The sequence below is a fragment of the Dipteris shenzhenensis genome, chromosome 26, assembly GCF_047967505.1.
Source record: "Dipteris shenzhenensis isolate YYH24624 ecotype China chromosome 26, Dip_SZ_1.0, whole genome shotgun sequence".
NCBI classification, from domain to species: Eukaryota; Viridiplantae; Streptophyta; class Polypodiopsida; order Gleicheniales; family Dipteridaceae; genus Dipteris; species Dipteris shenzhenensis.
Genome location: NC_141621.1, coordinates 26,679,254 through 26,823,432, shown reverse-complemented (window position 1 = coordinate 26,823,432; position 144,179 = coordinate 26,679,254). Strand labels below are relative to the sequence as shown.

The window sequence follows — 144,179 nt, the reverse complement described above, 5'->3', positions numbered from 1 at the left end:
GACTATGTTGTTTCACTAGATATTTCGCACTGAAACCTTCGTAGCTGTACCATATGCAATACACGACATGGCATTCCCGGGGTACCGGCTATGAACGGAAAGGACTCCATATACGCCCAAGGCAAGAACATGAAACGGGTTTCCGCTGGAAAATATGTGATTGGATGTACAGTGGTTGCGACTATCAGCTCCATTCTTCTTGGATATGGTGAGTGGTTCCAAGATCCTGGAAAACTACATACTCATAAATGACCCATCACCTTCTCTGATCATACATTTGTATATCGAGCTCTATGACATAAAATTTCTTTGCAGTATCTGGTCGCTGTCTTAAGCTCTATTAGATTCGATCTGTAAATGCTTGGATTTCTTTCACTCACCTTCTCAAGTTCTCCCTGTGCGTTGGCTCTTTCAGATGGTGGTGTAGCCAGCGGAGCTATTCTTTTTATCAAAGACGAATTCCACTTGAAGCTTATCGAATTAGAGATGATAGTGGGATCGTTGAGCATCGTTTCCATTTTTGGAGGAATTGGTGCAGGGCGTCTGTCTGACGCAATAGGCCGAAGGGCGACCATGGCTATTGCTGCCGGCATCTTCTTTGCTGGGGCCGCGTTGATGTCCCTTGCTCCAAACTACGCTGTCCTCCTAATGGGTCGTGTAGTTTCCGGAATCGGTGTTGGCTTCGCCCTGATGGTAGCTCCAGTCTATGCGGCAGAGCTCGCTCCGGCAAGGATTCGGGGCGCTTTGGTTTCACTCATAGAGGTCTTTATCAACGTTGGGGTTCTCCTCGGATATATAGTGAATTTTGCCTTCGAGAGGTTGCCAAGGAATATCAACTGGAGATTAATGCTGGGCCTAGGAGCATTTCCAGCTGTTCTCCTTGGATTGGGTGTGTTGTTGATGCCAGAATCTCCTCGCTGGTTAGTCACACAGGGGAGGATGGCTGAAGCTAAGGACGTACTCGTGAAAACCTCCAACGGAGACGAAGAAGAAGCGATGTTAAGGCTAACAGAGATCATGGAAATACTAGGTTTAGATCCCAATTCAGATCCCACTGGCGAAGACTATAAAGCAGCAGCTCTTAGAGTGAGAAAGCAAGGAGTAGGTGTTTGGAATGAGATTTTATTTCCGACTAGATATGTCAAACGGCTGCTGATCGCTGCACTAGGTGTACACTTCTTCCAACAGGCGTGTGGTATAGATGCAATTGTTTCGTACAGTCCAGTGGTGTTTGGCGAAGCAGGAATCAAGAGCAGGCTTGCAACACTCGGTGCAACAATCGGAGTAGGCCTCAGCAAAGTCACGTTTATCTTCGTTGCGACTACCTTTCTAGATCGATATGGCAGGAAGCCTCTTCTTATCATCAGTGGTGTATCCATGTCCCTCTGCCTTGTTGCAGTTTCTGTCGCCTTCCTAGCTCTCGGTTTGAACTCCACAAAAGGGGTTACTCTATTCTCTTCTAATGTGAATGCTACACAAAACGCTCCAGGAGCCGGAGCTGCCATCACGATATTATTTATCTATATGTATGTCGCGTGTTTCTCCATAGGTTTCGGCCCAATCGTCTGGGTCCTCATATCAGAGATGTTTCCTTTGCGAATAAGAGCACAGGCATGCGGCTTGGCAGTAGCTATGAACAGAATCGTGAGTGGTACTGTTACTCTCACGTTCTTGACAATATCCAAAGCCATAACCCCAGCTGGAGCATTCTTCATTTACGCTGCCATAGCGTTTATATCTGTTGGCTTCGTTATCTTCTTTGTTCCAGAAACCAAAGGCAAGACGCTGGAGGAGTTGCAGAAATACTTTCAAGGTGGGCCGGGCGTGGAGGTGAAGCAGAGAAAATTGGAGACTGAAAAACATGCTGTAGAGCTAAGCAATGCACCGAGCCATGACCTCAAAGAACAAGGAACTCAATCCAGTGATCTTTCCAAAGGTGAATACAAGAATACATTGGATGAAAAGGTGATCTTAGATCTTACTACCCGATCATGAATGAAGAGCCTCTTCCTAGTCTTCCAAACCTTTCCAGCAAAAGATCTATCCATTTCCTCCTTTGTTGAGCTTGCATCAATCCCCTATTGACTCTTAATAGCTACATTACAATAGATAGAGTAGCTATAAACCACCTTGTCTTTTTCATGTTAGTTCACCACATCTCCAGAGCAGCTAATTAAAGGCTCCTTCTACCCTTTTGTAAGAACACCTTACATACTTCCTCCTCATGGTAATTAATGTAAGCTCATTATATTGGAATCTCGTTGACTCTTTTGCATTACGTCCCTATCCCTCCACATCTTAGGCGCCTAAGAAAATGCACCTAAGAAAATCCCTTTTTTTTTAAAAAAAATTTGTGGAAATGTTATGTTCGATGAGAAGTCCTCAATTTGTTAAAGTGATTCTAATTTGGATGTGATCTTGGATCCTACTATTTTATCAACTTTAAAGGAAAAAAAAAGAATCGTGGATAGTAGATTTGACACAAAGTCCATTCAGACCTGATCCTCCCTATAAATGTAACTGATAGTGCTTTTATTATCGAGTTAGTTATGGCCAAATATTGGAAACTAAAGTTGTCTGAGTGTAACCTTTCACTATGGTGACAGTGATGAAGTATGTGAATCTTGACAAATAAGTGGGGTGATTATTTTTGGTAAAGGATTGAAGACGACTCCAAAGTAGGATGAATGGGCTCCACATCCATGTTCTCCCAATGGCTTTTATCCTCAACATTATTGCAGTTGAGGGTTTAGGGTTCTCAAAAAAAGATTCTCTTCAAAATCCTAGGATTATTGGCCAATTTTTAAAAGTAATTTATTTTCTCATATGTCCATCTCCAAAAACTATCGATTCTAAAAAAGGGCACAAATTTAGGCAATGCAACTTTTTAAGATGAACTAGATACATATACTTATGTTTTCATACTTGACTACACATGAATATGACCTTCAAAACACATGCTAGATTATCAATATTTATTTGTAGGTTGCAAGAAATATTTTACATCCACAAAGTCACCCTAAGATTTGTTTATCACTGATGGTATAGAAATTTAATTCAAACCAAATGAACGTCAAAGATATTATTATTTATATTATAACCAAGAAATGTACTAAATAGGAAATCCTTATGACAAATAGAACACCAAAATCGTTAAGCCAACGCTCGGTATGGGTATGGAAGCTCTAGTCCGATCACCCATCGATTTATGGAGTTTTAGCATGGTGAGCCCGAGGCCTGGGGATTGGAGGTAAGTCCCGCATGCCTGGGTTCGGGTTCGTCAGGGCCTTGGTATCTTCTCCACTCTCTAGTGTGTTGTTTTGTAGAGGGTCCACACTTGAGGTGGCACCGAATAAATAAGGTAGGCAGAAAGAGTTCTCCATGAGATGTCTAGTGGGTGTAAGCCCAACACAACAAGACAAAGCACCTACAGACGCGCACACAGATGCATTTACTGAACTAAATAAAAAACTTACGGACGCGTCTATTTATGCATCTTTGCGTCTAGAGACCCGCATCTAACAGCGCATCTATATAGTAGACACACGCGCATATAGATGCGCATTTAGACGCATAAATAGACGCTCTGCTTAAAATTTTAAAAAACAGACAAACGCATCGTTAAACGCCTGTATAGACGCGTTTTTAAATGGTTTTATAAACACGTTTATAGATGCGCAAATAGACGCTTCTCGAACAGACAGACGCGTTTATAGATGCACTGATAGACGTGCTTTATAATATATATTTTTTTATTTACAGAATGCTATGTATGTTGTGTATGCTATATTATAGTTATAAGAATCCCATTTCCACATTGTGTAATTCAATTCTTACAGCCAACCGCATTTTAATTACAATTCCAAATAAAACATTACAACTCCAAAACGCAATAAAATTAAAAGCTCAAAAAGTGCTTGTATGTACATATAGCACGAAGCTAAGCCACGTGATGTGGCTTCAAGTACAAAAAATAAGAGGAGTGTATATACAAGAGGCACGAAGCCAAGCCAGTGGCTTTAAGTACAAAAAAGAGTAGCTAGCACTACTTCTATGACTAATCCTCGCTCCCTTCCACACTCCCTTCTGCGCTCCCTTCTCCACTTCCTTCCTCGTCTTCTTTCTCATCGTCTTGTGCACGAACTTGTAAACAAGGGACAACATATATCAATGTATGAAAAATCAAATCTTTACTTATAATATTGACATTATTTAATTACTTTCAAATAACTCGGGGGCCGCTCCAGTAGCCTGGATATATTGCTCCTCAGTAATCAACCCATCATGATAGAAGTGCCTCCATGTATCTCCTCTGTGATGGTGGCGGTGGTAGGCTGTCTCGATAGGAGTAGGGTATCTGCCCACGATATCAAGCTACAAGACGACACAATTTGCAGAGGGATTAGTACAAAGAAACAACCTCCTAATAATCTACATAAGCAATATAATTTGAGATCGATACTTACAAATTAGGCCTCCCATGAATCAACACCCCCTGCTCCAAAAATGCATGCTTCCATATTGCTCCATCTGGATTCTTCATGCCTCCACGTGCTCCAGACTGGGGTCCTCCCTCGTTGACTTCATTGCTTTCTTCCACTCACGCTTGTGAGCGGTGTGGGGTGGGCCCCTTGGTGGTTGACCTCCCTCGAGCCTAGCAAGCTCCGCTAGTGCCTGCCTCTTAAGCGAAGATCTTTTATTGCCAAGTATTGTAACAATCTTTGACTTGGCCCATTTATCTGTGAACTGGCGATTGGGGGGGTTAGGATACCTAGAGCGAACAGCAGCGAGGGTCTCATCAGCCAACCTCTTTGGCTGGTCTTTGTAGTGGATAAAGCAATCTCTGTAATTGTTAGTAATTACAGAGCGCATGAAGGCCATGATGTCCTTCCCCCGTGCATCCATCAAGATGCCTCCTGTCTGAGTGATGTCATAGAATATCGTACCATCACCCAGAGGCACGTCTAAATCATCTGAATCATCATCGTCCCCACCGCCACCCCTCCCAAAGAACTGTGCCATGCATCCCCCATCGCTCTCCCTACTACTACGCCTACTACCATGTCATGTCGAGCTAGTACGCTGGCCACTCATAGCTGGAGACTGCATGGGACTACGTGGACCACTCGTAGCTGGAGAATCGAGTCTCGACTGCACAGGAGTACGCCGACGGCTCTGCGAGACAGAAGGACCTCCTGACGGCATGGGGGAAGGGGCATAAGATGGCATGGGAGATGGGCCCATGCTGTGTAGCCGGTTGGGCTGTGCTGACTCCATTGGGGTGATCTCAGCTAGTGTGGGGTGTTTTGGAGTCTGTAGTGCCGACTCCTGGGGGGTGTTTAGAGTACCCGTCATATACCCGTATAACTCCACAGGACTAGGAGGATGTCCTAAAAGGTTATATAAGTCCCTAAAAATAGACTCCTGGAGATCAGGTGAGCCCGAAGCGCTTCCTGGCCACATGATGAATTGAAAAAAAGAAAAAAAGACGATTACAGATGAGCTGAGAAGAAAGGGGAAGGGAAGAGAGGATTACTGTCGAAGCGCATCTATAGATGCGTCTGACTAGTGCATCTATTTTTGCGTATAACAGTGCGTCTATAAATGCGGCTGTCTATGTCTGCAAATAGGCTAGACGAGCGTCTAAACACGCCTGTAGATGCGGTTTTAGATGCGCTTTGAGATGCGCCTATAGACACGCTCCGACAAATGGACTTTTCTAAAAAGTAGAAAAGAACATGTGCCCGACACAAAAATGTAACAATGATACCCAAATCATGCATTTTTTGGATACGAGAAAGTACAAATCCAAAGAGAGCAAACTTCCAAAAAAGATCAACTGCAAAAAGACTTACCTTGGATAGAGGTATGGAAGGTTCTTCTCCTTTTTCAAAGTTGCTTCTCTTCCTTGTTCGCCCTCTTCTCCTTTAAGCTTGGAAGTAAGTGTGGGTGCCTTCCTCTTAAGCATCGAAACTATGGATCTGCTAATAGCGAAGCAAGCAAGCTGCATGAAGTATAAGTAATGTGAAGAAAAGCAAAGCGAGCACGGTAAAAGCAGATTTAAAAGCCGCGTCTATAGACACGTCTAATAGCGCATCTATATACGCATCTAAATACACAGATCAGATGTGGTTTTAGACGTGCTTGTAGATGCCATAGAACAGACAGACGTGGTTTTAGATGCGCTTGCAGATGCGCACCACAGAATAGACAGACGGGGTTTTAGGCACGCCACAGAGTTTTAAATTAAACATTTGAAGAAAAGCAAATTTTTTTGGGTTGTTTGTTTGTGGGATGTCTTCATCTTCAACAAGTAGCTCCAGTGAGGATGAATCCCTTCGAATCCACCATTGCAAAATGTGGTTGGAGCAAAAAATCAAATGTATGTGTGATCGATGTCGAGGAAACATGTATCGTGCACGCAAGATTACACTCAATCACATCTCAAAGTATGGAGAATGGGATGCGACCATAAACATTGTAAGGGTTTGTAAGTTAAGGTTGATTGAGATACCTATGGCTGTTCATATGTTTGAGTTATGATCCCGTTTTAATTTGATACAGGATGCAGTGCCACACCCGCATATGTTGCCCTATGCTCGCCGTGAGGAGGCGAAGCGTCGGCGATATGAGGTGGGATCTTCAGGAGGAACCGTTACGGATGCATGGAGTGATGGTGATAGTAGCCCTCCGCCATTACCTCATGAAGCCATGGAGGAGGAGGTGTTTGATGATATGGTGCGAGATTTATATGTCCATCAAGGGAGGGATGATAGCATGGAGCATGATTATCTTTTTACTGCAGCATCGACTCCACTGTTTGAGGGGTGCACATTCTCTGTTCTACATGCTTTCCTTGAGTTACTAAACTTGCAAACCATCTATGGATGGAGCAATGCAAGTTTGAATGCATTGCTCAAGTAAGCTTTAAAGTCTATTTTGCAAACATGGTGAATTATGCTAGTGGGCCAATTACTCGAATGCTTTTCCTCATTTATGGTCTTCACGTGCAGGCTATTGTGTAAAATGCTTCCAAGGGAGAATAAATTACCGACCAAGAGATATGGCAAGGCAACATGTGACCTCTCTTGGAGGATTAGATCACAAGCGCATCCATGCATGTGTCAACGATTGCGTTTTGTTTCGTGGACTACATAAGGATGCAAGAGAGTGTCCTACGAGGTGTCCTACTTGTGGAGAGGCAAGATATAGAGCAGATCTCAAAACTTTGGACGTGCCTCGTAAGGTTCTGCGACATTTTCCCATAATCCCTCGCATCCAACATATGTTCAAGTGCAAATCTATTGTAGAGTTCATGTCATGGCATTCCTCCCATCGATCAACCGATGGCAAGTGGAGAACTCCCGCGGACTCTCCTACGTGGAAGCATATTGAAGACACATGTCCAAGCTTCAAGGAAGAACCTAGGAGCTTGAGACTTGGATTGGGTATGGATGGTGTGAACCCATTTGGTCTCAAAAGCACCTCTTACAGTGTATGGCCAGTGATATTGGTGAATTATAATCTTCCACCCTCTATGGCTATTAAGAAAGGACATGTTATGATGTCCCTTCTAATTCCAGGAAAACATAAAGTCAAAAATCTTGATGTTTATTTGGAGCCTTTGATTGACGAGATAGAGATACTTTGGAGAGGTATCGAGGTGCATGATGTGAGCAGGCCTCCCGCTTCACGAGACTTCAACTGCAAAGCAGTCTTGATGTGGACGATGCATGACTTCCTAGGCTATGGCAAATGTTCAGGTAAGCATTGCACCCTAAACCCACCTTCAACTCTTAATTGCGTCTATTGTTCAGGTCTCACTACATCGGGTTACCATGCATGTCCTATTTGTGGTCCTTCGCTAGTTGCCTCATGGGCAAACGCATTGAATAAGGTCATCTATGAGAATCACCATCGATTTCTCCCACCTAATCATCCTAGATATGTTGCCCCTTGGAATGAAGTCCTCCCACAATCACTCACCACGGGAGATTGGATGAGAATTTGGGATGGTTCCACGACTCCACCACTTGGCATGAGCCGGTAAGGGTTTGTAACTATTGTGTGCTATATTGGCTGGAAATAAAGATTGCCCGCTAACACCAACTTTTGTTTAGATACTCCATCTTTTATCGTTTACCATATTGGTCCTCAATCACCTACTTGATCCCATGCATATCTTCAAGAATGTGGCATCTACCATTTGGGATCATTTGAATGGGACACGAGATTCCGCAGGCATAAGGGAGGATCTATGTACCACAGGGAGGATGCGTGAAGCTTGGCCACAAGAGAGACCAAATGGGTGTGTTTTTTTACCTCGTGCACCGTGGAGGTTATCAAAGCTAGAGATGGCGACGGTGAAGCGCGTTATTACTACAATTCGTACTCCCATTGGATGCATGAGGTGTTTGAAGGGAGCCTTTACAAAGAGCAAGAAAAGAGGTGTAGATCAATTATATGGCTTGAAATCTCATGATTAGCACAAGATGCTCCAAGTAAGTATTTTATGTGCATAACATCTTTTTCCTTTCAAATTTGTGAGTGAATAATTATAAGCAACTAATCAACCACCTCCTCGTGGGTTCAGTTTATACTACCTACTAGCATTTCACATAGTGCATTGAAGGACGTGAAAGATTGTATTTACAAGATGGGCGAGCTCGTGAGGTACTTTACATGATACAAAATATGATGCGTATCAATGCTCCATGCAAGTTTGAATGCATATTGCTAATATGCTGTACTTTTTCATTTCTAGGTATGTGAGCTCAAAGGAAATAGATCCCACCACGCTTGAGAATGCTCAAGTTATGTCAGTGGAGGTGGTTTGTTTAGTGGAGGAGACATTTCCACATTCTATTCTCACAAGCCAACTACATCTTATAGTGCATTTGGTGGATGAGATTGCTATATGTGGTACTATACATGCACGATGGTTGCTCTTCCTCGAGCGCTTCATGAAGACCTTGAAGGGCTTCGTGAGATAAAATGCAAGACCCGAAGGTAGCATGGCCGAGGGTTGGTTGGTACAAGAGTCACTTGTATATATTTTTGAGTTTCTTGTTGATGTGGATAGCTCTCTCCCACGACTATGGATAGATGATGAAGACCTAAGGATGACCTCTATTGTGCCTCAAGGGAAAGGACACAACAAAGTAATAGACACGTTGCATAATAGTATCAACCTCTATTACGTGCTTAATAGTGATGTGATGAAAAGATGGGTGACAAGATACGAGGATGCAAACGCAAGAAGACAAGAAGAAAGGGCCCTCTTTCATACACACCACGGATCTTGTGTGCCATACCCTCAGTATCTAAGAGCACTTCCAAAGGATATTCATGTAGATTGGCTACTTGATGAAATGGAGAAAGCAGAGAAAGACAAGGGGATGCATATCACAATGGAAGAATGGGAGTATGCTAGGGGATGCATGAGCAAGGTCGGTATATAGAATGTTATGCATAAGTTAGGAGCCTTCAATAATTTAGATTGCTTATTTAATTGATTTTTTATTGGTGTAGTGCACTATGTTCAATGCTATATGGTGTGAGGGCAAGCATTTTCGAACACAACGGATTGATGATAAGAGAAACACACAAGATTACGGCGTCATTGCTAGCTTTGAGGGAGCCAATGGAGCCATGGATGATTATTGTGGCATAATCCAAGATATTATTAAGCTTGACTTTCGACGCTTCTTTGTGTATGTTTTGGATGTAAAGTGGTTTAAGGACGTGGTGGAAAGAGGCCCTAATGCAACAATCAAATGCCATGCAAGTGGCTTTGTAACTATTGACTCCACAAAGTTTTGGCAAAGTAGGAAGGACACACTAGTACTACCGCAACAATGTGAACAAGTATTGTGCACACATATAAAAATACTCGCTTTTAAATATTTGATGCAAGAAAAATAACATGATTGTATTTGTGTTTGAATTAGGTTGTCTATCAACCAATGGTGGATAATAATAGATGGTGGCATGTCATACCTATTATGCCACGTTCCAAAGTGATGTATAGTACTTACTAATATGGAGCGTATGGAGGATGATCATGGCCATGGACATGATGATGAACATGATACGAGAGAGGAGGATGATCGTGAGATAGGAGATACAGATATTGAGGCCATTACCCATGAGGACGAGCCTACCATTGGTGATGCTGATTTCGATAAGCACATGAGTAGCACAAGTAGTAGTGGGTTGAATGTATTTGTAGATCTAAACACTTGTTTGGATTTTGAAGTAGATAGTTTGGCAAGGGTTGATCTCATTGAGGATGAGATTGAATCGTAGCCCATCATTGATATTGGCAAAACTAATTTACACATTGTCTCATTCTCCTCACCTCACTTAATTCTTGTATATGTGGGCTTGCAAAAAAGCATTGATGTTTTTGTTAAAATTATGTGCTTTGGTAATCATGGGCAATGTTTGGAAAGCAATGATGTACACCAAAATCTCACTTTCTGTATTCTCTGGTTTGCGTCTAAATACGCATCTAATTCCTAGTATAAATGCGCAAATAAACGCCCTAATACACGTGCAAATAGACGCGTTGATAAACACAATGTTAGATGGGCCCGTATTTTCTCAGTTCAAACGCACAAATAGACATGTTAATACATGCACAAATAGATGCATTGATAAACGCAATGTTAGACGGGTCCGTATTTTCTCAGTTTAAACACACAAATAGACGTGTTAATACACGCACAAATAGACGAGCTGTTAGACGTGCTATTAGATGCGCCTGTAATTCCTCTACTCAAGCAATGCGTATAAACGCGCCCGCTATTTTGCACGTCTACCAAGCGCATCTATAGTTGCTTTGTGTTCTTGTGCAACACAGCAAAGCTGGCTCTCAAAACAAAACAAAATTTAAATATCTTAAAATATGTCCATATGTCAAATTTTATATGAAAAACCAAATGTCTAACTAAACATCAACACAATCTATGCCTGTCTTATCAATAGTGGTAGCAGTCCTCAATAGCTTCATGCTTTAGCTCAGCAAATTCACTAGCCTCATCATAAAGAGGAGGTTGAGGCTTTGATGACGATGCTTGCACCCGATCACTATTAACTATTGCAGCTCCTACCTCCTGATCAACATCAGGCAACAAATTCATGGCATTGATCCGTTGGATAGTAAATGATGCTTGCCCTTGGTCCTTCACAATTACAAGACAGTTCCAGTCCTTTTTTAAAAAACAAACTATAGTTGTACCGGAACCAGAGAGAAGGTCCAAACTCAAAAAAGAATAAGTCTATCATCTCATTGATCAGCCTTTGGGGCTTCTGATATGGATTCACCATATGATGGTATGCATTTGAGAAACACAACTTTCTTGTCACTGCATGATGCTTAAATACATTTTGAAAATTCTTTTTTCTACAATGCATCCCAACCTGTCTCTTCTCAGAGGCAGAGAAATACCCAATTGTCATCATCTCAAAATAGCTCACGAGTCACCATCCTTTCTCCTGGTACATGGGTGAGATTTGATTTATACCTATAGAAACCAGCCATAAAGATAAATCTTTTTCAACAAATTTTAGAAAACTATTGTAGGGATAAGAATGCTTACTAGCACATTCATTCAAGTGCATGTGCTTCTTGCATGAGGACCTTTACGACTGCATATGATTGCTTCATAGAATGGTCGAATATCAAAATCCTCCAAAGTGGGACTGTTGTTACCTGTTTAAACTTTTGGAGCATTTGTGTCAATTGCTCGTATTTAAAGGGGCTTTAACTATGTAGTTGCAACCAGAAGCAGGAGTAAGGTACATGAGTAAGCTACTAGTATTACTATGTAACTTAGCAACCAGAAGCTAGAGTAAGGTACATGAGGAAGGAAGGATTTATAACTATCAACAATGAAAGTATAAGACATTCAATGAAACTCATAGTATTCTTGAAGGAAACGAAGAATTGCTTCAATGAGTCGTGATTGCTTGAGGTTGGGTAATTCTACCTAACCTCCTCCCCTGACGAACAATTTAAGCAAAACATCATATGTTCCTACATTTTCATATAAGTCTTGTTCCTATTTTTGCCAAGATACATGTGTTAACATCATTAATAAATCAATATCTTAGAGAAATAGTTCAACAACAAAGTTTCATGAAAACATTAGAAAATACTCACTTGTCAAACTCCTTCGCCATTTCATCAAGCAAGAGCTCCTTGCCAATAACACGGGATAAAACAGAAGTTATCACCTTCTCATCACCAATCCCTTGCATTGATTTCCAATGAGTAATTTTCATATCATCTAGAACTGACTTTAGAGATACATCAACCTGAAGTCTTCTCTTTCCCTTTGTAGGACACATTTGGGTCATCTCGCTGGACAGCCTTCTTTTGACCTTTCAATTCTTTAATGTCCCACAGGGTAAAGATTTGATCGACTAAATCCCAAATCGGACCGTTTATAAATGCCAACTGGAAGAAATTATCATATTTTCATAAGGCATCAGAACCCTTAATTTCATCAAATACCAATCCAATTTCAAAGCAGCAAATTTTTCTCAATTCAATGAAAGTTTTACCATGTTTTGCAATCCACTGCACATACTCACTGTGAAAGAATCTAATGCATTGAATCAAAGTCATTGTCAATTTGTAGTCATGGTCAATGTTATGGCCCCATGCTAAGAGCTTTGCCTCCACTGAGTTAAGACATGAATATATCTTACATTCACAGTTCTTAAAATATGGGGAGTCAAGAAACTCAAGTACTAGCTCTCCCTTGGCTTGTGCAGAATGACCACCACCAATGCAATAGTAATCATATTGATCCACTTGACGAGCATCAAAGTAATATTTCGTTAGACATTGTGCAAGATGAAGCATTACAAGAAATGGAAGCCTACAGTAGCAAATGGATTGATCTTCATCCTAGTCTTTAGGTTATGGACATGCAAAGGGTGAGGTGCATGGACTTCTAATACTCTCATTATAGTGTCATCATTAATAATAGGTCGGTGAAGCTTATTGATATGTATGTAATAATTCCTAACATCCACAAGATTTTCTCTTTGAATTTTTTTCCTTATTCTATTTTGTTCAGAGTCTATATCTCCAAATCCCAAAGCAACATCGAGGACCTTTGTGACAGACACATCTTGCACATGTTTTTTCTTGTCATCCTTCTTTGTCTCAAGTCTTCCAGATTTAATCGTGGATATTTGCCTTTGAGAAACATGTGAGGACATGGTTGCAATATCCTCATCTAGATGTCTTGATTGTTGGGTTGTGAAGCCAGCACTTGCTTAGGTTGAGAGAAAGAAAAAGTGATATGCTTCAGTAGCTCAGTGATAATGTTTCTGTTGTCTTTGATACATTGACTTATTGCTTTTACAAACTCCATAGGTGTAGAAACATCTTTACTAAAAAGAGATTCCATAACGGTAACATCACATACCTTCCCTTTATTTGTAATACTAAAGTGCAGAGCATCAGTGTCATCCTCATCGTACCAAGAACTAGTAAGAACACCCAAGAGTTTCGGTGTACCAAACTCACCAATGCCTTTACTTTGAGATGATCAAGATTGCCCCCGTACCTGATACCTGTTTTGTTAGTGCCCACTTTTGATTCGAGTAAAAATGCTTTGCTTCATCTGAAATGTCCTCTTCCTCAATCCTGATAGCAAGCTCCCAAATTATACTCTTTCCCATGTCTCTGTGAGGAGAAGATGCTTCTAAGAAATACTTCAATTGCCTTTTTTATCTCTTCTTTTTAGGTACAGGAGATTGTTCCTCTTGCGAATCATATTGTGGGCTAATTTGATGTGCACCACTCTTCTTGAGAGGAGGTGTTAGATCTACCTCAACATAGCCTTGCTGGCTACCTCCTTTGTCCTTGAGCTTTTCCTCTCCAAACAAGAGGTAACTCAATGTCCTCGTCCTTCTTCAGGCCTTTCCCTTCATACCCTTTCCACCAATTGGTGATGCAAACTCATCGTGCAGCTGCCTTCCTTGATCAAATTTTTGAGAATATGTACGCTTTGTTTTGGAACTGGCTGTTTGGTTTTGGTGATTCATTTTTATCCCTAGTAATGGAAGGCTTTTTCAATTTGAACTTGAAAGAAGGTTGTTGGCTACATAAAGAATTAGTAGCACGGGTCAAAGAAAGGCATACCAATACATTAAAAAGGAAGCTATCAAGTTTTTTGTAACAATTCAGGGAAAGCAAGACCCAACGCAATGATGTTATCAAATAATTTTTTATGAATCTTGATAACATCATCGAGTTTTATATAACATATGACAAAACTGGATAACATCATCGAGTTTGATGAACGATTTACTAACACAGTTCGTTAAGCGGTACCTGGCCATGCTCTTGGAAAGAAAGCAAAATATCTTTGCCTTTGTTCTTGTTGTGTAACAGCACCAAAATGAAATTTGTTTGTCTTTGTTCTTACGAGATAGGAAACCTGTGCATGGAAGAAGGTAGCTTCTATGAGCTAGGGGATTTGAGATAGATGAAGAGATGAAAATGGAAGTTTGAAAGAAAGAAGGCAAGTTTTATGTGGCCAAGATAAAAAATCAAGCCTGGAAGATCGTAGGTGACTCTCTAAGAGAGGCAATCAGGGAAAAACCTTGCGAAAAAGAGAGGCAATCAAGAAAAACTTGCGAAAATGTGATTTTGAACGTGGTCTTGCAGGTCACTTTTTGCCACAAAAGTACCATAAACCCTAAAAAGTTTCGCAAATTATGATAAAATTTGATGATATCATCGATACATGTCATAAATTTAACCTTGAATTTGATGACAACATCGAGTTGTAGTGACTATTATGATGAAAAAGTCATGATGTCATCAAATTTTGGCCTGATTGTGATAGATATCGATAACAACATTGAGAATTGTCATAAGTTATGAAAAAAATCGATGATGCCATTGAAATTGTCATAGGTTATGATATAACTCAATAACACCATCGAATTTTGTCATAATAAATATAGAAATAGTAAATGGCCATAACTTTTGAACCAAGACTCTATTTTGGGAGCTTTTTGGCTCAAAATTTAGAGCACAAGCATTTCTACAACAATTAAATCATGCTTTGCATCATTTGGCCCCGACATTTAGATCAAATTCGAAGCATAAGGCACTCAAAAATTGGGGGCAAGGTTAGGGGGTCATTACCTACTACAAAATTCCTTGTAGAAGGAAATTCCATCTAACCAACACATATGCCCTACAAGAACCAAGCAATAATCCTAGCATAAATGTAGCTCTAATTTCCCATTCTAACTCATATTATAGCTCATTGCTATTTTGTTTCAACTTATGACATAATTTGATAACATCATCAACTTCTATCATGAGGCATGAGTACACTTAATGCTATTCTCAAGATATATATCTAGATGCCTTTGTCATGGGATGGAGATCAAATTTAAACTTCCAAAAACATACTTCTTATGTTTTTCTCGCCAACTCGATGATGTTATCGGGTTTTGTCATTTGTTGTTCATAATAGCATTGAGTTAAGAAATGACACATGACACAACTCAATGATGTTACCGACCTTTGTCATAAGTCATGACACAACTCGATGACGTTATCGAGTTTTGTCATAATTTATGACACAACTCAATGATGTTATCAAGTTTCTTCATAAGTTATGACTCAAGTTGATGATGTTATCAACTATTGTCATAACTTCATCAACATTATGTAGATTCCTTTCAATTTTGATAAACAAAAGATGTGAATAGTAATACCTTTAAAATTTTTACTTTTCAAAAAGGAATATTTTGATTCCATATGGAATTTCTAATGTTTGATAGAAAATACATACTCAGATGATTCTCTTCCTGTTGAAGTATCAAGCTCTACACTACGATTCACTCTTCAAATTTGCTGCAAAATATTGTCTCTAGCTTGTTATGAGTAAGAGCACAGATGAACATTGCAAATGGGGAATGTGCTTATGGGGCCTCTATTATATACTCTATGGATTTGAATTTCTTTTTTATTTTTATTTTTAAACTTTTGGATTCCAGGGCTTCTACAATTAGGGTTTAGGGTTAGGACGTCCCAAACAATGCATTTCTTGATTTTTTGGTTTTTGAAATATTGGATTCCACGGCTTCAAAAATTGGGGTTTAGGGTTAGGACGTCCCAAACAATGCTCCTTCACTCTTTTGCACATTTAAGTTATGTGCATTATCCTCCATTCTTTCATTCTCCTCATTTCTCAAGAACAAATGACTAGGAGCATTAGTTCTCTTCCATCCTACCATTCTACTTCTGCATCAACCTCAACTCAAAAGGATGGGTCTTCCTAGACACATACATTGAGTCTCCTTCACCACAAAATGTGGTGATCTAGGTCCAATCCAATTTCTTGGCACCCCATGTGGAATCCCCTGCACATAGGGCAAGTAATAATGATCGTCATTTTCAGCAAGAGTCATCATTGGAATCATATATTGATTTCCCTGCTCTATGGAAGATAAGAACAATGGTTTCTTACTCTTAGAGTCATCATTGCAATCATATGTTGAATCATTGGAGCCACAAGCACTCAAGGATATTGACTTCCCAAATGAGGTAGGCCTCCATTCATCTGGCAATGTGGAGGCCATGTCTAGGAATCCACCACTAGCTAGTGAAACATGTCAATGGAGAACAAGGGCAACTTCGGATAGCGATGATGATCACACAATTGTACATAAGGAAGTGCCTCTATATATCAATAGAAGACATTCCAGCTATCGTATGAGGAGAAAAAGATTCTTGTTATCTGCAACTCAACTCTCTGAGACATCTAAGGTATATTGTTGTCATAATGGTTGTTTGAGACACCTAGGAGTTGGGGAGATCAAGTCCATCAGATATGACTATAACCTCAGTCTTAATAATGAAGAGCAAACAGCTTATCTATGTAGATCGATCATGCGAACTACGAAAGATGTGTTTGAATACTACCTTGACTATATATTGGATTGCAGAGGAGCATTCAAGCATGCACTCACTCTTGGCAACAATAGACTGCAACAGATTCAATCTAGGTCTTTGAAGGATGGTCTATGGAGCAATGGCCATTATGGAAAGTTGATTAGACCTTGTGGAAGGTTTGTTGTTTCATGGGTGGAACGTTATTTTAAGGAACATGTAGAGGTAATGCCAACAACCACAAGCAAACTAAACTTAACTAATAACTACACAAGATTTGAAGTATTCTCAATATACAAAGATGAGATATTAAACAGTAATGAGCAACACACGATCTACTGCCATTTCACAAGGTTATGGAAGAATTACTTCAACAATGTGAGCATTCCTTGAAAGGTTAGAATGGGGATATGTAGCATATGTGCAAAGTTGAAGAGTAGGAGGCAAAATGCAAAATCAAAGAATGAAACAGGTACTCCTCCATGCTCAATATTTCATGTATTGTCCATCTACTTTATATTAAATGTCTTATTCTTCTCAATACCGAAATTGTGCTTTCTGATCAAGTAAATGAAGCGTTGAAGGTGTATAGAGAACAACAAGCATTGGAACATGCAAAGCTTACAAAGCAGAGGAAGAAGGGCCTTAAAAATCCAAAAAAATACTTAGGGAGTGTTATTGATGGCATGGACCAGAAAAAGACCAACCTTCCACATTTTGTTAGGGTACTAAAGGATTTGAAGGAGGATTCTTTTGTGCAGATGTATCTTGTCGGATGTCTCAAATATAACAACTAGCTTTTATCAAAAGTATTCTTGACATATCCAAATGTCCATAATGATTCCAATCTAACAATCACCATCCTTCATCATATAAATTCAACATGGGAAGGGCCTCTTCCTTCGGTCTTGTATTTGTAATTGGACAACATGGTTAGAGAGAACAAGAATCAAACTTTGCTTAGATTTTTGAATATGTTGGTGCCAAAAGGTATCTTCACTAAGGTCAAATTTGGGTTCCTCTTGGTTGGTCACACACGTGATCAAATTGATCAGGTGTTTAGCACATTCTCAAAGAAGCTAGCACAACATGATGCATTCAGTTTGACAATGATTTCACTTATACTTGAAGCATATACACCACATCCTCATGTGCTACACTTGAAAGAAAATTTGACTTTAGAAAGTTTGTGAATGGTTTAAATTCATCCGACACATGTATTAAACAGCTAAACGACCTAAGCTTTCAGCATCAATTTTGCATAAAGATGAGAGATGGAAAAACATATATGGATGGCAATCAATACTCTTCATCTCCAACATGGCTACCACAGAATGGATTGCTATTTCTATGTTTCATTCCTGACTGTATGATTTGTGCTTCTTTGCAAGATCCACTGCTTCATCTCCAACGTGGCTACCATAGAATGGATTGCTATTTCTATGTTTCATTCCTAACTGTATGATTTGTGCTTCTTTGCAAGATCCACTGGAGGTTTTATTAGAAGTGCAACGGGGTCAAAGCCAAAAGAGAGACATTGATTACCATATATGCCTTCAAGAAAAGAAGGATCTCGTAGAGAAGGACCACACATATGCAAGGGATGGGGACACAAGATGGTAGAATGAGTTCTTTTAAGATCAATCCCAAACTCTTTCCAAGTTTGAGCATAATGATGTCACTCTATAGCTAAATGTTCCTTTCTATTGCAACTTCAGTTCAAAATGCAACAACTTCTCTTCATACACAATTGCAAGGTATGATTAATGTATAGCCAAGAGAAATGTATTTGGGTGTGCAGATGTCTCGTAAAAGACAAGAGTGACTTGTAGAAATTTGGAGTGGAAGTGTGCAAGATATAAAGGTGGACTCCATGGTTGCAACACTTGTCGATGATGATCCTCTTGACCATTTATTTTGGATTGCAAAGGTGATTGGTTTGATCAGATCTGAAACTAGGGATATTAGTTCCCTTCAAGTGCATTGGATTAGAACCAAGAGTCGTGATGCATACAATGGAAAGTACACCCCTGAAATGGTCGCAAATGCTCATGGGTAGGGGAAAGTGAAGAGGAGCAAAAAATCAACCACATTTCAATGTGCTTGTTCTTGATGAGATTGACATATTTATTTATGACTTTTGATTGACCAATGTTGACATCTTTGCAAGGAGACAATTGACATCATTAAACAAAAGCTTCCCTCAAATAAATTCATTGATAAAGCTGGACCCTCTTCTAGAGTTACTCGAGGACAATTAGAAGTAGCATTAGGATTGCATAGGATGAGGCTAATGTGATTGTTGATAGTGCTGAGGAGGATGGATCATCAACATCATCTCCTAGTGATGATGATGCTTATAGTGAGGAACTTAGGGGTGTGGATACAGATGAGGATGCAATACATGATGATTTGCAAGATCTTTTGTATGATGGGTACCTTCTTCTTTCATTTTCATATGATGTTTTAAAAATTGCAATCATGTTAACTTTTTTCCTTGTGTATACATTGGTTTAATGAAGAATGTGCTCAATTTTTTGTTTTCATACAAATCCATTCAGTCAAGAATTCCTTTTTTTCACTTTTTCTTTTTGGGACTTATGATAGGAAGCCATGTTTTTGAAAGGGATTGAAAAATGGCAATATTTAATGGTATACAAAAGGAATATTCCATTTAGTTCTCGTTTCTACAAAATAGTTCTCACTTCATCCGCAATAGTGTTCCTCACAACATATGAAATATGGGAATCTTGGACCCCTTTGAGTGTAGGATTACCATGATCAAATTGGATTAAGAAAGCTAAAGAAGAAAGTTAAATTTGTAGCTCACAATAAGTGCTAGGTGAGAGTAAACCAACTTTGTAGGGGAAAAAACACCATTCGAAATGGGCAGATTAAATCCAAGAAGCCCACAAAACCTCTACAAATAAAGCAAATTTGAGGAAAATGAGGTGAGCCCTAACACCTAAGTGTCAAAGCTTGATGTTCTTGAAGTTGTAGGAATTTCGTTATCTTCACTTGTCATTTACATACTAGGGCCATCTTGAGAGGCATCTCTAGATGATTCTAGGATGAAAGAAAGTAAAAGGACTAACAACAAATGAGCAACAAATGAAGTGATTGCTAGGAGAGCTAGACACAATGGCTTGGGTCAATCCTCTCTTGCTACAAAATTTAAAGAAATGCGATTTTATATTATCATGTCAAAAAAGAGGCGGTCGTTTTTAGATCAAAAGTTCTCTAACCCATATCGAGGAGAATTAGTACTGTGATAAGAAGCATGGGAAGTCTTCTATCAGAACAAGTCGTCGTAGTGAGATAGACCAGGTGATAGATAAGTCAACTCATCTCTTCCTTCAAGACCAAGTAAGTAACAACCCTGATAACAATGGTACCCAAAATATGCATGTAAGGACACAAGCATTTGCACTTCTGACCCTTCCCTAAGAGCTCTCTGTGAGGTCACTGCATGGACTAGAGGAACTGTTCTCTTGAATGTTCTCATTGGACATTTTAATAGAGGCACTCATAGGGTCAACACATGAGACAGGTCTCTTGAAGAGGGGTGGGAGTGGTGAGGCTCTATGCGATTCTAGGGGAGCAACAATCTTCTGAGCTTGAGTGGGTGGTACACATAGCACCACGGTGCTCTCATTAGATAAGGGAGAAGGAGGAACATGTATAGTTATAGCAATATAACTGATAGAGACGGGGGTAGCATTCTAAGTGGGGACTAGAGGTTGTGTTCCCTAGGATGCCATATTGCTCTGCCCTTGATGTCGCATCTCCTCTCTTTCTTTTGCCTCTCTCTTTACAACATTATGTAGTTGTGCCAGAGTGTGTTTTCCTCTTTTGCCAAGTTGTCCACTTTCTGGATGTACACTTGCAGCCAGCTGAGATTGGGTTTGGATAATTCTCTGCAAATTATCACTTCGCTCCTAGTTGCATACATAGATTTAGAAAAAAATCAGTAGCATCAACATTGTTATCATTAAAAACTTTTGTGCATCAACTAAAAAAAATTGGCCATAATGCAAAAGCACGGTTAACATTCTAGTAGGAGGGAACTCTGCTAGGCGTGTCACCCCCAGTAGTAAGTAGGCATAGTTAAATGGGAGCCTGGCATGTTGTAGCTGTGTTGAAGACCACAAAGTTCTAGAAAGTCTACAGTTAAGGAAGAGGTATGGAATGTCCTTCTATGCACATAGACATCTCTTGCACACTCCGTCACTATGGCCTATCCTCTGCAATCAACTAGCTGACCAGACTCCTTTGTGCAAGATTAACCAAAGAAAGCTAGATTGTTTCTCTGAGATGTTCTTATCCCACACCTTTTCGAATCTCTTATTTCAAGTTCTATTTGAGTCTCTCTTGTGCCATTGTAGGTTGAGGAGCCTTATTACCTCTTCATGTCCTTCGACCCAGATGGGAATAGGGGGTATGATTTGTGTTTGACCTGCCCATCTGAACTACTTTAGGGATGGCTTGAGATGGCCTCCCATCCATGGAAGATTATCTCTCAACCATAGTAGTTGTATCTCATGTTTTAGTCTCAAATCAAATCTGTTGATTCGATACCTGGCTATCAGCATTTTGTCGTCCAGCCACTTTCCCTGCTCTCGATTCTAGAGATCACCCCAAACTCTTACTCCCTTCTTATTAAATCGAAGAGCTCCTTTCATGTCTTTTTCACCCACCTATGAGTACGGCCAGATTAATGGGAACCAGATTGAGTCTTGGCTACAAAAGGTACCCATCTTTCTTGAGAATCCCTTCTAGGTGATATATGGGCACGTTAGGCTTGCCACATTCCCTTCTAGAGTTCCAATCCTTTAGCAACACATGGTTCTTTGCCCAAAAGCGCAACCCCAAATGGAATCTACTTCTAATGCTTGCATCTTTGGAGCGTGACTTTGTTTATGTTGCGAAGGATTAGTGTAGCCCAAGTTGAATCAGGTTCTCAAAAGGATTTGATTATCCATTGGTTCATGAATCTTGCTGAATACTTCTCAACATCCACAATACCCAACCCTCATGTCTCTTTGGGCATCATGCAAGCTTTCCATTTTACGTTGGCCATTTTGTAGTGGTCCGTGTCCCCCCCCCACAGGAAAGACCAAATATCTTTCCCAGACTCTTTTTGGTTGGTGCCCAACACGAAATAAAGTAAAGAATCAATGGTAAATGTAATGATTTAGGACCAACTTCTCCTTGTGAGAGTTGGTTGTAGGCCTTGCCATTTTTTGATTTCATCCTTGATTTTGTCGATTATACAGTCCCATCAATCATTTATTGAGCATCTGAAACCCATAGGAATTCCTAGTAATCTGAAGACCTTTCTTCTCCCTTTCTTTCTCCTATGACTTTGCATCCTTTTTTTATTAGAACTGGGGAGGCGGATTCCTGGTACCATATATACCTATTTTTTCATGATTGATTCTAAAGACGGAGGCTAGACAAAACACCTTTAAGCAATCCAAAATGTTAGCCACTGATTGCTCATCATTGTGTGGCATAAGATTGGAATCATCTACAAATTGTTGATAGATAATATTTCTTCCCTCTTCGACCCAGATACCTTTCAATATTCTACTATCTGCCTTATCCTGAATAAAGGCAACCAAGGGCATCTGCTGCTATTGCGAAAAGCAAGGGTGCTAGAGGGTATCCTTGTCTAATGGATCTCTTTAACCCAAAGCAGGGTGAAGCCTTACCGTTAATTGCTATCTTTCCTCTAGCCTAGCAAAGGAGGATGTCTACATAGGATATGAAGCTAGGACCCACTATAGATCATATTAAAATATCATGAAAAGGAGAATAAAATATGATAGCGTATATAGGATCTAAGTGAGAACACAATAAATGATAAACTGTACTAATCAAGACCGTTTACAATTTGACCATTTGAGTCGTTGGGCTTCTATCTAAATCTAGAGACATGCTTGCTTTGAATAAACCTCTTCTACGGTCATGGACTCCATATATACCTACCCATCTTAATGTCAAAATATATTAAAATTCAACCATTTGATCAATTGTGTATAAAAAAGAAAAGTTGGTTTGTTAGACAATGCACTAAAAGTGTTTCATCAAATTGTATTAGATCTTAAAGTAACATCATTTTATGAATTATCAATTTGTGGATAGCATGCTATGTACAATAAGTATTCTAGAAATGTGTACTTATCCATGAGGGCAATGTTGTTACTTATGTGGAAGTCAATTCATAAAAAATTCTTTCGACCAATGGACTTCAGGGAACATATCATCTAGAGGTGCTTAAACAATGTGATAAAGAAAAAAAAATGGAATTCATCAATGTGTGGACATGCTTGATTTATAGGATGTAGAAATCCTTGTATATGGATTTGAGTTAAAAATATATGGGCACTTGCACAAAAAACAATTGGTATTTTAAAGCAAAAGCTCTAACGATTCTCTTAATTGAATGAAGGAGTTTCTTCTTCTTTGTAATTTATCATGTTTTTCAAATTAAAGAAGAGCACACTTTTTTCAATTGATAATACTAAACATTTTTGGGTTTTGGAGTAAAATGTAAGTAATATTTTATGCATTCTTTTTTCAAAAAAGTACTAGTTTTTAAAATGTTTGACATGAAGTGTATATTTCATCCCTCTAATTTTGACAAAATGCACATTTTTTGGGCCTTTTTTCCAAAAATGGAGCTGACTTGTCATTTGCATGATTTTGTTGTCGTTTTTTATGAGTCGGTGTTTTTACCTGCCCACCACTCTCTCGTGCATATTCTGGCCTGTCTTGCTTCAATCTCTACCTCAACTTTCAAGTTGTTTCTTGCATTCCTTAGTTGTGTCTGGCCCTAAGGTGAATTGTCATCCTCAAGTCCCTTTATCTAATCTTCTAGTACCTGATGCCTCCTGAGTCTAGCTTTGTCTGATCTTTGCTTGATAGCCTACAAGAAGCATCTTGTGTGCTCTGTAGCTTTCACCCATTTATCTGACATATGGGTAGTTCCACCGAAAGCCTTTTGCCAAATTCTTACAATTTTATTTTGCACATAAGGTAGCTGGAAGAAAAAAGGGTTCGCCTTGAACCAAGATCTAAAGCTCCTCCCTTCACCCTTTTCTAGGGAGATTAGAACAGTTTTATGATCAAAGAAGGGGAAGGAAGATAGAGCGCTAGCCTTATGGCAGAGAGCGTCATCCGAAATTCGAGCAAAATTCTTCTAGAGAAGTACGCTCTGTCTAGCCGAGCCTTTTTGTGGTTCTATCCTATTTGGCTATTTGACCAAGTGAAGGAAATATCTTCTGAGGAATCAATAAAAAAGGCTTGGTCCTTTAGGTTGTTCCAAGCTATTAGCTCACTCCCTTACCTATACTATTCCATCTATCTCTTCTACTTTCGACCCCGTGTTAAAGTCTCCCAATAGGATAGTGTTGTCTTGTAGAATCTTGCCACCCCATAGGAGTGCTCTATCTCAAACAAAGTTAGGCGTGTAGATTGAGAAGATCTAACACACTAGGTTGAGGTGAATGAAGTCAACCCCTATTCCACTTTGACCAAAGGTTGACCAAAGGTGGACAAGACCCAGCCTACTACTTGAGACAAGTACTTGGCAATGCCCAACACTACCCACTCTCTACCCTCTTCCTGTTCAATACAAAGCCACAATCTTTTGTCTCATCAATCTAGTTCAGTTGCCATCTTAACTTCGGCCCCCTAATTTTGACTTCCTGAAGAGCTAAGAAGTTAGGGTTGAGCCCTCTAGCACGGATCCATATTTTGAAGATTATTGGTCTAGATCATTTGGCATTCCTTGTACATTTACACTTAGGAAGAGACTTTTTCTTATTTTTGCATCATTGGATAGTGCTTTTATTTCTTTTCTTCTTAAAGTTTACCTGAGGCAAAAGAGTAAAGCCTCTCGACATCCTTCTCTTTTCTGTCTCTATGGAACTTGGATCTTTGGGTTTCTCACTCGAGGTTCCCGATTGCTAATTTCATTTTTCAGTCTAAATAGTTTTCTTCCCTGTCACCAGGGTTAATGGAGGGTCATCATTCTCCAAGGCTGCTCAGGGGGGGATCACTCATCATATGTAACCCTATCATGTGAGTTCAACAGATGGGGTTATATTAATTCCATTACTTACATATATATATATACATAAGGAAGTAAGTTAAGACCCAAATGTTAATATACAAAAGGGTGTCTATATTAAAAAAGTTTGAGAAGCTCCCAACATATTCTAGTATACAAAAGTGTGTGTGTGTGTGTTAGATTTCTTTCATTTGTACAAGTGGCTTTCTAGGCTTTTTTGGCCTTTTTTGGGCCTCCAGGGGTTCGTTTTTGGCGTTTCAAAAGTCTTTCCAAGGGTTTTGGCCTGCAGATGCATCGGTGATGTAAAAATTACCAAATTTTGCACGGTATGTTAGATATAATAAAGTAGCTCAAGTGTCCTCATTGAAAGCAAACTCGATTGCATTTCTTTTGTTTTCCTTTTTCTAAATTTTCCAACGTTACGTTGGCTCTCCTTTAATTGGTGGATGGCTATTTTCTTTCTTGGCTAAAAGGTCCCAAAATGAGCTCTCTTTTTTCCTAATGAGGGAACCCACTACTCCATCGTTCAAGCATAAAATCATGGATCAATTCAACACTAATCATCTTTACTAAAAGCTATTTTAACCATACATTCCCACCTTAGACTATCATAGCTTTATCTTCTAGGTTGAGCAATACACACCTCTACTTGAATTCCTTGGCGGAATCCATGGCCGTTGTCATGTTCACAACCTTTTCAAAGTTTTATTTTCCCTTGAGAAATTCATTTTTCTCTCTATCCTGCAATATTGTTGATATATAGAATAAAACTATATATAGAACAACATGGTCGCAAGCTCTCTGCAAGTTGTCATGTGATATCTCATGCAATATTAATCTTGTTAAATCTTGCTTCCAAGATTTAATAAAATTTAATGGCCCTTTAATGGTCTGCCGCTTTTGAAGTCCCCTCTTAATCCTCCTCCCTCTTCCTCACCATCTCCTGGAAAGGAGAACCATGACTGTATCTCATGGCCTGGTCTCAAAAATCATGCTAACACATGCAAAGATGGTGATGGCTAGATGTAAGAAAATGGTCAACTAGCTTCTACATTCCCACGATCTCTGGATTGCATCTCATCTTTTGTACGAGCATCTAGTACTTAGAGAGTTCATCATCAAGGTCATAATTGCTCATGGTGAGAAAATTTGACCTTCAAGGAGGAATTGAGGCAGGTGCAATTGGATGATACTTGATTGTTTTGGAAACGCTCTCATGGCACATGCCATTCTTCGAGATCTCGCCCTCTCAATCCACCTCAATTTTGATTCCTGCTGTCATAATATAGCTCTCTTGCAAGATAGTTGTCAGCAACAACCAGAAACCAGAAGAGAGAAGGCTAAACTTCCAACTACTTGCTGCAAGTTTTTGTTCGTTGTTGAGAGGATTCATAAGGCATAGTTTTTGGTTACCTAGGCGTTCTACGTTTCTCATATTGCCGATTGTGGTAGGAAAAAAACACTATGCTATATACAACTCAATGAGATCGGTTAAGCTACCCATTTCCTTAGGGAGATTTCTTACGTTGGGACATTCGATAAGTACAAGGAAGTAAGCTATTCATCCTATTGTGATAGGCAATTCAAGTAGGCCTATTCCTCTGTTGTGCATCTCCTTAATTCTTATTTCTTTTCATACTACCTCTACGCGTTTGCTTGTTTGGCTACAACTTTGCTTGGGCCTTTGAGATTCCGTTCTTGACTGGTTTCACTGCCTGTTTTTGTAATATAATCCTCTTCAACAACCCATTGAGTAGATGGGACACCAGACTACTGTAGGGAAACAAGGAGAACATGATTCTCTCTTAGATTGTCCATCAAACTTTAGTTATCAGATAACAGACATGTATTATAGCTAACTAGACTCTCTCTCTCTCTCTCTCTCTCTCTCTCTCTCTCTCTCTCTCTCTCTCTCTCTCTTCTTGTTTAGAGTCAAAGCCCCCGACTGATGGGGGTCACAATAGCCCTAGTTAGACATAGAGCTATGACCAAAAAACGTGCAAGGACTGCACCTTTGAGTGGCCGATAGCACTCTATTGCTAACTTCATGCCTCCACAACCTCATCCATCCTAATGTCCTACTATTGCTGCTGCTGCTAATGATGATGATGATGATGATGATGATATTGATGATGATGCTAAGATTAATATACAGTCGACCATCGACATGACTATGTTGTACTTAGGACTTCGTACTGCCATTCTACATTTTTTGCATTTTGCATTGGTATGGATGCTTGTTTAGTTACTGCACTACCATAGCTCATTGTATCAGTATTTTCACAGTCTCATAGACCCATTGGTCTTCCAAAGACTTTAATAAACTCTCTCTCTCTCTCTCTCTCTCTCTCTCTCTCTCTCTCTCTCTCTCTCTCTCTCTCTCTCTCTCTCTCTCCGTGTCTGAATGCAAGCAAAGGAAAGAGAAGAAAGAAGATCCACTACCTTGATTTGAGGGTGAAGGTTAGATATTAAGTTGGTTGGTGTTGGTCTTCTCACATTGAATCTTGAATCTTGCAATATATCAAAAGTTAGTAGACACTTGATTATGTAGAAAAGGACTTTGTCCTTCTTAGTCAAAATGAATGTAGATAAGAAATTCAATCCTTTGCTTTGGCCTAGGGAGGACTATTAAACTCGTAAGATAGCTCCCATATTTTATTTAAATTAGAACTTGTATTAAAAGTTGCATGTCTATTGAAGGAAAAATCGAGTGCAGTTTTATAGCTTGCCTTTTATTGACTCGGATTTGGATTAATTGTCCCTGTATTTGTGCAGGCTACCAAGGAGACTCTTTGTTAGCTTTGTGCTTGGTTAGCAGTCCAAAATCAAAATTATAATTAAGGTAAAGACATGATAGCTTTGCTTTCTCTACTCAACAATGCACCCATTGGCACGTTTTCCATCTAAACATTGTTATTAATCAGTTGATAAAATTTTTTGGGGGGTTTTTTCTTCTTTGCTTATGCTTGACATAGTTCGGCTTTTCATATAATAGGTCAATGTCATAACTTTTTTATTCTTGATATTACATGACTATTAGATATCGACGTAGTGTCGTACTTGCCCTTTTGGCATAACACATTGATCATCTGATTTGTCATGTAATATTTGAGTAATTACTTGGACCATGCATTTGCATGGTGCTTATCTTTTTGCACTGGGTCGCATCAATCGATTATATGTGCGGTTAGATAAGTAAGTCTCTATTTTGACATTTGGTTGTAATGTTCAACCTTTAATGTCATTACTAGGACTCCTTCTCATTGTTTTGAATCTAGCTTGACACTTGGTCGTATCATTCGACGGTATGTGTCATCCGTCAACCTTAGAAGAGTAATAGGATTCAAGACTTTGTCATTTATTCAGCTTTTGGTGTTGTTCCTTAGATATATAATTTACAAAATAAGTAGGCTTCGACACTAGGTTGTTTATTCAGCTCTCAGTGTCATTGTAGCTTATTTCATAAAATAAATGTCTAAACTTTGACACGTCGTCATTTATTTGGCTTTCAATGTTGTTGTAGGTTATCATAATATATTATAGTTTCATCTTCGACACTTCTAAAGTCATTTATTCAGCTTTTGGTGCTGCTGTGCTTAACATTATTAAATATAAATGTCCAAGATTTAACACTTAATTGTTTATTTGATGTTCGTGTCACTGTAGCTTGCATATGAAATGGTTGTATGTGTTGTTTAGTTTGAAATACTTGTGATCTAGTATAATTAATAAACTATTGGGGAGCCACACATTGCTGCAGTTGGAAAAATAATAACTCATGAGATCCATTTGTGTTAGATTCCTTCAACTATCACCACCTTGGTCATAAGTAGCATTGAGATTTGGATTTGCATGTTGGTACTCTTCTACCAAGTTCCCATCCTCAAGAAATACCTGATATTAATTGTGAGCAAATTGTAAGGATTCTTATTGTCGCTAGCAAGCAATCATAACTCAAAGGTCTACAATTCGTTCCACATGTGCAAGAACACCTTGCTTTGCACTATTTAGGGCCTATTTTGGCATCCCCTCCACCACCTATAAATTGCCTTCTCGTAAAGTAGTTCTTAAACACACCCATACGTGACATTGTTAACCCCAACTTTATACCCTTATCATGCTGGTGAAACTATGCATTCCTTCCTTCTTTTTAAAGGATTTCATCTCCCTTGATTCATTACCTTCCTTGCTTCCATTGCACTCTTTGCTATTCCTCTTTCACCTGTACCTGCATCATTGCCCTCTTTGGAAATATTTTGTGTAGAATGTAGGGAAATTTTGTATAAATGCTAATGTGTATAGGTTGCAAACTTCCCAACAAATATACAAATGTGTGGAGAGTGATCACTTGATGGAAGAAATTGACGGATGGGAGAAAATTGATGGATTATGTGGCCATGTCTAATGGTTGTGTGGTTCCAAGGAGCACGATTAAAAATAAATGTTTTGATGGGGATATTTTGGGAAAGGCTATGATGAAGTTCTTTCCTGATGGGATAGCATCAATCATCACTATAAGCTATAGGAACAGACGTCCATTATTCTTGCAAGCAAAAAATTAGAAATGTCACACGTTAACAATCTACCTACTACTAACATCGCATTTTTTAACACTATATGCAGACAAAGAACAGGCTTTTCATGATTCCCATTTGACCATTTTAGATGCTTCTCCTTGAACACTCAAGTGAGATGTGGACTCAACATCTTGTTGATAGAATCTTGAAGGTTTCACAGGCATATCTTATCTTCAGCAAGGTGGGTTTATACAAGTCCACGTGGCAATACCCTATCCACTTACCACATCACCAATCTTGGGCCAACTAACTATGGTTAGCTTTGACTAAACGTCATGGTGGCCATGTCACCAAGGACAATGCTAAGAAAGCACCATTGAATAGCACATTTTGAAGTGAGCCAAAATTTGAATGCCAGTTACAAGTTCAACCCCCACGTGTATTCTCTCTCTCTCTCTCTCTCTCTCTCTCTCTCTCTCTCTCTCTCTCTCTCTCTCTCTCTCTCTCTCTCTTCTTGACACATTGGAGCCATAGCTGGGCTGCCACACCCTCTGCCCTTCTCCTTGTCCACCACTTTGTAGACAAAGGGGTAGAAAACCGCTCCAGGGGGCTACACTCCTACAGGATGTGAGCCTTGATAGATTTTTACACAAGTGACCTTTCTTGAAGCCTTGGTAAGCATGCTCACCATAGCTGCAACTGGTGCTCCATTATCTGTTTTTCCTATTGAAAGGGTTGAAATTTTGTGAAGGTTTAGCCACCATCATATTTAAATGCCCATCAAAGAAAATAAAATGCTCAGACCATCTTTCCGTGCTTTTGCAAGGCAAAAGGAAAAAGCCATAGTTGAATTGTCTCATTATTCAGTCTTTCATTGGCATTCACCACACTTTGAGAGACGATAGGCTATAACATATAGCGAATGCATAGTTCTAATCTCACTAAAGGAGATATTTTATACCAAACTTCATAATATAGAGTTTTCACACTATTTTTTAACAAATTGCAAAAAACTTGGAAAAGAACTGAAACACTTAGAGGAGGAGGCAGTATAACATATTCCCACTCATGAGCACTAGATGTATGCAGCAAGTTACAAGAACACTTCACCAAATCTTGATGCTTCCACTTGTTCTTTTCTTTTTGGTCTTTGCATAATGGAGCTGATCCAAAATGAAGAATGGATTCTTGGTTGATATTGTTCATCATCCAAAGCACTAATTAGTTTTATTTTGCACTTAATTGTAGGTTTGGGGTTTACTTTTGAGTAACCAAAGAGGTGAATCGATGCAAGGCAACATGGAAAACTCTATTGAACCAACAACATAGGACAAAATTGTAAGGGAATATGAAGTTGAAAAGACAGTAGTAGGAAAGAGACAAGCACAAGAGGGAGGCTGTTATACATGGACTTGATGACTTGCAAAAGCAAAGCATTGTTAATAAACCTATGGAATTATTTAATGACATAACAATTGGCATGAGTAAGAACTCCAGACTGAACTTTTCAATGCAATACTTCAACATCCTCAAGTGCATGCCTTGCATGACCCTTCATCAAGAGAACTCATATGACGTTCAAGCATGCGCCTATTCCCAAATGCCGAGAAAATTTTCTTGAGTGAAGGAAAAACCAAGCAAAACCTGCTAAATCAGGCATGCATATGCATCATCACCATCATTGAATTCGAGGCCTCTCAGCTATGTGATAAATTATTGAATGTTTAGGACGTGTACTTGAAGATGTGTCCCTAAATAATTTGTCACACGTGCTCTAGTCTTAGCAATTTTTAAAATTACATTTAACATTATGAAAACCACTAAAACAAGAGCACCCATGCTGGGAACAACAAGGAGTAACCAGCAAGAAAAACAAATACCATTTCATAGCATTTTTTGGAATTTTTTTGCAGGGTAGAACATGTTGTACTTGAATGACTTGTTATTGGAAAAACAACACTAGCATGACTTGCTATTGGAAAAACAATTCCATGGTGCAAATCTTGGATATTTTGATATCACCAATGCATCTAGAGTGCCATAAAATGCCCAGAACAACTTTTGAATCACCAAAATCAGACTTCAAATGAGCGAGCAAGGACATTTTGAGGAAATTGTTTTGGCCTAGATCACCAGGCCACGCCGGCATGGCTTGATTTAAGCAAAAAAATGATCCTTAAAATGTCCTTTCTCCCTCATTTGAAGTCCAATTTTGGTGATTCAAAAGTCATTTGGGGAGTTTTGGGGCACTCTAGAAGCATTGGAGATGTCAAAATCTCCAAATTTTACATCAAAATTTTTGGGAGTATTGAATCATACAGATAATAATATGCTAATAGCACAAATGGGCTAATAATAGGTGTGCTCATAGCACACCTACTAACTACACACAACTGCTAATAAGATATATGCTAAGAGCAATTGTGTTAGTAACAGAGATGCTAATGATATGCTAACACAAATGTGCTAATGAGTGTATGCTAATTCAAATGTTCTAACAAAAGACATGTTGACATATGTTGTGGTAATAACAATATGCTTCTATAAGATATATGCTAGCAATAACGCTAATAATAGAGATGCTAATGGTAATGTGGTTTAAAGTAAATTGGTTCTGTCAAGTGATTTAGAAACTGGTTTTGAGATTTTGCGAGTTTGGAAGTACTTTTTTCAATGTATCCATTCATTTGAGAAGATCGTCTGAGAGAATGTTAATAGCTATGGCCTCCTGACAAACCCATCTTGCTTCGTTCATCATCTGTAACAATAGGACTGACAAGACGGTTTAATTGAGAAACTGAGGGAGCTCGAACGGGCGCTGCCTTCCGTCCAACCATGCCTGACAAGAGGAGGCCACCCGAGACCCGCAGATCCCAGTCCCCAGTCGAAGTCTCCGCCAGGAAGCTTCAAAAAGTACTTTTGAGGCTTTGGCGTGTAGCAGTCGAAAGCCACCATAACTGGGAGGTGGTCAGAGGCAAAGGTGTCCGTGGATTTTGGGCTTGATCCACCAAGCACCTTGCGAGAAGTAGATTCTGTCGAGGCGAGCTGCTCGCCAAGAGCTTCCCACTTGCTTGTTGTAGGAAGGAGATCTCCCTTAACACTTCTTCCTGAAAGCTGTGAAGGACAAGCGACAGAGAAGCAATCACAATGATAACGGACAAAGAAGGTAAGATCGTTTTTGCCAATCACTTGGCAAAAGTCTCAGGCTCAAAGCCCAATGAGCCCAACGACTACGAAAATAGGACAAGGGCCTTTCTGGCCGACATGCCTCGCAAGGACAAAGCTCCGGGTCCTGACGGGATTCCCCCAGAGTTCTTTCAGTACTATTGGGACACTTGCCAAACTGAGATGGTCAAGCTCACAAACTGGTGCAGGATCAAGGCCATGATGCCCAGGGAATTGAACATGGGAGTCATCAAGTTGATTCCAAAGTCCCACAACAGGCTCCTCCCGAGACAATGGAGGCCACTCTCTATGCTCAACACTGTTTATAAAGTGATAGGCAAACTTCTGGCTAATCGAATCAAGTTTCTACTTTCAGGTCTTATTCACCCGCTTCAATTTGGATTTGTAACAGGGAGAAATATTCATGAAGCAGTGCTTAATGCTATGCTTGTAGTTGACTACGCCCTGGCAAGCAATGAAAAGATGGTCATGCTGAACCTCGACCTCGAGAAGGCATATGACCGTGTCTGCTGGGACTTCGTCCTGAGATGCTTGGATGCATTGGGTTTTGGTAAAGGTTTCTACAGACTAGTAAACATGCTTTTCTTTAATGCTTGGGCCACAGTGGCAGTAAACGGCTATCGTTATCAAAAATTTGAGTTGAAAAGGTCGATCAGGCAAGGCTGCCCACTAGCCCCCCTTTGCTTTTTGCCTTGGTCACTGAGCCTCTACTTGTGCAGATCGATAGACAGCTCAACAGTGGCAGCATCAAGGGGCTAACTATTCCTGGAGAGATGGTTTTCTGCTCACAATTCTTCGCAGATGACAACACTTCCTTTCTGGCTAGCACAGAAGAGAACATCAACAGGTTCCTCAAAACTGTGGACAAGTTCGCTTCACTTTCTGACTCCAAAGTCAATAAAGACAAGACTACAGCTCTCTGGCTCGGTTGGGACGATGAACCCCAGTGGACAACCAACTTTGAGTTCAACTAGATCCCAAAAGGACAACTATTGAGACACCACTTAATAAATATTTGATAATACTACAGAACTACTTAATAGTGCTTCAAGACCACTTGAAAGTACATTGTTGTAGCACTAACAAGTACTTCACTGTCACTTAATAGTACTTTTGGACTACTAAGAAGCAATTGGGAACCATTTATAAGTACTTTAAGATCCCTAAGAAGTGCTTATAAACCAGTTAATAGTACTTCTAGACCACTTAGAAGTGCATCCGAACCATTTTACACTACCTAAAGACCATTTTACACTACCTAAAGACCTAAAAGAAGTAATTTTTAAAAGGACTTCAGGGCCAAGGTAAATTACTTGAGGAGTAGGTATAAGTACTTTAAATAATTCTAAAGTACTTATACCTACTCCTCAAGTAATTTACCTTGGCCCTGAAGTCCTTTTAAAATATCTTTTAGGTGGCCTTCAAAAATATAAATTGGCACAAAAGTACTTTCAAGTGTTTCTCTTGAGCCTTTAAGTATTTTCGAGTGACACTGAAGCTGTTCCAAGAGGTACAAAACACCACCTGGAAGTGGATCGGAAATTGCTTCAAAGCTATTAAAAGTACCACCTAAAAGTGCTTCTGAGTGTCTGAAAGTGCTCTAGGACTACTATAATTTTCAGGTGACACTAAAGTTATTCCAAGTGGTAAGCATCCCAAACTCGTGTAGTTAAAAAACACAATTAAAACCAAGAAAAACTTGTGGGCAATCTGCCCAAACAAGAGCAAACAATTGCACCAAGAGAGACCCCATTGCCAACCACTTGCCAAAATGTCCATGGCCCCCTAGCTCATTTCACACATACACTATCTACAAAAGTGAGGCATCCTATTCTTCCATAGCAATAGTCTCACCCTAGGTAGTCATAGTCCCTATGCTCTCTCTCTAAGAGTGAGTTGTTCATGATCGTGGTGATTCCTCTCCAACGAAGGCAAGGCTAGCTGCAAAAGTGAAACACCCTACTCCTCCACACCTAGTAGTCTCACTCTAGGTAGTTGTAGCCTTTATCTACACCTTCTCTCTAGACCATTATGTTCTCTCCCTAGAAGTGAGTTGTTTATGATTGTGGTGATTCCTCTCCAACGAAGGCAAAGATCTCCTCCAAATTTGGTTTCCCACTTCTTGTGGATATATCTTGAAGAATTATATTCTTGGATGTAGTTGGAAATGATCGTGGGATCAGTTTGCAAGTGTTTATCTTGGCATTCTAGTCTTTCTCTCTCTACATGTCTCATGGGATTTGTATCTCTCTATTGCAATGCTCCAATCTATTTTTTGGAGGATCCATGTGTGAAAATTCTTTCTTAACAAGTGAAATAAACTTTCTATTGGTGGGCTCCCCCCATTAGAACCCAAGCAAGGTCTACTTTCGCCTTATTTTTTTGTTTTCCTTTGAATTTTTCGCACTGTTTCAATGAATGTGATGTTTCATTATTGCAATCTAGCAATGTCAATTGTTCTTATGAATCATTGTTGTACAATTTCAACTTATGAATGCAATGTTTCATTATTATAATCTAGAAATGTCAATTGTTCTTATGAATCATTGTTGTATAATTTCAAATTATGTTGATAATGAGTCAAAAGCAATCTCTTTATTTACAATCGATATGATTATATCTACGATGCAATGGACAATGATTTTACCTTCTCTAGGGTTGTCTTGAACCTTGATGGTAAAGTTAACATAGTGCTCAATTTTGATCTTTTGCAAATTAGGAAACCAACTAAGAAGGGATGAAGAGTTTCTTCTCTCTCTAAAAGCAAAGTGAAGTGCATGAGTAATTGAAGAATCTCTTGCTCCCATTCCCTTATCACACCTATAATTGGCAAAATTTCTTCAACAAGGTAAGAAAAATATCCACCATGCATGTGAAAGGAGGAGAAACAAAAATCTCTTTTATTTTTATTACTAATTTTTAAATGAATTATCCTTGAGCTAGCCAAATCCCAATTGTTTGGACACACATGACAAGAAACCATCATGTAGGGAGCTCATCCTTTTGCCCTTCAAGATGCTTTTTAAGGAATTTATAAAGAGAGAAGATGAGGGATTTATTACCAAACTCTACACATCGTCACTTCCACGAAAGTGGAATCCCTCTAATAGGTGGTCACACCACTAAGTGGCATGTGGTAGGAAAACCTACCATGCACAAATTTTATTCCCATTGCACATGATAAGGGATATCTATGTGAGAACCAAAATGATATTTTTGTAACAATATGTGCATCTCCCTAAGGTGTTGATATTAGCATTGCTCCTTCAGTAGGCCCAAGTCTTTGACAAACTAGAAAGGAATGTCAAAAGTCTTTGGCAAACTAGAAAGGATTTTTTCTTAAAGTGAAATGGCAATTTTATGTGAGTGAGGATACTTAAAAGGTTGCAAACTTAAAAATAGGAGTGTTTCCATCCAATATTTACAATTACAAAAATTTATTCATCCCATGGCTACACATGATCATTCAAAAGCTTGTGTTCCTCATTTGAATACCATGATTGGCATGCATGGTTTTTCACAAAATTAGTGGATACACTTAGTAGAAATGCATCCTAATATCTTATAAGGTTACTAAGAAAAGTAGATTAAAAAGTCCCAAGCATTGATATATTTCATTTGGTAGATATCAATAGTCCTAAGACATGATGCTAACAGGGAAAATGGGGTTTGAACACCCCCCATAGTAAGGGCTTGTTCTACTATGACGAGTGCCAATTGAATATGCATTATTTAAGTGCCCTTGTCCAAAATCTAAGGGTGGCGACACAATATTCAAGGAAAAAATATGACAATCTAAGGTCATTCTTACCATAAATATATAAAAATTTAGTAATTTTGCATATTTTTCATAATATGCAAGACTCAAGGGGATGGTCTTTTGGCCTAAGGAGAAAGGCACCCTCTCAAAAAAGAACAAGGTGAATGAGGCCTACCCAAGATCAAATGATGAGAATCATTCATAAGGCCTCCCAAAGATCAAAAAAGAAAACGAATTGGATGCATAGCATGGAAAAGAGGATTGAAAATAGAGAGAGAGAGAGAGAGAAGGGAGGGGAGAGCATAAATTGGAGAGAAAGGGGAGAGAGAGAGTGGGGGGGGAAGGAGAGATAGAGAGAAAATAGAAAGTGAATGTGAATGTCATTCAATGGGCATGCCCAAAGAATACACTAGAGATGATGTGTAGGCAAACTAAGGGAGATAAAGGAGAGAGAGAGGGGGGAGTGAGTAGAGAAAAAGGTGGAGGACTTCAAGGGAAAGAAATAGAAAGTGGGAGTTGAAGCAATCATAAATTTAGGACTTTCACAAAAAGAAATTGACCCTCCACTTAAACCTACCCAAAGGACAAGCCAATAATACCCCCATTCCCCTTGTTGGACCTCTCCCTAAAGTTAACCCTTCACGAATGCACTCAAGGAGCCAATGCTTCTGCTCTTATCAAACATCCCCCAACTGCAAAATAGCAAGTGTTCTAGAATACCTTCACTTTGAACTATCCTCCATTCTAAACCTCTCCCAAAAATCGTTCTAAAATATCCCAAGAGCCTCATGCATGCACTCAAGGAGCCCAATGCTTCTACTCTAGTCAAACTCCCCCAACTCCAAAATAACAATTGTTCTAGAATACCTCCATTTCAAGGTATCCTTAGATCCTTTGTAATACCTCCATTTTGAATTTTCCATATATCCTTCATGCCCATTTTAGAGCTTATTGTGAAATATCCTTTATTGGTTTTTCCTTTGGACTAGAGACCTTAGACTATGACAAACAAGGTTAACACATTCATGCAAGAGAGAAGCACACTTCCTTGTCATTAGTCCCTTTCATCATTTCTCTGTTAATAGAAGCCCTTTCTCTCCACCACGAGCTTTCCTCCCCTCCCTCATACTCTCTTCCCTCCTTGAGTCCAGCTATTATTGGATCTGAAAATCTTCTGATGATGTCCATATCGCACCAAATAACTCATACGTGGAAGGAGTTAGCAGAGATAACTGCTTGTACTTCATTATACAAAATGGGTCCAAAAACGAGTCGGCCAGCCCACCATTGTCCTTATATTCATCTGCTTTCCTTAACTACAACGTCCTTTACTTTCACAAGGAATGCCTGTGATAGGATTCAAGCAAGTTATCTGCTACATGTACTCGCATTGGGTAGATCTGCTCTTCAATGTCTGCACACTCTTGCATGAGCGAAATGAATGGAGTCTTAACTCTTGTGAGAAGTCAGATATCTTAGACTCGATCATAGTACATACCATTTAGGACACTAGTTTCATTATGTGAAACAATTACTCATTATGAAATTCACCAGTTAATGAGACTTCAATTCATAGACAAAAGACATTTAAGTAGAGAGGTGAAATTTTACAAAATTCCTCTCCTTGAATAAAAAATCTTCATGAATTCCATAGTCTGACAGCAGCACTAGGCCACGTGAATCACAAGACTTGAGTTGGTGGTTATGGATCTTGATGTCAGTTAAAACAGTCCTGCCCACCTGCCTATAGACAGTTTGATTTAGAAGGTTACTTTGAGACTGAGGGCACAACACACATACATCATATTGTAGGTACAAATCAACAGACCTGTCGATGAAGCCTTCAAGTAACAAGAGTCCCAACTCTGCCTGCCACTTGTATACACACCTATAAAATCATCATCAATAGCCAGGACAGATCTATTATGCATCCAGGGTGCTAATAATAAGTCATTTGTTATGTGAAGTACATTTCTATAAGCTCATAACCTGTGAGTACCAGCCCTGATCGCAGGTCCACCTATAGGTGAGTAAAATCTGAAATCTCAACTCCATTTTCAAAGCAGACAAGCTTACTGGTCCAACTATTGAAGGTTTGATTGCTTAAAGCACAGTACACAGATTGAAAAATGAATCTCAGACAGTGAACATTATTAGATGTCATGTCTTGATCAGAAGAAAGCAGAAGACCCACCCCCCCCACAGAGCCTCCGTTAGATAATTTGAAGCTCCCGTATTCCTAGAAAGGCTGATAACAGACATTATAATCCCACATGAATGCCAAGGCCCATAACACTATAGGAATCCATATCAAGAAGATAACCCCATGGACAGGTGCATAGCTCCTTTGTGCAACCCACATCAGCATCTGTTTTTTGGTGCTGTGTTTACCTCCGTTCAGAATAAAATGTTAGATAGTTGAACAATGAGAAAGGAGACCAACATAAACGATCAGTACAGAGTGAGAACAAAATTCAAATGATGTCCTTGACGTTGAGCTACGTAGACAAAACCCAGGATGATTTCTGAGCCAATTTTACATAGTATGACGCTTGCAACCATATGCTGCGCTTTACAACTGTAGAAAGAAGCTTTATAACCACATTTTATATAGTATGACGCTTACAACCATAGGCTGCCAGAGAAGGAACACCTGGTTGGAGCAAAGACAGTGCATTGGAACTAAGCAGCTTCGAGAGGACTAAAGTGAAATCATTTCCGTGGCTGCCACTAGTCGATCATCCCGAATTTCTAGGTGCTATAGACAACTCCTTTTAGGGGCAGTGCAAATAAAGCTCACATACTAAAGGAGGCAATTACATTCTCGCCAAATTTAAGATTTTCTCAGATACCAGAGTTCGGACTGATACTCCATCAAGACGAATCAACACTCGAAAGGATAACAGCACCAAAACATTAATATCTATGAACACAATGCTAAAAACTCATAGAATTTTTTAAAAGGCGCACTGTATATCGAGTGACTTACAGCGGTATCTCTGATGTGGAACGCTTTCAGGTCAAAGTTGATCCCCATTGATCCTACACAAACCTCAGAACCGCAAACGAAAGTCGAGTGCAAGAACGGAATGACAAACGCATTGCCTGCATAATCTGCCTTACTACCGATCAAGAATCGCGACCTTACAGTTTAGAAATTAATCCAACACATATCAAGTGGAGCAGACAAGACTCAAAAGCAGTGGTGGTGTACAAATACACCGTTCTCGAAACCACCGTTCACTGCAGCCTAAGCTCTTTCGCCTCGGATCCTGCGGGCGAGCTGGATATCCTTGGGCATAATGGTGACCCTCTTGGCATGAATGGCGCAAAGATTTGTATCCTCGAACAGGCCGACGAGGTAGGCCTCAGCAGCCTCCTGGAGGGCAAGAACAGCGGAACTCTGGAAACGAAGGTCGGTCTTGAAATCTTGGGCGATTTCTCTGACGAGGCGCTGGAAGGGAAGCTTACGGATGAGGAGCTCGGTGCTTTTCTGGTATTTACGGATCTCACGGAGGGCGACGGTACCGGGGCGGAAGCGATGAGGTTTCTTGACGCCACCGGTGGCAGGGGCGGATTTACGGGCAGCCTTGGTGGCGAGCTGCTTGCGAGGGGCTTTGCCACCGGTGGATTTGCGGGCAGTTTGCTTGGTACGAGCCATGGCGAAGACACAGAGAGCAGAACAGACAGAGAAGCTTGGCGCAGTTGAGGTATGGCGAGAAGATGGCAAACTCCTGCTTTTGTAGTTGAAGACGAGCAAGATTTTGAAATTTGAAATTTGAAATTTGGAAGAGGGGGAGAGGTCGGGAGGGGAGCAAGATTTGAACTTTTGGAGTGTGTGGCGCCTCCTTGTGCCTGTTTCCACAAGGTGGCGGCCATGGCACGCGCGCGGCCATGGCAGAAAGGCCGCCCGCCTTTCCCCGGGGAAAGGTAGACACCCCCCTCCCGCCCCCTTTTCCCAACTGTCAAAGGCGTTGGGAGCACGACACGTGTCATTGTGTAAGCTATATTGGGCAGTTCTAGATTCCCATTCCTGAAGAAATTTCATCTAACACCTCAGATTATCGTACGTGCAACCCCAACCTTTTACACCTCAGATTATCGTACGTGCAACCCCAACCTTTTACAGGACACTTAGAAGACGTTCCCACGCTTGGCATACCCAGCAAAAATGCTGGGGAATGCTTGGGCTTGAAACATTCCCATGCATGGCCCCTGAAATGTAGGGACTAGCATTGAGCACCTACAATGCCACGGTGGAGATGGAAATAATCCCTCTCCACCCAAGCATTATGGGGTCAAACCTAAATATTGATGTAGAGGCAGGCTCCATGCTACTCCATTGCCTTCGGCGGGAACAAATGCTACCCACTGCCAAGACATTGCCATATTTGCCAGCTCCAACAGCCCGTGGGGAAAGCTCTCTTAGAGCCTTCACGCAAAGGGGGGGGTTGCAAACCAAGGAATTGAATTTGGGTTCCTTTGGAGGGAGAACCTGGTTTTTCTCCTAGCCCCTACTTAAGAGGAGGGGCTCAAGCAACACAACTAGTTGTTGCCGATAGGGACAGGGTGGTTTGCAAACCACTCCTCCCAGGTGAACATGCTTTTAAATACCCACACCATACGGCCTTCGTAGGTCGGTTTGGGGTTAGAGGAGGTCCCCATAGCCTCACGATGCGCATTCTCCTTATCTACAGTACCCTCCATTGAGGAGAGTCTCGGGGGTGGGGGAGGGTACCCCCCACACCTCCATCGAAGGATGCAAGGTGCCAGAGGTGTCATGAAGAAGGAAAACTCAGATTTTGCCCATGATGTGTAGATCCCTCGCCTGCAATCAACTAATTCTCCTTGTACGAAGTACTTGCAGGAATTAATTGTAGATTGCAAGGAGGTGTTTTGGAAGCCATGGGGACAGCATAGACCTTTAGAGGCCACCTGTTGCAAAGAGGCCCTCCATCACCACTAGCTGGTGTATGGTGATAGCCTCTTAGCATTTCAGGCCATGCGGAAAATTTTGCCCATGATGTGTAGATCCCTTGCTTGCAATCAACTAATTCTCCTTGTACGAACTACTTGCAGGAATTAATTGTAGATTGCAAGGAGGTGTTTTGGAAGCCATGGGGACAGCATAGACCTTTAGAGGCCACCTGTTGCAAAGAGGCCCTCCATCACCACTAGCTGGTGTATGGTGACGGCCTCTTAGCATTTCAGGCCATGCGGAAAATTGCTAGTTGTCTGCAACTGTCAGACAAGCTTTGGAAGCAAAGGAGAGTTGAGCATCCCAATCAAATGGAGAGAGCCAAAGAGACGAACGCCTTGAATTCAACTACGATTGGCTCCACATCTTTATCACTCCAAGGTGCACCCTGGGTGGCAAAATGAATCGAACAACTTGTGGATTCGATGCGTTGAAGGATACCACCACCCTACTGCTATTTCTTCAATGTAAACCTACAGGGTGCTCACACCACCATCCAGATGTGCACATCTATGGTGGCATGAAAACAAGCCCTTTGGCCACCCCCCCCCCCTCTCTCTCTCTCTCTCTCTCTCTCTCTCTCCCTCCCCCGGGTCCTAACCTGATAGGTATCCCCCTCAACCTAGAGAATGACGGGCTGCTCTTTCTTACCCGCACATATTCCAACCACCGAACTGAACTCCATCGGATGGCAAGGAAGTGTGCCATTTGCAATTTATACTTTTCACCTCTTGTAAAACCATGAATCACTAGACACCACTTTGCACGTCAAACCAAGGCAGACAATCCTTTTTCATTCATCTTGTAGGTGCCTACGTGTGAAACCACCCTTGGTCTCCTCAACTAGTCACCCTTCCCTTATCCCCACAACAACATAAGTGGCATCGACACCATGCCAACTAACCTACATAAATTAGCCATACCACTCATCTTTTCCACCCAATACAATCAATCAAGCCAAATAGCAACGGAACAATTTTATAAGGGGAGATAGCACCAGCTTGCTCACTATACAAGCATGTTCATGTGTGTGGCCTTACTCGCTTCGTTGACTAAGACCCACATCATATATATCAAATCCTCCAATCCGATGCCAATAGTTTTGATTTGATTTTCCATTAGCCGGATTAGGAGTATGCCTTTCCCTTATATTGTTAAGGTCCCCATGGAGCGAAAAATTGTAGCGACTTGAGTCTAAATGTCCGATAGTCGTGCTTGAGTGGAGCCTTCACTTTTAGGTTCATTTTCTATCCCAATGCCTCAACCCACCCCTTGGATGCATCAACTAAACTGCCTATATTTGAGCGAGAGGAGCACAACTTAATACTCTAGTTGCTAGGGGGTGCCCCTACCCACCCCTGGAAGGAGCGTAAATCTTTGTCCCAGAAAAGGTTGGCAAGTTCTCACCATGGGAACCCGCTTGGAGAGTCAAAATTTTCCACACTTCCACTCCATGGGGACCTGGTATTAAGTCTTTGCAATGAGTGACAATCGACTTGCAAAAAAATGATGATCCATGACGGATCAAGCTTTCAATTTGAAAAGTACATAGGTTGCACAACGTATTCCATCATCCCTTTTGCAATTATGAATCGAGCTGCTACTGTATGTTGTATTGATAAATGAAGTTACAATGAGATATAAGCACTAGGTGTAATAGTTTGATAAGAAGGATGTCTCTTGACATCACCATGAGAGAGTGTGTGGGAATGAACATGCAAACTTCTACATATTATATATCCTCCAACATGTAGTAGACTGCTAGTATGGCCACGATGTTATCCCTTATTTTGAAGTGCATCCGCATACTCCCAACCAATAAATATCATCGAAGTATAAAGCAATTGCAGACTAATGTTGCATTTTCGATCAATTTATTAAGCTTTTTCTTAAAAATGGTGCTTTTTTAAAAATATAGTACCCATGTACATATGATTAGTCAAGTGCAATATGCTAAACACTTTGTCACATGTGGTACACCACTGACCAAGTATGCTTACTAGATCTTAGGGGAATAATGAATTGAGCTCAGTGAATAAATGTAGTCCATGCTTCGTACAGCCAGCCCGTTTATTGGGTTGATGCTTACTACAAATATGGTGGGGGTTCTTGTGCACCTATTATAACGACATTTTAATACTTTGGGGCTCTTCTTAATATGAAATGGATGGAGTCATAGTGATAAGAATCATGAGCTAATGTTGAAGCCTACTTTCCCCATGCAACATGCATAGTACTAACCATGATGTTTTGTGGGATCGTGATAGGTGAGTCAGTACTTTGGATTTGGAAGAACCGTGCAACGTAACGTGCACTAGACTAAGTGATTGCAGTATTAAAACCCCAGAGAACTTTGAATATTAAACTGGAGTAGACATGGCATATTGCAGTTTTGAAGTTTTGACACTTGAAAACTAATGTCTATCTAACTTTTACACTAGATATCAAATGGCTTATACATGGTGAATAGTAGCTGAATATAGGTTGGATACAGTCCATAGAACCAATTTTGATATTGATTTTTTTGGACCTTTTGGTACTTATATTGGAAACATAACTTGCTTTATATATGAAGGCATGATGGATTATGTAGCTTAGTAAAAAATTGGTGCATTGAACTTATGGCAGCCTGGTAGCATTTGAAGAGGGGAATGGGAGTACCTTGTGAAAAACTAGAGCCCTTTTCTAATAGTAGTTGAGAGGGTAATTCATTTTGATGCATTTGTGGGAGCCATCTTGTCGACTTGTCTGCAATATGTGGCAACATCACATATTTTTGAGCAATTTGCCTTATTGTAATGTGATCATGTGGAATATCATGATGTAGGGATATATGTTGAGCAAGAAGACAATGTGAGGATAATATGCTAGCTTTGGAGATCTATATGGAAATGCACCAAGAAGGTGTCACAGTAGATCATCAAACTTTTGTGGGTGCATTGAAGGCTTAAAGTAGAATTGAAGAGGCAAAGTTTCTTGATGGAAAATTTGCAAAATCAAGGTGCCTAGCAAATGATAGAGCCATCCATTCACAAGTAGTTAGGTATGGCTTTGAGTTAGATGTATTTATGGGAGCCTCATTTGGGGACATATATTCAAAATGTTGCAGCACAAAGAATGCAAGGCGTATCTTCGTTAAATTGCCTTAGTTTAATGTGCTGACGTGAAATACACTAATCCAAGGATATGACAAGCAAGAAAACAATGTGTTCACTTTGGAATTGTGTACACAGATGCAAAGGAAGGTGTTATAGCAAATCAAAGGAATCTTTGTTTATGTGTTAAGGCTTGTAGTAGCCTAACAACATAGACGAGGGGTCCTTGAATGTAAATTTGAGGGAATTTTTGCAAGAATAGGCTGCCTAACAATAGGTAGAGCCATTGTAGAGCAATCCAGTCCCAAGTAGTAAAGAATGACTTTGAGTTAAATATATTTATGGGAAGCACTTTGGTGAATAGTTATTTAAAACATGGGAGCATGGAGGATGTTTAGCATGCCTTCAATGCATTATCTCATCCTAATGTGATTATGTGCATATCATGATCATAGTTTATATTGATCAAGAAGACAAGGACAAGCTATACAAAGATGCTGTTTAGCATATCATCAACTTTCATTCGTGTATTCAAGGCATATAGGAATGTGTCAACACTAGAAGAGGGGAAGCATGTGATGAGGCATTTGCAATAACAAGGTGCCTACCGAAAGGTAGAACCATCCACTTCCGAATAGGTCAAAAGGTGGCTTTGAGTTAGATGAATATCATGATCTTGTGAGCATGGAGACACTGCATATGCTATGCATAGAAGCACCATGAAGGTGTATCAGAAGATCATCAAACTTTCATTGGTGTATTGAACAAGTGTAATAACATGTTAGCATTGCAGACAGGTATTTCAAGGTGTCAAGGCATTTGCAATAACAAGTGTCTAGACCAAATGAGCCTCATCTCACTCTTTTAAAGCCACAATGTTTCTTAATTGTCGCAGCACTAAAACTACCCTAAATGTACCAAGGGTACTACATGTCCTAACTGTCCCAAAGTTAGGATACATTGCCCTATGTTACCTAAACCCAAGATTGTCTATGAGCCCCAATTTCATGCTGGTACCATTGTCTAGCATACCATCTACGTTGCAATAGGCCAAGACAACCTATTAGTTGGACTGACTAGCCCACCATGTAGCTTTTACACTTCACCTCCCTACATCTTTAACTCCATCCATCACAAAAATTAATGCAAAGTTTTTCTCCCAACTCTCAATCATGAGGGTTTTCTTGTCAAATTGTAGGACTCTACTCTTTTGCAAAGTCCATGTTGAATCCCACCATTCCATCTATGATGCCTTGACATTGTTAACAAATGATGGCCTTGCAATACGTGCTTCTCCAAAATGTGTCATGATATTGCTGATGTAGGATTCCACCCAAAGTAATGCTTTACATCTGCACTTCAAGATATTATCAAGCTCGTTAGTTTAGGCATCTACTTCTAGCTATCATATTGAGTTCTCTACAAACTTAGCCTTCAAATTTTGCAACCTATCAATGCTTTGTATTGTGCCCTCCATCTCTCTGAGACATGCTATCTATATGCTCTAGTTGCTGCTCTCAAAGCACCTAGTTAACTAGCTTGTGTTGAGCCTTTGTTAACATTGTACTTAGAACCAATCGAAATTTGACTTGATGCCATTTGTTAATGCAAATTGTGGTGTATAGATGATAATTGAATGGGCATCCTCAATGATGCTCAACTACCCTACCCTATGTGCACATGCAAGTGCATCCAATAGACAAGTTACTTCAAGCACACAACGACACACATACATGAATTCATGCATGCATGAGATATGAAACATGCACGAGTGTAAGAAACGATTTAAGTTACGAATGCAAAAGTACATGCATGACAATGTACATGTCCCAAAGAATTAAAAAGTACATGCATGCAATATGATACATAATTTCTATTATAAAAAAAGAAAAAACTATCCCTTTAAGAGATTGCAAGTGCTTGTACCTAAGAAGTAGTCCCATCTAGCCTTTTGACTAGATCTAAGCTCTTTGTACTCTTTGGAGGTACATATATTTGCCCATTTAAAAAAATCTAGGCGATTTTGGATGGAATACTATTTGACCTTACTACCATAAGGTGTATTCCTAGCTTGTACTTTATACCACACATGGAAATCCTATTTGGATAAAGGCCCTCAAGAAAGTCATAAATGTCTAAATGGGTTTTTGCAATTCAAATTTAGCTCACAATGCCAATTTCCCTGAAGGCATCTACTACCTTCTTGGTAAGTTCTTTATGATAATGGATCTTGAAGTCAAACTCGTGCATAAGCTTTGACCAATTGTAAAAATATTTTAGAGGTGAATTATCATGTAGACCACTAAAGTAGACCCATATGAACAATGTCTCTAGTCTTTTAACGCATTAATAATAGCTTGCAACTCCTTCATATGCATTGCCCGTTTATAATATGGCTCAATTAGCTTTATACTTTGAGAAGCTACTCATCTATCATCCTAGAATAGAGCTACTCTAATAGCAAAGTCACTCACATTTATAAAAATGACAAATGGTTTACTAAGATCCACTCTCTAAGGCATAAGAACTTATGTAACCTCATGTTTTGTATAAGGTATGGGTCAATAGTTATTATACTTCCCTTTTTTAGCCTTTTGGGCAAATTTCGATAGGGTTAATGCTATCTTAGCATAATCTCATATGAAGTTTTGAAAATTTTTCATAAAAGGAAGGATTTCACCTTAATTATGATTCTTAAGATGGGACACTCTCATTCCAACCTGACTTTCCCATAGCTATACAAGCACCATTTATTGAAATGACATGTCTAAGATATGTGGATTCCTATTTTACAAATTCAAGTTTTCTCTCCTTAGCAAAGAGTTGCTTGAAGCCAAGGAAAAGAGTGGGTAATTTGACAAATTCAAAATTAGATATCAAATTGAGGAAACAAAGAGGGAGGAGGTAAAGAAGGCCAAGAGAGTCAAGGTCCCACCTCAAGAGAGAGAAGTAGAAAGGTTGAGGGGTAACTGAAGGAATAGGGTGGAGACCTTGTGGAAGAGGGAGTAGTGGTAGAAGAGGGACAATGGATTCTTGAAAGAGGGAAAGAGCTAAGAGCTCAAGAGAGAGGAGAGGCGAAATGGGAGTCACACTTGTTGATGTGTGCTTGATTGAAAATACATGAGGGACCCTTCTTTTATAGGATTTAGAGGAGGGACCCTTCTTTTATAGGATTTAGAGGTCCATCCCATGTGGCGCTCATCAATCCGATTGGGCCAACTCGTGCAGTGGCTGGTCTATTGACATGGAGCTTCCTTTGACTTGGGGAGCCACCTCTAAGGTGATGATGACACAAGAGATAGATTTAGACTAGATACAATGTCACATATCTTTACACACTAGAGTTAGCCCCAGGACATAATGGAGTGGAGGAGGAGGAGCTAGCTAATATGAGGCTAGAGTGGATTAGCTCAAAGAGACACTATGCAGCTTTGGAGCCAGAGATGCAGAGACTATGCACCATGCAGAGGCTAACTAGAGCACATGATGGAGGTTCAACCTCTCGTCCCTACTCAGATCCCTACTCAGAGGGGACCATTAGGGTCAAAGTGTCACTCTCGATATGGCCTGCCATAGATAGTCATGGAGACCATACCCCCCACCGTAGTGACAGACGACGTGATAGAGACAAATACGAGATGTCTTCACATTCCATTAGAGGTCTGCCATAGGACCAAGATCATAGTTGATCAGATCTCTTATTATCTCAGGATTTTGGAGTTTTGGATTTTGAGTACTAGTTTTTGAACACTAAAAAAAAACACTAGCTGCTACTACTGCTCCCCACCTATAGTGTTGCCCTCTCTCACCCTGCCTCCCTTCCCCGCCCCTCTCTCCTCCCTCCCCTCAGTCCCCTCCCTACCTTCCCTCTCCAGCCACTCTCCGCTCCCTCTCTACCTCTCTATTCCCACCCATCTCTGACCCTACCCCTGCCCCTTTCCCCGCCTCTACTCCCACCTATCTCCCCCTACCCCCCAACTCTACCCTTGCCTTTCCGCACTCCTACCCCCACCTCTACCCCTGCCTTTCCCCGCCCCCCTCAACCCCTACCCCCGCCTACCCTTGCCTCTACTCCTGCCTCTCTCAGCCCCATTCTCCTCTCCCCTACCCCCGCCCCTTTCAGCCCCTACTTTCGCCCCCCTACCCCCCCCTTCAAGCCTCTTTCAGCCCCTCTCCTCACCTCCCTCAGCCTCTCTCCTCGTCTATCTCAGCCCCTCTCCCCACCTCCCTTCCCGTGCCCATGCCCCTGCCCCTCTCCTCCTCTTCCCTTATCCTTTCTTTCTTAACCTCTCCCCCCCTCCTCCTCTTTATCTCCATCCTACCTCTAGTCCTTTGACACTGAGCTCCAGGAGGATTTTCTTGACACCTTTCTCATTGAGCTTTGACCTTGTGGAGAAGGATAGCTGGATGTCTTCACTCTTCCTCGGATTCCCCAGCCTCCCGCAGGTGTACCATCGACTCTTATCTTCCATTGGAGCCACTTTCAAGATGGTCACAAGGACCGCCCCCTCCTGGGATGCTTTTTCGGCAGTCGGGGCAGTCAGGTCAGATGGGGTACGTGTTAGAGTCGTTGTCTCTGACCCTAATAGTATAGATGACCACATCATGCTCCAGTCCAATCATTCTTCAGGCAGAGAGTCGAGATCACTAGGAGACAGGACCAGTGTAGGATCTGTAGGACCCATGGGCATTTTGCTAGAGATTGCCCAAGCAAGAGAAAAAAGAAAAGGCCTAAAAGGTCAATGGGTGTAGCGCCTCATAGCACCACCTCAGCTGGACCTACTTCACAATCTACTGCACATCTTGCCACTTCCACGCTGCTGGACCTTCCAATTCTTACTCAAGACCGTCAGCTTCTCATCCTGGACCTTCTTCTACAATGCAAACAAGACCATCAGCATGTCCTATTCTAGTCGTCCCCCGTTGGGTGCCAGTCAGAGTTGCTGAGCCAGTTCCACCTCGGGAGGCTTCTCACAGTGCCACAGACCCTCCCTTACAAGCAATAGATATTCGTGTCCTTGTTTCTTGTGTGGATGAGGTTGCTCCTGTCCCTTCAGAAGGAGCTTCCATCTTTGGAGCAACTCATTGCCAAAACTCGTGCCATAATCCATGCTAGTGACACTTTTTTGGCCGAGGCCCATCAGCAGCCCCCTTTGTTTTCTTGGGTTTAGGAGCGCCAAAGAGTCATTTTGGACTCAAACGGGAGGTAGGGTTAACAAGCAATTTTTCTCTACTCTTGGACCCAGACATAGTAAGGAGAGAGTTTCACGGCTTGTTGACTCAAACAGAGTTTTACAAACACATCCAGATACCATCTTGGAGGTAGCCACAGATTTCTATGCCTCCCTTCTTACATCAGATCCTGACACTTAGGCCAGAGATGATGCTCAAGTTGTTATTTGGCAGTACTTACCTATGTTGGTGACTGGAGATATAATAGTCTCACTTGATGCACCATTCACCAACATAAAGTTCACCCTCTTTCTTTATTTCATTTTGGGATCAGATTGGGGATCACATTACCTCAACCCTGTAGGGCATTTGGGGCTCAAGTGAGATGCTAGACTCACTTACTGAGGGTCTCATTTATCTTATCCCAAAAGGGGGTTGCAGGAATTTAGTGTCTTAGTAGAGACCGCCAGTCACTTTGTTGGGTACTTGGTACAAAATCCTAACAAAAGTAATCAGCCTACATGTGCAGCCCATTCTTCCAGATCTTATACATGATACGTAGACTGGATTTGTGCATGGCAAGAGCATCTTCAATAAAATCTTCTCATTTTGGGAGGCTTCTGACTAGGCCATGCATAATGGCCATAGGCTTGCCATTCTACTCTTGGACTTTGAGAAAGCTTATGATAGGGTAGACTGGGGCTTTCTAGAGGGTACCCTTGCTCGCTTTGGATTCACAGATGCATGGATCATAGGGGTGTCAACTCTCTATAGATAAGCCCATAGCCAGGTTCTCATTGGTGGAGTAAGGGGAGACACGTTTCAAATTACCAAATCAGTCCGTCAAGGATGTCCTTAAGCCCCCTTTCTCTTTTTATTTGTGACCGAAGCTATGAGCTATTACCTTAGAGCTCAAGCTGATATTATAGGGCTGAGAATTCTATTGAGGCAAGAGGATGAGCTATTGGATAGTGAGTTGGCAGATGATACAGCTGTTTTTTTGGATGCCACACCACAGTCACTCACCTCGTTCAGGACAGCCTTGGATTTGTTTTGCACTACCACAGGGGCTCATATTAATTGGAACAAATCCAATGGCTTTTGGATTACTGATGAGAGACAAGATTGTCCCTACTTGTTGTCGATGCCATGCAGCAGTTGAGTCAATTCAGCATTGCCTTTGGGAGTGCAGAAAGGCAAGGACGATCTGGAAGGGTGTTGCCATAATTCTTTGCAATGTGCATATTTCATAGAACACCCTTCTTCATGACCTGGGGATCAGTGGCATGGTTCTCTCTTACTAGCCCTCAAGTGTTTTTCGAGGAACGTGACTCACATCTTGGGAGATTCTAGCTAACATTCCAGCTTGGCTTATTTGGAGGGCCAGATGTATGGAGGCGATGGAGGGTTCACAAGTTCACCCTTCCCATCTATGGCCAGTATATGGACTGATACTATACACACACTGATGGCCATCTAGGTGAGCATGTAAGGATCCTCCAGAGCAGCTACAGCCAAGAGAGAGATATTTTTCAAAGTTTGGAGAGGATCTCCATTCTTCTCTGAGTCTTCTTCAGGGTTGAGGTGGCATTTTCAGCCTCCACCTTGGATTTTTGTTAACTCCTTTTGAGCTGTTTTTTCTCTCATGCATGACATGATGCACTCCCGCATTTGAGCTTGCTCTTGCGGCTTTCACTCATACTTAATGAAGTAATGTGTTTGGAAAAAAAATAGCTTTTTAGTTGAGTTTCTTAGAGAGATTTTTTTCAAAGTTTGGAGAGGATCTCCATTCTTCTTTGAATCTTCTTCAGGGTTGAGGTGGCATTTTCAGCTTCCACCTTAGATTTTTGTTAACTCCTTTTGAGCTATTTTTTCTCTCATGCATGACATGATGTACTCCCGCATGTGAGCTTGCTCTTGCGGCTTTCACTCATACTTAATAATGTAATCTTTTTGGAAAAAAAATAATTTTTTAGTTGAGTTTCTTAGTATAGCACTTAGCGAGGGCCCTAGCAAGCCCTTTACCTCAGCAGCTTCTATGACTTACTTGTTTTAATTGTACCTTGTCTCATAAGCATCCAAAGATATTAATACAACTCTCTCTCTCTCTCTCTCTCTCTCTCTCTCTCTCTCTCTCTCTCTCTCTCTCTCATGTGCTCAATCCTTAGAAAATATTTACAACAACAATGCAAGCATTAGTTATGAGTGTTGTTTTCTTAATTAAGATGTGTAATGAGATAGATTAGTGATGTTAAGCGAAAATAGTATGTAGATCATGGTTTATATCATAAATTAGGTGGAGCCATGTAAAACAAGATGGCACTGGCAGCATACAAACTAGGGATATTGATATCTCATAAGGTGGTCTCTTTGCCATCACCAATGGTGGATGACTTTTACTTAGAGGGCTCCCAATAACCTTAATTCTTACCTTACATCCATTCTCTAAATCACCCACACCTTAAAGAACTTCCCCCAATGAGTCTCAATGTGTGTCCTTCGCAAGGAGCTTATTGAGGTGCCTTCATTCATGCTCTATCCCTCTTCATTACCCCCTAGCTCCCTATCCTTTTGATTACTTCCTTGCACTCACCACCTTTAGTATTTTATTCATCCCTTCTCCTTCATTGTGAGTTGTTGCTATCTTGTGAGTGTGACCAAGGCCATTCTTACTCCAAGACGAGCCTAGAAACTAAAAAATTGAATATATGCATCTCCATTGGTGGAATCCACATGGATATGCTCGAATTAAAGGAGATTGTGGTCCAATTTAAGCTTGCACATCATTTTCAATATTTTTTCTTCATTTTAGCATGGTGTGCCACAGATCGTGATGCTCATGCTCATGGGTGGTAATTCATACAATCAGGCTTTTAGGGTACTCTCTCGAAAGACACTACCTCCATCAAATTTCTAGATAGTAGGAGGTAAACTTTACATGCTCGAGTTTCACGAATACCTACTTATAAGGAGAGTTTGGACCCCAGTTTCATTGGAGAGATCGCAATTTATTAAGGATCGACATGGCGACTGTGGACCGAGACATACAAGAAGTCTACTGCTTGGCTACACAAATGGCAAAAGAGCAAGGCTTCTTTACTAGCTCACGAGAGTACACACTCGATTAGAGTGCTAACCTAGGCTTTCCTTGGAGTTCTAGAGGTTCTACACATAGATACTTGGGGATTCAATTGGGTTTGGGCAGCTTGCCCTCACAAAAGTTTTCATCAATTCCATAAAGCATCATGAAGACTGTCATGGAGTGCAACACATCTTATTCTTGCATGTAGGGCTATCTTATTCTTGCATATAGGGCTATCTTATTCTTGCACATAGGGCTTTGGTTCTCAACGAGGTCTTTCTAGCTACTATGTGGTACATGGTTTCTTTGTCCATCTTTGATCCTCAATGCATTAGGCACATCCATAGACTCCTATAGAACTTTTCTTCAATTACTTGATAGGAGGAGAGATGGTAGAGACATAGTTGATTGGGATATTCATTCTTTCGAGGCAAGGAGGCATCAACGTATCGGACCCAAAACTACGAAGTAAGGCTTTAATAGCTAAGCTTTATTCTTTCCAAGACTTGAACGTTAGGGTGGATTCTACCCACTGGCAAGGATTGGAATCATTGGTTCTTCACCACCTCAAGCTCTAAAATCTTTACAAGGTTTAGGGGTTGGATTCAACCCACTGGTAAGAATTGGAATCATTCGCTGACAAGGTAAGGTGTAGGACATTGATCCATGGGAGAGTGAGCCTCGACCCTAGCTGGAGAGTTTGGTTCTTTATGGGAGAGTAGAATTGGCTTTCAACAAGGTCTACTTGAAAAACACTATAGTTTTTCAATACACAAATAGTTTTGGCTGCATGATATTACCAAGAGTTTGTGGACATTAGCCTAGCAACCTTTGCTTTTGGATTTGAGTAAGTTAGAAGTGCAAAGGATCGTTTATGGGCCCACACTCAGCCTAGGAGTATTTGGAGGGGGATTTTCAACTTATTCTCGGTGTCCTTACTTGCACAACCATTTGATGGTATGTTCTTCCACCTGAGGTCATCGTTATCCCTTCATCCAAGATCTCTTAACTCTTCAGTGATTTCATTCACATAGCAATTCTACTCCCTGACTCGAAAGTATCATCAGTGGATGATGGTACTTCAAGAGATTATGCCCTGCATTTCATTTTGGAGAAACTTGCAGACAGATCATGGGAGGTGATTTACTAGACGACAAAGGTCTTATCTCAGATTTGGGCAGAGAACATCCACACTTAGAAGTATTGGGACAAGTGTTCCAAGGATTCCCAGCCAGCTAGACTCAGAACAGAGATATTCCTCTCTAAGTCCTCACATTGAAGGTACTGCACATATTAGAACTTGTGGATTAACACCCCATCATCCTCAACTAGGGAGAGATGAGTTAAGTGTAGGTGGCGACTTCACAGTCATGGTCCTATTTGACAATACATGTGCAGATCTGCTGCCTAAACAAATCACAGGTTGTGGGACTGTCAACCTGAAAGGATGAATTTTGTGATGTAATTTTAAAAAGAGCAAGATACAGAGGCAGCAAAATTGTATGAGAGACCTGAGCAAGCATTTGAAGGCCAAAGGGGCAAGCAAGATAGGTGACTCATGGATCTCTAATTTTTCACCTTATTTACACAGCTTTTACTATTCTCTTTGCAAATTTTACCATGGGAGGGGGTCACTTGTGTGCCTTAAGAGGTTGCTTGGATCTTTTGTTGGGACTTGCGCAAACAAGGTATGTATTTTCTCGTGTTGGTTTTTCCATAATATAATGAAAGGGTAAGTTTTCAAGGAAGAGAAAATTTCCTTCCAAATATCATTACCTTTCCCCCAGCATACTGTACGTTTAGCTAGGATACGGGATGGCTGCATCAGAAGTGAGCTGTTATTCGTTGAATCTCAATAGGAGAGAACCTTAATTGCTAACTGATAATGTGTTGAAATTGCAAAGACACCTTGCAACCCTTAGACGTGCTGCATAGACATGGTTTTGAGAAAATTCCTTGAAGATTTAGAGCTTGTCAACTTCGTAACTATGTGCCCAAGTTGGTATAATAAGATATCTCAATCCTCAAGAAAATATTTGTTAGACAATTAATGTAGGTGTTCACGAAATATTCCGAGTGCTCAGCATTTTGAAGACACTCTGAAGCTTCAGGTCCCGCAGTTCCTAAAGAAGCAATTCTGTTCTGGATTATCTATCTGTATGTACACTGCATGAACTGAGTTCATGCTCGAGTACTGTAATTCATCTTGAGTGACATCCATCATTAGATGACAGAGAAATGATGTCAGTATTCACGAGTTTTGTATATCTGTAACATTGTACCTCTCTCTCTTACAATGCATTACCGCAGGATTGGTGATCATCATGGAATTTGTGGGCTATCTATTCATGAATTGGTTGCCAGGTGCACGCATTCTTAGAGTATGAGCACCTGCACCATAAAAACACTTCTGTCAGACCCAAAAGTATGATGGAGATACTGCACTCTAATGAAACATCCCCCACATATATAGTCATTAAATAAGCAACCCTTTGCTTGCAGATCTCCAGAGAGCCAGCTTGCAAAATTTTACGGGACCTTTGTCATAGGTTTTCCAACAGAGCTTTTGTGCTCAGGAGAAAAGTACAGAGACGACATTCAGTTGCTCATCCCCCAACATTTTCGAAAATTTGACTTGATCTTTGTACAGATGTTAAAAGAGGCCTGTTTATAAAAAAACATGTTGCTGTCTTTCATTAGGAATTATCCATCAATGAGATCAAAACTGGTGAGGAAATATTGATTATGAAATGGTAGCTACATTACTGTGCATTCTGGTATAAAAAGCCAAGGGGTGTATTAAGTTCAAGAAGACTTATAGTCAGTCCCAATGCCACGTGGAGGAGCGACTGAAAGAGAGAATAAAAGAGAGGGATGGAGAGGGGTAGGGAGCTGCAAAAAATGCAACGAAAGGGCTGCAAAATTTGCTGCAGCCTGCAAACTTCAAAGCAAGGGGGAGAGGGACTTGGGACTCATCACTCCGGAGAGAGGAAGGGGCTGAGAGGAGGGAGATAGCTATGTACAAGCACACAGGTTTTTGGAAAGCTATCTCCACACATTGGGGGGTGGAGATAGCTATGTACAAGCACATAGGTTTTTGGAAAGGGCAAGCATAGGATGCTGTTCTAACAACTCAATGTGACGCCTCAGCTCACTGCACTCTTTTGCTTCTATGTTTTGTTGTTATTACATTTTTTTGGAGCATTTGGTCATCGGAAAATTTACATAAGCCCTTTTTGAAAGGTAAATATGCATGTGAAGGCATTTCGTTTTGGAAAAGTCTGCATGAGAAAGTTGTAGACTTCCCAAGAGGCTACAGTTTTGATACTTTGCAATTTACATGGTTGATTTGTTTCAATGGTGAAATAATGGTCAAAAGATCATGGAAAAGCACTTTGGAGTGGTTTTTCTACTTCGATTTCCATGCCGAATTCGGAAATGCAGATTTGAGACCTAGAACAGCAGATTTTGGCAGATTCAAATGAGGACAAAAGTTATAGCGAATCAAGAGATGGTTAGAAGTCGCCTTATTGGTTATTTCCAGATTCCACACCATTTTGGAGACATGCATCTCCAAAGAGGGCTGATTTTCTGCTAAATCAAGAAAAGGAGGACTAGATTGGGAAAAGCGGATTCACACTTAGTTAAAAAGATTTTTTCGGAGAAGAACAGTTCCCTCTACAAATTTTTTGAAGAAGATTTATGCGTGCAGATTTTGAGGACAATTGAAAGAGATTCAAATTCAAGAACTGGATTGAGATCGAGACCAAGGTTTCAAGTGTAGATTTTAAGATTGAGATCGAGACTGCGATTGTGATTGATATTTGTATTCTACCTACGAACAAGATTGAGATCGAGATTTAGATTGTGATTATGATTGAGATTGAGATACTAGAGGTAAAGCAAGGGAAAGGTGGCAGGTACTTCTCTCTTCCTATAGGAAGTGTTTTCTTTGTAAAGGATTCTTTTTGGAATAAAGAAACGTCATTCTTTTCCAAAGTTTGAATTATTATTTTATGTGAAATCTTGACTTTATGTGTAAAGAGAGAGCGAGAGAGAGAGAGAGAGAGATTTGAATGAAGGAGGGCTATGTGAGGTTTGTGTGTGTGTGTGTGAGAGAGAGAGAGGAGAGCAAGGGAAGATGAGCATATACACTCCTAGCCAAGCGTGGTCTGTTCATGTGAGACTGGTCCTATGTCTATGGCTTTGAGATTGCCTATGCACCAATTGTGAAGACCCCATCTCAGCTTGGACAAAAATCAAGATTTGGGCGTGTGTTGCCTTGTATTTGTGCTCTCATGTAAGGGGCACTTGGAATGTCTAGACATGGAGTCCTCTCAATGAGGACTGAGCCTTCTTGCCGTCTATTTGCATCTTATGAATGCAAGACAAATTTAAAATCCATATAGTCCAAGAATGAAACATGAACCAAACAACTTGGCTTTTCATAATAGTTGACCTTATTCGATCCATATTCTTTTAGATCATACCACACCTTGACACATATTGAAAAAATACATCAACATTCAAGAAGCAAATTTACATGGTTAAGTTTCTATATTTCATATGTGCTTTATATTCTTAACTTATATGAACTCTCCCAATGCAAGAATGGAGGAAAAAACATGGACTTACTATGGTCATCTCTTGCAGTTATTTCTTGCCACTCTTGAATTAAAGCACAAGAGAAGCATAATGCATGGGCCCAAAAATCATCACATGACCCTCCCTGCAGACAAATAGAAAGACATGTTTATGAACACAAGAAAACCAATAGTGTGCCAAAACTATGCATTTTTAATCCAAGAACATTTTTCATGCCATGTTAGCGTTCCTAATATGCTGATATGCATTGCTGCTCATCATAAATCATTGGGAGAGAATTGGGGTCTCAAAAGAGCATCCTAAGGAATGGATTACTGAAATTCATAATAAGTGTAGGGGTCATAATGGAGGATAAGGTGGTTTTGGTAGACTACACATAGTTTTGCAAGCAATTATGATGGACAAGGAGTAGTAGTCCTCGACTATATAAAATGTGGCAAGAAGGTTGCATGGTCTAGTGTTTAGACAATAAGGCTATGAGCCAGGTGGTTAGAGGTTCAAATCCCACTAGGAGCCAAAAAGCATTAACATTTTGGTAGGCATCTACCCCCATAAATGGTGTGCGGCATACACATGGCAGCAGGCCCGTGTTTCTCACAGCCTGCTCTAGTCCACGCACGGTGCTACAGCCATGTGACGCATGCCCATTTGCACAAATACAAATGCGTTAAATACCCCCCCACTTTTTTAAAATGTTGGACACATGGAAGCATACGGTTCTCCCTCCCCAATCGTGGCGGTGGTCTTCTCAAAATCCATTGTATTTTTTTGACATAAACCCCCCTTTTCAAATTGTCACCACCTCTAGACCTAGGCATAGTAAATGCGCATGCCACCTGAATATGGCATGGGACCACAAAATGGAGCACTCTCATTGGTACAAGAAACACTAATTAGGGAGCCTTTTGAGACCCCAAACCTCACCTAATGCGTGTAATGAGTTGCACATATTCCTTCTCTACTAGACAAAAGTTAAAAGTTAAATACTATTCTTGACATGAACAACCCGTCATAATGGAAGGAAAAAATTAGAGGAGATGAAAAATAAAAAAAGAGAGAAGAAAGGAGACGAGAGATATTTCAAGCGCATGTTTACTTAACAAACGTAATATGCTGAGTTCAACCCCTGTTTGCACTAGAACCTAGTTTATGCAGCATGACTAGCAAAACATGCAGCATTCATGGATGGCAAGTAACAAGTCACAATCAATGACTAAGCAATAGGATGAACTATACGGTGCAATAAATAGATAGTGTATCTACTATCACTTGTTTGTAACAGGGATCAAAGTGTCATCCAGCATGGCTTGTAGAAAGGGGGCTACCTATCAAGGATTTGACCAATAGCTCTGAGAAATCAATGCAAGACGATTCGTAATGTACCAACAATGATGGAAACAACTTTGTATCAGTCATTGATGGTGAACAGATAACTTAGATAGCTTTGCATGACAATGGCATCACACTACCCCAACTAACATTAATGCTTGGCGACAAACCCAACAAGTACGTGCCCCAAACTCTTGTGCTGGGAGTGGAGGGACCCCAAACTCAGGCAAGAGGATATGGAGTCGGACTGATGGCTTAGTACCAATCATTTGTGCCAGTAAGAGTACTTGGAGCTTCTCCACCTGATGTTAGAACAATGTAAACTCTTGGCTAGTCTCTCCATACAGCGGAAATACTAAATGGATAGGGAGTGCTACGGCAGGATCTTAGAGAGGAGAAAGGAATGCTATAATTCAAACTTCAACTTTAAGCATCCACAAGATAGGACTCACTAGCACCAAACTCAAGAGATAGATGACAGTGGAATAGTTCAGAATGTCTCAGAATATATTGCATAAATCTGAGCCAAACACTTTACAAAAAGCTTCACCAAAGATCCCAAAACACGCAGCCGTTCGATGGACAAAAAGAGCAGAGCCTAATCCGCCTTCACAGCCACCCTCATCCCACATTTAAATCAAGTGAACAACACTATCAGAAGGTAAAAGGCTTTCATTGAAACTCCTTGTCTCTACACACCTCCGGATACCACTCATACTCTGGCCACATTTCCACTGAAAGCTTAAAAAAACTCAAAAAGAACCCAAAGGACTACACTGCTCAAGACAAGCTCTCCTACTGACTAAGATCAAGCTTAGAAAATACATAGAAGACCCATGAAACATAAAACTCCAAAAAATGACAACTTCAGAACTGCATAACTGCCATGAACACTTCCTGACAACTCAAGGTATAAACAGCCATGCATGCTATGAACCCATATCCCACAGGGGAGCTTCTCTCAACCGTCATCATGATCATGAATCTAAAAGGGACTGTCCCGTCAACATCAAGTAAGTGCAACACACTTCTAGCAACATGATCAAAAAAATCATAGGACGTGCAAGCCCTTCGTACATGTTCTCAAGGTCTACACTCCAACTCTTTGATCTTCAAGTGCTACTGTCACGTCTTTTAGAAACCATCTCTGTGAGTGTACTCCACAAATACAACTATTCATCATCCACAACCACTTAAGGCCTTCACACATCTCATATACAAGTTGTTTGCTATCCATGAGCTCTCATCTAAATTCTTTGAATCTGAAGTGAACCAAGCTCTCGTGTAATAGCTCGCTATCCCTTGAGTTCCTCACATTGAGTACCTCGTCTTCTTTTCTACCTTCACATTTATCCACTAAACTGCCAACAACCCATTGGCAATACCATTTACCACTCACAAGCTCCTTATGGACTCACGGAAGTCCGAGGTGCACTAAGCTCCCATATCACAGCTCGCCACCCCTGGAGATTTCAACATCCGGCCTGGCAAGGCCTCTCTACTCTCAGCCTTAGAGCAATCATTCCCATCCAATGACCAGCCAGCCCGTCTTCTCAACTACGCCACTCCGTTGCCCATTACCCCCAAGTGTGCATCGTAGCCTCACAGCTTCTCTCTTGGATCACGGAACAACCAGCACTCATGATACTCCAGACCGAATAGTAGCAATATCCCCGATCAAAACCAGAAGCTCCCCCGTCAAGCAACATATGACCGTCGTTCATCACGTGATCATAGCCATCATTGTTTATTTCTTGCTCATAGAGCACACCGAACTCCCATCACCCAGGTCTTCTAGTAGCTCCTCTTATGGTGTGAGCTGCCTTGTAACTTCACATGCTCAGGGTGCACACACCTTCTTACTTCCAAATCCCTTACAGCCCTTTCAAAGTCGAGACAGCCCTTCCAAAGTCGAGACAACGGCCCAGCAAGAGCCACCTCCCTCATGATCTGTCTATCCTTCACTAGACGATACCCAGCTCACAGAGCATCCTCTCCTTTGTCTCTGGAACTCCCGACCCGTAGACATTCTCAACACCATGATCCAGGAGCTCCCATATGGTGGAATTCCCCCTGCTAGCAGCTCACAATAGCACATCGACCAAAGTCCTCTAGGCCTTTCATAGTAGAGACGCCCCCAGAAGCTCGTCACCCATCACCTTCATGCGAAGATCACTGCTGCAGCTACTCTCTTGCTCATAGAGCACACAGCTCCGTCCTAAAGCTCTCGACCAGAGCACCACCTGTCTCTAATGCAATATCTACGTCACTCATCTCCTCTTTTCGTGATGATATTCAGCTTCCAGCTGCTCTCCATCCTCGGAACTGACGATCTCTTCTCCCTTTTTTCTCTCCCAGAAGCCTTCGTCCAGTACGTAGGATCCTTCCAGCGTAGCTTGATCAGTTCCCTGCCGCCATCTCCACGTAGCTCCAGCTCACCGTCTAGAAAACTCTCCTTTCCATCACGTAGCCACCTTCAATGCATGGCTTGCCTTCTCTCAAAAATAGCCACGTCATTTTGAGTTGCCACCTCATGCTTTCCTTTTTACCACTCCAAAGTTTTCCCACAATACTTACACCAAGGCACTTAAAGCACATATTCCAACCTTAGGCTCACCTTTTCCCTTGCACATACACTTCCATCAAAGCCTTTAAAGCTTGTTTGCCACATATAACTACACATCCATGATGCCCACACAAAGTACATGAGTGCTCCCATGTCTTCACCACAATACGGAACTCCACTCATGACACTATGAACACTTGGTAAAGGGCTACTATGACGGACATATGTCACCCACGATCAACACCGTCACATTGGATACCATGCTGTACTCGAAAGCTGCTTACACAAGATCTGATTGAACGCCACAAGTTGAACATCACACATGCACATACGTACAAGATGAGTTTGGGGTTTTCAAAAATCTTCACACACCGTCCACTGCCCCGGATGCTCTATGGTGAACACAAATACTGCTCCTACTTCTGTCCTTGCACTCCCATGTTGTGTGCTCCTCAATGAGCTTCAGTGACATCCATAGTGCAAGTTCCTTGGACAGTGCCCTCATGTAGACGTGTAGTCTCCTACTGGCTCTAGGTATACACCAAGATCAACTCCAAGGTGTGAGTGCCACTTCTAGTCTGAACTGTATGTGAGAACCTCTGCTATTGCACTCATCCAATCCTCTGTTCTCCATTAGATCATTGATCTCCACACTGGAGTAAGGTGGAATGCCAAAAGAGTAAACTAATTTCTGGACCCCACCCCCAAGGCGCTCTTTTATAGGACTAGGTAAGCCCCTAGGCCAGCCAGCCCAGTCCTCCAACCAACCGACTCCGTCCTCCAGCCAACTAACTTGGTCCATCCAACCAACCTGCCACAGACCAGCCAACTCGTCTGTGAATTTGCCAACCTAATGTTGGCTCTTTTTGCTAGCCTATAAGAGGTCTTCCACAGACACCTCATGCTGGCTGTCTAGTAGTCCAGCTGCCCTTTCCCGAAGCCTAACCAGGCCTTTCCAGTAGCTCATACTGCTAATGCGCCTCGTTTGTGTGCTGACTCTGCCAGCCTCTTTTGCAGCAATCTTACAACAATGTCTTTCTTTGGCAGCTCCTGCACAGTCCTCCATAACAGCCACGCAACTTGGTCCACGTGCCTTGTCCAAGAAGACTTGCAGATGTCGTTGTACAGCCTGTATCTTACGTCCTGTTCTTGCTGCATGCTGCTCACAAGCTTACCCTCTTCCAGAGCTTTTACCCACCTCTATCACTGGACTATGTGGCGCATGCATGGCAGCCTCAAGTGCTGCCCACGTGGCTGTCATGTGGAGGATTCCCTCCACCTAGATCTACCCATGTACATCCATCCTGATGCTCACATAGTAGACTCTCATGCCCCCCACTCCTATATTGGTATCATGTCCTTGTGCTCTTCTCATGTAGGGGATTACAATTGGGATAATGGACCCTCATTTCCAACACTTGAGCCTAGTCCACCTCTGATAGGTTAGGGCCACAGAGAAAGAAAGAAAGAAAGATGCATTAATGTCCACGGGAGGCCTCGCAGGCCTATGGGACAAAGTGCCCAAAAAAGGAGACTCATAAAAGCCACAGTGGGTTGGAGTAAAGGGCGTGCTAGGACCCTTGCTGAGTACTAATCTATGTTGATCTACTGAGCTTGGGAGCTCAAGCAAAAGCAAAAATCAAATAAAAACTAAAGCAAACTGAAGCAATCTAAGAGCTGGGACTCAAAAACCGAAGCCCGACACAGTGGTCGCTCTCCGGTGAGCTGTGAAGATATCTCGGATCTGGGTCTATCGAGCTATCTCACGCTGTGGCGGGGGGATGCCGTCTCCTCGATCTCTGTACCCACTGAGGTATGTCAAGAGTGGCCCCTCGTCTCTGTCGGTCTCCCCTAAGGACAGCTGCTATAGGTCAGACCTCAATAGAATGTGCTTGCTCTGAACACTCTTTGTCTCATGTGCGGTCTCTACGTCCCTCTCTCAATGGCACCGTGTCGCTCTCTTTGCTAATCCAAGCTGCCATATTTGCTAGCTCCTCCTCCTCTACTCCGCTATGTCTTGGAGCTAACTCAAATAAATAAAAGTATGTGATGTGTTGCTGTGCTCCGTTAGCCTCTATATCCTATGGCCTAGTCACCAGATGCTACTCTCTGATTTGTCATAGTAATGTATCCTTGCATCGGCACATCTCCATCAGATAGAGCCCAATGCAAACCTGGTCATGAAAGTGGATCAGTCATGAGAGTGCACCGAAGCCGCTCCCCTCCAAGTATATATATATATATAGAGAGAGAGAGAGAGAGAGAGAGAGAGAGAGAGAGAGAGAGAGAGAGAGAAACCACAACAACACACTTGATTATTCCCATGAGTTTCATGTTCTACACCCCTCTATGATTGCTGTCCACTTTTCTCCACATTGGAAGCATTGATTGCTTTTCCATATATCACACATAGCAGCTTCAATGAGCTATCTTTGCATTGCATATTTGGTTATGCTGTCCTTTCCTAACATCAGGAACTGAAAATCATCTTGATTATAGCTGCTGTATTTGGGCTCAAATAAGTTCATAGGCCCCAACATTCCATGGATCTTGAGTTCTCACATGCAAGGCAATATAGGGCTTCAAGTCTTCAGTGGTAGCATACATGAACTTGTCCTCATCATCTGTTGGATTGAATCTGAAACAATCTACCAATCTTCTGAGCCATTCTTCCCATTTGTTAGGTTCCTCAGTCTCCTTTTTAAACCTGCAGATGGTCAACTTGTCTTCCAGATGTCTACCAGAGATAATGCCTCTTCTGAAACATGATAGATCTGGCCTCTGAACAGCCAAATAATACATGGAAGACAAATCATATCTGATGGGTCATGTCAGCATGGTGCCACAATCTTTCCTTGTCATTGGATATAAAAAAGTCGATCCCCCTGAAAAAAAACCAATCAAACATATTGTTTAAATCTGTTTTGGTAGAACAAAGAGGGAATATCGGATAAAACAAGCCAACGCCCGATCTTGTTTGACATCCATTTGATTCAATCTGTAAAGGGTAACCCAAAGTGCATGTGACCCATGGTGCTGAACATTTTGACTGCAGCTGAGCACCATTGAGCAACTCATCTCTGCCATAATCCTTGAATATCACTAACCATGATCCAGTCAAGCAGTCTAGCAAGTACCCCTTCTTTCTTGAAGGAGTGAGGCATGAACTTGCATATGTTGACATTCAAGACATGCTGCCACCAATTCCATAATAAAATTACTATTCACTGGCTGCATGCTTATGGCCCTGTCCCTGCACAAATGAATTTTAAAATTGGAATGACAAGGGCTAATCAACTTGCTGCTAGCTGCCCATGCACCAGCCCGCCTGCCTCCGGCTCTCCCTTTCCTGCCCGCGCTTCCTCCTCTTCTGCCCATGCTGCCTCTTCTTCCTGCCTGCTACCTCTTCTCCCTGACCATGCATATTCCATCCATGCTTCTCCTCGCTTGATCCCTGCTGCCCACGCATATTCCAGCTCACACTCCTGCTGCCCGCTCATATTCTAGCATCCGCCATGAGGCAGCAGCCATAAACGTGGTACTATTTGCAGCAGCGTTTGAGTAGCGGCTCATCTCCTGGTGTATCATCCCTCTTCGTTGGTGTCTTGCCAGCAAGGGAGATCTTTATTTTTTTGGTTTTGCTGATCAGTGTTGATGGGAGACGACTCCAATTCCTTGTATAAGCAGCCAACCTGCTCTCTTGAAGCTGGGCGATGTCTCCATCTTCATTTCGAGCTGCCTGCAACCCTACTTCCTGAATCACTGCCTGGCTGCCCCGAAAGAAGAAGTGCTGAAGAGTGAGCTGCCACAAAGAGCACCATGACTTCTCTTTCCACATCCCTCATTGTCAAGAAGTTCAAGGGCGAGGGGTTTCCCACTTGGCAAAACTAAGATGCAGCTGCTCCTCATGAAAGAAAATGTATGGGATGTGATTGAAGATGATCACAACTACGCCACAACAACAGGTCTTCAACAACTCAAGATATGGAAGCAACAAAACTCAAGAGCCATTGCTCTTATTGGACTTTTCCTCGACGATTCTTTGATTCATCATATCAACTTTAGATCGACGGCCAAGGAGATTTGGGTGCGTCTCAAGAATATTTTTGGTAATAAAATCACAAACTCTAAGGTTTTCTTGAAACTGCAATTTTATAAGTTAAAAATGGAGGATAATGACGCATTAAGTTCACACTTGGAAAAAATGCAATCTCTTGCTCAACAACTTTCCAGCCTGAAGTGTTCACCTAATGACGAGGACAAAATGATATCCTCATGAAGAGTATGGAAGGAGTCTCTTGTTTTGAGAACACTCTTGAAGTACTTAGGCTTGCCTCGACAACCTTTGAAGATATGGTGACTCTTCTTCTCAAAAAAGAACGCCGGGACAAAGAATCTCCGCTCTTTACATTAGGCACTGAAGAGGCTCTTGCCTCCACCAGCAAATGGAAAGCCCATAAGAACATCACGTACAGATATTGTAAGCACAAGGGCATATTGAAGCACACTGCTACACAAAGAAAGCAAAAGAACAAGACCATCATCATCAAAGGAGACCCCAGAGGAGATTCAAGTCATCGACCAAGCACTATCTGCCATGTCACCCTGATTGAGGATGACGACCCATATGTATTTTGATTTCTCTTATGTGAGTCAATAAAGGTCCTCTGCCTTAAGTAGTCCCTCTAAAATGATGTATGCTTTTGTGGCTTTGGAGTTACTAAGGGTACTCTGCCCTAGGTAGTCCCCAAAAAATGATTTTATTGGGTGTTTACTCTTATGGCTATGTGAGACTCCTACCTAGTGCAAGGTAAGGAGGGGTGACAAGGGATGGTTCTCATTGCCGGTCGCAAGCTGACTGAGAAGTCACTATCACACTGGAGGTATTAGATAGTTGGACTTCCTCTTTGCAGTATTGCAGTGGAGGGGTGATCGGTTTGCTCCTTGTGTGTTGGGTCTTACACCCTTTGCTTTGAGGGGGGATGTTGGAGAAATCATAGTCAAAGAGTGTGTTCTAGTGTGTTCTAGGAACTAGTTCATGAGTCCTTGTGTGAGAGAGTGCCATGTGGCATTTTGGGAGTTATCCCATATACATATGGTACTTGAGTGTGTATGTCCACTCTTATGAGTGTTGTACTTTCACTTGTCACATCAATCAACTCAAGTGGATCTTTTTGGTCATGTAAGTGATTTCCTTTGGTTCCCCAAAGTCCCTAGGTTCTCTCTTAGAAGCCCCTCACCATAGTAGATTCGACTTGAATGCCCATGCCCAAGCTTCCTCCAACAATCCAATGCAAATGCACTGATGAGCAAAGCTGATGATTAACCGGAGGCCACTTGAGAACATACCAGTTATTATTAATAGCTCTGATATCATTTTGTCTATGCACAATCATCCATGTGTCCGTTGATCAATTGCAAAGAGCGTGATCTTAAGAATATGTGCTAAACCGAGGGCACTCTCAAGAGTGCATGCCATACCGGTCATCTTGCTGTGACCTGGAAACGCGTCAAAGACTCATTCGTTATAGAGAGTTTGTTCAATGTTTCTCCTCAAAGTACCGTTCCTAGTCAAAAGAGTGTAGTGGAGTATTTCTCCATGAAGCACCTATGTAGTGGGTGGGTGGAGCGGTGTGTATTTATTAGCACTACATGTGTTGCTCCCATTGGCCCCAGTTGGGGCCTAGCTTGCCCTGAAGCATGGCCTATGCATTGTGCTTCAGCTTGTGTTTGCCTCCTCCTACTGGCGCTGCCTATGCTCTACTTTGCCTTGAAGAATTGGCTTGCGTGCATTGCCCCCAAAAAAGAAGGAAGGAGAATATGGCATCTATGAATGCATGGAAAACAACTCCTTAGATCATTGGCTATTTGCAAAAGATCCTAATTGTGTTCTCAACTGGACCACATGCTTCCATGTGGCCCTTGGGACATTGCCTACCTACATGAGGATGCCCCGCAGCCCATCCTGCACCTTGATATCAGCCTCAAAATATCTTACTCAGAAGAATTTTGAGCCCAAATTGTCTAACTCTGGCATGTTTAGGTTGATGGATAGGGAAACATCCCTAGTGATGATTTGAATGAGGCGAACACCTAGGTATATCGCTCCAGAATGGGTAGGTCACTCTATGGTCGGCAAGAAATGTGATGTCTACAGTTTTGGTATGGTCTTGTTGGAGATAGTGGGAGGCAAGAGAAACTTCGAGCTTTCATTAGTGAAATTGGATGGATATAGCTTCGCTTCATGGGCTGCTTCAAAGTGCAAGGAGGGAACAATGCTAAATGTAATTGACAAGCACTTCATGTAGAGTTTATTGTATTTTGTTATCTGCTTCAGCCAATAAATTCACATCAAAAGATGAAGTTTCTGGTGCAATGAAGGGAGGAGCAGAACCAAAAAAGAGGTGTTGTGAGGTCCTTCTACAACAGCAAGAAGAAAAAAGAATAAAAAGGGTAGGTAGTTATATACAGATATTCTGAGACTTATATGTGCTTAATTTCAATTGCATCCCTCATATAAATAACTGAAATTTAATTGACACCCTCCCAATGCTCTTTTTTTCCCCCCAAAGAAAAGACTTCTATTACGTATGTATGAAAGAAGCTCCAAGAGCACAGCTCAAGGAAGAAATACATCATGCCTTGAAAGGGTAAAATCTTGCCTATGAAAGAGTTTGGTTGTACAAATGCTGGTACAGTAAGGATACCCAGAGAGAAGAAAGAAGTGGATTAGAGAAAGGAAGCTGCAGATAGGCCAACTCCCACATATATCCATAGACCAGTGGTAGTGGGCACTTTGTGCTTGGATGAGTTGTATAGAAGAGAATATCTCGTCCTGTGTATGACTCCGAGTTGTTCCCAGGCTCATATCACAAGGTCCATTACAATTCCAAACCATGCAGGTCAAGGTCTCAATGTTCTCAATCTCATAGACCCCTCCTCCCTAGGCAGGTGTGTCAATGGGCGTCTATCTAAGACCAGCCAAGAGTTTATCAGACTAAATTCGATTTCCCACCCTCACACAAGAACGTACTCTCATCCAAAATTCCTTGCCTTCAAAGAGGACACATAGTTTTCTTTTCAAAACTTTGCATACTTTTGTTAGTTAGGAAAAGTACTGGAGAAGATCCTGATAGATGAGACAGTGGCATTTAATCCCTCCATGCAAAAATATGACTTTTCACAAAGTGGCATTCTTTTTACAAGAAAATAGGTGCATGGATTCTGGTGAATTAACTCTTCCATGCATTCAAAATGGGTTTTAAAGACCTCACATTTGTTAAAACAGAAACCTTTGTCACCTAAAGGTAATACCATTGGAGAACATCAACAAATGCAATATGTAAGTAAAAACTGCAAGTGTGGGTGAAGCCTGCAATTCAGCAGGGCGAGAATGGAATTCATCACTCATTGAGTGGCTGTCAATGCTTACCAAAGCCCTGGTTAGAGGTATGCAAATTCTTATTTAGCAAATGTTTGCCCACATTTGCCTAAACATGCAAATGAGTTTCTTTGCAATTATGGTCTGAACCACATTTCTTTGGTGCATTTTAAAAACTATAACTGTACCAGTTGATACAATATTCCCGTGATTCTCTAGATCAGAGCTTCACTAAGCAAAGTGCAGGGCAGCAAGGGACACAATTTTGAATAACGTATGGCCCTTAGATAAAGGCAGAAGGCAAATGAATAAGCACGAAACCTTGACTGATAAGGATGCAGATGCTCATGCACATTTCATTTCTAAACCATGAAAGAGATTCATACGTCTCCAATTTAGACATCACATTTGCATGCTGGCCACTCGGCCACTCACCTGATGATTGGCTTAGAACCTGAATTACAGAACATCTACACCAATAAGACCTTGCCATTCTGTTAACTTAAAACATTATACTATCTATATCTTTATTACCAGCATGTTAAACCCTTCTAGAAAAGAAAAGTTTGCATCAGCTTTATCAAAGCAAGCCTCTCATAGAATGTCAGTCTTACCGGAATGCCAAATCGTTTTCGTAACTTGCGCCGTACACAACATGTGTAGCAATAGCATGCTAGACATAGTGTGAAAAATAAATAATTGTCACATGCCTCTTCTTGAGCTGGAAGAAAAAAACAGCCCAAAAATCTGTCAGATAGCTGGATGAGCTCTAGTGAATGAACCTACTTTAAGCACAAATCCATGGAGGGAAACTCCTATCCATATTCTTTCCTCTAATATTGACAAAGAAGTTAGGCCCAAAATGCAATTTCCCTAAAAGGAAGCCCGGACAAGATAACAAGCTTAAGTGCCAGCTTGAAGAAGAAGGATCGCCGCCTTTCAAAATGTGTAACAAGTGTGTCTCCTTTCTTGCCCAAATCATATTCTTTTCCCCCCTTACATTTTAATATGTCAATGCCCATGAACGGTGGGAATTTATTGCATTTCCAACAAGACATTCTTGAATGGCCTAGCACACCCCCCCTCCCCCCCTTGAATCAAGATGAAAACCAGTGGAACATCATACAAAATCATGCAAAAAAGAAAGTAGGCTTTCACAACAAATCTAAAGAGTGGAAGTGCCATGAAGGATCCAATTGGTGTATATGTGAAAAACAAACCATGATCCCAACGCTCCTATCAAAGCTAGGAATTTCTAACTCTACATATCAGGTTCAGGTCAATTTCCAACCCTACAGATCTAGGTCCCACATGTCAATTTGCTAAGGCCTATCTTTGATGCATCTTTTTCCCCCTTCTTGGGATACATATTAATTCACTTGCCCCTAGGCACATTTCACAATTTGATGTACCAGGGCTTTTGGACTTGGATCTATCTAGTCAGTGCCATCACCTCACCAATGACCTTGGCATTATGATTTTTTTGACCATATACATAAAGCGCAACACAAATGCTATATCGAAAGTTGGCTTCTAAAGGATAATGCCGACTGACTCTTACGAGGTCATGCTATCTCGACTGGAGGATAACATTTCTCCCTCTTCGAGCGCCAGCATCCTCGATGATGAAATAGGGAATGCCTTCTGCATCTGGTATACAGATTTCCAGTCACTTTTAATAGAGGTAACCCATGCCATGCAGTCAACATTGTGGGTATCTTTCGATTGCATACTTACATTGTTTCTTGGTCCACGATTCTTGCTGGTTTGCAACGTGCATTACCCTTTATATTGAACAAAACAATACCCTTGATTAGTGAGTCACCTGGGTGCAAAAATTGCTGTAAACAAGAAACATGAAACATTGAATGCAGCTTACAATCTTGTGTTCATCCCAATCTACAAGCTACCTTGCCTATTCTTTTTAGAATTAACCACGGCCCACAATATCAGGGTGATATCTTAGCACACTCTCCTGCAGTCAAAAACTTGGAGTGTGAAGGAACCCTGAGAATAACTTTTCTCCCTTAAACTCTCTAAAAGATTTAGTTTCATATGCATACATCTTAGCCCCATCCATAGCTTGGCGGATATTAGCTCTCGCAAGCGCTAGCATCTCCCGCATCTAAACAACATAATTCGTTGCACTAGGCACTTCTGAGGTACTCCAACCGTAGATGGATTCCTTGGTCTATAACCATAGTTCAACGTAAGTGAACTCATTTATATAGAGGAATGTTTTCTATCATTGTAGGCAAGCTCGGACAATGGCAACCACTTGTTCCATGTACGTTGCCTCAATGATACATATGCTCTTAGCATATTCTCTAAAGTCTAATTAACTTTCTCTGTCTGACACAGGGCAATCCCCACTACTCATTCCTAACTTAGTCCTAAATGCGTCAAACATTGTAGTCCAAAAATGACTCTTAAATTTAGTATTCCTATCTAACACTATGGATCTGGGTAATCCATGCAAAAAAATAAAATGATTAATAAACAAATCTGCTACTTGCAAAGTACTAATAGACTACCTAGTTGGAATGAAGTGAGCCATCTTGGTAAGACAATCAAACATCACAAGGATAGAATCATATCCTCCTTTTGTCGTAGGTAGATAAGCTATAAAGTTCATGGAAATGCTCTTCTGTCTACTTGATGGTATCTCCAAGGGCATCAAAAAGCCAGGTGCCTTCACCTGCTCTACCTTACTCACTTGACATGAGAAACACCGTTTCACATATGCTTTTTACTTTTGGCAAAAAGAAACCTCGTTCCACAAGATCATATGTCTTCTTAACACTTTGATGACCCGCACATGGGCTATCATGGCTTTGCCAAATAATCCTCTCCCTGAGATCATTTTGACTAGGTACAACTACCTTGCCATTACGTTTTAGCATATCATTATCTATGGTATGTCTTGCATAAGTTTGGCCTTTTCTAGATGCCACGTCATCTATTACCCTATCCACTTTCAGTCTCCCTTGTGCCTGTGGGCGTTCTCTGATACCAAGAATCTCATATCATGCATAATACACGACAACGCATCAACAACCTTATTTTTCTTCTCTCTTTGATATCGAATCTTCCTATTAGACTCTTGCATGAGATCAGCCCACCTACCTTGGCGGCCACTAAAGTCAGGCTGTTTACAAAAATACTTCAGAGTATCGTGGTCCACATCTACGTAAAACTCTGAACCATACAGTAATGCCTCCATGCTTACAAAGCATGAATAACATCGTACAACTCTTATTCATGAGTTAGCCAATGACACTAAGGAGAGAAAGCTTCTTTCAAAGGCTATTGACCTTTCCTCTTGGAGATGACCACTTCTACCACAATGCCACTTGCATCAGATTCTAGGAAAATAGTTGAGGGGGATCAAAAACTTTTAACACTGGAACCGAGGCCATTGCACTCTTTATAGTATTAAAACTTTCTTGTTGAATTTTATCCCTAGGCAAAAGGTACTTTATCTAAGGTTAGCTTGGTCAAAGGCGATACTATATTGAAATATCCTTTGATATGTCTCTAGACAATTTCTAAGAATGGTCCCAACTCGGTCACATTCTTAGAAATTGGCCATATGCAGCCATCTTCTTTGGATTCATTGATCCCATCAAGAGCAATAATGAATCGTAGATACTCAAGTTTAACCATGCACATCATGGTTTCTTTCTTTTAACAAACAAACTAGCTTTCCTCAAAGTATTAAACACTTTCTTTAAGTGTTCACGAAACTCAACAATACTTTTGTTGTAAATAAGTATATATTGTCAATGAAGTGTATTACAAACTTCCCGATACATGGACGTGGTAAGTCATTTATACGCATGAATAATGTAGCTGGAGCATTGGTGAGCCCAAAGGGCATTAGCAAAAACTCCTAATATCCAAACCTGCTTTTGAAAGCAGTTTTATGGGCATCCTCAGCTCTAATTTGGATCTGATGATGACTCCTTTAAAGATCTATCTTGCCGAAGACAATGGCTCCATGTGATATGTGAAGAAACATGTAGCAAGCTATCTCTGGGAATGGAAAGGAAAGATTGCAAGCATAATGAAAATGAACTCAAATCAAAGTAGGCAATAGCAATAAACCAAAATACTCACATGTAGATAGCTTGATGTTGACTGATATGAAAAGACTCAAGACAAGTACAACAATATATAGTGTGAGCCTCTAGACTCTAGAAAGTCACAATGCATATGGGATAATCTCCCATACGACACGTGACACTGTGTAGGACTCACTAGACTATAAAATTAGTCCTAGGGACTTAGGACACACAAATACACTCACTTTGACTTCATATTCTAACATCCCTCCATGAAGGAAAGGTGAGGGACTACTGGCATGAAGCCAAGAACAGAACATGACAATGTCCATATGGAGTCTACTGCTCTGTGTACACAAGTAGCTCAGAGGCTCAAATGAAGCATGGCTACCTGACCAACGCATCGGTCTAGGGAATGCACCAACATCCTGGAACTCAGCTAGGCCTAATAGAGAGACCCATCAAAGCCAATAGAAAGACTCCCGCAATACATCCTCCCCTGGCTTCATAACAGGACTTGGTAGGAAGCCACACACCACTCATAAAGGAAATAAAACATCATTTGAAAAGGACTATCCAAGGCTGAAAGCCTTTATTGACTCAAGGATACAAGACTCATTATTACAAGCATTTTTGGGAGACTACCCAGGGCAGAGTATCCAAGCGCACATAGAATAGATGAGAAACAAAAGTCCCAATCACCAGATACATAGACCTCTGAATGGAGAGAGAGATCTCTGATGTCGGCAGTGAGAGCATGAGTCGGTGTCGAAGCATCATCTTCCTCTTCGTCTTCACTTGTTGCAGTCCCAACCAAGTTGGCATGATTCTTGTTTTGTTGCTTGGGAAGCTTCTTCAAGCAGTGATCCTCGGAGTGACCAAGCTTCCACAGTGATTGCATTTGAAAGGCTTGAATTTGCCTTTTCCCTTGGAGTACAATGCACTCGAGTCCGGAGTGTCTCCATACCGTCTTACATGATCAATGAGCATAGCTACCATAGGCTCATAACCCATTTGTATCACACACAATGCTGGTATGATCTCCCGGTACTTAAAAATTTACTCAATGCTCGAGAGGAGCACATCAACTTGATCATCGTCCCCTACAGGGGCCTTCAGACTAGCAAGCTGAGTGACAAGGGATTCCATATGATTCAAGTGAGCAAGAAGAGAGTCTTCATGCTTCATTTGCAGCTTGAAGAATTCATGTCTTGGGAATACCTTTGAATTGATGACTTTGTTGCCGAACAATCCTTCAAACTTAGCCCATAATTTGTGAGCAGTGGAATCAAAATCAAAATGATGAATAACTTCATCACCCAACCCCAAACCAATGAGAGAAAGAGCTTTGTCATTCAGATTCTCCCAGTGTGCAATTTTCTTTTCATCTGATGGTGGCTTTTTCTCCTTGCCACTAACAATATGCCACACTCCATCTTTCATAAGTACAAGATGCATCTTTGTTTGCCATGTAGGGAAGTTCTTACCAGAAAACTTCTCGACCGAAATGGTACATGATTTGGAAGAATCCATGGTTGGAAAAGAGTAGAAATGCAAGTGTAACTATGGAAAGATCACCTTGGTAAGTTCTTCATGAGCTGGAGCAGGTCTAGAACTTCTTCATGGCAGACAGAAGTAGAAGAACAGAAACTGTAAAATCAGCAGCAACTCCAAGAGAATGATGGGTAGAATACGAGCACCAACTTGTGGGCAGCAGCTCCAAGACAATGTCGGGCAGAAGGAGCAAATGGCGGGCATGTCACATCAATACGAGTAGACTGGAACTGTCCGTACTGTACGGAACTGTCCGTACAGCATGTACGAACTGTACGACATGCTGTACGGTCTACTGTACGGCCCTGGTGCAATACGGATCAGTCCGTATGGCTTGTACGGCTTGTTTGCAACGGGCTGGAGCAATTGGAGGTGAGGCTACTAAGGCAGTTGATGGCGATGCAAAAAAAGCGGCCCTTGGCGAGGCATTTCAGACTGAAGAAGAGGTAGTTGCTGGCGAGGTAAATCAGCTCTTGTTTATGAGGCTTGGATAGGAGGAGAAGAGAGCTCAAGGAAGGAGAGAAGAGGGCAGCCTTCTAAGGAGGAGGGAGAGTAGCTTCATTGGCCTCCCTCACCTCAAGCTCTTGGAAGGGAAAGGGAAAGAGAGAGCAGGTCTAGGAACATGTGTTAGAAAATGGAGTCAATTTGAGTGACTTTTAGTGTGTTCTAGAGTAGTACTATACTACTTTATATCCTAGAGTGCCACGTGTCACTATGGGACTTATCCCATATACATTTGACACTTAGAGTGCGTGTGCCTATCCTATAAAGACATTGTACTTTCTCATGTCAAATCAATCAAGCCTCAAGCCTTTCTTGATCATGTAAGTACTTTGCTTGGTTGTACATTTCTTTCTAGCATTATTTCATTTCCATTATGTTTGCCTAGTCTTGCTTTTCTACTTTCCTTTCCATTCCATGTCTTGCATCTTCATTTGGTATCAGAGTTAGGCTGTCTTCTAAGAGGTTGAGGTAAGAGATTGAGGACATGAAGCCTCTCTCCCTCGTTCCCCTTGGAAGAATGCCTTCTCCAATCCCATCTTGAGCTCTACCTCTCTTCCACCTTGGGCCTCACCATTGAAGAGCTTTGGTAGTCACTTCAGCCCGTCACTTCAGCCAAGAGATTGTCACTTCAGCCCGTGCTTCAGTTCGTGGGAATCAGCTCGCCATTCAGTTCGTGGGATTCAGCTCGCCACTCAGCTCTTCAATAGCTCGACACTCAGCTCTTCACTTCACCACTCAGCTCTCCATTCTCCTCGCCATTCAGCTCACTATTCTCCCACGTATCTACACGGAGCCTACAGTTCTGTCCGCTCCTCTCTTCTGCCCGCTATCTGATCTGCCCGCCATTATTCTCTGCCCGCTACTCTTCTACCCGCTTCTGTTCTGCCCGTCACTATTCTTTGCCCGCTACTGTTCTGCTCGCCATCTACAGCTGCTCCTCCTCTGCTCCATTGTGCCCGCTATCTCCTCTTTTATAGCTCCATTGTGCCCGCCATCTACTCTTCCTCTTCTACAGCTTCATTCCATCCATCACTCTCACTATCCCGCTATCTCTTCTAGTTGTCAGCTTCATGGGTTCGATTTCCACCAACTCTCTTCCTGTGGACAAATTCAAGGGGGATGGATTCTTAACATGGTAAACAAAAGTTCAACTTCTTCTCATGAAGGAGAATGTTTGGGATGCCATCAAAGATGATGAAGCGCTTGAGGCATCAACGGAGCCTCAAATACGCAAGCTTTGGAAGCAACACAATTCGAGGGCCATCGCAATCATCAGGCTTTGCCTAGATGATTCATTGATTCATCATATCGACTTCAAGTCCAAGGCTAAGGAGATTTGGACACGCCTCGAGAATATATTTGGTAACAAGATCACCAACTCCAAGGTTTTTCTGAAAATGCAATTTTATAAGTTAAAAATGGAAGAGTCTGATACCCTGTACACATGTAGCAAAAATTCAGTCTTTAGTTCAACAACTCTCCAACTTGAAGTGTTGCCCGGATGAGGAGGACAAAATGGCTGTCCTCATGACAAGTATGGAAGGGATTTCTCGCTTTGAGAATGCCCTTGAAGTACTTCGCATTGCATCAACTACCTTTGAAGATATGGTATCTCTTCTTCTTGAAAAGGATCACCGCAACAAAGAATCTCCATCCTACTCAGTGGATACTACACAAGCTCTTGCCTCCACTAGCAAATGGAGACCAGGCCATCGACTCCACCAACACGAGGAAAGACATTTAAGCTGTTCAAGTGTACATATTGCAACAAGCTCAGTCATACGGAGGACAGGTGCTACCAGAAGCTTGCTCAACAACAATCGAAGGATCATGCCAATTGGGTGGCTTCTGCCACTAGTGATGATGCAGACAAAGATGACCATCCGACACAGGATCTGTTAGAATTATAGATATAATTCAGCAGTGACCAATGTAATTTAATAAGCTAGTTAGGGGCACTTTTCCCTCTTTAAGAGGTTTTTCCTCCTAACCGCAGTTAGTCCACTAACTATGGTTAGTGACTACTAAGGTTTTGTCACTAGGACAAAACCTTATCTCTCACTCTTTCAGTTGTACTCTCACACTCTTCATTGCAACTAAGCTTTCAAGCTTTCAGCTCTCAGCTCACTCTCTTGCTCTCTCTCTCCCCCAAATCTTACATTTGGTATCAGAGCAGGTTCAAGAGCTTCGTGCTCCCTGCTCCCTTCAGCTCTTGCTTTCTGACTCCAGCTCCAGCCCAACATCTCCCTGCTCCATCTGCGCTGTCCGTACTGATCGCGATCGTCGGCCGTACTGCATGTGTGGTCGCCATCCGTACCATTTTTTCGTCAGTTCCGTATAGCTAGTCGAAGCTGCTTCGCACGACCGTACAACTGTAGCGCCAATCTCGTCCGTACATCGTCGACCGTACGATCTGCGATAACCGTACAACCTGCATCAATGATGTACATACATACGCGTACCTGCCGTATCCTGCATCATTTCGTACCTACCGTACGTGCTGTACTTGCTTGCACCTGCAATCAGTTCACCGTACTAGTCGTACCTGCAATCAGTTCGCCGTACAACTGCTCTGTAAGGAACTCACGTACAACGCACAGTTCTTGTAGCCAATCCGCACAGTTGCCGTACAAGGTCATCCGTACAGCTTGATCGTACAATCGTACAATTGTAAACGTTGTCATCCGTACAACCGTACCAGCAGGCCCGTACATAGATTCTCCTGCATCAGTTGTTTTCTTTGCAGGGTCTTTTTCAACAAAGGATTCTTTGCAAGGGTCAATTTGCAAGTGTTGAAGAAATTTGGGGCTGCACTTGGAGCAAACATTGCAGATAGATCTGCAGATTTGGTCTGAAATTTGGGGCTTTTGTTCAGAAATTGCAAATTTGGGGCTTTTAGTAAATTTGCCCCTTTCTGGTTGCAATTTCAAGCTCGAAATTTGGGGCTTTCAGTTTTGCAGTACAATTTCTTGAAGAAATTTGGGGATTTTGTGATTACACTGCAATTTCGCAGTGAAATTTGGGGCTTTTGCAGACAGAGTGCAATTCTTGCAACATTTGGGGCTTTTGATCAATTTGCCCCTTTCTGGTTGCAATTTCGGGCCTATTTTGGGGCTTTTGTTTTGGAAGAGCAATTTTGGAGATTTCAATTCATACTGCCTTTCTTGAAGTGTTTTTCAGCACTTTTGGCAGATTCTGGAGAGTTTTTTGATGCTTGGACAGATTTCTGACAGTGCAAGTGCAGAAATCTGAGTTGCATTTACAGCCAGTGCTCGGCTGTGGTTTTTGGGAGTTATGCATTTCATTCCCAGTAAGGGAATTCAGTCTTGTATCTGCTAAAATCTCGTTCTCAGATATGGCCTAGCAAAATCAGAATGATTTCTAGTTCGGTGGTCTTTCACAGGAAGACAAGTTAGATGGTACCAACTACTCCCTCTGGAGTTTTATGGTATGCAATATTCTGATTTCTCGCAATTTATGGGATTATGTGAATGGGGGTGAGATCCGACCAGCAGGTTTGGCACCTAATACCCCTCCTCAGCAAGGAGGTGGAAGAGGTCGTGCACAGGGTGCAACTGCAGAACAAGTTGTTGGTGCAGCTATAGCCACTACTCCAGAGCAGAAGAGATGGGATTCACGGGATGCCTTAGCTTTGTCATGCATCTCTCTTTCAGTGAAAAGATTTATCATTCCGCATATCCGATCGTGTAAGACCTCGAAGGCAGCGTGGGATATCTTAGAAAGCATGTATGCAGCCCGGAATGATGCAAGGCTATCTTTTTTGAAAAGACAGTTAAGTAATACACATATGGAAGAGGGTGACTCCATGTCAGTCCACCCCACAAAGCTACAAGATCTCAGAGAGCAATTATTGAACATAGATGAGATTATTCTTGATTCAGAGATGATTACCACCACTCTGAATTCTCTTCCTGAGTCTTATCTCAACTTTCATACATCGCTGAACTTAGGGTGCAAATCCTCTCACTTTTCATGAGTTGATAGGACTTCTGGTTCAGGAAGAGCAGACCAGGAAAAACTTGGCTTCACGTGCAGGTGAACAAGCTATGCTCTCAAAGTTCAAGTAAAAAACAAAGGGGCAGGCAAAGACATCAGTAAATCAGCCTTCCAGTGGGTCAGGACAGCCTTCACAAAAGGCTAAAAATGATGCAAGTAAGCCCAAGAAGAAGGGTTTTTGTCATTACTGCAAAAAGCTAGGTGATCACATTGCAGAATGCAGGAAAAGGCTTGCAAAAGAGAAGAAAAACAGCTCCGGTATGGCTGTTTCAGATTCAGCTCCTCATGCATCTGACAGTGGGGATGCTGCAGCCAACTTTGTTGGACAGGATTATGCCTTTTTATCTTGCATTTCAGATTCTAGGCTGGCTGCTCCAGATGCTCGGGATAGTACAGCCACTTGTAATGATGATACATATGCCTTTTTGACTTGCAGTTATGACCCCTCTACGGATGCATCAGCTTTCAGTGTCAATGAAACACTGAATACTTGGTATTTTGACAGCGGTGCCTCCAAAAATATCACTTCTACGAAGTGTCTCTTTACTTCCTTGCATTCACCTCCTATTGGTAAGAAAGTCACTTGTGCCAACAACTCGTCATATTCAGTACGTGGCACAGGAGAAGTTGAGCTTACCGCCATTGATGGCTCACTTTTCAGACTTTCAGATGTCTTGTATGTGCCTGGTATCACCAAAAATCTCCTTTCAGAGTCCACTCTTAACAGGGCTGGATTTCAGGTCATCTTTGAGGATGACAAATGTGCTGTTCGAGATAGGGAAAATGATTATGCCTTGAGATTATCTGGTACTCTGCTGCGTGGGCTTTTTCAGCTTGATCTTTTTGAGAAAAGAGCAGCCCATGCTCTTGCAGTTTCTACTCCTACTGCTGCCATGCAGAATGTAGAATTATGGCATGCCCGATATGGCCACATGCATTACAACAGCTTGATGACACTTCAGAAGCACTCTATGGTTGATGCATTGCCACCTCTTGAGATACCTCCTCCACATGCCTGTGAAGGGTGCATTTTAGGCAAGATGCATAGATTCCCCTTCAAAAAGGATGGTTCAGTTAAAACTGTTCGCAAATTGCAGCTTATACACAATGATGTCTGTGGTCCCATGAGGACTCCATCATTGGGTGGTCATCTCTACTTTGTTACTTTTATTGATGATTACTCCAATTTCACTTGGGTCTTTGGGCTGAAGCACAAATCAGAAGTGTTCATGGTGTTTAAACGCTTTTCAGCCATGGTTGAAAATGAAACTGGACTCAAGATACAAACATTGCGCACAAATAGAGGTGGGGAATACTTGTCTGCAGATTTTGATGCTTTTCTGAAAGGCAAGGGTATTGTGCATCAGCTCACAGTGAGGCTGACCCTTCAGCAAAATGGCAAAGCTGAGAGGAAAAATAGAACTCTTATGAAGATGGACAGATGTATGCTGAAAAGCAAACACATGCCTCACAAATTCTGGCTTGAAGGTCTGATGTGTGCCAACTACATCTTAAATCGGGCTCCCACTAAGGCTTTGAAAACAAAAACTCCCTATGAGGTCTAGAATGGGAGAAAGCCTTCAGTGGATCATTTCCGAGTCTTTAGATGCCTTGCATATGCTCATGTGCCAATTGAATTTCAGCATAAGTTGTCAGATAAGGCAATTAAGTGCATATTTGTTGGGTACAGTGCAGAAAGCAAGGGATACCGTCCCTACAATCTTGCTACACGCAAGATCATTGTCCGTAGAGATGTGATATTTGCAGAAAATTCAGCTCACACTCAGGCTGAATTTCATTTGCCTTCTTCTTCAGAGGATGTTTTTGAGGGGTTGCTACCCATTGCCTTGGGTTCCCCTGCTGATATTTCTGATGCAAATCAGAATTTACAGCCACCTCCCGATGCTCCAATTCAGCCACAAGATGTCTTGCCACCTCCATAGGCAGTGGAACAGGTGGTTCAGCAAGAAATTGCAGACATACATGCAGTAAAAACAGTCCCAAACTGGCTGTTACAGACTCTCAGGGAGAGTAAGATTGATGCTCCATTACCTGGCAGGACTCGCAGTGCAGCAAGGCACATGGAAGGTGCTAATTCAGTGGAATCAGCATATGCAGGTACTCTTCTCGATGAGGAGGAGCCTGCAACATTCGAAGAAGCAAAGGACAATGTGCATTGGATGAATGCCATGCACGATGAGTTGCAGTCCATTAAGAAAAATCAGACTTGGGATGTTGTAGACTTGCCACCAGGTAAACATGCCATTGGCACACAATGGGTTTTCAAGGTGAAACGGAAGCCAGATGGCTCCATTGACAGATACAAGGCAAGGCTGGTTGCTAAAGGCTATGCTCAGAAAAAGGGCATAGATTATGAGGAGACTTTTGCTCCTACATCCTGGATGACCACCATCCAATCTGTTATTGCAATGGCTGCACATTTTGAGTGGAATGTTCATCAGTTGGACATAAAAACAGCCTTCTTAAATGGAGACTTGTTGGAAGAGGTTTATGTCAAACAACCTCCAGGCTTTGAAATTACAGCAAATGCACTTCAGGTATGCAAGCTAAACAAAGCTTTGTATGGGCTGAAATAGGCCCCTCGTGCATGGTATGCCAAGATTCATGCCTTTTTGACCAACAAGGGGATGCACAATAGTCCTACTGAGAGCACCCTCTACATCAAGATGGATGGGGGGGGAATTTTAGTCTTCCTTCTTTATGTCGATGACTTACTGCTCACAGGGTCCAATGAAGATAATATTGCAGATTTCAAAGCTGATTTGCAGACCAACTTTGACATGTTAGATTTGGGACTGCTTCACTTTTATTTGGGGATCCAGTTCTCTCAAGAGAGACGTGGCACTGTTATGTCTCACTCCAAGTATGTGCAGAAACTCTTGGACAGATTTAACATGCATGATTGTAAGCCCATAGCCACTCCCATGGAGCCGGGGCTGAAACTCACAATGCATGATGCAGGAGAATTAGTTGATGCCACACTTTACAGTCAGGTTGTTGGATGCCTCATATATCTCTGCAACACTAGACCTGATATTCATTTTGCAGTATCTTAGGTGAGCAGGTATATGCACAGCCCAAAAACTATGCATTGGCAGGCAGTTAAGCGCATCTTACGTTATTTGCAGGGCACGAAGTCTTATGGCTTGTTATTTCCCAGGGGGGGTGACTTGCAGATGCATGCCTACAGTGATTCAGATTGGCTGGTGATTATGGCACTAGGCAGTCCACTAGTGGCAATTGTTTCTTTTTGGGTAAATCTTGCATTTCTTGGCTGAGCAAGAAACAATCTACAGTGGCTACCTCATCATGTGAAGCTGAGTACAGGGCAGCTTTCACAGCAACAGTTAAATGTGTCTAGCTGCGACATCTGTTTGCTGATCTTCATCTGTCATTGGAGGGTCCTTCTCCAATTCTCACTGATAGTCAAAGTGCCATTGCAGTGGCAAAGAATCCAGTGTTTCATGCTCGCACGAAACACATTACTACGTCAGAGAGAAGTTGCATGCAAGAGAGATCAGTATGATCTCTGTGTCCACACATGACAATGTTGCAGATATTTTCACCAAAGCACCACCACGTGAAAAGTTTGAGGCATTTCGCAGTGCCATGAACTTATATCCGTTTGGTGATTAATCAGCCTTGTACATGACATTGGCACTGCAGGGGGGTGTTAAAATTATAGATATAATTCAGCAGTGACCAATGTAATTTAATAAGCTAGTTAGGGGCACTTTTCCCTCTTTAAGAGGTTTTTCCCCCTAACCGCAGTTAGTCCACTAACTATGGTTAGTGACTACTAAGGTTTTGTCACTAGGACAAAACCTTATCTCTCACTCTTTCAGTTGTATTCTCACACTCTTCATTGCAACTAAGCTTTCAAGCTTTCAGCTCTCAGCTCACTCTCTTACTCTCTCTCTCCTCCAAATCTTATAGGATCATGCTCTTACTGTCTATCTCCAGCATCTAGAGGATGATGGAGATCATGATTTTTCTTTCTAAGCATGATGTACTTGGGTACTCTGCCCTAGGGGTGTTTCCGAAAAATGAATGCAATAAATCATGTGCATGTAGTCAACAAAGGTACTCTGCCTTGAGTAGTCCTTCTAAAATGATGTATTTCTTTTCTATTTTTGGTGTGTGGCTCCATGTTCCTCATTAGCCTTTGGAGCCAGGAGGGGATGTACTGCGGGACTCATGTGTTTTTGGCTTTGATAGGTCTATTTGTTGGTGCATTGGTCTCCTAGATCTCTGAGTTGATCATGCATCCATGCATGATGAGCCTCTGAGCCATGTTAGATGAGATTTCTATGTTATGCTCACTAGCCTCTAAGCCATGCTCACTTGCCTTTGAGATTGTGTCGAAGCTATGTCTAGTTCTAGACCGGCATGCACAGTTTTCATGACCGCCATTATCATGACTTTGGTTCCATTCCTATAGTCCCTTATCTTTCCTCCATGGGGAGGTGTTACGAAATGGAGTCAATTTGAGTGACTTTTAGTGTGTTCTAGAGTAGTACTATACTACTTTATATCCTAGAGTGCCATGTGTCACTATGGGACTTATCCCATATACATTTGACACTTAGAGTGTGTGTGCCTATCCTATAAAGGCATTGTACTTTCTCATGTCAAATCAATCAAGCCTCATGCCTTTCTTGATCATGTAAGTACTTTACTTTGTTGTACATTCTTTCTAGCATTATTTCATTTCCATTATGTTTGCCTAGTCTTGCTTTTCTACTTTCCTTTCCATTCCACGTCTTGCATCTTCAACATGGCTCTCATACCACATGAAGAAACATGTAGCAAGCTATCTCTAGGAATGGAAAGGAAAGATTGCAAGCATAATGGAAATGAAATCAAATGAAAGTAGGCAATAGCAATGAGCCAAAATACTCAAGGGAAGAAAGAGAAGAAGGAGAGATGGATAGCACATGACGGTGTTAGACTCATGAGATGAGGGCACAAGGGGGGCTGAGAATAGCAGTGTGAAACTGCAATGGTACCCTTTGGTCCGACTCTGGGAGGTTCTTGGAAACATACACTGACAAAGACATGATCTTTTACACCAAGACCCATGAAAGCCCGGAAAGAGAGCTGCCAATAGTGATGGGATATATGTGGGAATCAGAGGATGAGAGGAGATAGTGGAATACGAGGGTCAAGCATAGATAGCTTGATGCTAACTAACATGAAAAGACTCGAGACAAGTACAACAATATATAGTGTGAGCCTCTAGACTCTAGAAAGTCACAATGCATATGGGATAATCTCCCATATGACACTTGGCACTGTCTAGGACTCACTAGACTATAAAATAAGTCCTAGGGACCTAGGACACACAAATACACTCACTTTGACTTCATATTCTAACAATATGTCTAGCAAATCATCAAGCCAAGCCATCAGATACCTATGCTTAATGGTAATATTATTCAATTCTTTGTAATTTGTACACAGATAAGAGGTATCATTATTTTTCTTTTCAATATCACCGGGGAAGTGAAAGGTGAGAAATTGGACTGAATCTACCCTGGCTATCTTGCCTCTTTGGTTCAATTTCTTTAGTAAATCTTAACCTATAGCGGGGCCTACTTATAGGTGAGCTGGAAGTAGCCCTCAATAAGAGCTTCCATTTGCCTTTGAAAGCCCTGATGAGCCATTGAATATGGTTAAGTGCTAGAAAGTTTCATTATTATCTCAGTTATCTTTGGTCTTTTGGATGTTTGACCATTGGAAGTGATCCGAGGCACTTTTTAGTCTTATCTTTAGAGCACTGTCCTACAGTTTGACAGTTTTTGTAAATGCTCATAATGCATTTATGATTTGAATATGCTTGAATGCTATTTTTTGAAGGAATAGACACTGTATTTCCTTTATGCTAAGAGTTTGGGGTATCTCACTATCTCTCCAACCAATAATACTTGTGGAGAAGGAGACTTCTTTAGGGCCTAGACACTGCCACATTAGTGGTAACACCTTCCCAATATGCCTTCATCATATTTTTCCTCTAACATTGATTATGTATCTCAAAGGAAAGCATTCCAAAAGAAGCCTAGAATGAGAGTAAAGCCCTGTAATGGTGAATATTTCATCAAGGTGAACACCAAGAAAAAGATATGTGCCTTCTGTGGAGTACCCAATCATACTATGGAGTATTGCCACCTAAAAAGGTTTTCTCTATAGCTGCTCTCCAAGAGACAAGCCCAAGAAGAGGAGAGGAATGACTCCCAAGAGAATGAAGCATTTCATGTGAAGAAGCTACATCAACAACAAATAAAATCTTGCTGAAGGAAAGACTCCATCAACAAATGAAGAATCAAAATTTGTGGTAGAAGACAAGGACTACGCCTTTTGAGCACTTTGTCTTTGAAATTTTATTTATCATCACTTGGTCAAATTTTGAGGTTCTTTGCCTGGAGTAGTACTCCAAAAAGAATGTTATGTGTTTTGTCTTTTGTAAATCACCTCTGGTCACCATATGATGTAGGCCATGTGATATGTGTTTGGTCTATCCCATTTTTGTAAACCTTGACCCTTGGACACCTTTGCTAGCATGAGATCCTAGCCATAGATTTATCCTTGACCACCATGAGATGGCATGAGAAACTATGTGACTAGATGTATCCTTGATATAGCAAGAGGAAAACCCTTGAGGGGGGGTATGTTGGGATATGTGTGATCAAGGGCTTGCTAAGAGCATGTGTGCATCCACTAGCAGTCATATGGTTGTGTGTGTGTGTGTGTAGAAGAGGCACACTTAGTGCCATAGGCCATGACATAGGTGATGATGTAATGCAAAGGTCCCCACATGGGGTGGTGCCTATGATTGTGGAGTTCCTATGATTTAGGAGTTACCTCCTTTGATGTAGGAGAGGTGCCATTGATTTAGGCCATTCTATAAAAGAGGGACTTCCCTCTCACAATGAATAGAATATCCATTTGAATATCTCATGTATTCTCACTCACCTCCATGATGAAGCTCTCCTCTCTCCCCAAGTTCCAATAGGACGTTCTGCACGAAATCAATACTAGGAGTCCTCTTATCTCTCTCTTTTAGATTGATTATATTTTTGTTAGATTATAGCTTTATAATTTTGTGTATTTGGGTGATGCCAATATAGCAATGGTTTTGAGATCTGGTTTATGCAACTATAATTATACTTTTGGATAATGTGTACTCCAAAAAAAAAACCCATAGTAAACTCTTTAGACCCAAAACTTGGGATTTAATGGATAGAGGTCTAATTTTCTCATTTTGCATACCTCTTTTATTGGTTATCCCTACTACTTGCTATTCGGTGCCCAAATTCATAGCTCTTCTACAAGCTTCCACCTATACATCAAGCCACAATACAGCAGGTACAGAAAATTTCTCAAATAGCTCCCTACTCCAATCTAGCTTAGATTGAAAGAGCACTAATCTTTATTTGACCATCTGGGGATCAGACATGTACACAGTCCTACAATCTGTCAGGTGCGCTCCTTGAAAGTGAATACCACAATTCTGGGCATCCTATTATGCACATCCAGGTTATTTAGCCATCTAATTGTGGCTTTGGAATTACTTGTCATTCCTGACCATCGTACAAAGTTTCATGTTATATAGAAGTTGTTCTAGATAAGGGATCACGGTGATTCAGGGGCAAGACAAAATATATGATCTGTTATGCCCATTCTATTCTCCGCGTTTGAGTTGTGCTAATGCAATGGATTCATAAAACAAAAATTCGTATTGCTTAACATTAAATCTGTAATTTTTGGAGAGATTTTATCATAGTAATATTCTACTTAGAACCACTAAAAGAACAAGTGTGATCCTTAGAGTGCAGCACAAAGATTCACTTCAATTCCTACCAAGCAGGAGCCAGCTTCTGAAAAGAAATTCTATATCCATTTCAAACACATTTCTACAATTTCTTTAAGCCAAAAAATGCAAGCTCTTCAAATGATTCAAAAGACAGGGGGCATGTGTCTGGAAGAAATGAAATAGCAAAAAAGAGACATGAAGTACATGAGCAGGGAGGGATGAACATACAGATTTTTCCATCTGTTACAACAGCTGCTATGTTTGCAAATGTGCCGCATGGATACATAAAAGTTGCAATACCTGGAAAACAGATTTGCCCTTAATAATCGAGTAGTCAAATAATTGGGTGCAAGATATTGAACAGTTCATCCCTTTTTTTCCTTTTTTCAGTGAAATAGACTTCTATTAAGTATAAGAGAAACAGCTGGAGAAGAAAACTCAAGGCAGAAATACATCATGCAGATCATGAAAAACCCGTGGTAAATACCACTCACAGAATCTGAACAAATGAAAAACTAGATGAGAACCAGGACTGTGGCTGGAAATGCCATGTCAAGCCTGTGAGGTATCAAAGAAGAAAGTACAGCCTCTCCACTCTCTGAGAAAAATGTCCTCCAGCTCAAAGAAGATCTAGAAGAACTCTGCATCCTAGACTATATAGCCATCAGGGTGTGTAAAGTATCTGCCAAATGCTGGCCAAGGTATATGCTGGGTGAACCTAGGCGCCATCAATAGCCTCTATACATCTAGAATTCCAAGCGTGCTAAGCATTGATGCTTGCTACAATCTTGCAGCAGCAGCGTCTACTGATGCATGTGCAAGTTTGTATTGAGAAGAAGGAACAGCCTGAAGTCCACAAAACTATACACCCTAGACTGATCTAGATAGGCCAAGTGAAGTCTTGACTCTTATTTTAAAAAATGAGGCCTGTGTGAGAGCCAGGTCACAAACCCCCAAGTAATGAAGAAAGGGGAGGAAGAAAATCTGTGCATAAGTTCTGCAATCCATTCCAAATGATTTTAGCCTGTCTGCACTCCCAAGGGCAGTGCCGAACAGAGTCAATAGTTGAAGATCACCGCGAGGAATGCCCAAAAGTACCACATGCTCAAAATGCATTCTGGTGCAAGTGCATAAGAGGCCCGAACTAGTGTGCACAAAGATGACATATTAACTTAACAATACAAAGAGATACAAGAACACACACACGCACTCATTGCATGTAAGTATAGAAGAATAGATCTCCAAGAGTGATACACCAACAGGCAATCTCAAACTCATTCACCATGAGCTTTTGGTACAATAGGCAATCCTCTCTCTCTCTCTCTCTCTCTCTCTCTCTCTCTCTCTCTCTCTCTCAAACATGGGAAAGCAAGATATGCCGAATCCCAGAAATATCAGAATATGTTGTACACACAATGTACCAAAAACAAATCGGAAAGAGAGGCCAAGGAGGAGTAGCATGCATGATCCAAGAACACTTAGCAGGAAAAATCAGCATGTACAGAGCTGATAAATACAAGAGGTTTATGTGGTTGAAACTGGAATTTGGTGAATGCCCCCTCTTCCTTGCGGGATGCTATATACCTCACCATGAATCCCCTTTCTATGCCCGGAATGGCATAGATTCAAGTGAGGCATTTGAATCACTATGCCTAGACATTGCAAAACTGAAAGAACTAGGCAAGGTAATAATCATGGAAGACCTCAATGCTAGAATTAGACAGTTGCAATTTTAACCTATCATGCATGATGAACTGGACAAAGAAGATGCAATTGAGATAGATGACTTATGGCACAGGACTTCAGAAGATGATACCATCAATGCACAAGGAAGAACACTCAAATGTATGATGAACGGACTGCACATGCCAGTTCTGAATGGGATGCAACTCTTTCCACGGACTGACAAGATGACATGTTTCTCCGACCGCTAGCGGGGGACACAGTGTCCTAGACTATGCCCTAGCACATGTCAATGCACTGCATGTCATAGAAACTTATAGGATAGGAGGGAAATATCCGGAGTCAGACCATCTCCCAATATGGATGACTCTTGGTATCCACACTAAAACAAAAGTGCTGAAATTTGCAGCCAATTCAAGAGGCTTCCGAATAGACCAAGACAAGCAGAAAGAATATGCCATCACACTGGATGAAAAGCTGAATGTACTGGCAATCACACCTATATGGGAAGCCCTCAGAGAGGCAGTCCTTGATACTGCAACATAGGTTTTTGGAGCAATCCCTCAAGACAGGAAAAAAATGCATAAAGGGCTGCCATGTAAGAAATGGTATGATGACGAATGCAAGAAACTCCGCAATGAGCTGAAACATATTTCTGATGCAAACCTCCACAAGCAAAAGGAGAAGCAATACAATGCCCTCACAAGGAAGAAAGAAAGAAATTACATTCTGGAAAGGGAAAAATCTAATTTGCTCACCTTCATCAAGAATCCTAGAAAGGGGTGGAAACACGTTAAGAGCCAGAAGAAAAAGATCATGGGAAATATATCAGATGAGGAAATGCTTGAGTATGTTATCAGACTCTATAACCATGCCAATGCAACAGACATGGGAAATGAAGAACTGTCATATGCTTCAGTCAACCCTTTCACTTTTGAGGATATTGAAGCAGGGCTGAAGAAGATGGCAAATGGAAAGGCCCTTGACCACATGCACATGTGTGCTGAACTCTTAAAATGGACAAAAGAGAGGACACGACACTGGGTATCACACATATTGACAAATGCTCTACATCATGGCTTTCCTCTTGATTGGCAAGAGAATTGGGTTCAGCCACTATTCAAAGGGGGAGACAAAAATTCAGTCACCAATTAGAGGACTATAATGGTTAACTCCACACTAGCTAAACCTTTTAGCATGGTGCTTGAAGCAAAAATCAGCACTTGGGCAGAAGAGGGCCATTGGACAAGCAGGCTTCCGTAAAGAGCATAGGACTGCAGATCATCTAGTCACATTAAGAGTACTCATGGATGAAAGCAGACTCAAAGGAAAAACTCTTTTATGCTGTTTTGTAGATTTTAAGAAAGCATTTGATACAGTCCCAAGAGGTGGCCTATGGAAAAGAATACAAGACCTCAGAGTTCCCTTGGCACTAAGAGTAGGCATCTCCCGAATCTACGAGAAGTATCATGCAGACTAAAACAAGAGCATGGATTGTCAGCTGCATTTCAAAGTAATATGGGGGTAAAACAAGGTTGTCCTCTCTAACCTACACTGTTTGGAATCTGCATTGACAAGTTAGAAGAACTCGTAAATGAATTTACAGCAGAAGAAGGGGTAAAAGAACCCACACTTGGGATATGGACAATACTGTTGCTTCTATATGCAGATGATGTGGTTCTTTTTGCTTATGACTTTGATTCCATGCATCAACTACTACAGACACTTCTAGTCTTTTGCAATGAAAGTGGGCTGCAAGTTAATGTCACCAAAATCAAAATGATGGCAGTATGCACCACTTAACCTGAACACCTTCCTGTTATCAGCTCTGCGGGGCAGCCCATTGAATATGTCAACACCTTTAAATATTTAGGCATCGACATACCAGCCGACCACAAATGGTGGCAATGTGCACAAAGAAGGTTGGATACAGGTTGGGGAAAATACTATCAATTTGAAAATGATTGCAAGCAAACTAACACCCGGAACTGGAAGATCCGGAATATGTTGTTTGATGCATATGTGGTCCCAACAGTGCTCCACGGAGTAGGAGTATGGGGAGGCAGCATCTCTCCATCTACATGGAAATCAGATTGAAAAATGCAGAAAGCATTCCTGCGACGACATCTAGGAGTCAAGGCTACTACCCCGTACTCTGTCCTCCTTTTGGAAACACGCAAGAGGCCAATTGAGTTTCATGCATTGATCAAATTGATGCAATATCTAGTGGACATGCAACAAATGCCAACAGACAGATTACCACACAGAGCATGGACAGCAAGTATGAAACTTCAAAAGAACCATAAAGGCAAGATCATATGTACAGGATGGGGGACAAACATAAGGAAATGGTTCAGCAGATGGAAAGTGGAACCATCATACTTAACTATGCCACCTGAAAAGGTCAATCTACACGAATTCTAGTTGTCCTTACTATGCACCCTACAGGCTCAATGGCTGACAGCAGAAAGGAAGACCAAGTCAGAATACTACCAAGATATCAAATAAATCCTCCATGCTGGTCATCATTCATGAAATTATATGCCTCTGTTTAGCCATACATCAGCACTCCCATCCCTCTTCTCTATTGCAGGAATATTGCCAAATTATGCACACACTCACATGCCTTGGCCATAGAGAAAGGAGCTTGGCTGAATTTGCCACGACATGCCAGAGTTGCATATTTTGTGATTCACAGACAGTTGAGATAGAGGCACATGTAGCCCTACAGTGCCCCAAATATGCACATATCAGGGATGATTACCAGCAGATACTGGTAGACACCACACAGCTCTCATCAGTTCTCTCCACTGCCTCTTTGGCAGCATTGGGGTCTTTTGTCACTCGTCTTTTTTCGTACCATCAAGAACTTGAAAACTCTTGACCCCTCCACATTGGAGGAGATTTTTTGTACTGAGGATTAGGTCCCATGGGTCATTTTTGGCCCCTTGAGGACGATAATAAATTCTACTTCTACTTCTACTTCTCTCTCTCTCTCTCTCTCTCTCTCTCTCTCTCTCTCTCTCTCACAGATGATCCCCCCTTACCAATCTCCATATCCTTTTCATCCTCTTCTCCGCTGCTCACATTTCCTCCGCTCCTTCACCTCTTCTCCATTGGTCTTGTACAGCCTCACCCAGCTCCCATTGATGGATGGCCTATCTTATCTCCTAAACCATCATGGTCTAGAATATGGCTTCTTGAAGACCCCCGAATTCCTTGCATGCGCCAAAATATTTGTTGCATGATGATACTCTGATTTGCATGGAGGTGTTAATAGCCGATGTGCAGCTCCAAGATGTCCTGACTTTGTCATCCCACACCACTTGGAAGAACAAGTGGACTGAGTCATGGGTCATGATTCCTACTCTACAGCATGGTGACCGCAAGCTTGGGATCATTGACTGTGATCAGAAAGAAAGAAAGAAAGACTATTAACGTCCACGGAAGACAAAAAGTTCTATGGGACAGCAAAGAACCAACTAGTACATCAGTTTAGGGAAGGCACATGGTAGCTCCCATAGAATGCAAAAGAATCTCTGCTTATTCAGAATAGCTACGTCAAATAAAACATAAAAAACATATAATCGGCCATACACCAGTTTAAGACTGAGAGTCTTCTGGTTTGGATTTGAATTCAGGATGCAGGACAAGAATACCCTGTTGATTCAGAGGTTAAGCAATTGAAAGACATTGTGACCGTCACAAAAGGTGTCAACAGTGGAGAGTACAATTGAGGTAGGATATGTCACCACCATGTAAATATCCTAAGTCAAAGTATAGTTGACCATTTATTTGATCATAATTAAAGAGTTTTATATTTGTTAATTATGGTCAAAGAGTTATTTTAATGGTCAAAGGATTGACTACGGTCAAAGATACTTGACTCTAGTCAAGTAAACCTAACTACGGTCAGAGAGTGTTGACTTCGGTCAACAAGACTTGGCATGCGCCAAGAGGGTTAACCCCGGTTAACCAAGATGTGCCAACTTCGGTTGGAGAGACTTGGGTATAATTAAGGCGCCTCGACCCTTGGTCAAAGCTCCTTAATTATAATCAAGAGTGTTGACTCCGGTCAACCAGAGAATAAATATTTTTTTTTAAATATTTGTTAGATGTGCACATGTGTTCAGTGGGGACGCCCACCGTGACTAGGATTAGTCCACAGTGTGTTATTTGCATGCAAAGCGCTAACAATTAATGGGTACCATGGTGGTGCGCTTTAATTAATTGTTGCAGGTACTAGGAAGGATTATTTTTCCTAAGCGAAATGGGAGCCTGACAAGCATCTAGGAGGCGGTTCGTGTGACCGAGAGCTTTGAAGACTCCAGAATGGCCCTTAGAGGCTTGTAATAGGATTTAGTCTAGATTTTAGACAAGTGGCATGTTGCCAATTTGAATGGAGCTTGAAGCTCTTGTAAAAGAAGGGGATTTTCACGTTTTGTGATGGAGATTTACGAGATAGCTCTACGCTGAACTTCTGTAACAGATTTTCTTGAATGAATAAAGACCTTCGGGGGGGTCCAGCCCGACGATTTGTCCTGGGCCCTAGTGTATCTTCAGAGAGAGGGAGTGAGGGAGAGCTTTTGAGAGTAAAATTCCGTCGTTGGAGTGAAGCCATAGCTGTTTTTCACCGGTCAGTCTGGTTTTATTGGTATCAGAGCGTAGGTTCATAGCCTCTCAAGGCTGTGACGATTCTAGCAAAGGAGGCAAGACGTCGAACAACCTTACTCCCCAACTATGGCGAATTTCTAAATAGTGGGGTGCAAGGTGCTGATGATGTGCTCCTATGTTGGCAATGACGATGGCTTAAGAGGAGCTAGCTGGTAGGCCTGGGGTCTGCAACGCGACAATGTAAGGATGCGCCTGACGGAGAGTATACATGGCGGGAAGGTCGTCATCGACGCTCAGTTAGGCAAAAGGCAAAGCGATGTCGTGTTCTTTCGGGAATATGAAAGGCTTCATGGGCATTTTGCATTAGCCTTCCAAAGATGCTCATAGAGATCGCCGTACAAAAACTTGTACGCTTACGGACGACCGACGAAATGCCTTTATTAAAAGCACTAATGAAAAAGGCAGGGGAGTGACCGGGTGAAGGTTTTGCATCGCCAATCGATGCTCAATGCTATGCTTTAGAGGCGCCTGCGCTGAATTGGTGTTTCGTAATCTGTTGGTGTAAGTGATGGAACCTGAGTGCAAAGGCGTGAACTGACGGAGAAGATGACCTCATGGTTGGCCGGGCTGACGATGTTGAGTGCTAACGGAAGGATTTTCCGTTTGAATTTTTTTTTTTTTTTGTGAAGGCGCATGAAGGTTTGGGGAGGCGCCCTGCTCAGGCGCTGACGTGTGTCGTGGCACAGCCAGCTCAGCAGATGACGTGGCAGTGCATGCTTGTGTGACAGGTGGCAGTCCATGTATGCAGGACACGTGGCAGGTGCTGATGTGACAGGGCTGACAAGAAGCTGACATGGCGCTGACACATGGCAGGAAGGTCAGCTGTTGATGTGGCAGTCAGTTGGACTGCTGAGATGGCAAACCAGTGGTTAGACTAACCCTGGTTAGCTGTACTCTGGTTAGAGGTTCCGTTAGTGGGCCAACCAAACCAAACTGGTTGGTGTAAGCTTGGTCTACCCAACTGTTTTCAGTTACTCTCAGTTACAGACTAACTGGCCTGCGCAACTAACCAGACCAGAGAAAGTCAGTTTGGTTAGCGTAACCAGCCGTTTACTCTATCTGGTTACTGTTCTCTTCAACAAAAAAAAAAAAAAAAAAGAACAGTTGCAGAGACTGTTTCTGCTAACAATTTTCACCTGCTTGTCAGACTTTCACTGTCAGAAAAAAAAAAAACAGCAGAAAAACAGAGGAATCAGAGATTTGCAGAAAAAGAGTATGCATGCCTTTGAGCAGTAAAAAGAGGGAAAAACAGATGCCTTTTGAAGCCATCTGCAGCAGCCAGAAAAGGGCAATATAATTGTTGATGCTTTGGCAACTGTGTGGGTATATGCCTTGAACTGACAGCCAGTACTGGCATAGATTGTGAATGCAAAACACCTCTTATTGAGGTACTTTTTCTGTTGGAAAAGCAAAAGTAGTGTGCATCAGTTACCCGCACGGTGTGAGAAATCTGCAGATCTCAGAATATGGATCAATCACCTATCCAGTGGGATTCACAAGATAGGGATGTACATCCAGGACAGAGAAATGTGCCGCAAACTCAACAAGAATTTGAACAAATGGTACGCACTCGTATACAAGAGCTGGAAAATCTCAAAAGGGATCCCAGGGCTCAGCATTTGTTTCAAGTAGAAGCTATGCCTAATCCAGTATATGACGTGCCAATGCCGGAGGCACACTCTCGTGTACAGCCTGAGAGAGAGAGATCTCATAGATCTCATAGGAGACGGTCCCATAGTAAAAAGAGATCGAGGCATCATCACCGATCTCCTAGTCCATCATCGTCTACCTCGAGTTCGACCTCTGTGTCTTCTTCTTCCTTATCAGATAAATCATCCAGGAAAAGAAGGAAACACGAGAAGTCTAGGAAGAGAAAGTCTTCCAAAGCGACCAAGGAATTTAAAGAGGGAGGAAAATCTGTCAAGTTTATGACCTACAATGGACAGTATGGTCATACAGACAAAGCATTGCAGTTTATCAGACAGTTTGATGCTGCATTCGGTACAGAAAAATTTTCAGAATCCTCCAAATTAAGAATGGTCAGTTTACACTTGACAGCAACGGCTAGTGCATGGTGGAGTGCACTGACCACAGATGGGTCAGCCCCAAGGAAGTGGAAGGGCTTCAAGAAAGCCTTCTACTAGCAGTTCATGCCTAAACAGTTTAGAGACCATGTTCTTCAAGACTGGGACAGCTTGCACATGGATGCAGGAGATACAGTGGATGGGTACAACCAAAAGTTCTGGGATGCTTATTTGCAGGTTGCACCGTTCAAAAAGATCTCCAAAGGCACCCAAATGAGGAAGTACAGAGCAGGTCTCACTCCAAGAATTCAGGCAGTAGTGAATGCTTTGGGGGCAAAGAATATTCAAGATCTTATGCATTCAGCTTCAGTAGCGAGTCTTGTGCCGCTACAAGATCCATCTACAGTGCCATCCTTGCATGCAGGACGTGCTGATAAAAAGAAAACTGATTTTATAAAATCAGAAAAGAAAGAGTACCCCAAGGCTGAAAAGAAAGGGTTTCAGCCTCAGAAGCCGAGGGGTACTCAGTTTTCAAAGACTTATAAGGGCAAATCTCTATTTACCCCTGAACAGATAGCGGAATTCCATAGAGATGGGAAATGCTTCAGGTGCGGAAAAGAGGGGCATGTGGCTGCCCAGTGCCCAGACAAGCCTTCAACATCGAAGGGAAAAGAGGCAGAGAAGCCACGAGGACCGCAAAAGCCAATGGCAGGGGGAATTCCTGATATACTAGGTCATGCTTTGAACCTAGAAGAACGAGAATTGCTGCTATCATGGGGCAAAGTTAGAGACCAGCAAGCGCTAATTTTATTTGATCCAGGGGCTACTGATAATTTTATATCAGAGGATCTAGCCCTGAGGCTGGGAATAAAGACGGAAGAGTTAGGCAGGGCTTTGGATGCCGATCAAATGTTTTGTGGAAATCCTGTGCCAGTTACTCCCTTGATAGGGAAGCTCCGTCTTCATGTTCAGAGTTATGTGGATCAGGAAGACTTCTTCATTTCTCCACTGAAACATTATGATGTAGTTTTGGGGATGCCTTGGTTTCACCGCAAGGCAGTGAAGTTGACTCTTCCTGAAAGAGTGCTGGAGTTTGTGCATAGGGGGAAAAATCAGCGTTTAATTGCCAGGAATAAAGGGGACACTATCCCCATTGTATCTGATGTTTCATGCGGTAAAGCAATAAAGTCTGCAATTTCTGCGTACATGGTTTTTGTAAAAGAAAAAGAGAATGATATGCATGCTGAAATGAATGATGCAGACAAAGATAAGTTTCAGTTTCTGGTAAACTTTAAGGATTGTTTTTCTGATGTTTTGCCAGGGGAGTTACCCCCAGAGAGACCAGAAGATCATCAGATAGAGTTAATGCCTGGTAGTGAGCCACCAAATAGACCCCCTTATAGAGTCAGTGCGACTCAGAGAGAGGAGATTATGGCTCAGGTACAGGACTTGCTGTCCAAAGGGTTGATTCAGCCCAACTCGTCTCCTTTTTGTTCCCCTGTATTGTTAGTACAGATTGTTAGTACAGAAGAAAGATGGTTCATTCCGTATGTGCGTCGATTATCGCGCACTGAATAAAATAACCATCAAGAATAGATTCCCTATTCCGTGTATTGATGATGTCCTGGATCAGTTAAATGGAGCTTCAGTTTTCAGCAGGATAGACTTAAAGAGTGGCTACCACCAAGTGAGGATACAGCCTCAGGATGTACACAAGACAGCATTCCGCACTACATTCGGGTTGTATGAATACTTAGTGATGCCTTTTGGGTTGACAAATGCTCCAGCCACATTCAATAGAATGATGGATCGCATCTTCCGGAAGTATAGGCATTTTACAGGTGCTTTCTTTGATGATATCTTAGTTTTTTCTAAGACAGAGGAAGACCACAGAGAACATCTTACTATAGTGTTTCAAGAGCTGAAAAATCATCAGCTCTATGCAAACAGCAAGAAAAGTGAGTTCTTCTTGGAAGAAATCCACTATCTGGGGCATATAATATCCAAGAATGGGATACAAATGGATCCAGCGAAGATCCGTGCCATTCAGGAATGGCCAGAGCTGAAAACTGTGCATGAAGTTCGAAGCTTTTTAGGCTTGTGTTCTTACTACAGAAGGTTTATCATACATTTTGCTGATATCGCAGCTCCATTACATGACCTCACTAAGAAAAATGCAGCCTTCACATGGGGATTATCACAAAAGAAAGCATTCAATATACTCAAGGAAAAGTTGACTACAGAACCTATTCTGGTAGTTCCGGATCTTTATCAGTCTTTTGATGTGGATTGCGATGCTTGTGGAGAATGTGTTGGGGCTGCATTGCATCAGAATGGTCATGTAGTAGCCTATGAAAGCAACAGGCGACTTCGGGATGCGGAAAGATATTTAGGAATCTATGAGAAAGAGTTATTGGCTGTAATTCATGCCATCCATACATGGAAACACTATCTTTTGGGTGCAGATTTTACTGTCAAAACAGATCACCAAAGTCTGAGATACTTTTTGACCCAGACCAAGCTTTCCGAGAAGCATATGAAATGGGCAAACATGCTGTCAATGTATCCTTTTCAGATTGTCCATACCCCAGGAATTCGGAACAGAGTGGCAGATGCCTTGTCCCGAAGACCCCAGGTCAATAATGTAACTATTGCTTATCATCAGGACCTGGAAGGCATGAGGGAACAATATGCTCATGATTCTGATTTTGGTGAAATTTTACAGCAAATGCAAGAGGGGCAATCTACCAATCACTATTCCCTGAAAGATGGGTATTTAATGAAAGATGATTGCCTATGCATCACCCAGGAGATGAGGAAAAAGATTTTGGGGGAATGCCATGCACCTCCCTATGCTGGACATAGAGGAATTACAGCAACAACTCTAGCACTAGAGAGGTATTTCTTTTGGCCAAGAATGCGGAAAGATATACATCAGTTTGTTACTGAATGCCTTACGTGTCAGAAAATCAAGTATGATAGACGGAAGGCACCTGGCCTACTTATGCCTCTTCCCGTGCCTCAGGCACCATGGGAAAGTATTACAATGGACTTTATTTTTGATTTGCCGAGATCAAAGTCAGGGAATGATGGGATTTGGACTATCATAGATAGATTCAGCAAGCAAGCTCATTTCATTCCGGTTCGCAAAACCATAAAGGCAGATCATATGGCTAAGCTGTTCATGGCACAAATTTTTAAACATCATGGTATGCCTAAGTCCATTGTTAGTGATCGAGATCCCATAATGACCAGTCTATTCTGGAGAGCTTTATTTGATAACATGGGGACGAATTTGAATTTTTCTTCTTCTTTCCATCCCCAGATAGATGGTCAAAGTGAAGTAGCAAATTCTACCATTTTGGATATGCTGAAATGCTACGTGGGTGACCAAAGTTCAGACTGGGAAAAGTACCTACCGTTAGTAGAGTTTGCTTACAATAATACAGTACATAGCTCTACAGGGAAAGCCCCTTTTGAAGTCATATATGGGAAGGTGATTTTGCCACCTATATTAAGGACTAAAGATGAAATATTTGCAGCTGATTAGTTTGTCAGAGACCTCCAGACAGCTTACAGCCAAGTCCGGACAGCAATTGAAAGGTCTCAAGAGAAACATAAAAGAGCTGCAGATAAGCATAGGAGACAGTCAGATCTCAAGGAAGGAGACTGGGTACTTTTGAGGTTTGAAAAAGCTAGGCTCCGCAAGTTTAAAGGCAAACAGAAAGTGTATGCAAAATTATCTCCCAGATTCTATGGCCCTTTCAAGGTTACAGAAAGAATAAATGAGGTTGCATACAGATTAGCATTGCCAGAGCATTGGAGGATTCACAATGCATTCCATGTGAGTCTTCTAAAGAAATTTCAAGGACCAGAGCCTACAGAACCAGTATCAGAAGATCCACCACAAGTGGATGAGCTGGAGGAAGTCCTTCAGCCAGAGCAAATTGTGTACCATACTGTACATAAAGGCCCTCAGGGTAAGCAATTTTACAGGTATCTTGTAAAATTCAAGAATTATATGGCATTAGATGCCAAGTGGATGGACGAAGACATGTTATCCGATCATTCACAACTTTTGGATGTTTACAAGGAAGCTTTTCAGTTGAGGTCAACTGAATAGAAGCCGAGGGGATGTCACCACCATGTAAATATCCTAAGTCAAAGTATAGTTGACCATTTATTTGATCATAATTAAAGAGTTTTATATTTGTTAATTATGGTCAAAGAGTTATTTTAATGGTCAAAGGATTGACTACGGTCAAAGATACTTGACTCTAGTCAAGTAAACCTGACTACGGTCAGAGAGTGTTGACTTCGGTCAACAAGACTTGGCATGCGCCAAGAGGGTTAACCCCGGTTAACCAAGATGTGCCAACTTCGGTTGGAGAGACTTGGGTATAATTAAGACGCCTCGACCCTTGGTCAAAGCTCCTTAATTATAATCAAGAGTGTTGACTCCGGTCAACCAGAGAATAAATTTATATTTGTTAGATGTGCACATGTGTTCAGTGGGGACGCCCACCGTGACTAGGATTAGTCCACAGTGTGTTATTTGCATGCAAAGCACTAACAATTAATGGGTACCATGGTGGTGCGCTTTAATTAATTGTTGCAGGATTATTTTTCCTAAGCGAAATGGGAGCCTGACAAGCATCTAGGAGGCGGTTCGTGTGACCGAGAGCTTTGAAGACTCCAGAATGGCCCTTAGAGGCTTGTAATAGGATTTAGTCTAGATTTTAGACAAGTGGCATGTTGCCAATTTGAATGGAGCTTGAAGCTCTTGTAAAAGAAGGGATTTTTCACGTTTTGTGATGGAGATTTACGAGATAGCTCTACGCTGAACTTCTGTAACAGATTTTCTTGAATGAATAAAGACCTTCGGGGGGGTCCAGCCCGACGATTTGTCCTGGGCCCTAGTGTATCTTCAGAGAGAGGGAGTGAGGGAGAGCTTTTGAGAGTAAAATTCCGTCGTTGGAGTGAAGCCATAGCTGTTTTTCACCGGTCAGTCTGGTTTTAGGATATGCCAAAGTCCACAGCATGGGATAGGAAATAGAGAAGAAAATATCAGGTCAGAAAATGCAGGTACAGAAAAATCAGCAGCAGGTCCAACAAATGGCTAAAAGAAAAGACATCTTCCATGCTATTGATGATATAGTTTTTGTAAAATGAGAGCAAAAAGAGCTACAGAAAAAGCCCTTAACATCAGAATTGTGGGGTGGAGGAGAGTGAAAATGAAGAGATTGAAAAGGTAATCATGCATGTCTTCCAAAAGACCATGCATATATCTGCTTGTATGAGTTTTCCTTTTGTTGTACTTTGTCCCATAGGCCCACGAGGCCTCCCGCGGATGTTAATACATCTCTCTCTCTCTCTCCGCCCCCCCCACCCCCACTCCTAGCCCGCCATCTTGTCGCAACCCTCCCCCCAGGCCTTCCCTTTGCTGCTCGCAGGCCTCCTACATCATGGAGCTGCTCTAGCCGCCCCCCCCCCGGCACTCTTGAGTGTGGGAGCTCCATCCACCTCCACAAAACAGCACATGGCTATTTCTAGCCCTCCGCCTCCTCCTTGTGGGGCTTTCTAGCCCCCTCACACATCGCGGGCCGCCCTCAAGCCCCCGCCACATCACCTACCTATGAGGGGGCTGTGTGGGGCTGTTCCAGGCCCCCCTCCTACCCCCCAACCACCCCCCGCCCTGTCCAACAGGCGTAACCGTGCTCGAGCCCAATTTGAGCTTGCCTTGACAAAACCAACTGCTCCACCACCCTAAACGTGCACAACAGCTAGAAGCATATCAAGAAGATCAACAAAAGGCCGAAGAGGCACCTACAGAGGCTGAGACTCAGCAAACAGCTAGCTGCAAGCAGACACAAAGATGTAAGGAGACATAACAAGTGGGAAAAAACAGTAAAACGCAGTGGAAAAACAGTGTATATAGTGTGCCTGGCATGTGAGTAAGGAAAAAGAAACTCACCACACTCAAAATAGCAGGAAATTGCAGAACTATCTGGACCAATGCCTACAATCCTGAGAGCCCAAGAGGTATCATGATCCCACGTATAGTGCAATTCAAGGAGAAAGATGCCAAGGTCATCAAGGGAGCAACACAAGAACCGACCCCTAAACGCAAGGTAGTTACACAAGAACCTTTCTCCAAGCCCATGCGAACCCCCTCCGAAGTCACCGTACCCAGGGTAACACCTGCAATGTCACCCAGACCTACGTTTTCTATCATATCAAAGGCCATGGAACCACAAGAACCTGCCCTGGCTTGGGATACAGCCACACAAGAGTCCACATGCCTTGTTACAAAGGACATCCATCAACGTGAACGCCGCAGCAACTTGACAACCAGAATGATGAACAAAATCAGCATATGCTCTACCTGGCTAATGACAAGGTATGTTGTTGATCAAAATTCAATCCACTGCATTCCACATAATCGACCCTACATTAGGTGCATGATCATCAAGTCTAGGTCTAGGTGAGTCGGTATGGTAGGCATATCACCCACATGCTTTTTTTTTTTTGTGAGAAGACATCTTTTATTTCTATGGAATAATTACATTCATAGCTGCTTCAAAAACGAAGTAGCTACTACTCAACAAAAGATCTTGGTATGAGCTGCTGTATACACATCCTAATCTATCAAACGAGTCTGAAAACAATCGTAGAATGATTGTTGCAGAGATCGTTTGAAAAAAAGAAAGGATGAAAATAGTGGATCACCAAAGACTCTATGATTTCTATCCATCCATAAAGTCCATAGGGTCCAATATCGCACCCATACAAAAAATAAAAAAAAAACACCCTGTCTCTGGGGATAAAATCCAAACAACCAGAAAAATCTGCCAAAAGTAACAGTAGGAAATCGTTGTCGAAGCCTCTGTCTGATGAGAGCAATGAGATCAGAAGTGTTTGGACAGGATCAAAAGATATGGAGCACTGATTCAGTAGAGTGCGAGCATCTGTGACAAACAGCTGAAGTAATATGTCTGTGTGCGAGTAACTGTCCAGATGGAAAAATGCCAAGGAGAACTCGCCATAGGAAAAGCTGTTGTCGAAGAGGGACTTTGTAATGCCAAAGGAGACGCAGCCTTTTTCTCCACCACTTCATTGAACGATCCATATGCCAAACAGTATTTGCTCTGTTGGAAATCCAAGATGGAGGTAATAACACTTTATATAGTGATGACACTGTAATATGTGAAAGCTTCAAAGGACGGACATATGAGGAAGGAGAGCGTAAAATCCAATCCTCAAGCCGATGCTGAATTTCTAAATGAGGTACCAGTAAGTACGGTTGGAGCATTGCTGAAATTTTATGCCATAAAGAACGATAATGAGCTCCCAAGCCATATTTGCGAGCAGCCAAAGAAAAAGATAGAATTGTGCCATCATCCTGAAGTACATCCGCCACAGATGAAATGCCTTTGAAGGAGAGAAAATAAGAGTGTCGGGGTTCTTGTATGGCCAAAGGTGGATGGAATACTTTAGACCAAAAGAGATTCTCTACCCTCAAAGAGTTGCCCGAGAGAGAGTCCCTTCCTTTCCATTCCAAGTGGGATAGAATATGTTTCCAATCAAGAAGCAGAGAAGAGACAAAAGGGCATCCTCTGATCTTGCCTTGGATAGAGCCAAATAAAAATTCCCACTGAGTAGGCTGCCAATTCCCAAAAGCAGATGTATGAAGATGTAATAAGAGAGAGCGGATCATAAAAGCCCAAGGCTGATCTCCTTGTAGAAACTGCATCATCATTTTTCCCCTGTGAGCAAGCAAATGCATTTGAATATTGAGAATGTTCAGACCCCCGTGCATCTTTGGAGAACAGAGACGATGCATGGAGAGTAATCTGAGACTTTTCTTGCCATGTTTTGAATGCCAGAAAATTTCCATGATAGCTGACATAAATGAAACCAAATCTGCCTTAGTGAACATAGTGAGAGGCAGATAAAATTGTATGTATGCTATCAAAATGGATTGTGTAATTCGCAGACGAACATGTAATGGCCAAGTTGTAAGCTTCCAATATTCAAGTTTTGCCCTTAACTTTACTAGCACCCAATCAGTTTGTTGTGAACGGGTGAGTCCCCAGCCTAGAGGATAACCAAGATGTCGAATGAATTGAGAAGCAGGGACAATTTCCCAAGGCCACAAAAGATTGTGCCAGTCCTGTGCATGTAAAGGCAACAATTTTGATTTTTGAAAATTTACCTGAAGGCCAGCAGCCAATCCATATGTAGAAAGAGCATGCATAATCATGGACAGATCAGCCCGAGTATTTTTTGGAGTAAAGAAAGAATCATCAGCATATGCTTGAGCAATCATGCTGCGACTGCCAAGAATCTCCAAACCGTGCAGCTGGTCAGTGTCTAAGAGGTGATCCAGATATTGAAGCAGTGGATGAGTGGCTATGGCAAAAAGTAAAGCACTCAGTGGACATCCTTGTCTGACAGAGCAAGCAAGAGTCCAGGATGGAGAAATATCTCCTGAAAGTATGCAGGCAGCTTCACTATCTTGATATAGCCAATTGATGAGTTGCTGCATTTTTGTGCCAAAACCCAAAGCTTGCATAGTCGATGAAATGAAATCCCACTGAACTGTATCAAAAGCTTTGGCAATATCAACTTGCAATAACAAAACATCCTGTTGTGTGTATTTGGCATATTCAATTCCAATGTAGGCATTGGCAATGTTATCGGTGATATGCCTACGCGGGACAAAGCCATATTGTGCAGGATGCAACCCATCATGTAAAAACCCCTTTAGCCGAGCAACAATCATTTTGGTAGTGACTTTGTAAATTACGAGCATAAGAGTGATAGGTCTCCAGTCTGCCAAAGACTCACAATTTTGTTTTTTAGGAAGGAGTTTAACAAGACCTCTCTTCCATGTGTCTGGCATTTTCTGATGTTGCCATGCAGCATTCACCATATATAGTAATCGATGCTTCAAAATAGGCCAGTATGCTAGAAAAAACTCGACTGTTAAACCATCCCATCCGGGGGATTTCCATCTGCCACATGATTTGATTGCATCTGACAGTTCCCTCTCAGTAAAGGGTTCCTCCAATTCCAAAGCTTGAGTAGGGGAAATTATTGGAGAAACATTTTGCAACAGTAAATTCCGTGCAAGCAAAACCTGTTGCGAGGGCGGAGCTGCAGAGCCAAATTGCTGGGAGAAGTGATGCACACAAACAGAGGCAAGCTGTGACCGTGAAGGAGTCCATGATCCATCGGGCATAAGCACTCTGCAAATTTCTGTTTTGATTCTCCTCTGATGCAAACTCTTGAAAAATTCTTTGGAAGAGCAACCTTTATCTGTGAAGGCTCTTTGTCTTGCTCTAGTCTCCCATTTTGCCAGTTTCCTGTGATCATTTAGTTTAAGACAATGTCTAGCCTGACATAGTGTGGTTTGCTCATGCATGGACAACGAACGATGATGACTGAGTTCAGTGAGGTCTTGACAAGTAGACTTGGCCTGAGTAATGGTTTCCCTCAGAGTCTTCATGTAAGACTTGCCATAAGCTCTAATCACCATTTGCATTTTAGAAATAAAAGAAGCCCGGGCATCATCAGCATGAAGATAGCTGCTAGAGGAAAGACAATGAGCTGCTTCAGTAACCATTGCCTTGAATTCAGCATGTTGCAAATAACTATTGTTGATGATTAGATGTCGCCTTTGTGGCAATCTATCTTCTGGCATCTTATGAAAAGATAAACGCAGCCATAGTGGTGCATGGTCTGAATGCACAAAGGCATAGTCAATCCACATTTTGCATGCGAAATCCCCATTTTGTTGGGGAGCGACACTATACCAACGATCCAGTCTTGCCTGATAAGCGGAAAGAGCATTATGTCGAAAAGTGTAGCCCGGTGACAAAGGCTGCAATTCCTTCCAAAGGTCAACCAGATTTAAATGCAAAAGTAGTTGAGACCATGCATGCCTTTCAGGAGATAACATATGATCGTGGCTGGAAGTGTTGTCTCCCTGTTGTGGAGCATTATTGAAATCCCCACATATGTAGGCATGATATCTCCACGGGTATTGTTGCATAGCATCCCAAATTACAGTTCTGTCTCGAGATGATTGAGGTGCATAAACTGAAGCAAATTCAAACACCTCTCCTCTAATAATGCATTGGAGAACAAGCCATCTGCCTTTGTTGTCATTTAATGCAATGACTGGTTGAAGCTCATGTTTGATCAGAAGGACAACCCCTGAGAAAGAGTGCTCCCCAGCATAGAAAATGTCATACCCACAGAAGTGTCATGTCTTGCCTGCATAAATATGTTGGTTGCATAGTTACCGCGGAACGGCGTTCCGCTTTCCTGGAACGCCGGAACGGAGCTGCACGCGTGCCCGGAACGTGCGAAACGGGACCGGAACGCGCGAAACAGCCGGAACGTTCCGGAACGTGCCGGAACGTAGGGCGGAACGCCCGTTCCGGGCGTTCCGGCCTATGTGCTCCTGCGCGACGGCGGCGGCGGCGGTTAGATAAGCCGCTGCATCTTTTTTGGCTCATTTGCTGCCTTCCTCCTTTGCTGTCCCGTTGGCTGCTCCCTACCTTGGCTGCCCCTTTGGCTGCTCCCTACCTTGGCTGGCCGCTGCCCCCTTGGCTGCTCCCTACCTTGAGGCTTGGCAGCTGGCTGCCCCCTTGGCTGCTGCCCCTTGGCTCAGTGGCTGCCCCCTTGGCTGCCCCTTGGCTTCCCCTTTGGCTGCCCCTTGGCTGCCCCAGGGCCCAGGGCCCACACTCTCCCTACCTTGGCTGCCCCCTTCCCTTGCTTGGTTGGCACTTGACTCTTGAGCAGGTAAAATTTAAAATTTGACGCAATGAACATTGGAATTTGGATATTCTAGTTTGCTGCATTTTTTTCCAGTTAGTGGACACTTTACTTATGTCTCATGCAAGGGCATTTTGATTGTTTTTTTTATTTTCAGCCATTTATCAATTTCAATGGCACCTCCTCGTGGCATAGATGCAGAAAACAGATCTCCTTGGTGGAATGAGGTGGATCTTGTGTCCAGATATGATAGTGCAAGAGGAGGAGGGTCACGCAAGTGGAAATGCCACTTTTGTGGTTCCATTAAGAGTGGAGGCACGGATCGTGTGCGAGCCCATTTGTTGGGGGTTAGAGGCAAAGGCATTTCTGTTTGCCCTACAGTGTCAGGAGCAGATATCATACGATTGCAGGCACTTGCAGATAGACTTGATGCAGCAGGGAGTCGGCCCTCTATTCTTGATCCTCGAGGTACATCATCATCAGCTGCACCTACAGGCGCGGCATCTTCAGCGAGTGCATCTACTCCATTATTTGGGGCTGCTCCACAGCCATCCGTGCATGGAACAAATGCGCCCCAGACGCAGGCTTCACGAGGTCGAGTGCAGGCTAGTCTTGTGGCATCATGGCACCCTGGGAGGAGGGCACAAGTAGATGCAGCAGTGGCACGGTTTTTTTATGCTGCAGATGTTCCTTTGGTAAAGGCCCGCAACCCATACTTTGCAGATATGGTGAAGGAGATTGCTTCTTTCGGACCTGGCTATGCTCCACCCTCATCCGAGGCATTGCGCACTACACTTCTAGCCATAGAGAGGACGGCCATAGAGGATGCCTTGGGACCCATTCAGGATGTATGGCGTAGATGTGGCGTCACTATCATGGGTGATGGTTGGAGTGACAGTAGGAGCCGCTCCATTCAGGGTATCCTTGCATACTCCAGAGGATGTAGCTTTTTTATTAAAGCTATTGACAATTCAGAGGCGGGCAAAACTGCAGAGAGATTGGCAAATATTTGGAGTGAAGCCATTGATTATGTGGGTCCCAATAATGTCATCCAGTTTGTTTCTGATGGAGAGAACTCAAACAGGGCAGCAGGGAGGATCATTGAGGATAGGTACCCACATATTTGCTTTACTCCTTGCATGTCACATGGGCTCAACAATCTCCTCAAAGATATTGGTAAGATGCAGTGGGTGGAGCCTTTTATTGAAATGGGCAATCACATTGTTTCATTTATCACTCGCCACCACTACATTTTGGCTGTATTTCGACAGAGATCCCCAAAGGATCTCTTAAAGTATTCAGAAACACGCTTTGCATATAATTTCATTATGCTAAAGCGTCTTTTTGAAGTGAAGAATCATTTGAGGCAGCTTGTAGTTTGTGAGGAGTGGGATGCATGGTGAGAGCGCACCTCAGTGGCAGGTATTCGATGCAGGTCCATAGTTCTTGATGACACTTTTTGGGACACTATTGAGGCATTGTTGCAGGTTGTGCGGCCAATCATTCTTATGTTGAGGCTTCTTGATGGAGATGAGCCTTGCATTGGCAAGGTGTACGAGGGGATGGACAGGATGATTGAGAGAATCCTATCTCTAGAGTCTCTACAGACTTTGGATGGGGGTAGGAGACAGGAGCTATCTCGTCTTGCGACAGGCAGGTGGACAGAGTATCACTCTGCATTAGAGGCTGCTGCATTTGTGGTGGATCCAGAATTTCAAGGTAAAGGACAAGAGACAGATGCAGAGGTTGTGCAGGGTTGGGAGGATATCTTGAGGAGGCTTGTACCCGATGGAGATGATAGGAGGAGGGTTCGTGAAGACCTTTCCTTTTATCGACAAAAGAGAGGCCTCTTTGGTTTGCAAGATGCACAAAATGATAGGTTCAAGATATCCAGTGCATGGTGGTGGGAGGATTATGGGGCAGATACACCATTGCTGCAAAGATTGGCCATTCGAGTGCTCAGCCAGGGTGCTAGCTCCTCGCCCTGTGAGCGCTTATGGAGCAGTTTTGGGAACATTGCAAGCAAGAAGAGGAACACGCTTGGTGTCCAGAAGGCAAATGACCTTGTATTTGTTAATGCAAACTTGCGTTTGCTTAACAAGTTCAGGGCTGAGTGTACTCCAGAGCCATTTATTGGATTTTCCCTTGATCTTGATGACAATGATGGTGAGGATCAGCCAGAGGGAGAGGATGATGTGGAGCAGCATCAGGATGACCAAATTGAGGGACAGCCTGGACAGGAGGATGAGATCCCACTTGCTGATGACTAGTCTTTGACTCACCAGTTACCTTGGCCCTTGAGGCTAGTTTTGTACTTGTCATACTTGATACTTTTGTCGTATGTACATTGTACTCAGCAGCCAGCTTTTTGTATTTTCAGCTATTATATATCCTCATGCAATGTACTTTCTTTTCAGTTTCAATTTGGAGTCTGGACTCTGGACTCTAGAATCTTTAAATTTTTAATGTTTAAGACTTTAAAGTTTAATCTTGGATATTTTAAATGTTTTGTCATTTTATGTCATATGCTGACATGTCATATGACGTGGCGTTCCCCGACGTTCCCGATCCGCTCCCGCTCCGTTCCCGCTCCCGTTCTAGCATCCGACGTTCCCGGAACGTTCCCGTTCCACGGTAACTATGGTTGGTTGTGCTCTTGTAATGCCACTATGTCAGGCTGAAATTTGTTGATGTACAGCCACACAGATTTCCATTTCCTACTGTCACACATGCCCTGGACATTGAGTGTAAAACAGGTGATGTGAGCAGTCATATATACAGATATTTATAGTAATGTAACAACTATGTACAGCAGCAAAAAGTATGAGGTCAGCCTTGCATTTCTATCTCACGGTCGAGGCCTCGCCCCTGAGAAGAAGTAGTCGCCTGAGAAGTAGACAGCAAAGCAGCAACCTCTTCTTCAGGGAAGAGTGTTCTGCTGGCTGTTACTGCAGCCCATGTAATCCCAATTCCTGTATTGATCTCTGGGGTGTTTCCGCTAGAAGATGCACCATTCCAAGTGCGGGGGGGTGGAATTCTTCGAGCAGAAATAACTTTTCTTGGGCTCTGCCAGCCATCAGTTGAAGGTTGCTTTCCTTTGGGCATGGATTGAGTAGCAGGAGGTGAATGTGAAGTGAGATTCGCATTGGTAACTACTGAATCTTTGCCTTTATCCTGACTTCCAGGATGCTGTCTACTGCTTTTATTTTTGTTGGCAACTAGAGTAGGAGCATCTTTGGTGGGCATGTGGACTGGCAAGGTGACATGAGGCATTTTATGTGGGTTCAGTGGACACTGTGAAGCCATGTGTCCAAACTTTTTGCATTCAAAACAGGCCCCTGCAAATAAACCCCATTTGAGTTTATAAAATGCACTCCCCATGTTCACATTATTCACCGTGACTGAATAAGAGTCCGGTGTGGGATTATCAGTATCCCAGAGAATGCAAAATCTGTTTGAATTGCCATTTGGCCGTGGTGGGCAGACCACTTTACCTAAAGAGGCTGCAATTTTAGGCAAAAGTGAGGCCATGCATTGGGGGAAATCAACGACTTCAACCCAGACTGGGCATCTGTGTCTGATTAAAGCCTGAAAGTCCCATGTGGGAGACCATGGCAAGACATGCACCATTTGCTGCCTAAAAAAGAGAGGTGAATGTTCCAAAAGCATTTGTCTGTGGATCTCATCCACCATGATAACCTCGAAAAAGCCCCTGGCTGCATAGTGTACTTTACGAACAAAAGAGCCAGCCAATGTGCGTGCCAGCCAGTTGCCTATCTCTGCAGCAGGTGGATTCCGGCCTGGAAAGAATAATATAACTGCATTCTTGGCATAGTCTCTGACTGGATCCACAATTTCATCGACCTCAACCATGAGGCCAACTGAGGGAACCGAGTCTTTCCAGTCTTTTCTCGTATCTGCAAATCCTTCATGCATTACATCATATACTAGTTGAGCCTCAAGTGTGTCATGCATCGGGTCATGTTGACCCTCAACCTGCTTTTGCTTCTTGCAGGGAGCCGAGCGCTCCTTTTGAAATGTTTTTTCATATGAATACTCTGCCATGACTTGGTAAGAAAAGGAGCTTGAGGATGAAGTACCTGTAAGAGGGTGGCGAAAGCCAAAAAAACAGTCCCAAAGGAAAATTAGAGGAAGCCCACAAGAGAGAAGAGGAATTGTATAACTAGTAAGGAGAGAGCAAAGGGATAGGTAGGAGTTGGCGGAAGACCAGCTAGGGAAAAAAAGCGAAAGGAAACCCCAAAAAGATTCAGACTATACGGGAGGGCTAGGTTTGTACGGAAAAGTACGAAAAACGTACGGTGGCCGTACAGACGTACGGACGAGGATGGTGCAGAGATTACTAGCGAGAGACGATGATGTTGACGAAAGGCGAACTGATTGAGATGTACGGATGCACAAAGTAAAGTTATGGAAAAAGGAAACGATAGCGACGCACACACACGCAGGGTTGGAGCGAGATCACGCAAAGATGTGCAGAAGGAGCAGTATGGTCGTACGGGCTGTCCGTACTGACGTACGGTACCTGTACGATAGCCGTACAGGTGTACGGGCAGACGGGGGAGCTGTACGGGGCTCTCACGACCGGATTGCCTCTCTCTCCAAGCGCTCACGCTCACTCGATCCAGACACACACCGAACACACACGCATATCACCCACATGCACCAGTAGCTCACAAGTCCTTGGTAACCACACCGCACACACCCAAATTCATGGTCAGCATTAGGTGAACATTGAATACAGCCAATACATTTTTTGCATTTTTGCATCCTTGCATACCGACCTCACAAGTCTATGCATCGCCAAGTTTTTCCGTCCCATTTTCTCTCATGGGCAACACCCTCAACATGCGACAACCCCCTCAATAACTCTGACAACTACAAATTTTCCATTTTCAAGCTTAGCCGGTACCCCGTCGCCTTATTGCCATCCCGCCAGATTGTTGGGGACAAGTATGTATCGCGGATACATGACTTTATTGTGTCTCCTCTCCCACTCGGTGCTGACCACTCATACCTAGCCTTAAGCATCTTGGCTACTATGACAGCCACATGGAGATCCCCACCCACACCCACTCGTGTCCTAATCCATTTTGCTTGTGCTCTGGATCTAGTCTATGTGAGCCACTTGGCCCGTGAGCTTCCTACTTTACTTGGAGATGATGAGACATCGCTCGTGCCTCGGACACCCTTGTTTCAATAGGAATCGGTCCGTTTCACATGTCCAATTGAAAGATCCCTCAAAATTCTTAGTTCGATGACAGGTGCAAAGAGTTGAAATCCTACCTCACACATGAGCGAGCCTAGGGCCACATGACGCCACGCCAAGCACAGCAGATACCATGGCGATTGACACACTGTAAGAGGGGGGCTTTCCTCACACATAGGGTGGGAGGTGATTTGATCATTTCAGGGGGAAGCTCCTACCCTTGGGTGGGGGCTTCTATTTGAGGGGAAGCTGCCTATTCCCATCACAGGTCCAGATGCCTGGCACACAAGCTAACTTTATGATGTCTCGATGTAGACACCACTTTATATATCCTCTATGCCTAGGCCTGCTACATGTCATTTGTTCACTGCACAGAATGTACAGACTGCACTTCCGTCGGCTCCATAACCGGAGACTTAGTATCATGAGGGAATAGCTATGGGATTTTGGACCGTTTCCTCTCCTACCCGGACCAGCGGTGTTTGGCAGGTTTCATTCATGAGGCACTTAGACACCGCGAGAGGATACTCTGAGCACGGAGATAGGAGCAAACTTCTTCCTCGGCTGATCCCTCTCAGAGCTCTATCACGGAGTTCTTTCAGCTAGATCACATGAATCCCCACGAGACGAGGCCTCGACATGACCGTGACCCGGAGCCTGTGACCCGATATCTCAGATAGAGGGTCGACACACAGATCACACTTGGGGACATCCCCTCCTTATTTCGACGAGTCAGAGCCCAACCGACGGGGGTCACAATAGCCCTGGTCAGACGCAGAGCTACGACCAGAAGACCTGCCAAGACCGCACCTCTGAGTGGCCGACAGCACTCTATTGCCGACTTCATGCCACCGCTCCTCATCCATCCTGATATCTTGCTGCCGCTAATGATGATGATGTTGAGATTGATATATAGTCAACCATGGACATGACTATGTTGTACTTAGGACTTAGTACTACCATTCTGCATTTTTGCATTTCGCATTGGTATGGATGCTCTTTTAGTAGCCCTACTACCACAGCTTGTTGTATCAGGATTTTCACAATCTCATAGACCCATCCGTCTTTCAAAGACTTAAATAAACTTTCTTTCTTTCTTTTTCTTTCTTTCCTCCCTAAAGCAGATGTACTAGAGGGTTTCTTGCTGTCCCATAGACCTTTTAGTCTCCAGTGGACGTTAATAGACTCTCTCTCTCTCTCTCTCTCTCTCTCTCTCTCCCTCTCCTTGTTTAGGGTCACGGAGGCCGACCGACGGGGGTCACAATGGCCTTGGTTAGACGTAGAGCTACAACCAGGAGACGTACCAAGACTGCACCCTTGAAGGGGTGACAACGTTCTATTGCTGACCTCATGCCTCCACTTCCACAGCCTCATCCATCTTGATGTCCCGTTGCTGACGATGATGATGATGATGGTTATGATGATGCTGACGATGATGCTGAGATTGATATATATAGGCAGGATATGACTATGTTGTACTTAGGACTTAGTACTGCCATTTTGCATTTTTTTGCATTTTGCATTGGTATGGATGCTCGTTTAGTAGCTCCACTACCACAGCTCATTGTATCGAGTTTTTCACAGTCTCATAGACCCATCGGTCTTCCGAAGACTTTAATAAACTGTCTTTCTTTTCTTTCTTTCTCCCCCCCCCCCCCCGCCCCAAGTGGACACTCACATGAGGTTTGGAAACATATCCTCTCTCTTTGAAATAGGGAGAGAGACCAATAGAGTGAGCATAGCACTTGTTAGACAACGGGCCACATCACGGAGACTACACAAGAGGAGGGATGGACCCAAACAGGCCGAGCGACAACCACATTCTATTGCTAATTTTCTTTCTCGACACCAGCCCTCACCAGACCCAAAACCACTATTAGACGAGCTCCTCTTGTCTCTCCTCAGTCGTTCAGTCATGTTCCACAGACAACATACATAACATCAGCCTTGGGTAGGAGTGCCCATTTTAGTGGCCCCACCCTTAGGTTTCACTGTATCTGGTTTCTTTTTGGTCCCACAGACCTTTCATTATTTCGTTGATGTTAATAATCTCTCTCTCTCTCTCTCTCTCTCTCTCTCACACACACACACACACACACACACACACACACACACACACACACAAAGACACATAAAAGACACACAAAAGGCCAGGGATTTGGTAGACAGCATGCTACATCCACAAGGCATGGGGAAAAACAGCCAAGATCATAAAGGAGGATCCACATAAACATTGTATGCGGTTGGAGATAGTGACAAAAGAGGGAAACACCTGATTGGCAGCATGTTACTTTGCACCTCACGATTGCCCATCTACAAACACAACAGCCATATATCACGAGAAGATCCTCTCATGCATTTGGGGAAGGACATAGCCAGGTTTTCTAAAGACCATGCAATTATTCTGGCACGGGATTTCAACACACAAACGGGGGCTCAGTTCAAGGCATTATCACAATGGAGGGAAGAGACCCCATATGGATGGAAGAAATGGAAGATGATAATGTGAAAAGAAGGGGCTGGAAAGGACATCAAAAGACATGGGAGAAATCACCCACATGGGGAGACAACTTCTCATCCTACGTGGACATTTTGGGCTGCAAATATGCAATGAAACCACATTTTTCAAAGACACGGGAAATTATACATGCAAAAACCTTCAAGGGTCAAGTCTAATTGACTACGTCTCATAAGCCCGGTTGCAATGGAATACCTCAAAATTGAGAAGGAGACGCTGGATTCTGACCACAAAGCACTGTCACTAGGCTTTATAGGAATAAGGATCGCTGCAGAAAAACAGAAAAATATTGTGCACCCCAGGCTGAAAATGGACTACAAGAAGGCTCACATCTATGAGGAGGAGCTAGAAACAGCAACATGATGATGTCAGATGCCTTCTACTTGTCGAGAATGAATAAATTCATAACAGCAGTACTGCAGAAAACAGCCCAAAAATGTTTTACAAGAAGCAAGGGGAGGAGCATAGGAATGCCCTGCAACCATGGGTATGACCATGCACGTAGAACAGCAAATAAGGCTACATCAGATACAGCTGAGAAACAGTGCAAAGCTACAGCTTACAGACAAGTGGTAAGAACAAAAAAACAGTCTTCCCAAGAGAAAGCAACTTGAGATTTTTGAGGAGCTTAAACAAAAGCCCAGAAAATATTTCCAAATCTTACAAGGCAGTAAACCTCAGGAAAGGAAAGCATTATGGGAAGGCATAATACAATTTGTCCAGGATCTCTATGGAAGATGATCTCAACCGTGTTTGTTCTATTAAAGCAGCAAATGACATCATAACAAAAGAGACATGGGGAAGGATCCAGACACACAAGGGAACTAGTGACTGGTCTGAAGAGAGTAGCAAATGGGAAGGCTCCAGACACACAAGGACTAGCGTCTGGGATGTTGACATGGAGGGGAGAGAAGACAAAGAAAATGCTTACCAAACTCATTAAGATTCTTGCTAGGAGTCATTCTTGTGTTGTGCTGATCTTTGGTATTGTCCATATCCTTTTCCTTATCCTTGTCCTTCTTGTCCTTGGGTATCATTTTCTTCTCTTTTCCCTTCTCTTTCTCCGTTTCTCGAGCCATGTGGGGGGTTTGGTCATTACTCCAAATCGGAAGGATAAAGATTTCCCACATATCTAATGGCCAAGCCGACCTGGCCAACCATGTGGTCGGGCCAACCATGCTGATCGGGTCAACCGGCGAACCAGACCAGCCTTCAAGGGCTGGTGCTGGCCCTCCCACCTGGGTCCCAAATAGGGCTGCTGGGGGTCTAGCCAGGTGTCACTGGTACGAGGGCTTTGACCCTTGTGCATGTGGCATTCCCCTCTTCTAAACTTGTTGCTAGGTGGATACCTCACGACGCTTTGCCTTGGCAACCTGAACTGCTCCACCATGGCTTGTGACTTTGGGAACAACGAATGGGCCTTGTCACTCGTGCTTGACTCGTCCCGGGAATAGGGCTCACAACGGGGTCACGGCATATGACAAATGGGTCAGACTATGTGTCACAATGCTCCCTAGTGTAGATGTGGATGTGACATTCCCTCCTGTTTAAGTTCTGGATGATGATAGGTGCTGAGGGACTGAGCGAATTTGCCAAGATTTGCCAAGTGAATGTGATCATGATGACCACCAACTGCTACTTGAAACTTGACTATCCTCCCAAAGAGTGGGGAAATAACAGTCTCGCACTGGGACTGATATGGTACTGCTCCAAGAGGCTGAGGAATGAATGCTTGCTATGATAACACAGCGGCTCAATAAAAACTCCTAAGAATCAGTACTACCATGAAGACAAGAAGCCGAACTGCTAAGGCCAATCATCCCACCATGCTACTACTGTGAACTTATGATCCTTGGGTGGTATGGCACTCTGATAGGCTCCTGGAAATATGAACTGCATGCTGTCCTTGTGAACTACTGAGGACTGACTAGGCTGCTTATGCGGAGGCACTGCACTCTGGAAGGCTAATGGCATGAAACTGGCTACCAACTGCTGACATCCACCCTCCCCACGCAGAAGATCCACCGATATAGAAATGCTGGTGCTACTCCAAGAATTGTTGGGGTCATGCCAAAGCCACTGAGGCCAAGCAACCAAAACTGAAAACTTGGAAACTCCAGAATACTCACATGCACTCCTGGGCACTGTGGTACTATTGTCTGCATGATTACAGTGAGGGAAAGCTGGAATGCACCTGCCTCCTCTGCTGGTGTGATAACTGCTAAGGGTAAAAACTCAGCAACCTTCCTGGAATCTAAAACTATGCGGTATAGAAATGTCTCCCGAAGAGAACCTGAGTGATGTCGAGAGCTGTGGAAGCTAGAGTTGTCTCTCTAAGAAACTCCGAGAGATATGGAACTGTAGATGTCTCTCCAAGGAGCTAAGTGGCGACTTGCATTGCAGACACCCCTCCAAGGAGGAGACTGCACAGCATGCTCTCCGAAGGAATGGAGGTGCTGCTAGGCACCCCTCTAATGAATCAACTAAATGGGATGATGCATGAACGAACTGTGAGATGTCAAGAACTGCTGAGGACACCTCATGACTGGTTTGTCTCGTGAAAGGAGTGAGAGATGGCTGGCATAGCTTCTCCTTGACAGAATACTGGAACTGAACATGTCCTCATAAGGTACTGAGGAAGTACTAAGGCTAATGAGCACACCTCTGATGAATCAACGGAACTGATGGAACTGATGTCATCACCAAGGGAGCTTCCGATGTAGACACTGGTCACTGGTACTGCTGGTGGCTCACGATCTAATGGAGACACTGTATGACTAACCTCTCGGAGTGAAGGACACAATAATGGGAAGGCCTCGTCAACCTCTCTGTTGACTGGTACTGCAACTGCTGCACCCCTAAAGAACTAAGGAAGGGGAGCTGAGGAAGGAACTGCATGACTATCCTCACCAAATGCCGAGGAATCATCAACCTCCATAGTGCTAATAGCAACACCTCCAACTCTAGTTATCAGGATACTCCCTCCTGCTAGGGCTGACACTGGTCTGGCGAACTCCTGAGACACCCTCCTACTGTGCGTCACGGCCAATGGGATTGGAACTGAACCCCCTAGTCCTGAACAGTCCTGAGAAGGTGAAATATGAGTCATCCTGACTAAATAACAGTCCTGGAACAGGTTAGGCCAATAAATTATTGCTCTCAAGATCTTTTAGGCGATGGCTTTAGGGGCTACATGTCCCAAACCAGCACGGTAAAAGGAATGGACTGGGTTTCATGGGGAAGCACACATACTTTGAAGAACATGAACCTTCTGCAACTTGTACTGTTGTCCCACAATCAGTTTGAGATAGTGCAAATGAAGCACTCATCTGAGTAAAAACAAGCTTACCCTACACATGAGATATCCTGGAAGATGAAGAGATGGAATATGGATGAACGAGGCAAAGGACTAGTTAAAGGGCTCTTTGCCTTTATAAAAGCACAAGTCTATGTCAATGCTATGTCCTAGAACGCAAACCCTACACAAGCTTTAAGAGATATTCCATTGGGACTCTAGTAAACTCTCCCAGAGACCCAACAAATGATATGATCCTTGAAATGTATTTTCTTGCATTTGATCAGTTGCACGCAGCACAGATGTGAAATCAGAAGCATGGATAGGAAAATCATGAAGCTGAGACGGCTCTGTTTGTTATGAGGTTGACCATGGAGGAGTCACCAGACAAGGATGTATGTCTAGGTCTTCCTAGCTTTAGAGCACTACATCTCACTATTTATGCCTCTTCAGACCCTACTTTAGAGCTGATACTATCCCAAAACATAGAAATATTGGCAATGAGTTCTCATCAAGCATTCTTATGATGATCAAAAAGCAATATTACATAAATTTAAATTTTAGGAGGTGATCGGAGTACTCGTGTAATTTATGCTGCACTGTAGAGCAAGCTCAATCAGTTTTAACTAATCACAAATCGGTGTCATAAAAAGATTATACTTACAAAGATAAGGTTCCTTGTAACAATGATAGATGCGATTGTGCCATTTCTCGGTCATGTGATAATTATCTTTGGCCTTTGTCTCATCATCCTCTCGGAAAGATTGACTGCATGTAAAGAAGCCCAAAATGTAGCAAATGTTTAACATCCAGTTCCCTTGTTATGAATATTAGCACCATAATGCTATGAACATACTTCGCCCCAAACAGGCCACACTCACTCAGACAGACATTCAGCAATAACATGTAACTAATACATATTCATTTCAGCATGAGCAAAAGAATCATGGAGTGTGCAAAACTTGTACCCACATGATCCTAAATTTACCAGTTTCTATGTCTTCTTCAACATCGCTGAGGGCTGCTTCTTGGCTGTTGCACATGCAGCTGAGGGAGGTTTGCATCAAGGCTGACCCTCAAGGCAGCATCTGATGCATCAACGCTTCACCCACAACTTGAACCTGTAAGTCGCCATATCTTGCTGTTTATTCTTCATTCTTCTGGTTCCTCAAATCTCTTACTGCACGTCTACATTGGGTAATTTCCAGCTCGTGGAGAACTTGAGTCTCAGGCAACCATTTGTAACTTGTGGTTGATTCCAGCTAGGTTCACTGGATCATAGCAGATTGGAGTGTCCAACCTCATTGAACACATTGATATACTCAATTCAAGACTTGGAGGGAAAGAAACTTAAGTCCTCAAAGCCTGCAAACCAACTCTATGGTAAGCCTTGTAGCCATAGAGAGTACAGCATCTATGCCTCCAAGGATGCATACCTTCTTGTAAATAATTTTTTCCAAGAAAGGATCCATTACTTGCATGATATACTCGAGCAAGCTCATTTACAGCCCATGTTTCAGAGATAATAGTGTCTGATACCAGGCCAAAGTTAGAAGGGAATGCTTGCTGTAGCCAAACCCCGGCAGCAGAATCTTACCTCAGGTCACATGCCACTTAGATTTCCCTCATAAAAGATATGCACACAAGTAGATCAAGGCACATATGCCAGTCCGGATTAATGCTCAGCAGTAGAGGTAGCAAAGCACAAAATAGGCAGCCAGCGGGCTGACCTACTACAGCAAAAAGTGCTGCTAGCTATGCACCAAAACTGAGCATTGAGAGCTCCTATCTGCTGTGATGCCTTCCCTTGCTATGTGAGCTCTAGGGATGCAGTGGCTGAAGTGGTCGATGGAGACAATGAGGCACAAGGCCCCTTTTATAGAGGAGGGCCGTTGCCCTCCCCCCTTCCAAATGAGGCCACCTAGACCTCTTAACAGGGCCAATCAGCCCACGAATTAGGGTGAACTGTCGGACCTGGCCGGCCCAGGCCCACCTTGACCCTGACCTGATCTCCCCCAGGCCGACTTGAGTCTTGTTTTTAGGCCAGGTTGCCAAACTGGCTTTGTTTGCAGCCCGACCTCCATGCAGCTCTGTGCCCCTGATCGGGTCCATTTACAGGGCTTTCCATACCCCTTAAAGCCTCTCAGGCCTGCTCTACTGCATGGCCTTCCAGCCCACATGGCTTGGTATGCTTTGCTGTCAATGTGATGGCCAGATCAGGTCTGATCTGCTGCCCACATGGCTGCCTCTTGTGTTGCAGACAATGCAGCCCTTTTCCTGCCCTTCTGGCTTCCAGATCTGCCACCATGGCAGTCATATCCTCTGCCGCTGTGCCATTCGTTCAAGCCCATTGATGAGCAACCCTAACCCTATTTGTTTGCAACTGTCAATCCAGGTTTTTCTCATAAAAGGGCTCACATCTGAAGAATTCATCCTCATCCTGTGGCACTAGGCCTGCTTGGGTTGCTTTCAATTATGCTGCAAAATGTCGTTGTTGCACTTACCAGATCATGTTGAGATATTCCACGCTCAAGTAAAATGGACCCAACTTTGGATAAATGGGGTTCTGAAGGATATTCAAAACCTCTATCGTATTGGTTTATAGGTGACTCTTCATTGTAGCCTACCTAGGGCTAACTCACATGGACAAAATTTGACAGAAAAGGACACTACCTTTGTTCACTCTTTAGAGCATAGCAACTTGGAAAGAGAAATTTTTATTTGTTCGTGGCTAAGATGCCTGCATTATTGGGACCTCAGTGGCAGACAAAACAACCTTCAATTTTCATGGTGGTATAGGTCAATTGGGATCCTATCTGGTCTAGATCACTTCATGTCAAAAGGTTGGACACTTGAGACTGAATGTGAGGTGTAGATACATGGCAATGAAGGTATTACATTATTGCTTATCATAAGAAGTGTTCAGAAGATCAACAAAAGAGCATGAGACTCAAAATAGACTTAAGAGGCTTAAAAATGAGACTCAAAATATGATTCATTAGATCATCATAACGAATGTATGTAGAAAGAAATTGTAATCTATGACAATGGGCTAATCCGCAGGACTTAGAACAAGATTCATCTCTTCAATATCTGACATACAGTCCACCTTATCCATAAATTGGGTGTTCAAACCCCTTATGCAAACCAATCACACTCTTGGGACAGCTTAGAGGACCTTAGTATAGGCCATCGGTGTCCAAACATGGTCCCCAGCTTTATTTATTTTCATGAGACTCACTAGGCTTCGTCCAAGATTGTACAATCATAAACAACATCCTCAATTTACAGAAGTCTAGGGCTTGTGCTTACAGAATATCAGAATAAATCCCTAGTTTTTGTTAAAACGTTTGTAAACATCAACCACATAACTTACAAGCCAATGAGCCAGACTATGATTGAGTCTTATGACCCTAACACTTTCCAATCTCCTAGGACTCTCACACTACTTTACAGATGATCTTCAGACCCTTTTTCAGCCCAAGATAAATTGTGCAAACTGTTAGCAATGAAAAATGGAGTCTACGGTGTCTAACTAGAAGGCTGAGTATATGGACGCGTTACTTGGGTGCAATCCTCACCTCAGGGCATGTTCTTGCACATCTCAGCAAATCCAGCTCTGGGATTTTTTCTACCTAAGAAAATGATTCCCAGCACGTGCGACATCTTTTCAATAAAAGCGACCAATTATTCTGAAAGTTTAGCAGGCATTAAGCTTCAGTATCGTTTTTAAGGATAAACTCAACACGAAAAGTTCACACTCGTGCTTCAAAAGGACAAAAAGAATCTCATGATTACGCCAGCTCCTCTGCATTCCACATGGTATCCTAAGATATAAAGACCATGCTACATCGACTAATTAAAACATTATTTCCAGTGAAAAATAGAAAATGTTAAATAAAATCACTTCAGTTGAATGAACATCAATCATGACACATACTACTGCTTGAGTGAAAACATGGCTCTCAATTAACAATGTAAACCATCAAAGACAAAAGAAAATCTTGATTATCTCCATGCAGCAAGGTGAATTCTTACTTGTGACTCATAGAATCTTCCATGTAGCTATCATTTTCCACAGAGGAAGCATTACGTTTGTGGCCAGAATTTGAATTTTCCAAAGGAGTATCTCCCCCGTCACTGTCCTGCCGCTTGATATCTTGTGCAGAATCCTTCAGTCTTAACCTTCTTTTAGAGTAGGCGTTTGCAGAATCCGTGATATATATCAAATGTTGGATAACATCACATTGATCAAGATCCATTGCCTCCTGCATGCGTTGTAGCTCGATTCGAAGCTTCTCTTTTTCTTTTTGAAGAGCTTCTTGAAAAGGAAGATCGGGGTAGCTACGTGCAAGTGATTTTTGCAAGAGTATAGCATCTACATCAGTGGGCTCTGATTTCAGAATGGTATCTTGAACCATTTTCTCCTCCTCATCCATTGTATAATCATGTTGGTCTTTCTCTATTGCATGGAGGTGCTCCTGCAGAAACAGACTAATGAGAAAAGTGACATGAAAAAATATCCATGTGGTAGAAAAACAATGAATTCCAATGCCGAAGTAGCACCAAACAAGAAAGCAGAAGGGCGAATAAAACTTCTCAAAAGTTGAAACAGCCTCACATATACTTGGCTAAGAGCTGAGTGAAGGTCTCCACAATTAGAGGGCATTTGAAGCAAATTAGTGGAGAGAAAGTGGAAAGATGTTTGGCACAGCATATTATGATGGTTTAAATTATTTTAATTTGCATTCACGTGTGCAACAAAATGTCCCTACCACTCCATTAACCAAGACTAAAGGCTCGATATATTTATATCTAATATGACTAATTATTCATTGTGGGGTTCCAAAACAAAAGAAACATTGGTTCTTTAATCCTTTGATTACTCCTCAACACTTGTGGGCTTTTGAGTATCAAGAGAGAAGTCTGCACAATTGCTTTCCCCAACATCCATGAGTGGCACTAATTTAAGATGACAGATCTTGGGGAGCTTCATTACTTCCCTGGCATGGAGATTCAAAGGACAGCTGGTGCGACAAGTATTGTCTGGAGCTTTTGGAGAGATTCAGAATGGCAGATTGCAGGTCCAGCAGTTACTCCAGGGAGTCCCAAGCTTTCCCAATACGACCTTTCTTCCATAGTGGATGGTGATATCATCAATCAGTGAGATGTCTTCTCTATTTCACCAACACACATACCTAGACATATCTTTTGCAATCAGGGTGTTGAGCAATTCTCACAATCACCATACCAAACACATTGGTGTGCGGGTTTGAGAGTTCTTCGATATTTGAAGGGAGCTCATGACCATGGTATCTTCTACTCCCAATGGTCTGAGCTTGAAGGATACACCAACTTAGATTGGGGAGGAGATGTTGATACTCGAAAGTCTACTACAGTCAATTGCTTCTTGCTTGTGAGATTGGCATCGTGCAAAGCTGTCTGCCTCAGATAGTTGTTATCATATGTGGGACACACACAGATGATCCGGCACTAATCCAGTGTCACAACAAGAGTTTCATTGCTATTGCACACAATCCCATGTTCCATGGTCGCACAAAGAACACTAAGGTGGACTGTCATTTTATCCGTAAGCTGATTGAAGATCAAGTGGTGTTTGAGAAAGAGAGTGTAGTCAATCTCCTGATGAAGGCATTGTCTCGGGACTCGGGAGTAGCTTGAACATCTTCTTCGGCATGTGGGTACAGCCCCATAGCCTGGCACTGAGAGGGGGTGTTGAAATATGTGGCAATGCCTGCCTATGAGCCCCTTTCTAGGGACATTGGGGCCGTCCAGGGATTTTCTTGTTATGGTGTTATTATGATCAGGTTTAGAGCAGGCACTGGGGCTATGGGGCCCTATGTGTTGGTGTGTGTGCCTGTGAGCAAACTCCTTAGTTGAGTTGTTTTCAAGGCCATGGAGCCCTATGTTTTGGTGCAGCCAAGACTGCTGGAGGCTGCAGTACATATTCTGAAAAATATGCAGAAGCAGCCAAACCAGAATGCTAGGAAGGCTACTTGAAAGAGATTTTGGAACACCACAACAAAGTACTAGGACTAGCACACAAGCTAGCAGCACAAGTACTAACTACATAACAAGTTTGTAATATTTTCTCTCACTGGATGTAAGGGACCACTATTAGTTGATAGTGATCCCCACTCCCATAGATCCTGAAGGGTCTCATGTGGACTTTAATACAATCATATCATCTCTCTCTCTCTCTGTCTCTCATCCAGGAGGTAATCCAAGAGGTTCTACAGCAATGCAATACTGCAACTCCTACACCACAGCTTGTAACCAAGGTCCAAGAAATGGTCACCACTCAGCTCAAATCCATGGGACAGGACATTACAGCAACAATACATAACAAGATCGACAAATGTGATGTTTATACAGAGGTAAGAGAGCAGAAAGCCATAGAAATAACAATAAGATTTTCCGTATTGGGGGATTGCCTCCCTAGCATTTTGGCTGGCTTCTCCAGCAGATTTTTTAGATCTCTTCTTCCCCCATAGCCTTCTCTGATGTGCGTGTATACTCTACATCTCAGGAGTCAATGCTTCTAATTTTCTACCTCTCATGTGGGCAGATTTTGCAGATTCTTTCCTCTCTGGGGACCTTGGGTCGTGCCCATCTACCCCTCTCTACCTCAAGATCGTGTGAACTAGTTCTGATTTTGCAGATTAGATGTCTTTTAAACGTTGATATATCTTCCCTGAGGTATTTCTGCCTTCTATAGCTGTCCATTGTCTCTAGGCATCATAGGGACAAAGAATGCTGGAAAAAAACACAGCTGTGAATGGACTAAAAAGAGGCTCACGTATACCACAGGGAAATAGAGATAGCACTGCACAAAATCAGATGCCCTCTACTTGTCATGCAATGAGCAAATGAATAACAAAATTGCTGCAGGTAAAAACCAAGGGAAGGAGTATTGGAATGCCATGCAAACATTGGTATGACCAGGAATGTAAAATTGCAAATACGACCTAGAAAAAAGCAGATACTGCCGAGAAAGAGGGCAAAGTCCAAGCGTACAAACAGGTGGTAAGGAACCAAAAGAGAATCTCTCTCAAGAACAAGCAGCTTGAAAGTTTGAAGGAGCTAAAAGAAAATCCCAGGAAGTTTTTTCAGAAGTTATAGTAAACCTTAGGAGAGGAAAGCATAATGGGAAGACATGATACAGTTCGTCAAGAACCTCTACGAAAGAGAAGGGGAAGAGAAAGTAAATCATGCCTTTTCCATCAAAGCAACAAATGATATCATAATGGAAGAAGACATGGGAAAAGGCTGAAAAGCTAGAAAATGGGAAGGCTCCAGATACAGAAGGGCTAGACAGAGATGCTAACATGGGGATGCTCACCAGGCTTATGAATATGGCTCTAGAGGAAGGTTTCCCTCAAATGGCAACTTTGTAAGATAGTACCCATCCACGAGAGGAGATAGTAGGATGGCAAAAAATTACCATACAATCATGGTGAGCAACCTAATGGCCAAGCTGTATGACACTATCATTGAGCAAAAAATCAGCAAATGGGCAGAGACACAAGGAGTCAAGGCACCATCCCTAAACACTCGGCAATATACCATCTGGTCTCCATGAGGGCAGCATTGGAGAATGCCAAACATAATAAAGAGGCCGTCTTTTGCTGTTTTGTGGACTTCAAGAAAGCCTTCGACACAGTCCAACATTAGAAAATATGGGAGAGATTGGAAAAGCTCCAGGTCCCCCACGAACTCAAAGAGGCCACATACTGGCTATCCGAGAGAGGATCTACTAGAAAACCTAAAGGTTTTCTCATAAGGGAGCTCAGGGTTAAGGCACAGACACCCTACCCCATCCAACTGGCTGAGACAGGTATGATACCTCTCTAAGGGGAAGCATTATGCCAATTCATGGCTTGGCAATGGAGGCTACACGAATGATTGGGGGCAAAAATGCAACTTTACAAACAGGAAATTAATCTGATGGACAGCTACGGAATGCAGAATACTTCGGGAAGGTCATATCAATGTTTAAAAGGCATTTAATCTGCAAAATTAGAACCAGTCTAGAGGTGAAGGGGCAGATATTATGGCTGCTCCTCCTGGCTCCTGTGTTTATGCTTTCTTTCCCTCTCTTTCAATAATGCTCTGTAATGAAGAGTTTCAATACTATCTCAGGATGCCCGGCGAAATCTCTGTTCTTCCTTTTTTCCTTTCTCCACTTTGCAAGGTCTCTTTTGTCTCCTCTGCTTCCCCCTGCCGTCTTCTCATAGCCCCTCACCCTCATGTCCCTTCCCCTTCCCCTGCCCCTAGCAACCCCATGCCCACACCTCATGACCCGCAACCCCATTTCCTCCCCGCATGACGCCCACACCCCTCACAACACATCATCCTCCCGTTTCTCCTTCACCACCCATAACCATTGTGAACCGATGACCCCCTTCCCCCCTTCTGACTTGCCCCCCTCTGTCTGTCACTCCATCTCTCCTGAATCCCTCTCACTTAATCTTCCCCTCCATGTGGCCTTTTCTCGATATCCCCACCCCTACACCTTAGCTCCCCCCCGCCCCTCCCCTTTTCTGTTTTTCCACCACTTCTTCATATGTGCTGCTCCCCTTTCCTCGCTTCCACACCCCAGAATACATGCACCTTGATTCTCTAACATTCAACAATATTCCAAATACGTAAGAAGAAACGAGTATTTGCCTACTATATGTACATGATATAGCCATTGGTTTTGAACAAACCCCCCCTTGTGGCCGTTTCATTTCGTGGGACTGTCTACTATTTTGCTCTTCAGCGTTGCACCAATCTAAGTCAAATCTCTACAGTCTATACCTTTCGTGATGATATCCCCCACAGTGCCTGCCTCCTTTCCTATGTGACACCTCTAACCCGGTGCTCCCCCCACTCTCTCCCGTGGTAACCAGACCACCCACCCCTTGCAATCCCATTCCTTTCCCTGCAACCTCTTTGAGACCCAGGATCCTCCCCCTTACTCAGCCTTGTGACCCTGTGACACTTGCATCCCACAAACCCCCTCAATTCTGATGGCATGTCCCTCTCAACTTCCTCATCCCCCACCTGGGTCTGGCAGGCCTACCCCCCTCTTGGTCACTCCTTTCTTCTTTACCTCCCTCCACGGCCTTCCTCCCCACCTCTTTAGTGTCTCCACACCCTTATTTCTCCTCCCCTTATCCATGTGTGCTACTAAACTGAGCACCTACTGACAGCCTTCTCATCTGCTCTGCCAAGGGATCTTCCACGTAGTTGGAGAGGATTTCAAGGTCTCCAATTCATAACAACAAGCCAACAGGTTATTCTCATTGTCACATATCTAGGAGAGAGCTTATTGCCCGGGAGGTTCTTGCTTATCCATACTGAGACCAGATTTTCCCGAAGAATTCCTTTCAAAGCTATGCTACCCCATTGGAGATGAGAGATAGACTTGGAGCCTGGCCTTTCTAGAAGCCTGATGCACAATGGCTAAGTCCTTCCGATTGGGAAGACAGATACAAGATTCTTTGTTCACATCCCCAAAGGCATCTTGAAGAGATGCTTAGGCTATTCAAAGGCAGCAGCAGCAAAGACCTCTTTGAGAAACTGAAGCACGTTCTTTGGAGTTTGATGAGCATAGCATGATTTGGCATTACTCTTGATCATCAATAGTTGGGAATTCATTCAGCTCATCATACATATTTGTCCAATTTACTTACAACTTATGCACCATCTTTCAGGACTTTATTCTGATTTACGTTTTTCAAGGATAGGCCCCTCTTCTCTTACTTCTCCTAATATGTTGGCAGCAAAAAACGAGTTGTAACAAGGACTTGGAAAGGCATACTTCGTGCAATATTGCTAACGATTTAAAGTCACAGATACCACAGGAAGTGCGTATCAAGCTTAAATTTGAGCCAGTTTGCCCGCATTTTCCTTGCCACGGTACATCGAAGATTTTTCATTGTTCCAGACATATTAATTTATCGACATGACTGTTGACTTAGCACATCCCCCTGTTTCAATGTCTTGGAATCAACGATCTCATTTAAGAATCGTCGGAAAGAGCAGGGATTATTCAAGGAGTATAAACGTCACAAAAAGGAATATGCACTTACCCGATTATTGTCCACAAGGGTTATCAGGGGTATCAACCGAAGCAAACTGTCAATCTCGTTCTGGGATGCTCTGAATTGATTGACAGTGTGCCAGCCGAGAGCAAGCAAATATAAATAGCTTTTGTTCTGGCAGCTATTTACAAGAATGTAGGCCTTTCTAAGGGCTTTTTCCAATTCCTCCAAGGGCTCCCTGGTCTCAGGTCGGGATTTTAATTCTGTAAGCCTTAGTTGCTCTAGCAAATTACCGATCAGTTTCAAGTGCTGTGCAAAGCGCCTACAGTTTTTTTTGTGCATGCGAGCATTATTAGCAGTCTTGACAATGAGGGAGATCAGCTTCACGGCATCGACCCCGGCAAGTTGAGTGATGGTAGCTACTTCTCCAGCCAGATTGAGCGCCATCGCGCCTTACTGATAGTCAAATCAGGGCCTGCGATGCATCACCTGCGACGTTGGCGCAATGTACACGAAACTCATTGAAGTCAACTTTCAATGCCCATCGACGCGCATCGCTTTGCAAACTGAACGTGACCACCCGTAAGTCACAATTCTTGACTGCAGAGCTGCTGCTTGAAACTTGATGTCGCCAGACATTGAAGAAGACGCTTCGAGCAACTGAATTGGTTGGAGCAGGGCAGAGAGACACAAAACTGGCTGCAAGCATGAAGAAAAATTCCAGATCAGAAGTTCGGGACGCCTGGCGAGGTGGGTCACAGAAATGCGTGTGGGAGACGGCGACAACACACATTTGCGCGCTACGTGACTTGGAAGTTGGGCTGTCCGTCTCTGTTGATTGCTCGTACCTGACCGCAGACACATTTGCGTTTCTTAATCTTATTCGATCGAAAGCTAAGAGCGATGATGCAATCATAAACATCGCCCGTGGGCCGTAATTGTGAAATGATTTCCGTAAGAAATTGCTGACATATTTTCCAGGGAGCAGGACGAAGGGGAGTCCACTCGCAGATCTCATCAGTTTATGTGGGTTTGAGCATGGTTGATTGACCATGCTTGAAGCTCGTCGATGCTTTTTGCAAGCCTGTCTTGTCTGCACATGAGGCCGGCATTGACGCAGTGTCTTGCAAGTTTCAGGACCTCGTTCCTGTCTCCCACGTCGTGCTCCAGTCCAATGTCTACGGTCTGCCCCGCTTTTTCGCAAAAAAGTGGAGGGTAAGACGGTAAGTTCGAAGTTCGAACTTTCAGAAAGTGAAACCGATCAAATTTGTATTGGAATTTGGAATACTGCGACCCAAAGGTTCACCTTTATCAAGCTTTATCTTTATCAAGATTCAAGTATATTCATGCATCCTTTTATCAAGCATATCTCTTGAAAGTTTGAAACACGATATATCTTTTAGTCGATGTGATTTTGTCGTCTCGTGTCAAAGTCACGAGGGCCCCGTGATGAAGCTTCCGAGCTAAATTGCAGCCTCGTGATGATATTACAATCTCTTCGACTAACTACAGTCGATCCCCCATATCAGCATGGCCTTAAAAAAAGAAAGACAAAAGATCAACGAGATGACGTGATGGCACTTCTGTTTGCAGTAATCAGGTTGCAATTTAGCTCGGAAGCTTCATCTGTTACGCTCTAGCCGAGGTAGCATGACCTCGGAAGAATCAGTTGACATTTCCCTTAAAGGATCTCTGTTTGTAATATATCTATTTGCGCTTCATGTAAATGATCAAGGTCCTAGGTGAGGGCTGATAGCACCAGACTAGGTGGATCTAAGGCTAAGGGCCTAATGGAAGAAATGTGCTTAGGGGCAATTGGAATTAAAGTATCCCAAGAGAGGGGTGAAAAGATGCATTAGGAAGGCCCTATGATGATGACACGTGGCATCTAGAGATGGGGCTTGTTGGAGTTAGTGAGAAAAGAAGAATGTACTTTCACGTATGATTTTGGATTTCGACTCTCTCTGAGCTCTCACGCTTCAACAGGATTTGGATGGGAGGTTACTCTCTGGTGCTACTCCCGTGATTACTGCCCAGGTAGGCTTGACCCCATGAGATGCTGAAGCAACATTCTTTGTCAAACGCTTATTATGTCTTGTCACACTCGATAAGCCTGCCGAACATCGAGGCGTGAAGGAAATCTCTCTCCTTGAACGTATGCTTGCTCTTTGTTGAGGAGCCCACACTCACAAAGGGCACGATGTGGACGAGTGGAAAACGAACCACGGTCCACCACCATGCATTAGCACAGCTTTTGTCTAGAGGCATGTGCTGAATGAGGTCTTATCAAGACATATCACCCGCTCTCTAGCTAAAAAAGTCGAAGGAGCCTCTAAGGTTTTGACCTAATGGTTTGGGCATTGGGCTTCCAATCCCCAAGTCACGGGTGTGGACCCTGTGCCCATCGGTCTGCCCCTCGATAGGAGCAAGGGTGGATGTGGGTGTGTTTTTTTTTTTTAATGACCAGCTAGCTACCTCAACAAGGTGCTGCTAGAGATTTCAGCATTAGGATTTAGACATTGGTTGCTTGGACACACAGAGTGGGCATAGTAAAGTGGCAACGTGTCAACTAGTTTCACGGTTCCAAAATCTTAGAAAGCCTTGTTCGTACCTCCTCAAGCCTTGCCAAGAGTTGAACCATAGTGGTCTGGAATCTGAAGGCTTTCATAATCATGCTCATCAGTAGCAAAAACAGAGGCTAATTCTCCATCAGGACATTTAAAGAGCTTTGCAAAATAGGTAGTTTGAAAGACATCTTAATGCCGATTCTTCATCAGGTATTTAGAGAGCTTTGATAGGCAGTTTGATAGACATCCCAATGCTTCTCAAACCAGATGTCTTTCTCAGCAAACATTCATAGGCCATCTTGCTCCTGTCTGCAATACATCCTTTGGCTCCCTAGAGAACGCTGAAGTGGATGTATATTCTCTGACGCTTGAGGTTTATGACCAAAGGACAGATGCTTGTGCAGAAGCACAATGGGTTGGCCTCACAATCCAAAATCTTAAGGTAAGTACCCTATTTTATGCACTGGCCTATCTACAATAGAGATGCCCTTTTTGAAGACCACGTATGAGCCTACTACTAGATAGTTGGAGGAAACGTCAACAACCTCTAGTTTGCCAAGGACAAGCTTGGGGTGCCACTTTTGCAAAGGTCACTGTATCAAATTGAGGCATTTGAGAGCAGTTCATCTTCTTCATTCAAGGTGGAGCACCTGCTAGGAACACGGTTTTATCCATGCTCATGGGATCCTTCTTTGGCTTTTGCAAATGCAATGGACTTTTCGAGAGGTTGAACCAGTTCTACACTAAAGTGTCCGTGAAGAGATACAATCCATGTGCATCTTGGTAGGGAAGACTACCTCAAACTAGTGCATTTTCCTCCACATGAAGAAGCCTGTAGCCTTGCAAAAGAATGCAATCGAGAAGGGTTCAGACTCCAGATGCACTCAACTAGGAAAAGTAGATAGGACACCATCAATCATATTTGATTGTAGAGGGATCTGGGTTCCATGGCCCGTAGATATTTTATTTGAAGGAGGAGCACAACCTACCAAGAACAAGTGCTCAGTCACTACATAGAAGGAGAACTTACCCGCACAGAGAAACATATTAGTTTCTTTAAATATTGTTCATGCAAAAGCTTACACAAAACTTCCATACACCGCCATTGACATTCTAGAGCTGGTAACTGAAAAAATCATAGGCAAACTATGGCAGGACCTAAAAGAGAAGATGGACTTCTACAAAAGAGAAATCAATCCAATGCTGCCCTATGGGGGACAAGACTATCTCAATGAGATATCTCTCTTTAAAAGGAAACTAATATGCCAGCTACATACCAGCTCCTATGAACTCCAAGTAGAGACCGGTAGATGGAAGAATGTGCCACGAGAGGATCGTTTACAGATTGTACCCATCACGAGACATAGAGGATGAATGCCATATTGAGCCTATCGACACATCAGAGAGAAATACGAATAAACATGTCCACACACATGAACTTGCACACCCTGTTCGACCAGCCACTGAAGAGGGTAGGAGCTTACATCTAGGAGGTATTAGCACAATGTTTTAGAGATGAATCCTTGAGATAGTTGGAGGGAGTTCTGGGCTTGGGGCTCTTTAGATGGTGAGAGCAAGAAGAAAAAGAAAACGAATAGCTTTTAATGTGACAAGCATAACACTTTGCTAAGGATGCAAGAAGAAGGAGGCTGACAAAGCAAAGGAGGACCAATCAAAGACATGGAATCTGACATGACAGTGGTCAATGTCATAGCAAGGGAACTTTTCTTGGTACGACGCCAAGTCCCTCTGGATAGGGTTTGCAAAGGTATTCATGGCAAACATCAAGGAGTGGTGCACAGATCTTGACTTTGTGGAGTAATGCTCAATCCTGGGACCTGAGGACACGTCCATCACTGCCAGCAAAGATGAAAGTGCTCATTTAGAGATGGAGCCTGACGAGCTAGAGCCCACCAAGGGGAGCATGTGTTCATGGTTATACAAGGACACTGAAGATGAGGGTACTTCTGGAAGGTACTTGGCTTGCTTCTATGGCAAACAACACTAGGCTGAGCTTCTAGGGTATGTTTTCTCAATTTACTATAGTGAAGACTTAAGTAGATTGTTGAAGACTTAAGTACATTATCTTGGGGTGGTTGTTTGTACAGGAATCCTCAGTTGGTTGGAGAATGGAGGGTGAAAGCCTTCCATACAGATGAAGAGGGACCTCTCATGGCAGAGGCTTTCAATGCCTGCCTACAAGATTGCCCTTCAGGTTGGCAACAAAATACTTTGACAAGTTTGAGTTGCTAATCAGTGAAGGTGATTAGGAGGGTAATCCAGGTTGGCCCAATTGCATGATTAGAAGGACCAGGTGGATCTTGTCAAAGCCTTTCAGACTAAGACTTGGGATTTGAAGGATCAAAAGAGGAGGATCATACACGAATGGTGACAATACTTCTCCAGAGATGGGTGGAGGGATTCATAGGGATCTCAACAGATGAGGTTTCAAGGACAGGATACAAATGGTGGCGCTTTGATGCCAGGCTGTCCTCAGATTCTAAGGGGGACCACTGGATGGTCATCTGTCAAACGAATGATGGCCTTGACATTTGCAGAGTTGATGAGATGGTGACTTCATGGATAAACCAGGTGGATAGCACAAAGAAGATGGCATGTTTGTGAACAGGAATTGCAGAACCATAGGCTGTTGTTGCTACACTATTCAAGGATGGTTCTAGAGCTGGACTTGGAAGAGCAGGAGCTGCGGAGTCATGGACCAATATTTGAGGGCGTCTTCAACTTGCTACTAAGAGTCTCTCCATGGGAGCTGATGGAGCACTTGCATTGGCACATGGGTGTTGACCCACAGTGGGTTGATGAGAGAGGGCGTTGGAACAGGTAGGTAAGCTCACCACTTGTGAGCCGCCATATGAGGAGGGCATGCGGGATGATGAAAGGGGGATAGATTAGGGCTGCCATGTGGGCGGCAATCTGGCTGCCCATGTGCAAATACATAGATCTCCTTGTATTCATTTTAGGGCAGCCACAAGTGCCACCCTGGTTAGCATTGAGGACTGAGATAATGCCCTGAGTAAGGCTGAGTTAGGGCTGGTTATGGGGCTGCAAAAGGCCCAGCCATGTGCCCTAGAAATGGGACAATAGATTGGGGAAATAAGCAACAAGAAAGACCAGGATTGGGGTTGCTATAAGTCCCAAGAGAAGCTGCCAAACAGCCAGTACAGGTAGGCCAATACTGGTTGACAGCAGGCAGACCCCGAGTGTAAAAAAGGCCTGGTAAGCCCTTGTAGGTTGGCAGATCAGGGTCAGCCTGTAAACTGTAGGTCGGCCCGATCTGAGGGGTTATATATAAGGAGGGGCATTCGCCCCCTCTACTCATCCATTCTCTCAGCCTGCAGAGCAGAGGGAGATCTTTTGATCAGGAGCAGTTCAGTCTGCCAGGGTTTTGGCTTTCTAGGAGCACACATCAGAGGCAATCTACTGCAGGGTAGAAGGGTCATAGGGTATTGCACAGGAGTGTAAGCAGGAGGGTCTCTCCTTTCTAGCATGCAATTTTTTTTGTGCATACGCACATTGTTGGCTGTCCCAATGACGAGAGATCAGTTTCATGGCATTCACTCCAGTGAGTTGAGCTACAATTGCGGCCGTCTCTGCCAAGTTGAGAGCCATTTTGGATTGGCTAACTATGTGAATTCAATAGCTTGCTGGATGGGGAAAGCAAGGCTCAAACATCACATTATCTTTCAGATTTCTGTCACAAAAACTGCATTAGGCATATTAAATTGGTGGGATGCAGATAGCTGTGGGACGTTTTGGGTGCTTGAGCAGAAGGCATTGCTGTACAACAGACTGGACAGATTCTGTGAATATTCTGACAGTGTGTGAATGGGGGCTCTGTAGCAATAATCTTGGGCCGAATCGGAAAGTGCCACATGGCATTGTCTTCTCGCTGTCCTTAGGCTTGATCTATGGATTACATGGAACTTATGAACAGACTCTTGTTAGCTTGACAAAATAAGGAAAACACTTAAAACCAACTGTACTTTTATGCTTTAAATTTGCAAAGTGCCTTTTGTTCCCAGAGAAAAGACTTCTATGAAGTATGAAAGAAAAGGCTCAAGGTATCAATATACCATGTGAAGATGCAAAAAAGCCAAGAAGATTCAGGTAGGGATCACGGTGTTCACATGGGTCAAAATGCCTATTTTTATAACTACAATGTAAAAAAGCTAGCCTTGAAAACAGATAGTATGTTTTACTGTATCATGTATTATTCTCTCTTGTTGGGTCTCCAGTGGTGCCTACCAACATCATCTCTCTCTCTCTCTCTCTCTCTCTCTCTCTCTCTATCTATCTATCTATCTATCTATCTATCTATTTATCTATCTATCTATTCTTCCACGTTTTTATAAAATGATTGTCTTCATGCACGGGATCTATCGTGCCTTCTTGTTATATAATGAAATCTTCTGATGCTTGTAACTAGCAACCCTTTTTTTTGGGGACTGTTTTTCGTAATATAATGACATATGGATTGCAAAAAAATGTGTGTGTGTGTGTGTGTGTTCAGGGATGCAGAAGTACCTTTTTTATTGGAATCTTTCCATCCCATGTTACAACAGGTTTTTGACCCTTTGATTCAAAAATTTCGGGTACCAGCCTATATCAAGAAGAATCATAAGGGCAAAAAACAGCTTGTGTTTATTGATGGTGTGGTTTTATCACTGCATCAGTTTTTACAGAGCAACAATTTGAAGCTAGAGGATGCTATGTTTGATTCTCCTCTAGCTTGATATGTATTATTTCACTTGGCTACCTCATGACTTTCGCTCTGAGGTTTTACTTGTTAAAACTTTTCCCTTGTACTTATTGGTGGGTTTTTACCTCTTTTGAGGTTTCCCAAAGAGAAATATAAAGATTTCACTTTTTTTATTAAAAAAAGTGTGTTCAAACATGTTGCATGGATTGGAAATTGTTGAAGTCGCACTATGGTTGCTTAGGCATATGCTGATGATTCTTTGTTTACTCCAAAGAATACTAAGAGGGATCTTTCTTTCCTTATGCATGCTCTACGTGGCTGCTGGTCTACATGTGAATAACCAGAAATCTAAGCTCTTGCCATTGCATTCTAAAGACTGGCATAGTCTTTTATGGTCGGGGTAAATTGTTCCGCCTACTCAGTTAGTTCATCATCTTGGTGATCCTTTGGGTTGGACAATTACTCGTCATAAACAAACTGACCGGGCATTGCTAGCTTTTTGGGATTCGCCCATGCAAACAGGAGTTTGAGTTATTTTTCTTCTGGGTTCGTTACTGGGCATTGTGGACTCTATGGAAAGATCGCAATCATAGTCTTTGGTGATCCCGCTTTTCCACTTTCCCTTTTTTCAGATGCTCTCTGCAGCAATCTTTTTTTGATTGTCTGTAGACTCATTACATAGACTATGATGTATACTTGTCATATACTGAGATTTTCAGTTGATGTACTTTTGGGCTCAGGGGAAGCTAGTGTGTAATATAAAGCAACAAAATCTTGACAAAAAAATTAGTGACATCAAGACATCCTTGGATATAATAAGGCTTGAGCCCCTCTCCCAATATCCCGCCGGCTTTTTGTTGGATGTGGGAGAGGCTCTGCATGGCTATGGGGCGAGGAGTGGGACCACCGTACCCGCCGGTGCACCCCTTGGACATGACACGTGGCAACTGGCCATGTTTTCCAACATGAACCCCCTTTGTGCATGGCCCAGTCCCCTAGGTAGAATCTGTCCATTCTCTCCCATAACTGATCGTGTCGGCTATGCCTGAAGAGAAAACCTCGGATCCCTAGAAAACTCATCCTCTTGCCAAGGGTCTTGGCTCGTTGCGATAAAGATGAACTGCTCCCATGTGCCCACTTTCAAGAAGGCATGGCAACGAAAGGTGCCCCCCTTGAGCTTGTCCTCCTTGAACTCTAGGTTGTTGAAGTCTCCAACAACAACCCAAGAATCCATGTTTGTAAGATGTTATGTTAGTTGCCTCCAAAAGGGTGCTCTCCAATGTCGGTAGATGGGTGCATAAACGTTGAAATCCCTACTTGGATATTCCCCATCCTTAGTTCTATTTACACTGTGCATCCACTGTATTGGGTTAAAGTGTGTGTGTGTGTGTGTGTGTTGGGAAATTCATCCCTTGCCTTGTGGGTATGCAATGGGGCCCTCAAAAGGGTCCGATAACATGTGGCAAAGGGGACATATTAGTCCCATATACAAAGGCATGTCTAAATGTGCCTAGTATAGAAAGTGTGAGTGTCAGTCAGGGCCTTAGAGTATTCCCCAAGGATCTTTTGGATGCTCTAGGCCTCTACATGGCTATGGAGCAGGATGTAGAACCTCCATACTCAGTGCAAATTGTTGGGTGTGTGTAACTGACAAGTGGATCCCACAAGCTCAAACAGGTTTCAGAGCTGGATTCCCCAGCGGACTGTGGATTGGTGTGGACACACTACGCAGGCCAGCATCAATTGTGGCTGCATTCATGGGGATGACTACCCACGGAGGTGACTTGATCCGGGCCGATCTGATCATGCATTAATTGTGGTGGCAGCAGCCCCTGATGGCAGTTGAACTTGGCGTGTTTGTGTGATGGTGGCAACTGTAGCTCCTATTGATGGACCTCTACATAGCTATGGGGCAAGGTTTGGATGCTTTAGGCCTCTACATGGCTATGAGCATAGGTGTGGGACCCCTGTACTCAAGTGTGAGACCTAGTGTAGATTGTTGGGTATGTAAGTGGCTAACACGTGGACCCCTCTGGTTCTAACAACCTATATATTGCATGGGTACCCTTTAGCACTACATCTTTACTCGCTCAAAAGTATATATCAGTGGGCATAAAAAACGTTTTCATTTCTTACATCAGAATGATAGCTCTAATTTTTTGTAGGTTCCTTGGATGGACATTCAAAAGAAAAAAACATTTAACACGTGTGCCTGTCCTTGTGGCACAATTCATAAACAATGAATCGCACTTGGTGGGTCAGAATCTGCTAGAATAAGATACCCCAAATGCATTGACGTGCGAGTGGCGCATACCAAATGCACTCCCAAACCTTGAGAACCCAAAAACATGACCGACGGAGGTGGTCACTGACATATCTCGCTGCAATTTCCCACAGGCAAGGTTAGAAAAATCTGCTCACTAGCAGGTTTCCTGTTCCTTGTGAATAAGACCTAGAGAACTGTGGCGATGGGAATTTAAAAACGCCTGACATCGGTCAAAAACCCACAATAAAACCCCCATGCATCATTGACATCATGGTGGCTTGAAATCTTATGGATTTTAGGCTTCTTAGTGATTGAACATACGTTCAACTTTTGCAAAGAGGATGTAATGAAAATTACTTCTGTCTTGCCATGTGATGTTACCGTTTGTGTTAGTATCTGGGAGTCTTAGCATTTACATGCATTTTGAATGATTATTATGCTTCTGTTATGATGCGTTAACCTTTAAATATCAAATTAATCAGGGATTTCCTTCGACCTTGGTTCCGACAACAGTGATTGCAAGATTATATTCAAGGAATTATTGTATATGATTAAATTGGCACACTGAGCCGTAGGATGCACAGACAAGTAACATGCAGCCGAGCACGACAACGTTTGTACGCACCCGATTATTGTCAACTAAAGTGATAAGAGGTATAAGACGGAGCAAGTTGTCGATCTCATTTTGCGACTCCTTGAATTGGCCGACAATGCGCCATCCGAGTGCGAGCAAATGCAAGTAGCTTTTGTTCTTGCAGCTATTGACGAGAATGTAGGATCTTCTCAAGGCATTTTCCAGCTCTTCCAAGGGCTCTCTAGTCTCAGGCCGCGATTTGAGGTCCGACATTCGCAGCTGCTCCAGGAGATTCCCAATCAACTTCAAGTGCTGCGCAAAGCGCTTGCAGTTCTTTTTGTGCATGCGCGCATTGTTGGCTGTCTTGACGATCAGAGAGATCAATCGGATGGCATCAACTCCAGCGAGTTGGGCTACAATTGCGGCCTCCCCTGCCAAATTGAGAGCCATTTTGATCTGGGTAACTCTGTGAAGCCTATGGCTCGCCGAGCGCGGAGTGAGCGGGAGATCCCGGGATCTCGGAATCTTGCGACACAAGGAAACAGATTCAGTGAATATTCTGACAGTAGAGAGGGAATTTCGCCATAATCTTGGGAGAGCGCCACGTGGCATTGTCTTCTTGCTGCCCTTAGGTGGGATTACATGTCATTCATTTTGGCCTGCCCGGACATGCGCGCGCCCGCCCAACCAAAAAATTTGGAGAACGAGCTCTGAGTAGCGTGAGTATTGCTGACATTTGCGCTATTACTAGTGATGACCTATGAGTGTTGCAACAACTAAGTCCAGAAATGCTTTGGCTAACACCTTGTGACATTCTTCACCAAAATTTGGCTTGTGATGATTGGTGAACAAGCTTCTTCCCCATCAATTCCTCGCCTCCTAGCATTGCATCGCTAGGTTGGAGGGGCTGAAATCATCTCTAGCTTGGCGCTATAATGCTGTGACGTCCTCCACTAGCAAACATGGGGACATGACCCCTTGCTAATAAATTTTCCCCTGCTGCAGCAGACACTCCTAAAACTTTATAGCTTGTGAAAGATAAAATAGATCAAATTTTTATGCTTGCAAAGGGTCCAGTTTCACATTGGGTAGCTTTATTATTCTCTTGTATTATACATAAAAGTTTGAATAGAAGTGATTCCTCTAAAGAATGGGCTTTTCGAGGTGCTTTTCCCACAAAGTTAGCCACCTATTGTAGGCAAAAGCAAGGGCTACCTATGAATTGACTAAAAAGAGATGCTTAAGTATGTGTGGATATTCTAGATAGAAGATATTACGTGATAAAGGCTTGCATTGGCATTGGTATTGAACGCCTTTGGTTTCCCATCCTCTTCACATGCTATACCATCATCCACGAGGACAACTTGTGATAGTATACCTTGTTGTTGCCCCTTGCCCACCTCTCTCTAGACTTTTTGCCTTAACTTTTTATTCCTCACATTTGCCCCACATGTTGGGTGGTCCTACCCTCAAGACAAGCGCAACTTTGACATCTCTAAGAATTAAGGAACCATATCTTGCTCCCTCTTTTCTTAAGGTGGCTACATTGGGGACTGGCTAGTACTTTTTAATCTCATAAGAGGCTCTTGGCTAGAGGGTGAGTGCTTTGCAAGCATTCCTAATCCCATAACAAGTTATTGTTCCTTAATTCCAGAGATGAGAGCCTCTCCCTCTTTTCTTAAGGTGGCTACGATGGGGATTGGCAAGTATTTTTAAATCTCATAAGAGGCTCTCGTGTAGAGCGTGAGTGCTTTGCAAGTATTCCTAATCCCATAGAGGCTCTCGGTTAGAGGGTGAGTGCTTTGCAAGCAATAAGGAATGATTTTTGGGAGTTATGGGCAAGGTAAGTTCATTACTTTAAACAAGGCAAGCTCCATCAGTCCTCATGTGCTTTTGAGCAGTGTGCTTTGCCATTGAAAAAGAAGTCAATGGGTTCTCTCAATTTTCAACGTATAAAGAAGTATTGTATATCAAAGCCCTTCATGATACCTCACCAAAAGCTAACAACTAACTCATTTGAGCTGTAGCATTGTAGCACCTATACTTGAATAAACTCTTCCATGTCCTTCTTCTTATCCCAACAACTACCATGCTCTTCACGATGACATATAAAAAGCGCATTCAAGTACAAAATTGTGTTCCTTCTAGTCCAACAAGATCAAAAGAGTACTTTAGATATCCATTTAGTATTTCTCACAGCCCACCACCCCTTTCCATTTTATTTCAAGTCAAAACGCTTCTTTCCTACCGGATGCTATATATTGATAGTATTTGCAAGGAAAGTAGGATGAGCTAGGCAATGCCCTTATTGTGTAAAGTTCAATATAATTGAGAAAAAGCAATATATACAAAGCAATATTTACAAATGGGTATTTTTGGCATAATATCTATATAAGGATGCTTATAAACTATTTTTGGCATATAAGGATGTTTGTTTCTAAGTTTTGCTTGAAGATTCATCCAACACAATACAATAACATCATCTAAAGCAACTTATAAAATCACTTCACCTAGTATATGCATATGAATGCTTTGTTGGAGCATGTCATTAGTAATTCCAAATAGAAGATTTTATAAGCTTTGATTCGCTCCATTTTCACTTTGAAAGAAAAACCTTACAAATGGTACATAATTGAAGAGCTTCAACCTCCAACACACACACATACACACACACACACACACACACACACACATACACCACACACATGTATACTTTCCCAACTATGAATTATTCTTTCATTTACCCTCGTGAAATCTCCCCTTCACACTCTCCTTTTAACCACTCCACACACCAAGCCCACTAATCGTCCCATACCTCCTCTAATCCCGTCTCAACCCATGCACTCATTCGCTTCTTCTCAACGTGTGAATTAAACTTCACTTGTGGCTTAAACTTTTTTAATTACCTAAGAATCCATATGGTTGTCTATATTCCTAGGTAAAGCAATAACAAGCCGAGGAAAACAGACATTACCTATCTACCCAAACATAACTATGATGATCTAACACCTAGTTTGTTTGGATGGTGGCAGGTAAGTGGATCCCGACCTTGGAACCTAGACTGCCTGAGGATTCGACATCTTTTTTCAACATTATGTTTATCAAATTCAATATTATTAAAAATTCTTAATTTTGATAGAAATATTTGCAAACTCTAGTTGTTGCATTTTTCAACTTAGTTGTCTCAAACTTTTTTTCCTTATATGTTTCCCTTTTGTAACTTTTTATCCAATTGATGGAATTAATTGTATGGCTCAATTATTGATGGGACTTTTTAATCTAAACACACACACATATGTATTAGAGCTTCAACCTCCAATTTATAATTATTATAATGCTAAAAGTTGGAACCTACTGTCGTGTAGAATATTTGTTGGGTCCTATTGGTTCAATAAGAAAACAAGGCAAAACATCATCATGGACACTACAAAGTCATAACACTATCATAGACAGCAAAAAAGTAAGGCCTATCCATGTGAAATGGCCAATTTAGGTGGGCTATTCTAGATTAAAAACTTTTCCTTTCCAAGTGTGCATCTCAAGCTTAATGTAGCTTGCCAACACCTTTTTAAAGAGTGTCTAATTGGGCTATACTACTAACCTTACCCTTGAAAAACAATAGCATAAAATGGGCAATCATGCTTTAACTTGGTGGAAACAAACATGATTTATGTGTAAATCATGTCTTGCCATTTGATTTGACATGCTACATGATCCCATTTGCATTTGCCAATCAAAATATAAAGATTTTCAATCCCTTCAAGAAGCTGATGGAACGAAGAGCACTGCTCTATAGCAAACTCGATAAGATTAATAAGCTTGCTTGGTTGTTGGGGAAACTTTTGTATAGAAGGCGATCTCAGCATCAAGGAAGTTAGCTTTTCCAAACCACCAATTGCTGATGGAAGCCCTTACAAAACTGAGTAGTAATCTAGATGAAGATACGAAATTAGACAAGTCTATGAAAGACCGTGGAAGTGTGGCAATTGAGGTGACATCCACACAATTCTTTAAGCTTGGCAAGATTGCCAATCATGTTTGGCAACTCCTTGATAGTTGCACCTTTCTAGAAGCAACATGGTAAGAGATGTCAAGTTGGTACTAGCCGATGGTAGTGCCTTTAGTTCGTATGGAAAAGACTTACATCTAGGTACTTTAAGCTACATAGAGAACCAACTAAATCTGGTATCTCTTCAAGTTTTGTACATCCATGGATTCGTAGCCCCTTTAGCCACTACAATAAAAGACACAAGTGAATGAACCACTTGAAATGGTTATTGTTGAAGCTGCAAACCAGCGATCAAAAATTGTCTCCATAGTTGCAATCTAATTTGAGGAAAGATAGCATTTTTGCTGTAAGACAAGTTAAGCACAATCACACAATTAAGGCTTACTGTAGAGGGTAGAGAATCTAGAGGATAGCCACACCACTGAAACCATCATATCTCTTTTGACATGTTGGTGCAGCCTCCTGTTAGATTGACATTCCTCATCACCAGCAACTAAAGTGTCTTCATCCCAATGAAAGACTTTACATCCCATTTTTTGAAATTGAAACTCATCACGATCATTTTGCTACTTAGTACTCGAGCGCCTGAATATTATGTCCTTTTTTACCATAACACCATAGCACGAACAACACATCAACTAAGATAAAGACCTTTTTGCAGCTAGTAACTTATGGGCTTATGTCATGGAGGGGAAAAAGGAGGGAAATAATGATGGCTATTTTGGATGCTCTTCCCTTGGAAGAGCCTAATTTGGATGTTTTTTGTATGATGCATGACATAATCCAAGAGAAAATGAGACATGCTATAAAGGAAATGTCACATCAGTGATTCTCAAGAGTGGGGAAAATAGCACCTCGAGGTCTAGAGCATGGAGTGCTATTTCCCATGGTCCCACCCTATTTCCCACCTATTTCCCTTCTATTTCCCATGGTACATTGCATAGCATAATAGAAATAGCTATTGCTTACGTATTTCCCTTCCATGACATAAGGCCCTTAGACTAGCTAGCTCATCACTCGTTTACGGAAGTCTAAGATTCACATTACTACTAAGTAGTTGAATAACATAAGTACCACTCACCCTTCCCTCTGTCAAAATGATATTGACCTTTGGTTGATGCCAAAGGTTCCTCGATCTCCCCCTTGGCTATCTGCGATGTGCCTTACCATATCATGCAAATGATCATGCATGGTAAGCTTCTTTTTGTTCTCAATTTGAGATTAAGAAGACCGCTCTGAGCTACCCAACCACACCCTTTCCAAATCCTCATAGCTATGGCTTTGTGCACTCCCAACATAAAGCAAGCAACGTCAAGAAACATAGTTTCTTCATCGTCGTTTGCAAGTGCCTTGTAGCTGATCATTAGGCTCTCCAGTATCCTATTCTTGTATAATAGTGGAGCATGTTTTCAGAGCATCCTCAAAGTCTCCTTCCAAATGGCCATTTCTTTGTTGCGCCGGAAGATGTAAAGATGGGCACCCAAAATTTCCAAGGAGAGTGGAACACCCTGACAAGTCTCCACGTTACGCTTTGCTAGGCTTTCAAGCTCTGAGGGTGCAGATGCCCTGAGAAAGGGATGCAAATTAACTAGTTATTTGGACTGTGAATGCTTGAATAGAATAAGTCACATCCACGTGAGTCAAAATACCTTTATCCCTCGATGCAACGAGTATCTAACTACCATCTCCAAGCAAATTGCCCACTTCAAGAGTGTCAAGATGAGAAGTTACGTCTATATCATTGAGAAGCTCCGGCTATGGCAAGGATGAGCATGATGGCACAAAAGTTGATTTATAGAGGGCATCCATACATGAATAATTGCAGGAAAACATTGCCACTTTGAAAAGTGTTGTAGATGTTGTTAATTTTTTGAGGACCCACATGTATGATGGCTGCCCTTCTGAGTATCATCTCAAAGAAGGGAGGTCAAAGGATTATTTTGGGAGATCAAAGAAGGTGATCATAGCTAGGATTACAAATCTTCCTGAAATTCATGCTCCATGCATTACGGGAGTGGATGTTTTGTACATGACTCATGTGCAATCAAAAGTAAGGTACCTTGTGAAGGTATCCTGTGAAGGTACTTTGAAGAGTGAAGGCTTTTAGTCTTTCTCTCTCTAGTTTTATTCTGTGAAGGTACTTTGAAGAGTGAAGGCTTTTAGTCTTTCTCTCTCTAGTTTTATTCTTTCTCTCTCTAGATCTTATTTTACAAGTATGACTAGATCTTTTTCTAGAGAGGATTTTGGTTATCCTCGTCCCCTTATATTTCTCAAGTTGTATTCCAAGCTCAAAATATTACAAGCGGAGCTTTGCTGCTACTCCACACACACATCGATTGGCCCTTGGCACCATAGATGCAACATTCCTCCCAAATCAATTTGATTACCCATCCTCGGGTTATGCTTGATTATGCAATTGATGTTGTGATGCAGTTGTGGTACCCCGTTTATTGTGGTAGAGCTATTTTTGATGATATATTTTGTGAGATTCTTGGCGATCCTTCCCATGTAGTGCGCGAATTCCATAGTGTCTCTACTCAGTTTGTAGTAGAAGCCAATATCAATCATTTTTTCAAATAGACAAACATACCATTTCTCAAGAGATATGGCTCGTTGAAAGAGGCGATTGGTTGTTTGAGCATATATCAGTGCATTCGGATTGAAACTAAGCATGGATATATGGTCATCAATTGTGAGGGCACCCCTAGGATGACTACAAGAGCATCACTGTACTTGCTACTTTCCTTGAGTCTTTTGTCATAGCTTCCTTGCACCTCTGATGCATGTTTGTTCAAAGCTCTGATTAGTGTTTCTTGGCTTGTCATTGGACCTTAGAGTATCTATTTATGAGGGGCCAATTGCGAGGTTCATATTCCTTATTTGGATCATGTCGATTGGCATCCCATTTGTAGTGACGAGGTACCACTTCAAATGTGGGATGTGATCAAAAGGACGATGGTGATAGTAGGTACTCAAGGAGGTACTTTTCTTTGAGCAACTTTGGCCTATGCCATGCTAGTTGTGGTTCCAATTTGTTACTTATGTCTGGAGTAATCTACTCTTGGCAAATGTTCATGGAAATTGCATTGAGTTCCCATCCTCCTCTAGACTGCATGTCTGGGTATTGC

At 42.4% G+C, this 144,179-nt stretch overlaps 3 protein-coding genes and 1 pseudogene across 3 annotated transcripts; 2 read left to right on the top strand and 2 right to left on the bottom strand.

The window, feature by feature from the left end:
- The first annotated feature begins 84 nt into the window (after positions 1-84).
- On the top strand, positions 85-2,255 carry LOC147884901 (putative polyol transporter 6). Its single transcript, XM_087397952.1, has 2 exons — positions 85-208; positions 416-2,255. Exons 1-2 carry the CDS (start codon positions 91-93, stop codon positions 1,993-1,995), a joined length of 1,698 nt encoding a protein of 565 aa, XP_087254078.1. The 5' UTR covers positions 85-90; the 3' UTR covers positions 1,996-2,255.
- A 36,883-nt stretch (positions 2,256-39,138) lies between these two features.
- On the bottom strand, positions 39,139-40,169 carry LOC147884900 (histone H3.2). The gene has a single exon (XM_087397396.1). It carries the CDS (start codon positions 40,135-40,137, stop codon positions 39,727-39,729), a length of 411 nt encoding a protein of 136 aa, XP_087253522.1. The 5' UTR covers positions 40,138-40,169; the 3' UTR covers positions 39,139-39,726.
- Positions 40,170-54,780: 14,611 nt separating this feature from the next.
- On the bottom strand, positions 54,781-128,128 carry LOC147884898 (protein MID1-COMPLEMENTING ACTIVITY 1-like). Its single transcript, XM_087397357.1, has 7 exons — positions 126,964-128,128; positions 120,902-121,344; positions 117,528-117,631; positions 86,886-86,957; positions 69,299-69,405; positions 57,439-57,532; positions 54,781-55,194 (listed from the first exon to the last, which is right to left on the bottom strand). The coding sequence occupies exons 1-7, from the start codon at positions 127,360-127,362 to the stop codon at positions 55,142-55,144; spliced, it is 1,272 nt and encodes a 423-aa protein (XP_087253483.1). The 5' UTR covers positions 127,363-128,128; the 3' UTR covers positions 54,781-55,141.
- LOC147884899 (uncharacterized) lies at positions 106,139-108,135 on the top strand (annotated as a pseudogene).
- Positions 128,129-144,179: the final 16,051 nt, after the last annotated feature.

What these genes read in the sequence shown, in the direction of transcription:
- LOC147884901 (XM_087397952.1), top strand. Translation starts at nt 91, where the DNA reads ATGAACGGAAAGGACTCCATATACGCCCAAGGCAAGAACATGAAACGG. An exon ending in CTCCATTCTTCTTGGATATG is followed by an intron (nt 209 to 415) that starts GTGAGTGGTTCC and finishes TGGCTCTTTCAG; the next exon opens with ATGGTGGTGTAGCCAGCGGA.
- LOC147884900 (XM_087397396.1), bottom strand. Translation starts at nt 40,137, where the DNA reads ATGGCTCGTACCAAGCAAACTGCCCGCAAATCCACCGGTGGCAAAGCC.
- LOC147884898 (XM_087397357.1), bottom strand. Translation starts at nt 127,362, where the DNA reads ATGGCGCTCAATCTGGCTGGAGAAGTAGCTACCATCACTCAACTTGCC. An exon ending in CCCTTGTGGACAATAATCGG is followed by an intron (nt 121,345 to 126,963) that starts GTAAGTGCATAT and finishes CTGTTTCTGCAG; the next exon opens with GAGCACCTCCATGCAATAGA. An exon ending in TGTAACAGATGGAAAAATCT is followed by an intron (nt 69,406 to 86,885) that starts GTATGTTCATCC and finishes TTTTTCTTCCAG; the next exon opens with CTCAAGAAGAGGCATGTGAC.